Genomic DNA, 135,551 nt, shown 5'->3' with positions numbered 1-135,551 from the left:
TTTTAATTGTGTGTGTGTGTGTGTGTGTGTGTGTGTGAGAGAGAGAGAGAGAGAGAGAGAGAGAGAGAGCACGTACATGTGCGCATATGATTGTAAGAGCCCATGGAGTCCTGAGTCTCCTGATATCCTGGAAGATGGAATGACAGGCAGTTGGGAGCTGCTCATTGTTCATGCTGGGAGTTGAACTTACGTCTTCAACAAGAGCAGTACGTGCTCTTAATTGCTGAGCCATCTCTTCATCCCTGTGGTCTCTCTTTAGCTCTATTGTCTACAAATTCTAATTGTCTCAAGCACTGAGCATAGCTCAGGAAGATACACACACATACATATCTGTGCATATGTACGAGTGTATGTATCTGTGTGTGCATGTGTGTGTATGTGTATATCTGTGTACATATCTGTGTGTATCTGTGCATGCATGTGTGTGTGTGTGTGTGTCTGTGTGTGTCTGTCTGTGTGTGTGTGTGTGTGTGTGTGTGTGAGAGAGAGAGAGAGAGAGAGAGAGAGAGAGAAGCAGAAGCCCCGATGTAGTTACCAGATTACTACGAGAGTGGCCTGGGGTATGAACTGAACACCCCGCTCTGCCAATGTCCCTCCTACTTGGTTAATTTCATTTTTAAAATGTGCTTCCCATCTGCAGGTGCTTGCCTTCACAGCTCACAGAGTTGTCAAATCACACCAAGTACAAGCGATTTTAACTCTCCTGGGTGGGCAACACAACACTCAGGGTTCCTGCTGCCTCCCCACCCCTCCCTTTTCAGAGAAGAGCACCAGTGTCTTTTACCCATTCATTCAGTCAGCTGAACTGCACGCAATGCTCATGCTGGGTTAGCTGCGGGTGGCCGATGCAAAGCGTGTGTCATCACTGACTGACGTGTGGGGATGGCTCAGTGGAGTTCCTGGACTTAGTCTGTGTTCTGGTTGGCAGCAGCACCTTCACGGATGTTTTATTCTTTCTCTACCTTCACTAATTATAAAAAAAAAGAGTCAGTCATTTACTCCTCTGTCAGAGATGTGAACGTCAAAGCTGGCCCATGTGTTCTGCCAAGCCCTTAGTTTCAGGGAAAGGAGTTTGAGAATTGCAGGGACCCAGTGTACTGTAGCCTGGGAAAGCAGCTAGGAGCAGGGCTCTGGAGACCCTAAGCCCCAGGCAGCCCAACTTGGCCAACAATTCTGATTTCCACATTTGACTTTTAGAATATAGCTATTTTCCATTCCAGTTTTGTCTGAGGGCTTCTGTATGGCTGCTGAGGCCACCGAGGTACTTGGAAGAAAGGGTTTGGCTTTGAGGGAATTCCCTGCTCCCTAGACCTCCCTCTGTATTCTAGAGCTGGGCCATCTTGGTAAGCAGTTTTCCCTTGGGCTGACTTCAAGAGCTCTGGAGGCATGGGGTAGCATGGAGTTCAGGGGGTCAGTGAGAAGAGCTGCCCTGTGAACTTAAGGCCTACCTTATGAGCTGCAGTGAGATGGGCCTCAGGGGAATGGTTGAGAGATGTGGAAGGCATGAGGGTCAGAAGCCACAATCAACTGGCTTCCAGTCAGCTGAGACTCCAGGAAGGCCCTGATGGAGGTACAACTCTGGAGCCTAGCTTCTGTCCCCAGCCTCTGCCTCCCTCCCTCCCCCCAGGCTGGCTCAGGTGGGCTTGTGAAAGCCATTGTCACTCAGACACTCTGTGCGATCTGCCCACCCCTACGAAGTATCTCACTAAATCTCACAGCCACCCTGGGGTCAGTACCAGGATTATTCTCGTTTTTTTTTTTTTTTTTTTATCATAGTGCACACAGGCCTATGGTAGAGGTGTGGCCCTTAGTCACATGGCTAAGTGGAACTAGAGCCAGGACTTCAAAGCCAGAGCATCCCTCTGACCCCTGGATCCTCTTCCTCTTCCCTAGCTCCAACTCCATCCCTTCACAGCCCAGCAATATGAAATGAAGAAAATGAAGAAACAGCCATCTGTTAGTCAAACATGAGGTACAAGAGTGCGAAGAGCTAGTCAGGGACAATTTGCTGTTTTCCTTGCTCCAATATGTAGATCATCCCTTCCAGGAAAAAAAAAAAAGACATTAATATAATAAAAAACAGTAGCTCTCGCTTTTGACAAATCTGAACACATCTTTGGTAGGAATGTGCTAGAAAAAAGAAATAAAAATAAGAACGCAACTGTATTTGTTCTCATCGGAGGTGTGGATGGCTAAAGCTTGGCATGCATTTCCCAAGCTCTTTTTGAGTGCTGACATACGTCTTCATACTGTCTGCTAACCACGTGTTACCCCGTGATTGGCCTTCTGGTCTGTCGAGCCACCATTACCCGTGAACTGATCTAAATAGCAGACCTCAGGGTCTCTGTTTCTGCAGCAATGATGACTCTTGTTCCTCTCCTTGAGACCTTGTCTTAGGTCCTTGTGAGTTGTCAAAAGTGTGAAAAAATGGACATTCATTCTCATAAATGGCATTCGAGACTAGCCCCTCCCCCTTAAACAAACAACAAACAAACAAACAAAACCCAACTGTCTAAAAACACCTTTGTGATCCCTGGATTCCTGGAATAGTCTTTCACTAGGGGAAAAAAAAGCTTGACAATTTGATACATGAAATGTTATCTCATTATTGTTTTATTTAGTGTCCTTTAATTATTCATTGGGGTCAATGGGTTCCCATGTGCCTATTAGCCTGTTTTATTCTGCCTTTGTGACTGGTGTTCATACCTTCGTCCGTTTTCATATTGGGTGTTGTTTTTAATGTCTAACTTTAGATGGGTAGTACTCGGGCCTAGCATAGTCAACCACATGGTTGACTTTTAAAACCAAGGAAGAAGGAGAGGGTTACACTCCTGGGTCACCCCTGGAGGGGCTGGAGTACTTGTAGCTCCTGAAGGTCTCTCTCTCTCTCTCTCTCTCTCTCTCTCTCTCCCACTCTTTCTCTGTCTATCTCTCTCTCTCTTATTCTCTCTCTCTCTCTCTCTCTCTCTCTCTCTCTCTCTCTCTCTGTGTGTTTTGTTTTGTTTGTTTTTCAAATGAGCCAAAATTTTATGTATTCATTTCTTGCATTTGAAGGACTCCCTGATGACGTCCTGGGCCTGAGGTTCTTTGCCACAGTCCTTAACCACAACACAACTGCACCCACCACTTTCCCATGGCTCCCCCACTCCATCAGTTTTACAGACGCCTCCCATGCCCCTGGTTTCTTGTCTTCAGCAGGTTGATCTGGTGCTCCGTACAAAGTGCCTCCACCAGCTTGACATACGTGGCCTCATCACAGTGGGATTCGAGCACACAGAGATGGGCCTGGCCCATCTCTTGCAAAGTCTTGCAAAGGCACAGGGCAGCAGCAGCAGATGCAGAATGCAGCATGCAATGCCCTGGTTCCACAGAGAGGGGGGCTCTCAGGAAAGGTGGGTGGAGTGGATTTGTTCAAGCCACAGGAGTCTCTGCCGGCAACGGCACTCTCTCTGGAGTGGAGAAGCAGGTCTTAGGAGTGCTTGCTTCTTGGTGGTACTCACTGGCAAGTCCAGCAACTGTGCTCACACTGCGGCATCTAGACTCAGGCTATGTCTTCCTGGGCACGTCTGCCCGTAGGAGGGAAGGGGAGTGAAGAGAGAAGAGAAGGCTGGGCTATAGAGGTAGGGTTGAATAGGACAGGACATAAAACATTCTCTCTCTCTCTTTCTCTCTCTCTCTCTCTCACACACACACACACACACACACATACACACTCACACACACCTACACACTTTCTCTTTCTCACACACTCACACACATATGCACATTCACACACATACATCCACACGCCCATATACACTTACACACACTCCCATAATACACTCACACACACACATTCACACACTCATTCTCATACACACTTGTACACATGACACTCATACAGTATACTAACAAACATAAACATACACATTTACACACGCATACACAAACATGTAACATTCACACTCTTACACACAATATACAATACACTCTCACACATATACTTGCACATATACACACTCACTCAGGTCCACCCCAGGTATGAACCACACCCCCTTAGCTGCAAGGCTTCCAGTTCTCCTGAATGGCCCGTGACAATCTCATTTCACTCAAAGCCAAAGAAAGGATGTGCTCCTCTTCCTGCCACTGTTTCCTCTCCTCTCCTACTCCGCTCACGCACAGGACCCTCCTGGGCATGGACTGAGTTCCTGGAAACCAGGCTGGCTCTGTGCTATTCCAGCATGGACCTCACTTGAGGCCTTCAAAACAGAGGATGGCAACTATAGGTCCTGGGGTGGGCATAGTTTATAGCCTCAGTCAGCCTCTTTGATGCCTCCGATCTTCCATTTGTAAAATGGAGACAGTAATGCATGTATTTGAGGTTGACAAAGGGACTAAAAAGGCAGCAGGTGGCACATTATAGATCCCATAATGTGCCTGGCGTGCTGTGTGGAGGTCCATCCATACTGGGATGACAGGCACGCATCATCAAATGTGGATCCAGACCTTTTTTGATTTCTCATTCATTCCTCACTAATTTGTACCTCCACCTAAACTCTCCTCCATCCTCCCAAGAAACGGTGCCTTCTGCCTGCCCCTTCTTTTCCCTGCTCCATCTCCCACCTGCTCAGTACGAACCCCAGGCCTTTGGACCTGACCAGCCTGATCTTTATTTACTGAGCACTTTATACCAGGGAGCATTGTCTCCTTGATTTATGAGTCATTCTTTTTTTTTAGATTGATTTATTTATTTTATGTATGTGGGTACACTGTAGCTGTCTTCTGACACACCAGAAGAGGGCATCAGATCCCATTACAGATGGTTGTGAGCCACCATGTGGTTGCTGGGAATTGAACTCAGGACATCTGGAAGAGCAGTCAGTGCTCTTAACCACTGAGCCATCTCACCAGCTCTGTTCATTCATGAATCTTCATTTTTATTTATTTTATCTTATATCGTTGAAAAAGGGTCTCACAAATCTCAGTATAACAGACTGGTTTGGAACTTACTATATAGCTATATAGATGACCTTGAGTCAATCTCTGTCCGTCTGTCTGTCTGTCTCTCTCTTGTTTCTCTCTGTCTCTCTGTCTCTGTCCCTCTCTGTCCCTCTCTGTGTCTCTCTGTGTCTCTGTCTCTCTGTGTCTCTGTCTCTCTCTGTCTCTGTCTCTCTCTCTCTCTCTGTCTCTCTGTCTCTCTGTCTCTCTCTCTCTGTCTCTCTCTGTCTCTCTCTGTCTCTCTCTCTCTCTCTCTCTCTCTCTCTCTCTCTCTCTCTCAGTGGGCCTGTGTTTCTCAGGTAAAGGAAGCCAAACCCCTCAGCTCTCCATCACAGACGCTGACCTGTGTGCCCACCCCACCTCCAGGGTTTGGTGGCAGAGCAGTCTCCTGGACCCCTGCCCTGTGCTCCTGCTCTAGGTTGAATCCCACCTGCCCCATAGTGCCACAATGATGTTTTCTTATTCCCTGTCTGTGAGTGGGGAGTGGAGAGGGACCAGAATGCATCTTGGGGTTTTTTTGTTTGGTTGGTTTTGGTTTTGAGCCAGCTTGGACTCCAGATGTTGCTCCAGCTGGCCCTAAACCCTTTCTCTCAGGTGCCCCTCCCCCCCTCAGCTTCTCACAGCTCCACACTCCACTCATGTTTTTTGAAATCACATTTTCCTTGGACAGATAATACTGATTTTTCACACGTGGGAAGCTCAGGCATTGCACCTCATGTCTAAGCTGCTTTTCAATCCAATCTCCCATCTCAGAAGTTTTGAGATTGTAACTTCATTTCTCTTTAAAAATTTTTAACGACTTATTCACTTATTGTTCTACCTGCATTTCTGTATGTGTACTGCCTGGCGATCGCAGAGGTCAAGAGGGCACTGGATGCCCTGGAACTGGAGTTAAATGGTTGTGAGCTGCCATGCAGGGGCTGAGAGCTGAAGAGTGGGTACTCACCTAGCTGAGTGTGGAGCTGTCTCTTCAGCCCCCGCGCCCCGCCCTGTTCCTTTTCATGATTGTAGGGTCTGTGTGTGTTAGAAGCAGGCTGTCAGGGATGAGCAACAAGGCCCAGATGGGGAGTGATGGCTGCCGCTTCTCTCCTGACCATCCTCACTCATGAAGACCTTTCTGATTACTCCTCCAGGACTCACTCTTCTTAGACTCACTGGGACTGTTTTGTTACAGATGAAGTTTTTGCAAGTCTTTGCAGACAGCACAGTTAGCCATAAACAAACACTTGTTCTGTTAAACCCTCTCCCATCCTCCCCACACTGGCCCACCCTCCCCACACTGCCTTCCCACACTGGCCCCCCTCCTCACAATGACTCCCCTCTCCCTACACACACACTGTGCAGGTAGACCTGTCTCTAGGTCACAAGCAGTTGGGAGGTCCTGGAAAAAGACACTAAGGAGCCCACAGTGGCTCCAGGTCTCTTTTCTGTCTGATCTGGACTCCACCATCAGAACTGTGTCCTTGGGGTAAGAACAGCATGGCTCCAAGGCTGTTGTCTACAAAATAGATAGCCAGCAAGAGATATCTGGCCCCAAGATAAATGTGGCCACTGGGTCTTTGTTACTAGGTTATCAGTGGTGTAGAGGGCACACTATAGAGATAGATATGTACTAAGTCTTCCTGTTGGTGGGAGGTGGGAGTGTATGCCTTTAACTCCAGCACTTGAGAGGCAGACACAGATGGATCTCGTGAGTTCAAGGCCAGCCTGGTCTACAGAGTGAGTTCCAAGACAGCCAAGGCTACACGGAGAAACCCTGCCTCAAAAAACCCAAACAAACAAACAAAAAGTTTTCATGCAAACACTATTATTTGAAGAATATTTTGAGTTGGGGTGGCTGTAGGAGCCTAGAACCACAGTACTTAAGAAGCCAAGGAAGGGGATCCAATCTGGAGTTTTAAACCAGCCAGGGCTGTCTCCAGTTGAGAGAGATGAGGGGAGGGAGGGAAAAGAAGGAAGGAAGCTGTGCTGGCTGGTTTTGTTCAACTTGACACAAGCTAGAGTCATCAGAGAAGAAAAAGCCTCAGTTGAGGAAATGCCTCTATGAGATCCAGCTGTAGGGCATTATTTCTCAATCAGTGATCAGTGGGGGAGGGCTCAGCCCATTGTGGGTGGGGCCATCCCTGGGCTGGTGGTCCTGGGTTCTATAAGAAAGTAGGTTGAGCAAGCCATGAGGAGCAAGTCAGTAAGCAGCAGCCCTCCATGGCCTCTGAATCAGCTCCTGCCTCAACTGCCCTGCCCGGATGGAGTTCCTGTCCTGACTTCCTTCAGTAGTTTAACAACAGTGCGGAAGTGTAAGCCAAAGAAGTCCTTTCCTCCTCAACTTGCTTTTAGCCATGGTGTTTTGTTGCACCAATAGAAACCCTAACTAAGAAGCCAAGAAAATATTATTTGGTAAAAGGTTTTTATAATCACACCAGGGAGCTGGTGTGTATGAATATTTGTGCACCATCTGCATGCTTGTGACTCAAGAAGCCAGAAGAGGGGGTGAGATCCCCTGGAACTGAAGTAACAATGGGTTATGAGTCTCCATGGGGGAATCTTGGAACCAACACCCCCACCCCTCAAAGCAACATGTATAATTAACTGCTTCACCCCAGCTCCCTAATTTATATGTATGTATAATGTCTACGGTGTGGCAAGGGGAAAGGGAAACGTAGGAGGGGGCGTGGTGAAAGTATGTTATATATCTGTATGTGAATGTCCGGACTAAATCCCTCTCCTCTGTACGATAACATATGCTAATGAAAAGTGAGGCCAAGCAGACAAGCACACAATCCAGAGGTTATTCTGGAGGGAAAGTCACAGACTGCCTGTTTTAAAATCAACACGTTTCTAGTAGCTTCTCCCTGTGGAGTGACTATCTTCAATGAGTAGCAACACCATTGGCTAAGTATTCACTCAGCCTGTGGGGGACATCTGAAGACCATGGTCAGCTCTGTCCTGCAGCTCCTTAGATGCCCTGGCCACCAGAGCCAGTGACTTCACATCTCTACTGTGAACAGCTCAGGATGTGAACTGCTCCTAAGTGGACCTATTCTTTGAGGACATTTGGGTTGGTTTCTGTATCACTAGTATCCAAGAAAGACCATTTCTCTTAAGCCCAGGGCTGCCTGTAGGAACAGGTTCAGCAGTCAATGATCAGAAATCCACAGGAAGCCGTGCTGCTTACACTCTCAAACAGCTGTGAGGGAAGAGCAGAGGGTGACCAGGAACCATCAGAGGCCCAAAGGACTGACCCTGGAGGGCTGGGCTGGAGTCCCCAGGTTAAAGCTGCTGCTGGTCCTAAAACAACTCATAAGAGAATATGCAGATCAGAGCAACAGCCAGGACAAGGTTCCAGCCCAGAAGCACGCCAGGAAGAGCCCCAGGGCTCGAGGCCAGGCACTGCCGCCTAGTGGGGGACCCTTGCCACCCATCCCACTTTACATACTGGGAAAAAGGGAGGCGATGGGCAGAGTGGGGCAGGATGGCGGGGAAACTGTGCATTAACCCCATCACCCAAGGTGGCAGCACCACCCCAACTGCCAAGAAAGCTGGCTGCTAGCTGTGCCAGGAGAAAGGCAGGAGGAAGGGGCCCTCACCTCATTCTTGAGAGGCTGTCCAGTTCCTGCCTCTCAACCCCTCCTCCTTCTCTACACAGCTCTATTGCCAGGGAACTGGATGGCTCTTGCTCGCAGAAGATAAAGATTCCAAGTGGTTCCATCTCCTGCCAAACTCTCAGATCAGCCACCAAGGTGGATTCTGTTCCAGTGAGGTCCCCACAGGTGGGTGACCTCCAGCACCCCTTTGTGTTTCTGGTGAGGTATCCCCACTGAACAGTAGGACTCAGTGGGAAAGGTTTCTGAGACCCCTCCCAACTCCAACAAGCCTTCCTTGAAGTTTCCACTGCACAAGTCTGTTTTTAGACTGTCCACCTTAAATACCCCCATGTAAGTGACAGAGGGTGGCACTAGTCTGGGCTAGGTTGGAGAGACAGGTTCAAAGCCAGGCTGAGGCTGTGCAGTGAAGGGAGAAAGAGTAACTGTGGGGGCAGAGATAAGCACCATGGACACTTTGCCAGCCAACCCCAAGTGCAGCTGGCTGAGGCCTGAGGGCTGATACCACAGACACCTTAGGAATCGCTCTCTATGCAGTGTGTGGGTTGGCAGCAGTGTTTGCCAGAGGATGAAGGAAGGAACAAGGAGGAATGTACAGGCTTGGCTGGAAAATCCAGCTGGGCAGGAGACGGAGATGGAAGCTGAAGCTTGATTTGTGTGCCACTATGTTACCGTTCACTGCTGGACCTCAGGCTGGTGACTGGCACCGGGCTTTAGGCTCCTGAGTATAGAGTCTGGGGACTTTTAGCATTGGGGGCACACAGATATGTTCCTCAGATTGGGCCAATGATGCTATTTTCAACTTGAACTCAGTGTCCTGTAGATTTTTTTTCCCAATGTGCTTGGGATGGCTGTGTTTTAATTTGTGAGCTAGACAACAGCTTCTACCTCGTTTAACCCATAGGCCAACATGAACCCAGCCCACCCTACTTCCTCTGCATAAAAGGAAACTCCCATAAAATATGCAGATGGTTTCACACAGTACTCTAGAAAACCTGCCCCACCAAGAACTTATATACTCTCATGTATATACTCATTTACTCAAAGAATCTAGGTAATGGTTAAACTCCCAATACCATGGGCAAGGATGCCATTGGGCCCTGAGACCAATGGGACTGTTGCCCAGCTGCTCGAAAGTGTGGTGTAAAAGTGTTGTTATTGTTGTTGTTTGTCTTAAATCTACACAAGAGAATCTTTGGCCAAGCTTCAGGCTCACCCGTTCACTAATCAACCTTGAAATCAAGGTCTTGTGATTGAAGGAGCTTGGGCCAAACCCCACTTCTGGACCAATCTGCAATGCCTACAGGTTGACTCACACATGTTTCAACCACCCTAAAGGGTCTCTACCAATAGGGTCTCTGCCTCTGGGAAGTACAGGTAGGCTGGACATCTGATGGATACCAGGAAGAAAGGTTACCTTAAAGTGGGGGACAGATGAGCAGAGCATGCAGAACATCTCAGGAAGCCCTGCTAAGTCTCTGCTTCTTGGTAATGGTTCTACAATACAAATGTCATTTCCTCTAAAGCATGATGGAATTTAGACAATTAGTATACCAAGACATACAGGCCACAGGTGGGACTGGGGGTACCTGGGCAGCCTCTCTGATTTGCTGGTCGGTTGGAATTTGAGCTCTTCAGATCTATTCGAAGGCATCGTGCGCTGTGGTGATGGTCGCACACTGCAGCTTTTGTGCGGGAGAGCAGGAGGGCATCTTTACAGTTGACTCTGAGGAGGTACCCCTTAGAATTGTGCAGAGAAGTATTTGTGGCCCTGGGGAGCACCGTTAGGAAATGTTAGTGACAGCTTCCTGAGGGCTGCTCAAGTGAGCATAGCACTCTATAGGTCCCAGTAAGTTTGGTCTCCTCGGGACTTGCATCCTGACGCTGCGGGGATTTCCTTTGCCCATTGCTGCAGGACTTGAAACAGCTGTCTACTCCATGAAATCAGGGTAAGACCCAACAAGGAGCTTGGGGTGGTGTCCTGATGCTCTGCCCACAGAATGCCTTCCTCGGGGAACCCCAGAGACTTTGGTGCACAGCAGGAAATAAGAGTGGGTCCTAGCCTTGAAGTCTAGGTCTCATTCTCTATGTCTGGGAACATAGCTCCTCTCTGTATAACAGGGATCACTGTCCTCATAGAAGCTGTCCCCTGGGTACCTACTGCAGGGCCTGGCAAATTTCTACTGCTCCCTGTTTGACCTTCTCTGGTCACCCTTCCCCAAGAGACCTTGTGCCTTCTGAGTTCCTCAGGCTCTTCTCGGGCATTCAGCCCTCAATGATAACTAAAGCATAGCAAGCTGCCCAGCATGGGTGTACTCACCTGTAGCATGATGGGTGTGCTCACCTGTAGCATGGGGTAATTCAATAACACAGTGCTCAGGCTCAAGGGAGCCCACAGCTTGTGGGCAGCGTAGGTCTTGGTTTGAGTAGGTCTGCTATGGGCTTCTGAGCAAGCTATCTAAGGCATATTCTCATCCATAATGTCTCTCACCCCTCACTACAGTTATTTATTATTTATTTATTGTCTGTGTGCATGCTACATGCACACGTGCTCATCTCTGTGTGCACATGTGGAGGGCCAAAGTGGTTGTCAAATATCTTCCCCATCTGTTTCTCTACCTTAGAGACAAGGTCCCTTGCAGAACCTAGAATTCAGTGTCTGGGCTATATAATATCTTAGGGTTTCTATCGCTGTGATGAAACACCATGACCAAAGCAACTGGGGGAGGAAAGAGTTCATTTTCTCTTACTGTTTGTGATACATCATCCAGGGAAGTCAGACATGAATTCAAAGCAGGAACCTGGAGGCAGGAGCTGATGCAGAGGGCATGGTGGGGGGTGCTGTTTACTGGCTTGCCCCTCATGCTTGCCCAGCCTGCCTTCTTTTATCTCCAGGTCTTCCTACCTATGGGGTAGCACCACCCACAGTAGTCTGGGCCCTCGCACACCAATCATGAATCAAGAAAATGTACCACAGGCTTGCCCACCAGCCAGTCTGGTGGGGTCGGTTTCTTAGTTGAAGTTTCTTCTTCCCAAATGACTCTAGCTTGTCTCCAGCCAACATGGTACTAGGCAGGAGAGCTAGGCTGGCCGGCCAGTGAGCTCCAGGCGTCGACGCATCGCCACACCCAACACAGGTTATAGATGTGGCCAGCATGCCCAGCTTTTATGTGCTGGAGGTTGCAACTCAGATTCTCATGCTTAAAAATAAAGCAGACCCTGCCCCGCCTCCTCCCATGCCCTCTCCCGCATATCTGAGCTTGTGAAGTGGCCCAGTGCAGGAATCTGACACAGATTTTATTGGTCCTGGTGTTTGTTTGTTTGTTTTTCCTTTTTTCTTTTGAAATCATCTTTTGGGGAGAAGGAAAATCTGTCACAAACTCTGTCAGGAAGTGGATGGAAGCCTCAGACCCTGTCTCTAAAAGGTCCTGGAAACATTGCCAATGGTTTCAGGAGGTTGCGCCCTGAACTCAGCCATGGAAACATTGTCAATGGTTTCAGGAGGTTGCGCCCTGAACTCAGCCATGACAAGAAGCCCCAATTTTGCTATTACGTGTCACACACCAAAAGAGAAGCTAGCGTTTCTCCTTTCTTTGCCAGTATGTGATAGTATATACATGGTCTGTCCTTGCCGGTCCCCTTGCTCAGGGTCTACCCCGAGTCATGGTCCCTGGTGAGGTGCTGGGCACCGCAGCAGCACCTGTTCAGCATTTGAGGGTAAAGAAGGAAAGGAAAGGGACACAAATGCAACTTTAAAAATCCAGACAAAAGAACCCTTTCACACACAACTCACAGGCTGTCTGTGGCTGAGAGGTCGGGGCTCACCCGAATGAGGATGAGGGAGAAGAGGGCGAGGTGCTTGGGGCATCAGACAGCATGCTGGGAACTTTATTGTTATTTATTTATTTATTTATTCACTTCACATTTGGACTGCAGCCTCCCCCTCTCTTCTCAGTCTCCTCCTTATACAACCTCTCCCCTCCCCTTCTCCTTGAAAAGGGGGAGCCCCACCTGGGTATCAGCCCACCTTGGCACATCAGATCACTGCAGGAGTGGGCATATCTTCTCCCACTGAGGCAGATAAGGTAGACTAGGGGACAGGATCCACAGGCAGGGCTTCGCTGTTAACCTATGGGCATCCCCAGCTTAACATGAGGTATAGTTTGAAGTCATATGAGTAATCCCAGCACACGGGAGACTGAAGCAGGCGGGTGATGGCAAGGTCAAGGCCAACCTGAGCTACAGAGTGACTCTTTCTCAACCTAAGCCAATCCCACGTCTGTTAAGTATCGTTTCAGAATTTTGCCCTATGCTCCTGGGAAGATGGTCAGGGCTGACTTCAAACAGTATGCTTGCTGGGGGTCAGCTGTGTGCTTGCCATTGGCGTAGGGGCTGCAGGCACCATCCATTCCTTCACCCGAGTTCCTCAGGTTCCTCCTCCTGTGTGGGGCACGTTCTAGGCACTGGGGTGTGGCAGTGACCAGGGCAGCAGGGGTCCTGTCCTGATGATGTCTATAGTGTTGGCAGGAGAACAGAGAAGAAAATGATAGAGACACACGGACTGTAGTGTGAGCCAAAGGAGAGAGACAGTAAGCTGGGGTCCAGAGAATGGAGGCACCATCTTAGATAGTGTGCAGGGGGAGGCTGTCCAAAGAGGTGAGGGTCAGAGCTGTATGGAGGGATGGAGAGGCCAAGGCAGGACCAGAAGGCTTTCCAGAAGGCTGCCAGCTCTGCTTTTCCAGTCAGTCCAGCAGGAGTGATGGCCCTCAGAATCAGTTCCTGCTGCAGAGGTCTCCGGATGACAAGGTGGCTGAACACTGTCAGAGGAGATACAGGGAGCCAAGGGACAAGCTAAATGACACCAGAAGGAGACAATCAGATAAATCCTAGATGTGGGCTAGCCCATAGAACAACTGGCTGGTGCCTTAAAGAGATCGTGAGTAGGAATGGAGACCAGGTCAGATTCAAACAAACACAGAGCCAAATGGGATGTCCAGAAGACATAGCAAGTCTGCTAAAAGATGCCTTTCTATTCAAGCTTGGGAGATTGGACTTCAGTTGGAATGAAGGAACTGTTGCCTCTCTTAGGTGTAAGGACAGTGTGCGATCAGGGAAGAGATGGAGCTAAGTTAGGTTTGTGATGGATGATGATCATAATTTATTCTGAAAAACTCAGCCACGTAAATAAATGAAGGTTTGAGATGAAGCTCTCAGGAGGAGAAGGGCAGCCTTCTTGGGCTGGCCAGGCAGCAGATTTTGGCAAACCCTGAAGTATGCCCTCTTTGGGTAGGGAGTGTGCTCTACCACACATAGTAGGTGTCTGATAACATGTGAATGAGTACACACATGGAAGCCTTGTTGGGATTCATTTCCAAGGATGGTCTATGGCTGAGCACACTCTTCCACCTTTCAGTTTACCAGGCATTGGTCACCATCGACAGTTAAGAATGCTGGGTTGTTGTCAAGGCTCATTAAGTTTGGAAGTGCCTGGGAGTGTTCTTAAGGGTCCCTCTGGATTTCAGAAATGTTGAGCCTTCAGGCCATCCTGGTCACAAGCAGCTGGCATGCTGGTGCCCCCAGACTTGCTGCTGTCAAGTCAACTCAATGGGAACAGTGTCCTCTACAGTGACACCTAACATTCCCGGAGCTCTCAGCATTTCTGAATGTCATGTTACGTGTGTGACATGAGCTCTGTGGCCCCAATGCTCATGTCCTTCCAGATTCATAGAGAAACCTAAACCACGCTCCTGTTAGCAGCTGAGGCTTCAGGGAGCAGATAACATTGTTAGGGCAGAGTCATCAAGATAGGATTAGGGTCCTATTGAAAGAGGCCTGGGAGCCCTTGCTGCCTTCTGGCTTGTGAGGAGCCAGCGCGAAGACAGTATCTACAAGGGAGGGGTGGATTTTGCCAGACATGGAGTCCACTGGAAACTTCTCTTGGAATTCTCATCTCTGGAACTGTGAATAACCAATGTGTGTTTGTAAAGTATTTCACATAAGATAGTGAGGTCTTGCTCATGAGCCCTCTTAGGAAAGCCATTTGGGTGATTTTTCTTTGTGCTCCATTTTGATGATTGGTCTGTGGTCTCAGTGGGATATGGCAGGCTTCTGATGTGGCAATGTGGCTCCTTCCCTCTCTCTTCTAGAAGCAGCATCCAGGCCATGCTCACATTACCGAAGGCTCAGGATCCTTTCTGTCTTGGGTCAGGTGCCTGCTTGTGGGCCAGAACCTAGGGAAGCCTGAGGTAGCAGGGTCTGCCAGTTGCCTCTGATGTGGGGATGGGTTGCAGCCAGGCCTGCTCTGAGTTTCCTCCCTGCCACATGTTGGATTATTATAAAACAATATCTCATGTTCTTTCTTTCATAATCCAACACTGGTAGATTGGCTAACATGGCCATTTATAGAAGTGCTTGGGAAGAAGTCAGCCCTGTGGAGATGGTACCATGGTGGCAGATACTTGCTTTCAGTAGAGGGCAGGTAGGTTTACTACAGTTCTCTGCCAGCACCTGCAGCCTTGCAGGCTACCTTTTCTGTCTCGGCCCCTACAGTGCTGGGCTGCCAACCCTGTTTTCCCGTTGGTTGAAGCTGAAATACCAGCTGTTCCTGGTGGGCTGTGTCCACCCTGAATTTTCTACCCTGAAAATTTTCTGAATTTTCTACCCTGAATGTATCCTTTCAACAGGTGTCTGTGACACAGGACCAGTGTAGTCCTGTCTGCCTCACAGATGTCAATCTTTAGTTACAAAACAAAACAAAACAACCTGGGGCAGGAAAGAAGTGTCTGGATTTCAGTGTGAGTTGAGTCAGGGGCATTCTTTTTCTAAAATCTACACCACAAACACTGAATGAAGACACTAGGGGCATCCCTGTCCTCCTTGCTCTAACCAATGTCCCATAGGACTGGGGACTCAGAAAGGTGATGTCATACATAGAGGGGCATAGATGGGTGAGGAGCTGGAGGGTGGGGAAAGGCTTGGGCTCATCTGTGAGCCAGAATAAAAACAAACAGCAAGTAAGGGCTGCTGGATGGGGCAGCTCCCTCCTGGTGGCAGGGGAGCCACTCTAGGGTCAGGATGGGAAGCCCCAGTTTCAGAATGGCAAAGTCAGGATCAACCCTCACCCTGCTTGTTTGTATTGCCAGCACAAATGCAGAAGGAAGTCCCACTTGGAGTAACAGAGGAGTGGGAAAGTATCTTTAAGGTGCTGGGAGCCAGTGGTTTCTGCAGTCTGTGTTGTCAGCCTTGGGCACTCATCTGTGTCATCTAGAGTTTAATGGCTCTGTTATCATGTCTATCAATGCCCACCTTCAAGAATCCCAAGCTCAGTGGCCTTAGGGGAAGTCATAGAATATTTCCAGTTTTGGTGTCATCACAAGAACAGGGGCTAGCACTGGTTAGTACTCTTGCATTAGTTGGTTTGGGGTCCCTGTGACAGTGCTGAACAGAAACAACCTAGGAGAAGAAACATTGTTTTGGTCCAAGGTTCCAGAGGATTAAGCTCAGTGTGTGGGGAAGATGTGGTACTTGTGGCTGTGGGAGTGTGACCTAAAGGCCATTGACATCACTGTGGATCAGGAAGCAGAGAGGGAGAGACCAGGATACAATGTCTGAAGGCTCCTTCTCAGTGACCTACTGCCCTACTTACTCACACTTCCCAGAGGTCCCAGACCTGCCAAGTTAGCACCACACTTCTCAAATATGAGTTGGGGTGTGGTATGGTCTATTTTCATTTCAAACCACGACAGTCTTTATTGTGACTAGTTTTAAGTGCTATGTGTTCAGAGGGTTTGCAAAGAATCCTGGGATGCTGAAGAGCCAGCTCTGTCCAGCATGGGTGGCAGAGAGGTTTTGAGAGTTGCCGATGGTGGCAAATGAATGAGGAGACATTTTCCTGGGTGAGGGACGGGTTCAGCCAGCTGCTGGGACATTGGTAGCTCACAAAGAGGCTATCGTGTAGACAAGAGGCAGAACCCAGGTATGGGCAACCTGGTAAGGCTAAGACTTTTGTTCAGGGAGCTTCAGGAAGGACTTGCTAAAGGAAAAGCACCTTCTATCAGCATAGTGGGAAGATTAGATTAGGAGGCTGAATGGTGGTCACATTAGATAAGTGGGCCTGGAGGGAAGAAGTGGCTGTGTAAGAAGTGGAATCAACAGGATTCTACATCCACAAGCTGAAGGTGAGGCAGGGGACTGGGCAAGAGTGAACACGGACAACACTAATTGAGAAGGGGCCAAGCAAGGGCAGTATGTATGGGGCATGTGAGGATTCAGACATGGTGCGTGGGGCCTAAAGCTGAGTCCTGAACCTCCAGTGAAGTTGGCCAGTGGCAGAAGAGACCGGTAGCCCAAGGAGGGGCCAGGAAAGGGCTCCCCCCAGAACCCTGGGGCTGGACTCCTTCTCTTATTTGATATTTTGAGTCAGGATTTTACTGTGAAGTCTAGGTTGGTCTCAAATTTGGAATCTTCTTCCCCTCTGCCTTTTGAGTGCTGGAATTGGAGGCATACACGCCATGTCTGATCTTTTGGAGGAATCCTTTCCCTTGAGGGATCTAGGGAGAAGGTAGACTCATGTTAAAGACTAGAGTAACCAGCAACCCCATTCTGGGGTGGATGCGGGATGGAGGCAGGAGGTCCAGTGTGGGTGGCAGAGAGTTTTCCGCCCTCTCATGCCTTGGCCCTTTTGGTCTTTGGTGATCCATGTCACTGACCTTTAGAGATAGTGATGGTAGAGAACCATGGGGTCCCATTGAGGGATGTGAGGAGCTATGGGCACAGTTCATATGTCATTTGGAGTTTCAAGGCAACTGGAATCTATCACCCATGCTAAAGGTGGCTTTAGCTCCCTGGAGGGGAGGAGGACACTGGACGTACTGTTAAGGAGACAGTTATCCGTTCTCTTCTCCTGTCATCATCATCCTCATCCTACTGACAGAAGACTGACCCAGATAAATGATGAACATTATTGGCCAAGTGTTTACTGTGTGCCACAGGTGATGTGGATTACACACCCCCACCCAAGCCTGAATGGATGCCATTTTATCCTTTGAATATCTCTATATAGTCCAAACATTTCTTTATTTATGCTTCCATTTCTTCAGCCATGAGAATCTACTCATTCTTGGTTTAATATTTTGCAGCAACAGAGCCCTTTTATTGAACAGAATTTTCTGTAATCATTCAGCTCCAATATTAGCCTAGATTGTTACTGTAAGACAACCCTTGGCTGCATGTGTGTCCCAGCTCTGATGCCTCTGGGGGTTCCTGGGAGAGGTTTAGGGGAGCATTGAGCAGCTTTTATCTTTTAGCCCTAAAAAAAAAAAAAAAAAAAAGACTCTAAAGTAGCTTCTACCTCAGTTTTCCTTTCCTTTGTGTATGGGGCCTACAAGCATACATGTTTCCGGTCAAATTCAGGACATTATGTATGTGAAACATATGCTTGACTGCTGAACTTTACCCCCATAATTTTGGATTCTATAGCCACTTGTATTAGTCAGGGTTCTAGAATCGAAGAACTTAAGAGAATGAATCTCTATATAAAGGGGATTTACTAGAATGACAACAGACTTCAATCGAGCTAGTCCAATAATGGCTGCTTATGAACGGAAGCTCCAAGAATCTAGATATAGCCAAGCTGACAATTAAAATGGCCATCACACTCCTGTTAGGACAATTTTCATCTTGGGTGGGGAGTCCATGTAACATACACCTCCCTCCTATTAAGGTCCCAAAGGCAAAGCAGAGTTCGATTCCACCACAGTTCTCTCCCCCGCCTCCCAAACACTGAGTTTATTAGGCACATTTATAGGGCATGGGGGAGGGGCTAGTCAGAGGAGGATAAATGATCCAGCCACCCTGGAATGTCTCCCCCATGGCTGTATAGATGGAGCCCAATTTGCCTGTCTTCCTCAGACTACACGCTGTAGGCTCTTCTTGAGACTGCAAGGCAATGTGCAGTTAGGACCAAGTTGCATACAACTGGCTGGGTACTCAGTTGAGGGTCCCATAACTCCCCAGTCTCCATTCTGTGAGAGATGTCCCTAGTCAGCAAGTGCAGCTGTGATCAGTTTGAAGTAGGCACAGATGAACTTGTGGACATGGTGGCTGGCTGGGGTGGGGAACGGTGCTGTACAGCAGCCCAGTTTATTATATGCCTGAAATATCATAGACTTGAAGCAGCTGTCACTCTAGGCCATACTTCCCTGGCAGCTAAGAAGCCATCAATGATGTCAAGCCTTCCACTAGTACATTCTAGTGGGTATCGTAGGGGGCCACTGGCTGACAGCTTGATTTCTAGCAAATATCATGTAGCTTTTTTTTCTGGCAAATGTCTAAAATGGCAATATTCTAAAATGACTTTTGTCTTAGACTCACACATTTTCATGTGTGGTTATTTGCTGCACATCTGCATAAGCACCTCATGTGTGCTTGGCGCTGGTAGAGGCCAGAACAGGGTGCTGGATCCCCTGGAACTGGACATTCAGATGCTTGTAAGCCACCATGTGGCTGCTGGAAACCAAATCCTGGCTCTCTTCAAGTGCAACACGTGTTCTGAACCTTCGTGCCATCTCTCCACCTACCTCACAAATTATTTTTAGGAATTTTGTGCAAACATTTTCTTGGAGGAGGTACTCTCAACAGTCTAAAGGTATGTTCTAGTGAATCATGGGGATTTAAGACTACTTATGTATGAGTATGCTGACTTCATGCACACCAGAAGACCGCACTGGACCCCAGGACAGATGGTTGTAAGCCACCTTGTGGTTGCTGGGGATCTCTGGCCGAACCATCAGTGCTCTCACCTGCTGAGTCGTCTCTCCAGTCCAGGGCGATTTCTTTTATGGTCTCATGTTGTATCTTAAAGCACTAATCTTGTTTGGTGTGTGTTTGGGAGAGGTGCGTGTCACCACAGACGACCTTCAGGTTGTTACCTTTCTACCTTGTTTGTGACAGTTTTGTTGTCACTGTGTAAACCAGGCTAGCTGGCCTGGAGCTTCTTAGATGCATTTATTTCACTTTATGTTGCGAATGCTGTGCTTGCATGTATGTCTGTGTAACCCTGAAGTTAGTTCAGGGCTGTGAGCCACCATGGGCGGAGAACCTGGGTCCTCTGTAAGAACAAGTGCTCTTGGGCTATGAACCATCTCTCCAGCCTCACGATTCAGTTCTTAGAGAGCAGATTCTAATTCTTCCTGATATTAACCAGGTAGAAGTCCTACCAGATTACTTCATTTGAAACAAAATTTATTAATTATGAATAAAACCTCACATTCAAATGCATTATATTTTCCCTGAGATACTAGATACAAAGACAAAAGGCTAAATTTCTTTTAACTGATTTTATTCTTGTATAAGCTAAAAGGAAATGTACACACTGAAATCTCAAACCCTCAGGCATGCATATCAACCTTGTAGAGGCTCTCCTACATCTCTCTCTTTTCCATAGGAATTTCCCCAAACATTTAAAATCCATAGTTTTTTTTTTCAACTGTATATACAACCTAAACCATAGCAATCTATGATTATGTCATTTTACACTGTGCAAAATCCTCAAAAAATAGTGGTATGACAGAACAGGAAGATCTCTACAAACGCAACTTTAAGACATTCATATAATTTGGTCCTTCTCCAAATCCCACCAGTTAAAACAGGTACATTCTCTTTCAAGCCCCCAATCATGTCCTGACAGTGATCCACACTCTACAACCAGCGAGCATCGATGGTGTGACCTCAGAGGAGGTCACACAGCAGTATGCCTAATGAAGACTGAAAACAAAGCCCAGGAAAATGAACAAAAGCCAGGTCTTAAACACACCCATCACACACAACTGAAAACCAAACAAGAATTTTGAAGCTTTTTTGTGATAGTAAAAGTAACAGACCATAGGACAGGTAAATCAAGAGCTGTCAGGGCACTGGGAAAGACTGAAGGGGATTTCAGACAGGAGAGATTTGAGGTTTTAATTTTCTTTTTTTTATTTCAAAAGTTTTTAAGAAGGACACCACCAGTGTATTTCACAAAGACATAAATGTATACACCCCAGCAACACAAAAGAATAAATCTTCAAAAATGTTCATCCCCAATTATTTACATTTTTTCTAATATAAATTTAGGACTTCGGTATGTAAATAAATATACATTACTATGTATACCTTTCTAGTGTGGCTTACCAACAAATCATTTGAACTTGAATGATTTTATTTTTAAATTACAGCAGATATGCTTTTGATGGTAGAGAAGAGGTGGAATCAAGGAACGTGTATTTAAAACTGTCCGAAGGATGCAAGCGGCTACACGTCTGCTTGCTCGTGGGAGCTCATGGAAGGTGTCAGTGTGGCTGGGAACATCAACACCTTGGCATGCATGAAGGTCAGGTCTGGAAGGCTGGTGATCACCTTCATGGCTTCCTCGCTCAGGTGCTCCTCTCTTTTTGGTTTCCTATCAGCCAATGAGAAAAGACAAGTATGTAAGGGGAATGTGCTGTAGAGCAAATGGAAAAGAATTCGTTGTCAAGGTCTGTGGTCTTGAGCGTCTGACTAGCTTCTCCTCTGCTAGCTGTGGAGAATAGCTGTTGCTGTCCCTGAGATCAAGCCCACAGACACAATTATCCACATGCATATGTACTCCAGGCTGGAATCATCTACCCAGCAATAATGTTCAAGCACGTTACCAAGCACAAGGATAGCTAACACTAAAGTCTTGGTAACGGTCTGCCATCCTGGATTTCCCCTGCCTACTGCAAAAACTACCAATATTACCTAACTTGAAAGGCGTAGTGAAGCATGGTAAGTCATTTAACCTCAGGCTTTCTTAACCTAATGGGGAATTCCAGGAGAGAAAGCCTTCAGCTAAACTGGGATATGGGCAGCAGCATGAGAACTGGGTACAGGCAGGAACCTGGGGGTGGCAGTGGGGGAAGAGGGGGGTGTGTAAACCTTAAAGGCCTCTAGCCTTGTTGATAGTGTCTATTTAGCCATACCTCCCCTCACTTTAACAAGTAGTTTGAAGCATATTACATAATGCACAAAAACTCTTGGTGAACTAGTGGGCAGACTGGAGAAAATGCCCAATGAGCATCAAGTGCGACTGAACAGTACACAAAGCCATCCATACCATCCAAGCCCATCCAGGTTGTTAAAAATGCTCAAAGCATCATTATAGTCACACAGTTAATTTCAGACCAAAGATACCTTGAAAAGAAAGCCCAATTATTTCTTTTATGGTAATTGTACCAGCAGAAGAATCAATATTCAACTCAGTTTTTAAGAAAAACACAATAATAATCCTATATTTTAAAAAACTTAAAATTTACATTTTAGATTACACTTAATGGTAATAAATCAGTGGATGCTTGAGGAACTAGTAGATAATAGCATCACTTCAAGGTCAAACAAGCGTCCTGCGTTCTAGTGTCAATCTTAGCATCACCGACAAGGCTTAGGGGGTGAAACGGTCAGTCTGCAGCCAGGCTGTCATGGAGCCTGCGGTCAGCAGGTGTCAGCGTCTTCTGATGTGCTTACTCCAGCTAAAATGTTACCCCTGTACTCATAGGCCATAGATATAATTTCCAATTTACAGAAAATGGGGGGACTAAATAACATGGTGAACATTACTTGCTGAAAGCCCCAGAGAGTAGAACAAGCCCTGTGTGCGTGGATTTCCCCATCTGCGAAGTGCAGATAGGTCCAGGAGAGAAAGGCAAGGAATGTTCTTAACTACCAGACAACTGTGCAGATTGCTCTAGGTTCCACCAGTGGCTTTCAGAGGCAATATGAAACTGAGTATAAAAGTTTACACAACTGTTTAAGTTTGTGCATGCATTTGTAGTTATTTATGTCAGATATCCTTATTAAAATACATAAAGCAGATGCTTGAGAATTTGAGAACAATTGTATCGCTCTCTATTGCTTTCTCACTAAGATTTATCCTTTTTTGTTAATGGACTGCATACAAATGAAAGTCCAGAAAGAGTGGCCTATGATCAATTCATGGACACGTGTGTGTGTGTGTGTGTGTGTGTGTGTGTGTGTGTGCGTGCGCGTGCGCGCGCGCGCTCGCTCGCAAAAAGAACATGAAAAGAAACATGACAAGACCTTTTAAAAAGGGGAAGAAACTTTTCAAAAAACCATCAGGACAACTGGATAGCCCTAGGTAGGGCAGAGGAGGGGGAAGCAGAATGTAGACTTCTCCTACCTTTCACTATATTAAAACTAATCTAAAATGTATTAAGAAGTGGGGAGGAGGTAGCACATGTCTTTAATCTCAGCACTTGAGGCAGAGGCAGAGGCAGAGGCAGAGGCAGAGGCAGAGGCAGAGGCAGAGGCAGAGGCAGAGGCAGAGGCAGAGGCAGAGGCAGAGGCAGAGGCAGGCAGGTTTCTGAGTTCGAGGATAGACTTGTTTACAGAGTGAATTCTAGGACACTCTGGGCTACGCAAAGAAACCTAGTTTCAAAAATCCAACCAAGCAGCCAATAAGAACCCAAGACAAACCCAAAATGCATTAAAGACCCACAGGTAAGAGTTTAAACTATAAACTCTGAGGTATGTAAGATCTTCCTAATTCTGAATTAGACAATCATTTCTTCAACCAAAGCACGAGTAGTAGCAACAACAACAACAACAACAGCAACAGCAAATTGGGTTTCATCAAAACTAAAAGTGTTTGAATGTCAATACAGAGTGTGAAAAGTGAAAAGGTAACAGAGCAGCAAATACTGACAAAGGTGTGGACTCCTGAAGGCAGCAGCATGGACTCTAATAAGCTCATCAGAAGAGCTCAACAATTTTGCTACTAGGGAAATACAAATTACAATGCCGAGATACAACTTCTCACCCACGGGAATAGCAACAACCTATTTGGAGGAGAGAATGTGGAGAAACTGGAAAGCTCATGTTACTGGTGGGAATACAAAACATTATGTCCCAGAGCTCTGGAGGTGAATGCCAAGATGATCAGGTGTTCAAAGCCAGGAGGCAACAGGAGATCCTGTCTCAACCAGACACACAGCCATGAAGCCCCTGAGTAGTGTGCACATCTGCAATGTACCGTGGAGAGTGAGGAGCGCTGAGATTGAGATGAGCCTGAGTATGATCCTCCCAGGGCCCCTCTGCCATGTTGTACCAGAGTTCAATCCCAGGGTCTGTGCATGCTAGGCAAATGCTACCGCTGCGCTAAAACCTCAGCCTGAGACCTTAACTCAGGACAGAAAACCCACACCCACAACTGCAATAGGCAAACGTGTACAGGGGATTTTTATGATAATAAACATTTTCTGGGGTAATTTAATGATGAGAGTTGCACAACTTTGTGAATCTACTAAAAACTAGTGGATTTACAACAGTGAGAAGGACAGGTTTCATGATGTTAATTAAATCAATAAAATCCAAAACTGAAAGCCCCAAAGTATGTCTGTTAGCCACTAGTTCTTTAGCTTATATAAATGCCACTTAGTGGCCTCTCCGTAGCTACTAACCAGCTGGCCACACACTAATTTAAATTAGAAAATAACCTTTTTCCATGTTAGGTCAGTTGGGCAAGAAGATGGAAGTATTTCACACTAAGAACTTGGATTTCTCTAACAGCAAAGCAAGTGCTGGTGATGTAGGTCCATGGTACCGTGCTGGCCTGGCATGCACAGGACTCTGTTGTGGACAGCTCAGGTGTTGCTTGTATTTTGATGCTAATTCCGCTTTCCCAGGAGGGACTGCAGATGAGAAGTGAATCAGCAGAGGAGTGAACCTCATACACAGGTGACTTCTTGTGAACTTCTCCCCACCTTAACTTGTAAAATAAAGGCCAGAGCTGGTGATTGGGCAGTGGAAGGGAAGCTGGAGTTGAAGTTTTGGGGAGAAAGAGGAGAGAGAGGAGGGAGAAGGAAAGAAGATGGAGGAAGAAGATTCAGATTCTGCGTGTCTTTAAATCGCCACAAGTAGCTATGAATACCAAGCAAGGAAGGACAGAATAACTGGGGTAACTTGTCTAATCTAGGTGGGCAGCTTGTATCATTATCAATTGGCTCTGAAATTATTGTGTGGGCATCTTGTGAATTGAGAATTTATTGGTATATAAATCTGACTGTTTAATTATCAACTTCTAGAGTTTTGATTTACTGGGTTAGATTTCCTTCTACAGGGCCCTGGGAACAATACCCCAGCACAGCCAGGAACAGTGGCACAAGCCTGTAGTCCTGGTGGCTACTGGGAAGGTTGAGGCAGGAGGATTGCTTAAGTTCAGGAATTCTGGGCCATAGTGTGCTATGCCAATTTGGTTTGTACAAAGTTTGACATCAGTTGGTAGCCATTCCAGAGTTGGGTACCAGGTTGTCTAAGGTTCCAGTCAGAAACAGCATGTCAAAATACCTACCACCAATAAACAGGAAAATAAAGGAGAAGACTGTATCACGTTTCCTCACATACTCATAGGCTCTTAGACAAGAGTGTGAGGGAGGGCCTGCAGAGGGCTTAGCAGCACAGAGGCTTGCCTCCGACAAGCCTGACAGCTTGAGTGTGGTCCCTAGGACCCACATGGTGGAGGAGAGAACAGACTCCCACAGGTTGTTTTCTGACTTTCCCCTGTGCATCAAGGCTCAAGCACAGAACCCATCACCCCTGACAAAAAATAAACACGATTTTAGAAATAGAAAAAAGAAAGAAGTATTCCATGTCAAATCTCCTCCCCTAACCCAACTGTGGTTTCTTCGCTCTCAGAGACAGAGCTTTGCTTTCTGGCCTAGGCTGGTCTCAAGTGCTGCTCCTGCCTCAGCTTTCTGAGTGCTGAAATTACAGGGTTCATCAGTATATCCACTGCAGCTACTGCTTTAACCCTTTTTTATCTGCTAGCTCTTCATTCCATTCTACCTTTGATGTACTGTCAAGAGCCAAGACAATTTTGTTAACATTTACTTAAAAACAAGTAAATCCTACAGATCAATACACTGAGAAAGCCTTTTGGAGTCGTACTGTGTGCCGCCTGTCTTCCCCATACAACTAAGAATCGCTCACACAGTGAGAAAGCCTTTTGGAGTCGTACTGTGTGCCGCCTGTCTTCCCCATACAACTAAGAACCGCTCACACAATGCTACTAGGGCTGGAGCTCTACTGTCAACATCTGCCTAGCATGCACCAGGCTTTTGGTTTGATGGGGGGGGGGGGGGAGAGAAATTAAAAAAAAAAAAGAACAACTTCTGCTCCTGCAAAACAGAAACAAAACCACCACCTCACACTCCTCTGGTGATAGTTTATAATTTTAAATTCTAATAGTAACATGTGGATATCTTCCTCACTATTTTCAAACAAAACCTTCTTCCAAATGAACCCCAAAGTTCGTGGTTTTTTTTTCAGCTTACTTCATTTTAAATGTTCAAATGGGTCTGAGAAAATAGCCCAGTAGTAAAGCCTAGAGTCTGCAAGGCTCTGGGTTTGTTCTCTAGTGTCCTAACAGCAGAAAGGTCACATAATTATCACAGAGACTCTCTTTGGCAGCTACAGCTTCCCTCCTAGATGTGTGCTACAATTTTAATGTATTCTTTTATTTCAGAAGATGAAGTTTAGTCGTAATAGGTTGGGCAGTACAGTCTGTCTAGGAGGAGGCCTTACAAAAATGAAGGCACAGGGCTAACAAAGTGGAGTAGAGCTCCTCCTACTGGCACAACAGATGAACTCTCATGACTGCAGGGAAAGGGAAGCAGCAGTGGGACTGGCTCTCCCACAACCAGGGTGCCAACAGTGACAGCAATGGAGTGCACCTGTGGACACAAGGACCTACATGCTCCAAATCTATTTCCTGGTTATAGGCACCTACAGCCATCAAACGAGTAACGGCAGCAGTCTTTAAAAATTATTAGTGTCTGCAGAATGGACACCTGCAGGGAATAAAGTAAAAGACAACAGTTCTTTAAGTCATGGTGGCGTGTTGGCACACACCTTTAATCCCATCACTTGGGAGACACAGGCAGTTGGTTCTAAGTTCAAGGCCAGCTTGGCCTATATAACAAGTTTCATGACAGCTAGGGCTGTACACCAAGTCCTTGTCTCAAAAAAAACCAACAAACAACCCAAAGAGATTGCAATCATTCAAGTTTAAGTTAAAAAGAATAGAAAAAAGATGTTTTTTTTGTTTTGTTTTAATAGAAGAATTAACTCTAAATGGTGTCTGTTATTCAATAGGAGATTCTAAAATTCCCAAAGTGGGCAACTGACACATACACATCTGGAAGATACAGATGGGTGATGATGATTTGGGAAACAGAGAAGACAGCTGACCAATCAGCTCCTGCCCTGGCACTAGTGATGTCCTGTCTGAACCACCTACTACTAGGAACCGGCTTACCTGTGTTTAATTTGTCAAAGCACGGGTTACTTAACTGTGTTAAAGCCTAAGTATAAGGTCCACAGGACATTCCTTGTCTCTGGCTCTGACAGCAGAAGATAAGATAAGACTGTCCCTTGAGAGGCTCCCTAAGTTTGGTAAAGAAGTTCATGATAGCTCAAGTTAGGTACACAGTAGTGAAAGTTCTGAATTAAAATATCTTTACTCTGTCTTAGCTTCAAAGTGAACACAGAGGCTTATGTAACCCCAGGAGAATAAAACTGGTTCTGGAAAATGCTTTTCTCCATAATTATGAAAGGATAGGGATGTTCCCAGTGGTACCAGAATCATCTTCTATGGGGGTGGGGAGAAGAAAATGTCATCTGTCAGTCATTTCCAACAAAACTCATCATTAAACATCCATTTGACATCCTCTAGGCTTTAAGATACAAAGTCAGCATAGCACACAAGCGCTACCTCTTGCATACTTTGCTTGTGGCCATTTAAACCAGAATACAAAGTTAGGGCTAAGTTCAGGTTCATTTACCTGGTTGACGTGCTTGTCTTTTCCACTGTAGACATGAGCTTCGCAAATGCATCAGTCACTCTGAGGCTTGAGGTGGAGGTCTCCAGCTTAGCAGTTGTTAACTCATATAACTCTGGATCCACACCTTACAGCACAGAATGACAGTGAGTGAGGGCAAGCTGCATGGGTCAGAGAGCGAGCGAGCGACAAGATGTACAGCAATACTCTATCCACATGTGAGTCTGCATAAGCACCACTCACTGTCATTGTCAGATCAAGTGCTGCTCTTCCAAATGTGAGCAGTCATTACTAACCATGCTACATGAGGGCACACATGCTACAAGTGGGTGGATACCAGATAACTTTTGCAGCTGGTTCTAACCTCCCACCTTACAGAGTTTCTGGGGATTGAACTCAGGTTACCAACTTGGACAGCAGGCACCTTTACCCACTGAGCTCTCTGTGTTCATCTAATTTTATTTTGTTTATGTGTATCTATCTGCATTTATGTATGTTCATTGTATGCATGCCTCCTGCCTGAGGAGGCCAGAAGGGCTGTTGGAGTCCCTGGCACTGGAGTCACAGACAGTGTGAGCCACCACGTAGGTGTTGGGAATCGAACCCAGGTCTTTTGCAAGAGAAGCTTGTGTTCTTAACCACCGAGCCAATTAGCTAGCCTCATGTTTTTCTTTATTAAATGGTAGGCTCTGAAGTATCTATAAAAGGAATACATAAAAATCCCATTTTGAAATACATGTTGTATGTAGCTGATGCCTTTCAAATGCTTCAAGAATTTCTATCAGTCAGTTTTGTATTCATTTCTGACACATAGTGTTTATAAATAGGAGCATGCTGATATTCTCAAAATTTTTTATCTTATTTTAAGACAAGGTCTTACTCTGTTGTACGCTGGCTTTGACTCATGACAATTCTCCTGCCTCAGCTTCCTGAGTGTTGGGATTACAGGCATGAGTTATCACACCTGACCTCCAACATTCTCATTTTTAAAAAATGTTTATTTTTATGTGTATTGGTGTTTTGTCTGCATGTCTATCTGTGTAAAGGTATTTGGATCCCCTGGAACTGGAGTTGAGACTGTTAGGAGCTGCTGTGTGGGTGGCTGGGGATTGGTTCCAGGGCCTTTGGAGGAGTGGCCAGTGCTTTTAACCGCTTTCTCCAGCTCAATATCCTCAATTTTTAAACTGGCTAATGAACCTAATTTTGAACCTTGCTCTAATCTCATCAAAAAAAATTTTTTTTCTTTTAAGACTTGGGTATTTTTCTTCACGTCAGAGACTTGGAGATTAATATAAAGTTGCTAGTATAGAAAGTGATTTGGTAATTTGGTTATCTTAGACATGACTAAAGAGAAGCACAATTATTTAAAGCATCAATTTAATACTAAAAACGGACTGCATGTTCTTCAGGTAAGAGGTGGAGTGGCTAAGAGCACTACTCTGGGAGAAATGAGGACCCTTGTTCCCAGGACCCGTGACACATGTGTATCTGATGTAAGCCTGCTGGCCTGCAGCTATGGTAGTCAGCGAGAGGAACAGGAAGGAAGCTAAGGTGGGGCTATAGTTAAGCATCCCTTTACAAAAAATGCTTAATAGCGTCTCCAATTTTTTTTTCTTTCTTCTTTGAGACAGGGCATTACAATACTACTCTAGCTGGCCTCAACCTACTGAGGTTGAGGTGATCCTCCTGCCTCAGTTGGGACTACAAGTGTGCATGGCTGTACTTGGTTCAATTTTATTTTCTAAGAAAAGCCTACAGATTAAGTAAAATGTATAATAAACTCATGAACAAGTTCTTCTATGAGCACAGATGGATCTCAGATGTTAGAGAAATCAAACAAACAGCAGCTTCCACAGTTACTGAGTTCAACGAGGAGGAAGGTGCACACTGACTCCCAAGGTCTTAATAGCTCATTAATGTACACTTTCAGGACATACTTTGAAACCTCAGTTTTCCTCCAATAAGCATACAGGCCAAAGTTAAAATGTATAAAACTGTAAATGTGTATATAAAGAGCAATGAGCCAAAACTGTTTCTTTCTCTCTTCCACTGTTTAAGGTGAACTTCCAAGTGCCCACAGTATTGAGGGTGAGATCTGTGTACCACGCAGAACAACTGCATCCTGAGTGGCAACAGCAGTTTATCCAGCACTGGACACTCAGCTGCCAAGCAGTAAATGGCAGATTGAAAACAACAGCACTGACAATGACAGAAGAAAATCTCCTTCTACCCCACACAACACTCCTCCCCTCCATAATCTGCCCCCAAACCAAAAAAATGATTGAGATAACAATTAGAGTTAACGTTTTTTTCAGAAACAAGCCAATTATTTACTATAAACTACAGAGAGTTTTTAATGGAATTTTTTAAAAGTAGAACCTTAATGAGGCACAGCTTAATTATACAATTAAAGTAGCCAGCCAAATTTTATGCCAACCTCCTAAAAAAAAAAAAAAAAAAAAAATCACACACACGATAGTTTACAGCAAGCTAAGAAAAAATGACTTTCCCATAAACAAGTTAAGAAAGGACAAATAAGTGGTGAGACTAACACTAAAGAGGGGATTTGTACCTGACGCAGGGGGAGTTTTAATGAAACCCAAAGAAAGCCAAGGCAAATTCACTGTAAACAAATTTACACAGCGACCTAGAGCATACTGATGAAAACCCAGAGTTTAAAGGTTTCCCAGGGCAGAGACTGCATTGGACCATGCTGTGCTCACATCCACTGCAGCCTTAACCTTCCCAGTCTTGCAGCTATACCCTGAGCCCAATTATCAGGCCATCTCCGCACTTCTTTAGGCAACCAGGTTATTTGTGCTCCTATCAACGCTTTTTAAACAAATTTAAAATATAAGCACATTTGAAATCTAATCCAAGCTTTCTGTAGCCAAAAGAGAAAGTGACCTCTTTTTCATTATAATGCAGACTGATTAAATTTAGCTGAGAGAACTCAGGTAACTCTTAGCTTCCCCCTTTATCTCTAGTAAGCATCATGACAATTTTAGCTCCTCCAGGCTGTTCCCTAAGTCAGATATTCTTAGTAGAGCTTTAAGTAGTAAAGTATCAAATTGATGTAAGTAACAAGACCAAATACAGACTTTTTTTCATATACTCTCAAGAATCTTGACAACAATGAAAATGAAAACTAGGAGCTTAGATTTGAGAAATCTATTCATTCCACCTGAGATTTGTGGGCCTTCCCTGTGGCAGAAGGGGTTTCCCTAGCTGGATATAAGAGAAGGGTACCCTGGGGAAGGACTGCCCTTAGCTGGCTTTGTTCTTCCTTCATATTTGTGGCTGATAAACCATTGAAGTGGGTGGCTGGGCTACCTAATAAGACTCACCCCAAACAAAACACCCCCAATTCTTAGGAACCCGGGGCTAGCTACAGAACTGGCCACCAGTGAGCACAGACGGGGATCCTCAGTATGCATCCCGGGGCATTTACCCCAGCAGCTGTCTGAGCATCAGTGAGGACAGGGATTCATTAAAATCATATTCAACAAAATGTAAACATTAAAATGCCATTATAATTTTGATCTTTTATTCGGTTAGAAAATGACAAAGTACATTAGTCCTTTGGTCAATGAACTAGGGCAGAGCATTAACAGGTCCTAGAAAGCTTAGTTTGTAGCTGTTAGGTTCATAGCAGTGGCTTACTACTACTAACTTTTGTTAACATTTTTTATTCTCCATGGAGGCTAACAGTATGCTTTCTATATAAGAGCTACATAAAAATAGTAATTTTTTAAATATGGGACTATATAACTATATGCTAGATTCCAACATTTTTGATTCAATTTTGTATTTAGCAGCACTAATAAGAACTAATTAAAATGTTAGAACTTGTAAAAGTTACATTACTATAGACATGTTCTTATCTCGCTAGTGCTATTTTCAAATGGCTTTATAGAATATGCTTTCAAAATAAGCATATAAATACATTTTCCATTTAGAGCGGGTGAAAACCAAAACATCCTTAGCTGTCTAAAGCCATTAGGGTCCTATTATTGCAGAAACTGCTTTCAGCTCTGAATATAACCCTCTGAGAGATTTCCCTTAGGACTGTATTCTGTGTAAGTAGTTTCTTGCAGTCAGCTGTCAGAAGGACGCTGGATGAAGGAAGGCAGTGGGGAGAACGCGTCTACCTGGTTCCTTGTTTATAGGAAAGTCAAATGTCGTCATGCTTTTAGTAAGTAATCACAACTATGGTTGAACGCTCTGCTGACCTGGGATTGTGCTGCTGCTAGAGCTACTGTCATCCACGGGCCCAAAGAAATCAAGGTTCAGGAGAGTGGAACCTCCACTAGCTTGGAATTCAGTGACCGTGTTGGTGGGCAGCCACACAGAAGGTAAGCCAAGGGAGGAGGGGTTACGTGTGAAAAGGGGTAAGACACACACTTGAACATGCAGGTTATAATTAGTAGTCATTACACATTTTAAAAATCAACATTAAAACAATGTGTACAGCATTAGGTTTTTATAACTAAAGTAACAATTTAACTCAATGTAGATTTCCTTGTGTACAATGTAAATAATGTAACACTTTGTTACGTTTTAGTGAGAAGTCAGTTCTTTCAATCCAAAATGAAAAGTATCAGAAAGACCAGAGAAGGCACACTAGTTAAAGGGAAACAATACTTAATCTTAACCCAGCATTAAATCACTACATGCCCCATCTTTCATGTTAGTTTCTATGAGCAATTTCTGGTTTCTAATGAATGCTTTTCAAAAGAATGACAAAGTTCTGAGTCTCAGGACATGCACCAATACATGAACTTCTTTAACATAACGTAATATAGATGTAGTAACTGCCCTACCCTGATGCACACGCTGTACTGTTCCCCTTTAACTCTGCAATAGTAATCACAAATAGTATACATTTTTAAAGAAATTGTTAATAAAGAGCATGATGATTTGACTAAAGACACCAGACAACAGCGAAAGGTACATCCAGGCTTTCCTTCAGCAGGACATTCAATAGATGGTCTCCAGGTATCCTAGAATCCCAGCTCTAAGGAAAAGCTGGTAAGTGTCTCAGGCAATGGCATGCTAAGTACCACTGAGATGACAGTGATAGTGTTCTAGACAATGGCTCAACTACTTACAAAGCAATTATAAATCAGAGTCCATGGGAAAGCCACAGCATGGACTGGAACTCTAGCACTGTGTGTGAAAGACCCTACGGTACTTGCGTAAGTTACTCCCCGTTTAGAGTTTAAAGGTCCTAAGAAAAAAATCACTGATTTCTAGAACTGCTCTGTTAGCATTTGGAGATAAAAATAATCATGAAAATCATCCATCTTCCATTTGCATATAAGTACTCTATAAAAGACTAATTATGTCATAATCTGGATCTATCTGCACACTGGTCTTGGTTAAGTGAGTAATTGTGCTTTATGCTTTGGAGCAACCGCTAGCCACAAGACTGTGTGTCCAAGAACAGTTCACAAAGGGAAGCTATAAAACATTCAAACAAATCGGTCCTAGCTAAAATATCATTTAAACTATCTAATTTTGACTTAAGATAAAGAAACTAAAACTTTACCTTATTCTTACTACCATTACTTGAGCATTAATATTGTTGGTAACATTAATGGCTGGTATCTTGAGCAATTGCTATTTAGAAAGAAAGCCTGAATTTCCAAAGATAAGAATAAGAAGTTATGTTCAAACAAAAAAGGAAATCAGCAGAGAGAAGTTTGTCTGAACTGTGTAGCTTTCTTAGCTCTAGCCCTGGTGCTAGAGGCTCTACGGAGAGACGTACCATCTAAAGGGTTAGTAAGGCCACTGCTACTCCAGTCAAACTGGACAGGTGGGAGAGACTCCTAGAGTTGAAACCAAAACAAAAACAAAACAATCAAAATTAATCAGTATAGGTAGTAGCAACATAAAGATTTCCTAAAACAAAGCAACTCCCTCAAAAGTACAATAAGACCATTATGCAACAATGTACCTACTGACAAATTTTGGATAACTACAATTTCAGGCTATTTGCAAATATTAACAAGCTGAAATTGGAAAACTTATAAACAGTATACTTATTGATACTATGTTTTAAACTGTTAAATTTCAAGAAAAGGATTTAAAACAGACGTTTTTTGACTTAGTGATTACCTTTATTTAAATACTAGTCATGTAACACTAACATAAAATACAACATGACAGAGAAGGAACTACATTGAAAGTGACATCTAAGATGAGAGTAACTACTAAATAACTCGTTCTAGATGGTCTTTACTAACTTAGCTGGTCTCATGATACAGAACAAGGAGGAACAGAGTCCAAGGTCTCTAGTTCTTTACAAGTTTCCTTATTTCAAAAGAAAAGAAACTGTGCACCAAAAAATAGGATGCACTTTGTCTGTTTTTGAGACAAGGCCTTCCTATGTAGTTCTGGAGTACAGCTGGCTTGGTACTCACTCTGCAGACCAGGCTGGCCTCAAACGCAGACATTTACCTTCCTCTACCTCCTGAGTGCTGGGAACAAAGGTCTGTCCACCAGCACTGGATGGAATGTTCATTTTTAACGTGCTCATTTGCAGATATTTAATTTAAAGCGTGTGTGCACGTGTGTGTGTGTGTGTGTGTGTGTGTGTAGTGCAGAGGGAGGGAGAGGGAGAGGGAGAGAAAAAAACAGATTGTGAGTGCAAGGCCCAGGATCCTCCATCCTCTGTCCTGTATAGAACTGGGGTTACAACTTCAGAATGACATACCCTCTTTTTATTTGAGTGTGGGAGATTCAAACTTAGGTCTAGATGCCTGCACACAGGCAAGTATTTTTAACCCACTGAGCCATATCTCTGGCCTAATTAATATATTTTTGAGACAAGGTCCTGCTAACCTTCTCAGGACAGTGTCAAACCTACGGTCCTCATGCTCGAGGCTATTCAACAGACCTGCCCCACAACAGGTCAGGTATTTATTCTAGTCAACTTCTCTCACTTAGAAATTACATGAAATTACATTTTTTTTTCTTTTTCATTCTGAGGCAGTCTTATTCAGTTGCTCAGGCTGGCCTTAAACTGACTATGTAAAGACAGGCTGGTTTTTAAATTCACACTCCTCCTCTTCAGTCCTCCGAGTGTGATCATAGCATGCACAACCATACCTTGGGAGATTTATGAAATAATGCACTGAAATGAATTCTTTTTTTGTTATTGTTTTTCGGTTTTTCGAGACAGGGTTTCTCTGTGTAGCACTGGCTGTCCTGGAACTCACTTTGTAGACCAGGCTGGCCTCGAACTCAGAAATCCACCTGCCTCTGCCTCCCAAGTGCTGGGATTAAAGGTGTGAGCCACCATGCTGAAATGAATTCTTATAAGTGATTACTACTCTAGGGTTTTCAATTTCATAATATAAATGAAATTGGCTGGCAAATGTTCCTCACGTTAAGTTTTTGTTTTCTCTTTTGGTGGCTATGCTGACAAGACGTGCGTGTGGAAATAGCTTGTGTTCTATCAGGCATTTGCACACCAACACACAGTTGCTTATTTCCTTGAATGCCGTTGGCACTGCTGGCCATGCTTCCCTGTGAGGAAGGCACTGTCACAACAGTATACTTACTTTCTTTCTGGGTAAAGACACTATTACCTGTAGGACAGGAACATGAATTAGTTCTTTGGAGGCAATATTATAATTGTCTTGGTAAAAGAAGGACAGGTAGACTAATAAAAATCAAGTTCAGTCTGTCCAGCTTGGAGCTGAGAAGGACGTATAATCCCAAGTAAAAGGCTAGCATCAAGAGATGCCTGGGGTGGAGGGTGGATGGAGGGAGTGTAACTATGCAGTGTCTCTGTTCTATGTCTGTGCTGTGCACTGGCTCCCAACCTGCGTTCAATCCTCAGCTCCTAAGGGAGCTCTGTGGTGAGTGAAGAGTTTTGTATGTTGACTGCGGGGTGGTACCTGCATCGACACCTGTGACCAAGATATATATAACTATATATAAATGAATCGGTATCTTATTCCTGACTATACCTTATATCTATTGTAATTATATGAATGGTAGCCAAAAGCTACATAGGTGGACACACAGGTCTTTTCTTTGTTCTATCTTTGTAATACCATGAATATCTAATAATTTCATATAAGTTAAAAATAATGCTAGGGAAACCCTGGTTTATAACCTACCCGAAGATTAATAAAAACTTAGAGGAAAAAAAAATCTTAAAAAAAAAAAAAAAAAGCTAACTGTAGAGCAAATACACCTGGGCAGATCTAATTTACTCCATTTTTGGAAAAGAGAAACCTTTAGCGGTTAACAGTGAAGAACTGGGCAGAACGTAGGTTTATACAATAACATTATTTCTGGACAAATGGCTCTTTTGTAAACATTTATGTAAGTGATATCAATGAACTGGATAATTAGAAATATTTCATTGATTTGGTGGAATTTTGGCTATTTATGGATATTTATGACATCTTGAGAACAACCAAAATTATGATAATGAGCCACTAAGTATGAATTAACATTTAGTGGAGATGAGGAAGATGAAAAACAGACTACTGTAACAAGGTGGTGAGCTATAACGACTTCACAAGTAAAGCAACCCAAAGAGAAGCGCGTGGAGAAAAGCCTTTGCAATAGCTTTATGTGTAATGTGCAGTGGATGATTCCTGCAGAGACAGAAGCACTGGAGAAACCAGACTGAAGAAGCAGAACAGAAACACGGAGGCTGGAGAAAGGAGCCCTCATTCCAGTCCTGCTGATCCACTGATTTGCAGCTTTGGGCACGTCATTAACCTTTCCAAGTATGGTTTCTTCCTGAAATGGGCACATGGTATGAGATAATCACCCTTGAACTGGGATTCACAAAGCTCCATCAAGAGGCTAAGCTGCTACTGATGATGGGGTGGGCAACTATCAGTCTGACTCGACCTGAAATGAGTTCAAGACCCCGCCGTCCTCTGCAGCAAAGCAAAACAACAACAACACCCACCCTGCTGTCCCCTCTAAGACTTCTACCTTTTGTTTGGTTTTATTTCTGATCTACTGAATTTCGTTCTCTCAGGGTTTAATTAATTATTAATCTCCATCTCTTCTTGAACTCAATATTTACCTGCCTCAGTCTCCCAAGTGCTGGAATTACAAGTGTGTCAGTACACTTGGCTCCCAAGTTTTAAAATCCCTTAACAAGGGAATGCAAAGGTTGCAGAACTGCCAAATGCTGCTCAGGTTGAGAGGGGAAACCCCAAGCATAAAACAAGTGTTTACACTGGAACCGGGTATGGAACTGACAAGGACTTGTGCAACTGTGGTTTGCTTGACAGTGCTGTTCAGTGATGCTGAAAATGAAAGCACACAAGGGATGTGTGGTACATGGTTTCTGGGGGTGGGTGGGGAGTGGGTGGAAAGACAGGTATTCCTGTCTGATATAATTTGCAGACTTCCATCATTACAGGCTACGGTCATTCATCTGAAAAGCACAACCACCACAAGATGCAAGAGGGTTACTCTATGAACCAAGAAAGTGCATAGAGATTTCACACGGCATGTTAGTGACTACATAAGACACACCGCTTTATACGAAGAAAATCCTTATAATGCAGTCAGGTGCTTCTGTTAACCTGAACCACAGGTATGGAGCCAAGCAATGATTGTACAGTCTGGTTAGCAGTTAGCAGCTCAGCACAAAATTCTAAATTAAAATACATGTATTTCATTTGGTCATCTGAAATATGCTTTTGGTTAAGAATATAACATGGTATAAGGTCATGACTAGAAGATGCTTCTAAGGTGTAGAGGCAAAATGACAAGCAACAGCTAACCAACGAAACAGGCAGTAGTTATGGGGATGCTGTACAGAAAAGGAAAGAGCAAAGAGGAAAGACTAACACTCAGTGTCTCAGTAATGAAAATGGAAGCTCCGTTTCCAGTAAGTATGGCAAAGCAGCTACCACTGTAGGGATGAGGATGGTGATGAGGCAGGAAGTGTGCTGTGGCTGATGGTGTAGGCCACAGACAGAGTAGGCTTACGAGTGCATGAGGGCAAGGAAAGGAGATGAGCACACTGCCCAACCACCCATAAAGTCAGGCAGCACGCATGACAGCCTGCCACCTAACACCAAGCCTGCAGTGCACTGGCTTGGAAATGAAGTTTAATTTATGTTGTGCCCAGAATAAACCACGGTGCCAGGGGGTGGTGGTGCACACCTTAATCTCAGCATTCAGGAGGACCTCTAAGTTTGAGGACAGCTTGGTCTACAAAGCAAGTTCCAAGCCAGCCAGCCAGCCAGGGCTACGAAAAGAAGCCCTGTTTCAAAAAACCCAAACCACAACAAAACCCGCAGTGGCATATAATAGTGAAAACAGATGTTTCTTCAAACACACTTGAAAGGGTTGGACCTATATTTATACATCATTTTCTAAAGTATGTTCTTCAAAACACTACTTCCACAAAAGTATGATCTTCTCCTCCTGAACCCTGCAAAACCTGTGGTCAAATAAACTTGAGAAAGAAATTAAAATTAAATAGCAGCATTTACTGCAGGGCTCAGGGGAACTGAATGTGTATTGTGAATCTCCAAGGATGGTTGTGAGCGTATAATATTTTCCCCAAACTTACTTTACCCTGGAACAATGCTTTAGTGGGCTACTGATATAGACTATACATTTTGGGAAGAACTGTCCAAACATACATTTGTTAGAGATAACTTGTAAGCGTTAGTACAAATGTAGTGTTTTCTAGTGTTTGAAAATCTGGCACTTATTATATTTGTGTCAGTATTTATGATCTTAAAAACTAAGACTGTGACTTGGACTGGTTTAAAAACTTACTAATAATAAATCTTGTTTTGTATATTATCTTCTTATTTTTGAAAATTACAGATAATTTGTTCACTGTAGCCTAAGAATGTTAAGTAACATCTAAAACATGTCCACTTTCAAGTTTTACAAATATAAAATGAAAGACATATTAAGAAAAATAAACCAGCATGTGTGATTATGTGTCTGTATAAATGCATAATGGATACATATGGATAGTTTACCTGGAATGGATCTGATGTACACGTGTTTATTTCTGGTGTCATAATGGTTGTCTGACCAATAGAAGCAATTTTTTCTGCAGCAGATAGTGGTTTTAATGGTTCCTTGGTGGGCTCTAACATTCCCTGAAAAAGATATATTAGTCATTAATTGGAAATGGATAGACACAAAGCTTATAATAATGGCAATGTAAGAGAAAAGAAAAAAATTCAAATAATATAATATAAAAGATTATTTTAGAATAAAATGTTTTGAAGTCAAATCTTCCATTTTTAAAAAAAAATTATTTATTTTATGTATATGACCACATTGTCCTTGACCCTCCAGAAAGGGCATCAGATCCAATTACAGATGGTTGTGAGCCACCATGTGGTTGCTATGAATTGAACTCATGACCTCTGGAAGAATAGTCAGTGCTCTTAACCGCTGAGCTATCTTTCCAGTCCCAAATCTTCCATTTTCAATAATATTTTATTTTATGCTACTTAAGACACTAATATTAGTCAGGCGGTGGTGGCGCACGCCTTTAATCCCAGCACTTGGGAGGCAGAGGCAGGTGGAATTCGAGGTCAGCCTGGTCTACAAAGTGATTTCCAGGACAGTCAGGGCTACACAGAGAAACCCTGTCTCAAAAAGACAAAAAAAAAAAAAGACACTAATACTATATGAAAAGGCAATATTTCTAACATAGTGGTATGTTGAAAGCATATGTCTTTTAGTGTGAATTTAATATGTTTAAATCTGAGCTGGTGTCTCAGTACTTAGATTCTGGGTCTGGCAAAGAAAGAATAGACAGACTGCCACTTCAGAGGGCAAGACACTGTATGTACTCCACTGGATCTGAAACAATTCAAACATACTTTTTTAAAGTAAAAAATGAAAATATTATAGATTGATATGGAAACAAACAAGCAAATCATTTAGTATCAAGGTTCTACCAAACATGAAAATAGCTAACTCAGGTTAACAGCACAAAGCAGCAAGGCTTTGTATATAAACCATAGCTGAGGTCCAGGGTAAAATGCTTATGCTTACGTCTTCTGGAGACCAGCCAAACAAAACCAAACAACCTGATGAGCTCTTAAATATTTATTGGTTTATATTTCGTACAAAAATCATTTTTAACTATATGTGTGCATATGTGTATGAGATCAAAGCTACTAACCAGTAATTTCAAAATCTGTACATTTCTAAAACTGCCTTTCAGGAGACTCCCTACTCTCACTGAGGTAGAAACTAATGAAAAGCAATTTACACACTGAACTCCTCTTCTCCCCAGCCTCCCAATTCCTAATATTAATGCATGTGGCAGGCCTCCTTCCATGTAGTAAAAGATGAAAGTAAGTTCATGGTCACCGTGCTGCACCATGTATATTATAACATGCTTTAAATGCTTCTTAATTTGAACTACGATTTAAACCAGTGGTGCCCAAGCTGTGGTTGCCAATCAACAGCACCTAAAACCTGATCAAACGTGTAAATTCTCAAGCTCTGCCTCGGATTATAAAGAAGCTTAAGATAGTGTGTCTTTGTTTTTTGTTTCCTCTTTCTTCTTCTTTTTGAGACAGAATTTACTCTGAGGAGCCCACGTTGTCCTGTAGCTCGTTCTGTAGATTAGGCTGGCCGGCCTTGGCTTTAGAGATCACCTCCTTAGTACTGAGATTAAAGGTATGCACCACCAAACCCCACCCACAGAAATCTGTGTCTTAAATCTTCCAAATGATTCTGGTGAAGTTGGAGAACCAGAAACTGAAATGACTATTTCAGGTGCCGTCTTCCATGTGAGACGCACCACAGGAGAAATAGAAGTGTAGCTAAGCTTTATGTCAGAGACATCCCTGGAAAAAGTTCTGGCCTGGCAGGCATGAGGGGCCTTACCTAGTTCACTGCTTACGCAAGTAAAAAAGGGAGGCACGGGGACACTTGCTACAATTCCACTACCCACCCATAAATCTATTTATGTTCATTAAATAAATTTAGTGTTTTAAAACCTTAAAAGCAGTAAGTTTTTATTATTATAGGCAATAAAGTACAAAACTGAAGTGTAAGTTCTACCACCAACTCCTTAAAGCCAGCTAACGTGCATCAAGAAGCTCCTGCTGGCAGCTTACCAATTATCTACCAGCCCAACTTAGACTAAGAGACTACACAACAGCCTCTGGAGTCCTACTGTCTGAGAAAAAAAGAAATGCAAGTAACCAACAAGTTAAAGAAAAGTTCTGGACTGTATTCATCTAGAACAGAGAAGCATACAATACAAGGTAAGTAAGTGAGCAGCAACTAATTTAAAAAAACAAAACAAAACCTCAGGCACAGAAAATTCCACAACAAACTGAAAAAAACCATAATGTTCCAGTTCCATGCCAATAAAATTAGAGCCTACTCACAGAAAATAAACTGTGGATGAAAAACAAAACAAAACAAGTTGTACTTTACAGGCACATATAAGTGATATAATTTATACTTCATTTTACAGTTGCTTACTTTGTTTTTCATTGAAACAGGGTTTTTTTCATGTAGCCCGGGCTGAACTTGAGCTAGCGTGAGCAAAGGATGAGCCTGAGCTCACTCCCTCCTGACCCTCCTGCTTTCACCTGCGTAGTGCTGGGATTATAGGTCTGCACCACCACACTTAGTTTTCTTGAGTTTTTAACCACATTTTCCCCTTAAGTTCAATTTACTCCTTATAATAACATGAGATTTTTGCTTAATAGATAGGACATTTTCATTTAGCAATAATTCACCCACAAACACCAAACTTGATACTGTAACTCAGACACTGGGCAGATAGCTGTGTTTGCTGTGCAAGCCTGAAGACCTGAGTTCAAATCCTCAGGACCCACCTAAAAGATGGGTGCAGTTAGCTGTTCATGTATGCCTGTAATCCCAGCATTGTGAATCCTGGACAGAGAAAGCTGGGGCTTGCTGGCCTGTAGCCTAGTCCAGGTTCAGTGAGCAATCTGCCTCAAAGGAATAAGGACCCAATGTCCTCCCCTTGACCACACATGTAAACCCACTCCCCACAAGAGGCAAAATGTGACTGATTCTTGTTTTCATTCTATTCTTTAACAAGATTCAGTCACATTTTGCCTCCCATTTGCTAGAACTACCTGGAATATCTGGGAAAAAAAAAAAAACATTAACAATATTAATGGAAACTGTAAGGTCCTGGCTTATTTCCATATATTCTAATTTGGTATTTTCATGCTCCTATGGACATCCACAGTCTCAATGTTGTTTTATTTAAAATTAATAACTGAATTAAACATATCTCTAATGTGCCAGGCATTTTATCTTCCATTTTTCTTCTTAAAAGTTTAGAAAAAACAGGCTGGGAAGATGGCTCAGCTTTAGTGCTTGCCTTACATGGGTGAGAACAGAGTTTAGATGCCCAGCATCCATGTTCCACGGGCGGGTGGGAAAGCACACCTTTAATCCCAGCACCTTTAATCAGGCGGCAGAGACAGAGCCTTAGAGCAAACTAGCTAGCTACATTAGTTAAATTAGTGACTTCTGGGTTCAAGTAAGAGACTCTGCCTTAGTATGTTAGGTGGAGAGCAATTGAGGCTACTTGATTATCAACTTCAGGTCTCCACATGCACAAACAAAGATACATGTGTCCTACCTATGTACATGCATATGCACACTACATACACATGTAAAAAAGTTTAGAAGGAAAACCCATCAAAAGTATATTTTAGAAAAAGTTAAACATAAAAATAATCTTCCATTTAAAACAGCACATGATCTATAATGGAATATAAAAAATGTCTCATGTAAAGACATGAAGGATATATAATTATGAATATTACATAAATATGTACCCCTAAGATTACAACAGCAAATCTTTAAAATACTTAGGGAGTTTGAAGAGACTGCTCAGTAGGTAGGTCTTGCTCTTGTAGAGGACCCAGATTCCGTTTCCAGCACCCACCTGTAACTCCAGTTCCAGCAGACCTGAAGATCTCTTCTGAGCTCTGTGAGCACCAAACATGCATGTAGTACACACACACACACACACACACAAAACAATCACACACATAAAATCTAAACTTTCCTTTTTGTGTTTTTGAGACAGTGTTGGCTGTCTTGGGACTCATTGTGCAGACCAGGCTGTCCTTCAACTCTGAGATCTGTCTGCCTCTGCCTCCCCAGTGCTGGGATAAAAGGCAAATGTCACCACTACCTAGATAAATTTAAACATTTTTAAAAATAAAATTTACATATGTGTGCATGCATATATGTACACATGAGCACAGGTTCCCATGGAGGCCAGAGCAGGGTACTGATGCTCCTGAAACTGGCATTCTAGGTGGCTGTGAGCTGTGGACACTGAGAACCAAACTCAAGGCCTCTCACGCACCAGAGTTTTGTGTTAGTCAAGCTAGTTTAGAACTTATGTAGCCTGGCTAGCCTCAAACTTGTGGCCATACTCTGCCTCAGCCTTCCAAGCAGTGAAATAACAGGTAGAGGCATCATACCCAGTCTTGAAATGCCTCTTAAAGCACACTTTCTAGCAAGTGTAGTGATACACACCTTGAATTTTAGCATCCAGGAGGCAAACTCAGGCAGGCAAATCTCTGTAAGTAAAGGCCAGACTGTTCTACATGGAGAGTCCTGTGCCAGCCGGGTCTACATAGAAAGACCATGTCTCAAGATAAACAACTACTTTTTTTTTGTCATGCTATATAAGATGATTTTTTAAAATAAATGCAATAAATATCCTGTACTTACCAATCCTGCTGCATACATGGGCACTATAACAGGTTGCTTCTTATTGCCAGTGAATAGCTGTGTATATTAGGGAGGAAGAACATGCATTTAGAGAATGATTTGTCTGTCATACAAAAAAAATTATTTCTAGTATGCTTATGATGTTTTATTATACTGTGAATAATGAACTCAATAAGCTAAGCTTTATATATGGCTCATATGTACATGCATACTATATGTGTGCATATATACACGTGTACATACATACACGTACGTACATACATGCATGTATGTACACATGTGTGTGTATATATATATATATATATATATATATATATATATATATATATATAAAACTCAGTCCATTTTTCATTTTATAGTTAAGGAAAAACAAAAATTTTCAAAAATAAGTACTTAGAGCAGTGGTTCTCAAACCTGTAGGTCATGACCCCTTTGGAGTTGAACAACTCTTTCACAGGTGTCACCTAAGACTATCAGAAAACACAGATATTTAATTATGATTCATACATAACAGTAGCAAACTTACAGTTATGAAGAAGCAATGAAAATAATGTTATGGTTGGAAGTCACCACATGAGGAACTGTATTAAAGGGTTGCAGCATTAGGAAGGCTGAGAACCACTGACTTCAGAGGAACATTATGATGTCTTTTGGGTTTGGTTTGGTTTGGTTTGGTTTTTTTGAGACAGGGTTTTTGTGTGTAGCCCTGGCTGTCCTGGAACTCACTCTGTAGACCAGGCTGGCCTCGAACTCAGAAATCCGCCTGCCTCTGTCTCCCAAGTGCTGGGATTAAAGGCGTGCACCACCACCGCCCAGCTCATTATGATGTCTTAAAATTGCCTAATCAAAACAAGTTAGCGTTTAAGCCAATCCTTTTTCTGTAGAGCTAGATAATCACAGTGTAAACAGGAAAATAGTAAATTTAAAAACCATACAGGTTTATTAAAGAATTTTTCAAAATTCTAACAAACTCACAATGTTTCGAGTGTCTATTCCCAAGGAGCACAAAAGCTTCTTGTTGCTATGCGAGCCACCCCACTGGTACCGCAAACCATGTGCATCATGGATGTCCTGCAGTTCGGTCCATACACCCCTCAACTCACTGTAAAGGCCACAAAGAAGACAACAGGTTACTCCAGCCCCTTCACCGTAAACTTCACCTTCAGTACACTGATGATACACTATGCACTGTAGTAAATATCGTATCTAACCTATCTGTATTAACTATTATCTCAGTGCAATCAAGAGCTAGCACTAAAGATCATTAGAAAGGTAAGCTAAATTTATATGAAGGCATACAGTCCAGGAACTAGCCTGTTTAAAAAAAAAAGATTATTTATTTTATATGTCTAGTGTTTTGTCTGCATGTGGGTATATATATGTACCACATATGTGACCCAAACCTTCAAAGGTTAGAAGAGGGTGTCAGATGCCCTGAACCTGGTCAGCTGTGAGCTACTATTTTGGTTCTGGGAACTGAACCTAGGCCCTTTGCAAGAGCAGTAAGTGCTCTTAACTGCTGAGCTGTCTCTCCAGCTTGTTCTTTTTTTTTTTTTTTATTGTAAAAACAAACAACAAACCCCAACATTTAAGGGCTGGGGCTATAGCTTATTGGTTGAGTTCTGCCTTGCAAATCCCTGGGTCCCATCCCCAGCACTCAGTAACTTGGCATGGTGGTGCAGGTCTACGATCCCAGGACTCGGGAGAAAGAGGATCAGAAGTTCAAACTCAGCCTTGGCTACACAGTAAGTTCAGGTTAGCCTGTTATACATGAGACATTATTTCAAAAAATTAACATTTAAAAGAAAAAAAATCACTTGGCATCCACCATTTTAATTTACTAGAGTTACTCAATATTTGGGTGTTTATTATTTTTGTGGTGTAAAACAGATCTCACTATGTAGCTCAGGTGGGCTACAACCTACAGCTCTCAATAAGTTATCTTTTACTTTTTGGTTAATATTATTAGGCTGGCAGTGACCATCTTTTAGTATTTTATTGTGTATATGATTGTATGGCATATTATTTCCTAAGGTTAAATCTCTTGGAAAGGAATTTGTACACCTTGTTCCCTCACCCTTCCCCATCCCCTTTTCCTTAGAAATCACTAAACAAGAAGAAAAAGAACAAAACGCAATCTCAGTCTTGAATGGAATCAAGACAAGTGGAAGCCTGTACAAGAAATACTGCGCCATAAAGAGAAACAAACAAGTTACATGTGACTTAGTTAATGGAAGAGAGGAAACACTGGAGAAGGAAAGGATACTTCCAGAGGCAAGAATGAGAAATTATAAAAAGACTGGCCAGAAATGGAATGACTTGAAAATCAAATAATTTGCAGGAACCTAGGAAAGGAACACAGAGGCCTAGGAGAGACAGCAGTTGTAAAGGCAAAACAATAAAGAAGTGTTTGCTTCTGAAGAACAAGCCGTCAGTGGAATGAATGGAAAGACTCACATCTAGGCAGTTCATTGTCAAACTTCAGATCAGTAACAACAACGTATACATCTGTATTAACAGAATACAGTAAAACACGTCATGTGCATGGGAAGCCTTAAGATGACAGTTATAGAGGCCTAGGCTGAACCACTCTAAAACTTCGAGGGTGAGGAGGGATGACAGCCTGGTAAGCAAAATGTGATCAAGTAAAACTGTATAAATAGCTCTTAGGGGGCAGAGAAAGATGTAGAAAATAAGACAGAGACTATGTGAAGTGCTTGGGAGCAGAAGGGTGTCAGGTTTCAGACTGGTTTAGAGTTTGGAATATCTGTATAGACTTTATCAGTTGGGCATCTGAAATGCTCCAAAATTATAAACTTTTTGAATATCATGTCAATGTTCAAAAATGTGTAGATTAAAAAAAAATCAACCCCTTCCTTTTTCAGTGGTGGAAATTAAACCTGGGGCCTTGCACAAGCATATCAGCAGGTAGCTACAACTGCTCTACACCTCTACACAGCTCCCACAAGTGTTACATGTCATAGCACTTCAAAGAATGGATTTCCAAATGAGGGCTGCTCATCTTGCATAAGGTTTAGGAAGCCACTGTATAAAAGAAAACAAGTATGCATTTAGCATTTATACAGTTAAAAGGAAAACACACGATTTAAAAATTTTATCAGAAGGTGAGATATATGTATATGGAGCTGGTGAGAAAAGCAGGTCTACACTGTCAGTTAAGCCAAGTGTGTGACACACGTGTAATCTCAGCACTTGGGGACTCTCGAGTTTGAGTGCAGTCCGGGTTATATAGTCAGATAGTCAGGCACTGTCTGAATACACCCCAAATTGTTTACCACACTAGGTAGTGGAGAGATGATATAACAGGCTGATTCAAATGTTGATTTAAAGACATCAAAAGAAACATCTCAGCAGTAGAGAAACAGGGATTTTCCCCTTAAGTCTTTTTACACGATTAGGTCTATAATTACAGTACTTTAAAACAATGCTGTTGAGATAGCTTTACAAATGATAACAACTAAGACTAACGGTCACAGTGCTCTAAGAACAGTGTCTACTTACCCACGCTCAGCTAAGGCCTCTCTCGGTTTTGCTGGCGAGCTGTGTGTTTCCAGCAAGTGCTTCAGGGAAGGAACCTCCTCTTCCACACCACGGACAAACACAGAAGGAAAACAGGCTTCGAAAATTCTCTCCAACCGGCTGAGGAAAGCTGTCTGAATCAACCCCCAAAAAGTTCACTTTCATTTCTTCAGTTTTAGTGATGACTCAGTTTTAATGATCTCACCCCCCCCACACACACACACAGAAGGAAATCACCACTCAAGTACAGAAAATAGTGTCAACACTCCCCTAATTGATTAAGTAATCGTGTTGTTGCTGCAGCAGGTGGCAGGCACCCACTGTGCGTTCTATGTAGTGTCTTCTCTGTTACAGAGCTCTACAGAGGAAAAGCCATTGCTCCGTCGTCTAGTGAAGATAGCAGCTTCCAAAAGCCAAACAAACCAATACCCACCCCCCCAAAACAAAATAAAAACAAAGCCCAACAATAAAAACCTCAGGCACCATTTATCTTCTCTCCATTACCCAGGCAGCACAGTAAGCACAGAAAGGTGGATGTAGGCTACCCATGGCTAATAAGAATTATTTTTCTTGACATAAACCCTTAATTATGAAAGCCTTTTTGAAATTCCACCGCTGCAACAAATGAAGAACACAGTAAGAAAGAGGGTCTCAATTACAAAAAAAAAAAAGGGGGGGGGGATTGCTCTTCCAGGGGCTGGGGTTCAGTCCCCACACCCACATCAGGGCACTCACAAGTCCAGCTCTGGGCTTCTTGGGCACCGGTACTGACATGCACTCACCTTACATTTTTACAAGTATTTATCCCCTGTGTAGTGGTGGTGGGTATGCTGTGGTGGGAAGCTGGAGGTGAGAGGCCAACTATTGGGAGATGGGTCCCAGGAATTAAACTGAGCTCTTCTGGCTTGGCAGCAAGCACTTTTACCCACAAAGCCATCCTGCTGGCCTGAGCATCTCAATTTTTACTAATAAGAAATTCACCACCTCTTCATCATTTTGACGTTCTATATTATCTTTAATAAATCTCATTTCTCTATTTACCTTGAGGTAAAACCTACATATTTACTAGAGTATTTTTTCACCAAAAAATAAACAGATAAATTTACTTGGCATTTTGAGTATTTTTTTTTTATTAATTCAAACTTCTTGGATTTAGAATAATGATTTTGGGGGGGATATCACTATATTTATTGAATATGTGCAACCTTACTCCCATTGCCCTAATTGTTTCCATATACATGTAAGGAGATATTTTAAAACTGAGTACAATTTATTTTTTAAACATCAAGTAGAAATACAAACTGTTATAAGTTAAAGCCTATTGGAAGAATAAATGTACTACTACAATTGATAACAGAAAAATACCACAGTATTTCTTCCTCATAATTGACACAAACAAGCTAACAGTTGATTTCTCCTCTGAAGTAGTCAGTAACTGAAAGAAGAAACACAAAGGCATAATTTCCATAATCACATTTTCCAAACCCAAATTTCCCTTTTGGAAGCTGCACTAGAGCAAGCCATCATCACGTTATAATTAGTCTCAAGGTACTCCTTTGCTATCTCTGCCAAAGTTCTCTGACACCCTCATTATATTCATGTGAGATGAGAAAAAGTCTCACTTTCAATTATGAACCCTAAAGCAAAGGGTAGGTAGACTTCAGATCCCCAGGCTCTTGAAACTTGAGTGTGTCAAGGGGACCCAGCACTGACTGACTTCAACAAGGGGAAGGACAGCCATGACTTTGAAGGAGATCAGATGACTATCTAATTGGAAACCTGATGAGCACTTCCCTCCTGGGCAGGGAAGGTAAATAAAAACTCACCTAGGACCACATTTTATTTACCTGAAAATTAAATCTTTACTGTTATCATCTTTATTATCTTCTTAAAGTGAAGGGAGAAAAAACTCAACCTGTTACCAGAAGAAAACAGGAATCCTAAATTCAACTGGCTAAGCAGTACTATACATAACACAGGTTTTAGGCATACTAGTGTTACCATGAACAAGTGCTCAAATGACTGCAGTGTATTTGAGAGAAGGAAATTCCATTAGCCTAATTACTTCAGTTTTTTTTTTTTTTTTCTTTCCAGACAGGATTTCTCTGTGTAGCTCTGGCTGTCCTGGAACTCACTCTGTAGACCAGGCTGGCCTTGAAATCAAAAAATTTGCCTGCCTCTGCCTCCCAAGTGCTGGGATTAAAAGCGTGTACCACCACTGCCCAGCTCATTTTTTGTTGGTTTTTTTCCTTTTTCCTCAGCATTCCCCCACAAATGATATAAACTACATAAAAAAATTTAAAACTGAGTTTAACATACCTTTAGAATTAGACATAAACTACAGTTGCTTCCAATCTTTTGTTAAACGAGGCAACACAAGGTTTAGCAACCTTTTCAACAGAGAACAGTATAGATACTTCAGGCTTTGTAGATCATCTCTAAAAAAGCAAGTATGAGTGGGCTCTAGAAAAAACTTATGTACAAAAGCAAGAAGTAGGGACAGATTTGTCCCCTGGGCCATTCTTTGCCAACCTCTGAACTGGAGCAATAAATAAATATCAAATAGCTAACAGCATCAGCCACAGGGAAAGAGCTCGATACAACAATAACAACAACAAAAAGAACAGCTAAGAGAATTAAAGATTTTGATTAAATTAAATTTGATGTGACGTTTACTTTTTTTTTTAAAGCGAGAGTCTCATTGTGTAACTTTGCTAGTCTAGTAACCACTATGTGGAACAGGCTGAGCTTGAACTCAAGAGACAATCCCTACCTTGCCACTCTACCTCTGCCTCTGTGTGCTAGAATTAAAGGCATGTGCCACTACAGGGCTTTTACTCTTAAAATAATCTATTTCCAACTATCTATGAAACCAAGGCTGTTGTCGGTACAAGCCACGTGTCTGCAGTGCTGACACCTACAGAGGGGGCTGCACACCAGGCACTAAGACTCAACTTCTGCAAGTATAATCTAGAGATCTCAGGGCCGGCCCCACAAAACAGATGAACAAAGAGACTATTACATACTTTTGGTACTCAGTGCCAGTCAGAAGTGGCAATTTGTATCAGTTATTCTTAGTATACAGAAGATTCACATAACAGAAATATACTAAACAAAAATAGTCAAAGCTAAGCCCACTGCTCACCACTGAGGCTTTCTACCCTATTTAATATTCTAAAGCATAATAAAAATCACTTGGCTCAACCTAGTAATTCCTATCACATAAAAATGTAGCAATAAATTAAATCCAACTCTTCTGTATCTTCCCCCAAGAATCAGAAGTTAGCTTTTAAGTACCTTCCCTTTGTTCCGCCCCCTGCCCCCCTTTTCTTGTTTTCTTTTAATTTTTTTTTTTACGAATTATTTTCTTTATATACATTTCAAATGCTATCCTGAAAGTTCCCTATACCTTCCCCGCAAACCCTGCTCCCCTACCCACCCACTCCCACTTCTTGGCCCTGGTGTTCCCCTGTATATGGAGTTTGCAAGACCAAGGGGCCTCTCTTCCCAGTGATGGCCAACTAGGCCATCTTCTGCTACATATGCAGCTAGAGATATGAGCTCTGGGGGTACTGGTTAGTTCATATTGTTGTTCTACCTATAGGGTTGCAGACCCCTTTAGCTCCTTGGGTACTTTCTCTAGCTTCTTCCATCCAATAGCTGATTGTGAGCATCCACTTCTGTGTTTGCCAGGCCCTGGCATAGCCTCACAAGAGACAGCTATATCAGGGTCCTTTCAGCAAAATCTTGCTGGCGTATGTGACAGGATTTCTCTATGTATCAGTCTTGGATGTTCTGTAACATACTCTAGACCAGACTGGCCTGGAACTCACAGAGATATGTCTGCCTCGCCTCCCAAGTGCTGGGATTAAAGGAAGTGTCTCCTCTTAAGAGAGCCTTTTGTTTAAACTCTTGTTTGAGGAGGCTAACTCCTTGTATATTCTAAACTTTGGTTATCAGTGGATGACTTATTTTTAGTTGTCTTTACTGTATTACAAAACACAAAGTGTATGAAGTAGATACGTTTAAAATATTTAACTTTAAAATTCACTTTTATTGTTTTATGTGTATTAGCGTTTTGCCTACATGTGTGTAAGTGACCCATGTGTGTGCCTGGTGACCCCTGGGGTCAGAAAAGGGAGTTAGATATCCTGGCACTGGAGTTATAGACAGTTGTAAGCCACCACGTAGGTGCTGGGAATCAAACTTGGATCCTATGCAAGTATAACTATGTTCTTAATTGCAGAGCCAACTCTCCAAATCATAAGAATATAACCAATATACTCAGAAGAAAAGAAAACTACCAAACAGAATAGCTTCATTGTGACCAGACAGATATTTTCCCCAAGAAATTGATTTTTTAAGACACTATGATCAGACACTACTTAAACCAACAAGCATTTTTTTAACCATTAAAGTTTGAGCATTAAAATTATCACATTAAAGGCTAGAGATGCTGAAGTAAAACACTGAATTTGATTTACTTTAATGAGTAAAAAAGAACTTTCTTTATACTGACCTATCTATATTTCAAGCAAAATACAACTGGTTATAACAGAACATTTATTTCTACTTCTGACTTACTGGGACACCACCCAATATTTAAAAGTTGTAACTTATAATCTAAATTGTGACCTAAAAATATTTAAATTATATCCTATGTGTATGGGTGTTTTGCCTGCATGTATGCTTGGGCACTGCATGCATACTTGGTGCCTGTGGAGGCTAGAACCAGAATAATAGATGATTGTAAGCTGCCATATAGATGATAGAAATTGAACCCAGGTCCTCCGGAAAGGCAGCCATCTTTATAGGTCAAACTTTTTTTTTTTTTCCAAGTGGCTCAGCCTGGCCTCAAATGTGGAATTTTCTCTTAGCCTCCCAAGTACTGGGATTATAGGCATATACTACCATGATTGGCTGAACAGTGACATTTACTAACATATTCAAATACTTATGAACTTGAATAAAGAATAAAACTCCAAAAATTCAGACTGTCTAAGCTCTAGTTTCCATATATAGGTAAGATGACATTTGTAAAGCAGACAGAATCAGTACAGCTCAGTTTAGAAATGTGAGAAACTAAATTTGGCAAAAGACCAAAGGTCTTTTCTCTGAAAACAGACACGGAATAGGCCTGATATAATGTACTAGAGTTTTTGCTTAATAAATCATACTTACATAGTACTTGCCATGTGCCAGACATTATTTTAAATGCTTTTCAATTATTGGCCCATTTAAGGCATCTAAGAAGCATTCTGGAAGTCATTATACATTATTATTTAGTATGTGTATGTATTACCATGTGCATGCAGGTGCCTAGGTGTTTGTGAGCCACATGGTGTGGGTGCTAGGAACCAAACCTAAGTCCTCTGTAGAAGCAGCAAGTGTTCCTAACCACTGAGCAATCTTTCTAACTCCAGAAGAAACAATATTATGTCCACTTCCTAGTTGAGAAAAATGGAGCATAGAGAAGTTACATTAACTTGCCTCAGGCCACATAAATATTAAGTGGGAGGAAAGCAGTTTTATTGTTGTTTTTGAGACAGGGTTTCTCTGTGTGGCCCTGGCTGTCCTGGAACTCACTCTGCAGACCAGGCTGGCCCTGAACCCACAGAGATCCACCTCTCCCTACCATCCAAGTGCTGGAATCAAAGGTATATGCATCACCACTGTCTGGCCATGAAAGCAGGGTTTTGGTTTTTGTTGTTTGTTTGATTTTTGATTTTGTTTTCTTTATGTATCTTTGACTGTCCTGGAACTTGATGTGCAGTTCAGGCTGGCCTCGAATTTACAGAGATTGCCTGCCTCTGCCTCCTGAATGCTGGGATTAAAGGTATGCACCACCACTGCACAGCTCATGAAAGCAGTTTTAAGTTGAGCTTCTGAAAATTATAGGGGCTTTGAGGGCACAAACCACATCTTTAATTCTTAAATCCGGAACACAGTTGGGAGGATAATGAAATCAATGTATACATGAGATTTTAATGTATATAAAATAATGTAATCAATGTATATTACACTTCATTTTAAGTCTGCTCTGTCTGTAAAACTTATCTTCCTGTAAGCTATTTAAATCTTTTACATGCATGGGTTGGCATGTTTATCTAATTACAATGTACACTGGTAACAAGAGCTTAATGCATTCTTTGTACTGTGCTATGATTGATATTAGCAGTAGATTATGTGATGAATCTTTTAAAAGAAACCCCACCAGCTTGCAAACTGGTCTAGCCATGCTAAAAATCAGTGTGGAGAATTCTCAAAAAGCTAAACGTAAATCTACCATATAACACAACCACACCACTCCTTGGCATATACTGAAAGGACTTAATATTGTACACCACAGATACTTGCTCAACCATGTTTGCAGCTAGTCTACTCACCACAGCTAAGAAATGGAAACAATCTTCAACCAATGAACGAATAATGGAAATGTGGTACATATACAGAATGGAATAATATGCACCTATATAAAAAAGGGAACTCACAAACTTTGCAGATAAATGGATGGAATTAGAAAATGTCGTGCTGAGTGAGGTGACCCAGATCCAGAAAGGCAAATGTCACATGTTCTCCCTCACTGGAAGTCCCTAGTTCCAAATCTTGAGCTGTGGATACATATCCTGGAGTCACTGCAGAAACCAGGAAAGTAAAGTGGGACCACTGGCCAGAATAGGACTGGAGGACAACAGAGAGGGGAGTATATCGGGGTGGAGGAAAAAAAGGGCTGTAATTAGGGAGAGGAGAGGGAGATAAATGCAAAAGAAATAGAATAAAACAATAGGAAGGTGTCTGAAAAAAAAAATCATAAAGAGTCATACTATTAATTATCCACATAAATAGCTCTAAAATATGAGTGTGTGTATATATATGTATATGCATACCCAGGAGTGTGCTTGTGTGCACACACAGTTTAAATGAACATTTCTCATCCTGGCTGGCAATGCTACATCAGTGAGCCAAAGACCATCAAACAAAATGGCAACATCAGGCATGAGAAGCCCTATTTTCAGTTGTCAGCCATGGTTGTCCAAGAGACTCTCCAAATATTACAGGTTATTTATTGCAATTGCCCTTGTTTGGCCCCAGAGGCCCCTAAGCTAGAACTGACCTGAAATGCTTCCCCCTGCGGACTAGCTTCATGGTACCAGAAGGCTCCATATAAGCTTTCAAAAGAGGGAAGCAACCCACAGCCCTACCCAGCTATGAAGCATATGAATGACCAGCATGGCAGCACAGTATCATAAAGGGTGCAGTAGTGGCACCAACAGCTCTCTAGTTGGACTTAAGACCACTAACACCAGGGAAATCATGCCCGATACTGGAAACCAAGTAGAGAAAAGCTTAGGTTCAGGAGTGGTTTGTACATACCTTTAATCCCAGCATACAGAGACATGCAGATCTCTGAGTTCAAGGTCAATCTAGAGGGCAAGTTCGAGGACAGCTAAGCTTAGGCAGTGAAGAAGTTGAAAAACAGAAAGCTCATGATAATGTAATAGAACAAGGGGCCATGTTCCAGCTCCAGTAAGCAGCAGAACTCAGCAGCTTTGACCATGTGGCTCTGGCTTTAGAATCCAGAGTAGAAGACTACTTTGACAACTGATGCTGGCTAGCTGGAAGTAAGAAACTAGCAGTGATTAGGAAGAGACCAGCATCACTGAGGTGAGATTTTCTGGGAAGTGGTGAGAGCACCAAGATTCTGTGTTACAGAGATAGCCAAGTTGTTCCTTGTGCTGTAGCTGAACTTGGTAATGTGTAAGGATCACCCAGGTGGTACTGGTTTTGAAGGCATGAAGGGCATGACAGCAGCTGAGACTTGGTACTGTGACAGGCCAGGAAGATGACTGGTGAGGATACAGCCTCAGTTGAAGTTGATGGCCCAGGACTGAAGGGGTCATGCAAAGAAGTTGAGGCTTGGCATCATAAAGAGAGCCCACAAGAAGTTATTGGTGAAGCCTAGCTGCAGTAGAAGACCCAAGTGTATTGGAGAGGCCAGTACCATGGCATGATCATCAAGAACAGTAGCAGCAGTGGAGTCAATCAGAGCCTAGAGTGCTAGAGAGGGCAGAGCTGGAGAAGTGACCCAAGCCTTTTTGAGATGCCCAGAAGATTGTGCGTGGATCCCAGATACCGGAACAAGAAGCTGTGTAGTTGAAGTTGCCTTGGATACCAGTATGTTAGAGATGCCAGAGCCATGGGATACCTGCTGAGGAAAGCTGCTAACAGGGAGTGGAACTAGCCAAAGAGAAATAATTATGTTGCATTAAACAAAGATGAAATGAGTTGGAGACCTGAAGAGAGCATTGACATACAGATGCTGAGTTTGGAGTTTGCCCAGCTGCCTGTTGGTCTTGCTGTGGTCCAGTATTTCGTCACTATGGCATTTTGGAATGATAATGTATATCCTGTGATGTTGGAGGTAAGTGATCTACTTTTTATTTTAATTTTATAGAGGATTACAGTTAAGTAACTGGATGAACATCAGAAGAGACTTTGAACTTTGGACTTTTAACATTATTAAGACTGTTATTGTCTAGGGGACTTTGTAGTTGGGCTAAATGTTTTAGCATTATGCTATGGCTATGTATGGCCCCCATAGACTCATGTGTTTTAACAAGCTTATGGGGGCCAGGGAGTGGAATATGGTGGTCTGACTATACTTTGCCCAAGAAGTGGCATTATTAGGAGGTATGGCCTTGTTAGAATAGGTGTGGCTTTGTTGGAGGAAGTGTGTCACTGTGGGAGTGGGCTCTGAGACCCTCCTCCTAGCTGCCTGAACACAGTCTGCTCCTGGCTTCCTTTTGCTGAAGATGTAAAACTCACGATTCCTTCAGCCTCATGCCTACCTGTATGCTGCCATGCTCCCACCTTGATGACAATGGACTAAACCTCTGAACCTGTAAGCCAGCCCCAATTAAATGTTGTCCTTTATAGGAATTGCTTTGATCATAGTGTCTCTTCACAGCAACAGAAACCCTAACATACATGGATTGTGAAGTCATGAATTTTAGATGAGAACCTACAGTCACTACTTTACGAAACCAGCACAATTCCTCACTACATTCTAAATATTTGTCCTCATACCCTCAGAAAAGTGTACTACCTCACCCCTCATCAAGGAAACTCCTCTTTGCAACAGACAGAGACCACTACAGAAAACCATACCAATCAAAATGCAGCCTAGAGCCCAGTTCCAATGAACACATCTACAAAGCTGGACACAACTCCAGCACCTAAGATTCAGAAGAGGGCGTGAAATGGTTTTAAGAGACAGAAGATAGGGAGTTTGCTGTGAAACTGTGTCTCCTATTAATGTCAGAAGGTACCCCAGTAAGGCTTACCAACTTCAGTAAGTGTTGTTCAGCTTCTCAGCAGCGTGAGTGAAAGGACCCTTGAGATTTTATACTCTACTCTTCTACTACTGAAATGCACATCTCTTTACAATATCTTGAATTTAAGACAAATGTTAAAAATCCTTTTAAGTTTATTTCCAATTATTTTTCTTTTTTGCTTATGAAGAAATACTGTTTTTTCTATTGTCAATAGTTTTGCTATTGATAACACTAAGTCTTACACAGAAGAAACTTAAATCAGAGTAATTTAATCTTCCACTTCAGAGGATACCTTATGCCTTGCCATCATTAAATATTAAGTAAGATATCAAATACAAGCTACACTTGTACACTTACCAATTCCTAATTTCAAACTAAAAAAAGAATGGCTACTGTAATATTTACCAGACTCTGAAAAGACAATTTGTTCCCTCTGTACAGTCTCTGGACAAACCTAACATAGTACTCCTACTTGGTATTAAAGGCCAGAATATCAAATTTTGTGAGGGGGAAACAGTAAAAAGGAAATACAATTCAACCAAATACTTAGTAAACAAAAATTGATAAATTTTACTATTTGTTTGTTTGTTTGTTTTTTGAGATGGAACTCACTATGAAGCTTAAGCTGGCTTAGAACACTCTATAGAGATCAAGCTGGCCTTGACCCCCAGTCCTCCTGTTTTAGCCTCCAGGGTATTGGGATGACTGGAATGAGCTATCACATATAATCTTAATTCCTTTATTTTGATACTTCTATTTCCAGATATAAATTCAAATGTGCATGCAAAAGTCAAACACACACAATGTTGGGCAAATGATTACAGAGGAAAAACGATCTGTTATATTCAATTTGAGAATGCTGATTTTCTGATGAAACACTAGTAACTTAATCTCAAAATAGCATAAGCCAAATTGTTTTTCACCACCTCCTTTTCTTTTTTGTGATATCTTTAATTTTTTTGTAAGCAGAGTTTTTTTTTGTTTTTTGGGTTTTTTTGTTTTGTTTTGTTTTTTTATACTTGCAAGGGGCATGGCATGGCAGTAATGAAAGAACTGCCAGCCCACCCCCATTAAATTTTACTTATGTAAAAATTTTAAGAATTTATTTATGGGTATGAATGTTTTACCTGCACTTATTTATGTGTTCCACGAGCATTCCTGGTGCCAGTGAAATTCAGAAGTGGGCACTGGTGCCTGGAAATGGAGTTACAGATGGTTGTGAAGCTCCTATGTGGGTTTGGGAATTGAATCTGCATTGTCTACAAGAGTAACAAGGGCTCTTAACTACTAAGCCATCCGTAAGTTTTATAACTTTATTTTCTCTTATGTTTACATGTGACTCCATGTGGGTATGTGCACACAGTGTAGGTGCAAGCGAGGGAGCCCATGTCCGTGGACCTGGAGTTCCAGGCAGTTGTGAGTTATTTGGCATGGATGCTGGGGATGAATCTGAATGTTCCAAAAGAGGAGCTCTCTTAACTGCTGAGACGTATCTCCAGCCCCTGTATACCCTTCATTCTTAAAGTTCTCAAATTTCATCTAATAACTTTTTCAGTAATACCTGTTAGATGGCTACTAACAAAAAATAACTCATACCCTTCCTTCTAGAAGAAAATCTTAGTATTTACCAATGACCTAAATTCTCAAGTACCACTTTGAGTAACATGTATGGTTTTATAGGAGTTCACAGCTAAATCAATGCTTTGTTGAAAAGGCCTTTTTGCTATTTAATCAAGATTGCTGGCCAGATGTGGTGGCTCATGCCTTCAACCCAGCGTGTACAGACTGAGAAAAAAAGCTGCTACCCCAACCAGGAGACAGTTTAAGAAAAACATTAACAAATCTAATCCCCTCTTAAAGGGCAAGATCAGGACTAATGTACTTTTTCAGCAGAACTGAAGTCCAGGGAGGAAAGTCCAGGCCAGTTTCCTTCAGAACATCAGGTGAGGATGTTTAATCTGTCCTCACTTCTGACTCAGTCAGCTAGCAGGTCTACTGCATGTCCCCTTCCTTAGTAACGAAAGTGCGCGAAGCCTGGGCCAAAAGATCTCAGCACTTTTTAGTAAGTATTTTTGCTATCTCTAGGCAGTTTACATTTTATTTTCACTTAGCGAACTCCTGTTTGTACAGATTTTTCCCTCATTATACCAAACCATAAATAAAGCTTTCAAGAGGTTGTCAAGATGCAAAATCACATGTCACATTCCAATGAAGCCCATATACATGTATAGCTATGTGTACTCGATTATTAAATCACATATAAGGAAATTCAACATGAATGATGTAAGAAATTTCCATTTGAAGTGGCCATACTTTAAAAAATTCATTATCTGATGATGTTAAAAGTTCTAAGGCTACAAAGTAAAGATCATCCAATACCATGGCCATCCTATACTTTACTGAGAAGAAACTAAATAGGAAAAGGGTTAGGTCAAAACAACAGTCTTCATCTTGTATTAAAATCAGTTAATTTCTTATTTAGAATTATAAGGCTCTTCCTCAATAATGAATTATTAAATACTAACACTACACATAGCTAAGCCATGCAATAATTGAATTAGCAAACAAACTATTCAGACTCTCAAAGCCAATGACAAGCAGTGAAGTATAATTATTTCAATTAACAGACTGGTGAAATACTTTCAGTTTAGAATGGGTTTCTGAGCAAAAGACAACTGGAAAAATATAGCATACTACCATACTCACAGTATATTAACACAAGCCTATGGACAAGATGTTCGCATCAATCACCACTATAAAGTGGTGACTTTTCTTTTCAAGAAAATGCCCTTTTTTTCCATAGCCTGGGCTGAGGAATGGTTAAAAACCAGTACAGAGAGTATAACTCAGGACTGAGAAACATTGATTTCAAGCTACAAGTACAGGTGCTGTATTAGATTAAAATAAATATTAATGAATCTTTTCTGAAAGAGAATTATCCAGAAAGAATTGTACACAGGTGCTGAGTAGTAAAAATATCTTCCCTGATATTTCTACTCCATAAGAATTGTCATAAACAAAGCAAAAGCTACATATACACATAAGCAAGAAATATGATATAAATAAATTAATATGACAACAGCAGGTTAATCCAGTCACTTCTTCCAAGGCTAAACTTTAAATTATTTCATGCCAGATCTTTCTGTGGCTGTTAAATCATGGAGTTTTTTTTTTTTTTTTTTTTTTTCAAAAATTTATTTATTATATGTAAGTACACTGTAGCTGTCTTCAGACATACCAGAAGAGGGCGTCAGATCTCATTTCTGGTGGTTGTGAGCCACCATGTGGTTGCTGGGATTTGAACTCTGGACCTTCGGAAGAACAGTCGGGTGCTCTTACCCACTGAGCCATCTCACCAGCCCAAATCATGGAGTTTTAAGTCCCATTAGCTCTCTACAATCAAAACTGTACTTCAATCTAATTTTTTTTTTTTTTTTTTTTTTGGTTTTTCGAGACAGGGTTTCTCTGTATAGCTGGCTGTCCTGGAACTCACTTTGTAGACCAGGCTGGCCTCGAACTCAGAAATCCACCTGCCTCTGCCTCCCTAGTGCTGGGATTAAAGGCGTGCGCCACCACCGCCCGGCTTCAATCTAATTTTTAAGAGACAGAGTTAGCTGACATTTTTTTTTTTTAAACCTCTAAAGTTTTTTGTTTGTTTGTTTGTTTTTTTAAAAAGGAGTTAGTCACTGGCCGTGGTGGTGCATGCCTTTAATCCCAGCACTTGGGAGGCAGAGGCAGGCAGATTTCTGAGTTTGAGGCCAGCCTGGTGTACAGAGTAAGTTCCAGGATGGCCAGGGCTACACAGAGAAACCCTGTCTCAAAAAAAAAAAAAAGGAGTTTTCTTTTAAAATCACTATAAAGATAAAAACAAAAGGAAAAATGGCTACTACTTAAAACAGATAATATCCATGGATAATTTAAATTGATAAATTCCTGTTAACTAGTTAAGACACTCCCTGTGTAGCAGTTTTACAATTTTTCAAAGAGTTGTGAAAAATCTAACCAACAAACCTTCTATCTCACACAGATACCCCTTTGACAGATACTCAAGTAATTTTTTTTAAAGCTGTATTAGAAGTCTCCTTGGCAATCAACATGTTCTACAAATCAGAGGCAATAAGTACATACCTGAACTGAAGTGGCTGGTTCCTGCAAATGGCCACTGTGCATCTTAGGGGTTCCCAGAGTGCCCATAGTTTCGTCTGTCCTATGTGACTGCCAGACTTCCTTTAGATGATGAGACTCAGTCTCCTGCTGATCCCCAAAGGCAGCCCAAGAACAACCATCTTTCTGTTCATCCTCAAAAGCATTCCAATCTACAGCTTGGCTAGGGCCTGCTGAACTGAAGTCTGCAAAATCATCTGAGTCTTGAAAAGCACTACCTTCAGTATTTGGCACAGAATCAAAATCTCCAAAGTCACTGTCTTGACCATTTTTCAGTTTTGAGTCAGGTTCACTGCCTTTTCCACCAGACTCTCCTGCCAATGGACATTTCTCTGATAAGCCATCAGAGGTCTGTCTTAGGTCTGACTCAGTAAATCTCATTTCTTCTTGACAAGAAACAGCATTTGTATCCTCAAATTCTCCAAAATCATCACCTGGTTCACTAAGATGTAGAAAATGCTCCGAGGAGTCTTCAAAAGTGACGTCACTCATTGAATCTTGAGTACTACTAACAAAGGGTGGAGTGGTACCATTGGCTGTACCAAAGTCACCAAAATCATCCTCATTGGTATCATGACAAGTCACAAAGCCATTACCACTGTCACCATTTTCCATGCTTGCAGCAGAATCATCCAAAACATTTTCTTCTGTGGGATCAGGGTTTGGGCTTTTGGGATTAGTCAACTTTCTATTTTCTTCTTTGGAAGAGCCAATTTCATTAACATCTGAAGTTTTAATAGAATCCATAGATAAGTCAGCACACTTAGAGGCAAATAAGTCATTTCTTTCCATTTTACACTGCTCCTTTGTAATGGCTTCTGAATTTTCACTTGAGTCTACCAAGCTCCAAGCCTCAGACTGAATCCTTGAATTTAGAAGCTCATCCTGTTGCAGTGCTTGAAGGTCTTGTTTTTCAACCCTGAGCCCTCTGTCAGCTACGGCATGGATTTCTGAGACGCAGATCTGATGTTCTCTTTCAGTGTCTCCTGTATCCTCAAAGCTTCCATCCAAAGTCACTTCTTTCACACAGTTCAGTTCCTTGACTCTGGGGCTTTTGCTGTTTCCCTGAATGGTCGGTGTATCACCATCATTTAAAACTGGACATTCTATTTCTTCCAGTTGTGTCCTTTCTGTTTGGGAAAATGTAGAAAAATCTGCAAATTCCGTAGCATGACTAGCTGCAGACTCTAAAATGCACTCGGTGCCACAAGTGTTAAGAGGCTTCGATCCCTTTGAATCTGCCACATTGTCCAGGTCATCTGTTCCCTGAGGATTTACAGTTTCCAAACCTGCAAACCCGTTTGTTAGAATTTCCAGACAAGGAGGCTTTTCACCGTTGCAGCTCTCTAACGGCTTGGTTTGGTGAACAATGTTCTTATCAGTTCTAAAATCTCCAGGAGAGAAACTTCTGAGTTGCCCAGTGCTTGGTCCCTGCACCACTACTTTATCTAAGTCTTCCAGGCTTTCCATACCATCGATGGAAGGATCCAAAGTTTTAGATGGAATCATTTCTTTGCTGGTGGTAGAAAGTACAACATCATATTGACTTTTCACAGGAGTAGAAAGTTCAGCAGTGATATCCTTATCATTACCATTCTGAACAGACTTAAAGCTTGTAAGGCTATCTACATCTTCTGAATATTCATGAATTGGCATAAAGTGGTTTGAAGGTACAAAGTCTTCCTTGGGACGAGTATAATCTGGTGTGTCAAAATCAACAAACCCTACACCAGAAGGGCTGACTTCCGAAAATCCACCAAACTCCCCAAACTCATCCTCCTCATCATCCTCTGCCCCGTTGTCTAGAGGTGGGGGAGATGAAGAGTACATTCGGATGATGTCTGGCTCCATTACTCCGCAGCTTTCCAGTAGTTAATTTATACCTTTAAAAGAAGGAAAAGCATTTGTTTGGTTTATTTTCAAAGGCAGATTACATAACAAGGCTTTTCAAGTTTCTTTAAAACAATACAAAGTTATCTGGCAAGGTGACTCAGAGAGTGCCAGGAGGAGCATCAAGGTCATCCTTAGCCAGTCCAAACAAGAAACCCAACCACCACCACCAAAACAATGGAAATTACATTGCTCTACTCTGTGTATATGTATTTCCATGTGTGTACACAGGTACATATGTACCTTCGGGTGCAATTCACTCTTGAGCTCCGTCCGTCTGGAATGTGCAGGCTTTAGGGAACCACCTATTCCCTCCTAAGGTTCTGGTGGAGAAAACTCAGGTTCCTGTGTTAGTGTGGCAAGTACTTTACCAACAGAGCCGTCTCTCTAGTCCTATGCTGTATTTTTACAGCTATTTTTCTTTTGGGTAAGATTACAAAGTTGTAGCCTATTTTTATTATTTCAGAGATTCTTTTTCTTTTCTTTTCTCTTCTTCCTCTTTTTTTTTTTTGTTTGTTTTTTGAGACAGGGTTTCTCTGTATAGCCCTGGCTGCCCTAGAACTTTACTCTATAGACCCAGCTGGCCTATAACTCATAGATCTTCCTGCCTATGCCTCCAAAGTGCTGGGATTAAAAGTGTGCACCACTACTAACTGGCTGAAATGTCAGAGAATCTTGAACGTATAAAAGTACACCTATAGAATGAATTTTCTCTTGGGTACTTTCCTGACTTTTAAGAATTCTCATTCACCAGGCAGTGGTGGCACACGCAGTGGAGGCAGAGGCAGGCGGATTTCTGAGTTCCAGGCCAGCCTGGTTTACAGAGTGAGTTCCAGGACAGCCAGGGCTACACAGAGAAACCCTGTCTCGAAAAGCTCCCCCCATCCCCCAAAAAATTCTCATTCAAGGGCTGGATAGATGGCTCAGCAGTTAAGAGTAATGACTGTTCTTCCAGAGGTCCTGAGCTCAATTCTCAGCAACCGCATGGTGGCTCACAACCATCTGTAATGGGATCTGATGTCCTCTTCTGGTATGTCTGACAGTTAGTATATTCATAAATAAATATTTTTAAAAATTCTCATTCAAAATTACTGGGGCTCTTCGTGCCTAATATAGATTTATATGTGTTCTCTCTCGTGTGTGTATTATATAAGTATTTTATCTCTAACAATTGCTGTTAACTATGCTCTTCATTTTCCTTTTCAATGTTTATTTCTGGCCAAGTTAACCTGATAACTATTCATTCTTAAGTAGTTTAAACTCAGATGTGAAGATTGTATTCTCACACATATGTTATACACAGGTTCTCCCAATGGTAACACAGTCAGCAACCATAGTACAGATGTTTCTTGACTTATCATGGGCTATATTGTCACAACCTTACCATAGGTTGAAAAGATCACGAGTAAGAGATACATTTAACATGTGCAGAATGCTCTGAGAATCTAAGTTTTCATTTCTCTAACACACAGTTAATATGAGTGCTGGGTCATATAGTATGTTCAACTTCATTTTTAAAAAACCCACAAAACTATTTTCTCAAATTTATTTTTATAATAACAAATCAATTTGCAATTTTCTTCTTTATTTTGCTATCATATAAGCTTAAATTTTATAACATTCAATTTATGAATGAAACACATTTAAAACTTATTTTATTTTGCTGTCTAATCTAAAGATCCAAGAAGCCATCTCCTCCAGTTGGGCATAGTGCACAAGGGAAAGAAGGCAAGGGGAAGGAGGGGGCCACACTGACAGTTACCCAGCCGCTTAAGCTTGCCCAAGAGGCCAGGCAGAGACAAAGCAAGAGAAGAGGCAAAGACTACTGGTCTGTACTAAGAAGAAAGCTGCTGGCAAAGGGGACGTCCCACCTAAGAGACCCTGTCCTTCAGCAGGGATCAGTACAGCCAAGAAGTCGCAACTGGTGGTGACTGCCCACAACTTAGACCCCATTGATTTGGTGGTCGTCCTGCCTGCCCTGTGTTGCAAGATTGGGGGTGCCCTACTACATCATCAAGAAATGGGCAGGCTGGGGTGGCTGGTCCACAGCAACTTCCACCACTGTTGCCTTTACACAGGTTAACTTGGAAGATGAGGGTGTTTTGGCTAAGTTGGTAGAAGCTATCGGGACTAATTACAAAGACAGGTATGAGGAGATTCACTGACAATGGAGAGGCAATGTCCCGGGTCCTAAATCTGTGGCTCACATTGCAAAGCTAGAAAAAGCTAAAGAACTTGTTCCTAAACTGGGTTAAATATACACTAAGCTTTCTGTATATAATTACAAAATAAAAAAATAAAGATTCAAGTAAAATTTGTGGAAATGCTTTCTCACAGTCATTAATTTATAATGACTATTTTACAGACATAATTCTTAAAATAAACCTGTCAACTGTATTCTGATCCTTTGTGTGAAGACCATCAAGTAAGACCTAAAAGCAAATGTTGGGGGCTTAAGCGATGGCTCAGCAGTTAAAAGCATACGTTGCTCTTGCAGAGGACCCAGGTTTGATCTTCAGTGTCCACAAGCTAGTTTACAACCAGCCGTAACTCCAGTTCCAGGGGATCTGGTGCTCTCTTCTGATCTCTTTGGGCACTAAGCACACACACACACACACACATGCATGTAAGCAAAACATTCAGCAAAACACATCCATAGTATAAAATGAATGAAGTTTAAAAAGCAAAGGTTGGGTGGGGAGAAGATGCTAGAACTACCTTGTGCACAGCTCTGTGACTGAGAAAGAAATACTCATATTCTGGAGAAAGAATTCTAGGAATCAAGAAAGAACTGAGGATGTCAAGCACGGTGGGTTACACCTGTGATCCAAGCATGCATGAGGCTGCAGGGGGATTTCAAGTTTGGGGCCAGAAAGGACTACATAGGGAGTTCTGGACCCACTGGGGTCACACAGTCAGACCCTGCCTAAAAAGATGGGGGTGGGGAGAGAGGATGTGAATATGAATGAAACATAAATAGGAAAATTAAAAAGCACAATGGAAAAGCAAAAATGCAAGGCAGCAGCCCTGGCTTCAGGATGGAAGTCCAATGCAGCAAGTACAACTTGTTACTGCAGTCTCTCTTCTCTCTGGACAGCGCTAAGGACCGAGCCCTCAAAAGAAGCTGTTCACTAAAGAGACACATAAAAGTGAGAGATAGTCCTCCCAACAGAGGTCCAAATACCAACACAGAAAATATAAGAATTATGAATAAGCAAGGCAATATTTTTGCATAAATTCTTAACACCAGTAACTCCATTTAAATCCATGAGATACTGAACAAGTGTAATTCTGGGCAAATCATTACAAAGATTAATTTTTAAAAGTTATCAGTAGGTACTGGAGAGTTGGCCCCAGTGGTGTGGTGTGGGGAGCCCTGACAGGCTGACCAACTCAGCTACCATCCAGCCTAGATCCAGAGCTTTGAGTCGCCCAGCCCAATATCCACTACACCTAGGAGCTACTGGAGCTTGTGGAGGGGCTGGCCTTCCAGATGCAAAGCTGCAGGATCTCCATGACTCAGGCTAAAGCATGGATGGTATCTGAGAGAGTCTTGGTGAGGATGCAGTATTGATGGTGTAGCAGAAGCCAGAGGCCTCAAACCAGACCAATGACTCTGTGACAAACATTTGCCAGTAAAGCTGTGTGGACAAAAGGGTGCACTGTGTGACACACCGTGACACACCACAGCTTCCATGGTCAGATAGTTGGTTGTTTTTTTTTGTTTTTAATTTTTACATTTTCTTTTGGTGAGGGAAGTTACAAGTATGGAGAACAAAGATGGAAGGACTGGGAAATGAGTGGGATTCAAGTGCAAGATGTGAAATCCACAAAGAATAAAAAGTTATGAAAAAAATTAAAAATGATCTCTGAACTCAAAGAGAATACAATAGTTCAATAATTTTGGGAATAATTAAACAATTGAATTACTGTCATAAAGGATCCTACAGAGATTTAGATTTAGATTTAGAATCTCAAGCAGACATGCTCAGAAGGAAACCTCTCCACATCATGTTATAGCTAAACTGCTAAAAGTACATAAGGAAAGAACATTGAGAAGTGTTAAATCACTTATAAAAGAAGTCCACGAGAATTACAGCAAGATTATCAGCAGAAACTCTAAAGGTTAGAAGGTGTGGAATGCTGTATTTCAAGTCTTGAAAGTAACTGTCAACTAAGGTTACTGAATACAGCAAGGTTATCCTTCAGAATCAAAAGTGAGATAAAGACCTTCCAAGATAGCCTAAACCAAACTCATGACCTCTAAACCATATACAAAAAGAGGATAATTACAATCATAAAATAAACAATAAGCATCACCAGATTAGTAAAATGAGCCAATGAAAATTAGAAAGGATTCAAACATGGTTGATTCAATAAATCATCAAACCTTTAAGATGAATTTAGAGAAAAAGAAGTGGATGTCAATTATTCAAAATAACCAGTAGAAAAACAACAAATGACAGGAGCTAGTAGTATACATCTTACAAGAACCATGAATTCTCCAATTAAAAGACACAAACTAGCAGGGTTAAAAACAAGACCCATCACTATGCTGCATGCAAGAAACCTATCCCATCAGTAAAGAAAGACTGAAAATCAAAACTTATTGAGGTCAAGGACTGATCAGCCATTAGCCTTACATGACAGAAATGTACAAGTCAGAAAAACGACACCCTGTGGCATATTTATCTTAAATTATTTTCATTATGAAATCACCTTAAAGAAGAAAATAACTACATTAGCTAAAATACTGTTGTTTGTTTTATTTTTAATTTTTTTAAGATTTATTTATGTATATGAGTATACTATAGCTGTCTTCAAACACACCAGAAGAGGACACCAAATCCCATTACAAATGGCTGTGAGCCACCATGTGGTTGCTGGGGATTGAACTCAGGACCTTTGGAAGAGCAGTCAGTGCTCTTAACCACTAAGCCATCTCTCCAGCCACCTGCTTTGTTTTTCAAAACATGGTTTCTCTGTATATCTCTGGCTGTTCTGGAACTCACTTTGTAGACCAGGCTGGCCTCTGCCTCCAAAGTGTTGGGATTAAAGGTACATACCACCACCTCCTGGCCTTCTGTTAGTTTTAAAAGAAACCTGTTTTTCTTTACTTGTCTAGTGTCCCATGTGTGTGTGCATGTGCATGCTCTTGAGTCCAGAGCAATACATTGGTGTCTTCTTCCTTCTTTGCTCTCTACCTTATTACCTTAAGACAATGTCTTTCACTAAACTAGGTGCTTACCTTCCTAGGTAAACTCACTTAGCCAGCAAGCTCATGGGATCTGCTTGTCTCTGCACCCCAATGCTGGGGCTATAGACACACATAGACATACATGCCTGGCTTTTTATATGGATGCTAGAAATTTAAACTTGGGCTCTCATATCTGTATTTGTAGAGCAGCTCTTACCCATTGAGATATTTCCCCAGCTCTCAAAATGAAATAAAGTGTAAATAAATATTTGGAGGTTAGACTCAGCATTTAAAAGCATGGGCTAATTCAACTCCTAGCACCCATGTTGAGTGGCTCACGACCACTTGTCAGCTCCAGACGATCTGACACCCTCTTCTAGACTCCTCAGGTACCTGCACACATATACTAGTACACACACAGACATATAAAATACAAATACACCTTTTTAAAAGATAAATTAGTATGCTAGAGAGATGGCTCAACAGTTAAGAGCACTGGTTGCTTTTGCAGAGGACCTAAGTTCAGCTTGCAACTCCCACATGGTGATTCATAGCCATCCATAGCTCCAGTTCTGGCAGATCTGACATTCTCTCTTCTGACTGCTTCAGGCACCAGGTACACACATGGTGTACATTCATACATACATGCAAAACATTCACACATGAAAACAAAACAAACAAATGGGTATACTTAAATTAATGTATTACTTATACATGCAATATCCCATTATCTATCTGTCTGTCTGTCTATCTATCTAGCTGATCCTTTATCTTCTAAAACACCTTTGTACGCTCCAAACAGTTATTCCTCATACTTACTTTACATAGCCACAGTCTCCAGAGCCCATCTCTTGTAGCTTATCTCAAGGTTCATCCATTTCTACAGCTAAATAACCTTCCATTGTGTGTTTATGCCATAGTTTGTCATTGTCAGTGAATTCTTGGGTTAACCACACCTTTTGGTTATTGTGAATAATACTTCCATTAACACAAATATATAATATACTTTCTTCTTAAACGTTTTTACTTTGAAGTAACAGATTTTAAACAGTTGCAAAAATAGTATGGAATCCTATGTACCCTTTAAGCCTGTTCCCAGTAATGATAACATCTGTATAGCTCTAATATAGCAAAATTAGAAACTGGTTACATTATTAACCTTATTCATCTTTCACTTTGTATTTGAGACAGGGTCTTGCTAAGTTGTCAAGGTTGTCGAAGAGCTTGCCGTGTAGCTTAGAGAAGTCTTGAGCTTAAAGCATCTTCCCTCAGCTTCAAGAGCAGGCAGTTATTACGGGCTGCACTAGCAGCTCCAGCTCCAGTGTTAGGTAAACAGCACCATACAGTAGGCAAACCCATTAAAGTTGACTTCTTTTTTACTCTATATAATACCCTTGAGGTTCATCCTGTTTATCAAATCTGTTCACAAGGTCAGCAGTATTTCACTGTACAGATGTAATATTGTGCAACCATTATTTGCTGAATAACATTTGGGTTGTTTCTAGTATTTTCTGTTAAAAACAGAAGTATAATACAGATGCTAAGAACATCCATATACAGGTACTTTTAGAAATATTAAGATGCCAAGAGTGTGATATAAGGACCTATGTTAAGTGTATATTTAGGTTTATAAAAACTGCCAAAGATATTTCAAGTGAATGTTCCATTTTACTCTCCTACGATATGCTGGACTTTCTTCCTCCTCCTCTTCCTTCTCCTCTTCTTCTTCTTCCTCCTCAACTGCCTTGCTATAATTTATAGCTCAGACTGGCCTCAATTTATGGCAATCCTGCTGCCTAATTCTTTTACATTCTGGGAATACTAACATCAGGCACCATACCCAGCAATATCTGATATTTAAAGAACAATGTATGATGTTTCTACATCTTTCTACATTTCTACAGAATCCACTCATAACCAAACTGCTTTTTACAGAATCTTTCACTGTTTGAAAATGGAATAATTAATTGGTTCAAGCCTATTTCAAAATCACCTGTTTGTAACCAAGGCAACAACATAGGAGATAGTAGGTTTTCTTTCTGTTACATTTTGGCAAGGTATTCTATTTTCTAGGGGTTATAAGCTCTCCTAGCCTTCTACACTAGAGATTTCTATACTTCTCAATCCTCAGTTACCTGTTGAAAGAACATGCATTTCTATTTCCTCTCCAGCAGATCTTGGCTCTGGCTCATTTGCCCTTCAGAAACTTTCAGAAAGATCATGCCACTGCTTATAAGTTTCAGCCAACCAGCTAGTGTGGGGATGGTTCACACACTTCTAAATAATTATGTGTGCCCAGGCCAACTCTACTTAAAAGAAGTTTTATGTTTAATTAAAGAAGCAGTTGTACGATGAATTTAAACAATCCATTATTTTTTAAACACTGAAAATGTGGGGTTTAATATCTGCGTTTGTTTACTAGGAAAGGCAATGAGCTACTTGAGTGCTGTACCTGGCATACAATACTGTTTCTTCACCCTTCTTAACAGATGACTTTTCAGTGCCATAAAATTTCTAACCAGCCATCTAATTTCTGTGTATTACCAGAGCAAATGGTTTGGGAGGGGAGGCATTCTACTTGCTATTTTTATGCCTCCTTGTTCTAAGGCATTTAGAAGGAAGTAAACACACGGAGGTATTGTGTTGGCAGTCCGGGAATGTCAAACCACAGTAAACACAAAGAGTTGACACAAGCATCTCATTGGGGTAATAAACAGTGTGCCAACAGCAGTCAGAGTAGGGGAATGAGATTCTCAGCAGGGCTTCTGAACTTTGAAAAGTTTTTCATGGGAAATCACTCCTTATAACGCTAGAGGTCAATGGAGGTGAGAAATAGTAATTAAAAATGTAAGGTAAAGCATACCTTCTGAGCCGGGCGTGGTGGCGCACGCCTTTAATCCCAGCACTTGGGAGGCAGAGGCAGGCAGATTTCTGAGTTCGAGCCAGCCTGGTCTACAAAGTGAGCTCCAGGACAGCCAAGGCTACACAGAGAAACCCTGTCTCGAAAAACCAAAAGAAAAAGCATACCTTCAGGGCTTGGGAATTCTGGTAAGGAAGGTCTCAAGAAGCCAGAGGAACAATCCAGAAGTCCAAGCTGCAGTCAGCACAGACTGGGGCCCTTTGGCAGATTGGCAGCTAGGGCAGGTGAAGATATCTTGGTACTAATCTTTACCCAAGAGAAGCTGCTCTTGCTAAAGACTGTGGCTTCAAGTTTGAACTGGGCATGAAAAAGAGGAGATACTGAACCTGTGGCAGAGCCCTTTAAAGTTAAGAGGCAATATAAAATGAGCTTAGGAAAGCAAAGGAAAGAAAAAAGAAAGGGGCACTATTAGCTTAAACTACTTGGCTATTTAAAAATAGTCTTTCAAGGAAACTATTAAACAACCAGATATCAAGACTTGATTTAAAGCCAAACGGTCATATGAGAACACAAAACTGCCGTTACAGTGTGGTAAGCAGAGGACAGTTTGACTTTAAAACAATGATGCTAGAATAATTCCATATAGAACTAAAGGTTTCAGCAGATTGAAGTCAGCCTGGGGTCACAAGAGACCCTCTCTTGGAAAGGGGGAAAGGGGGGAGGGGTGAAAAGGGAAAGGGGAAGGGGAGAAAGGGGAACAGGGAAAGGATAGGGAAAGAGAAAAGAAAGGAAAAGGAAAAGGAAAGGGAAAGGAAGGGGATTTCATCTGATTCAAACACAAGACACTGAAGAAAAACCAAATGTTACCAGCTTTCTTTTGGAAGCACAATGGCCAGTGGAGAGGACAAGCGGTGAGGTGCTTGCTGCACAGGTGTGAGAACCTGAGTCTGGAGCCAGGTTAAAATGACTCTAGTCCCAGCCCAGAGGAGCTAGAGACAGAGGAGAGGCTTGGTGGCCACCCAGTCTAGCCAACTAAGCGAGCTCCAGGTTCCCTGAGAGATTTTGCCCCCAGGGGGAGAAAAGGTGAACCAGGAAGATACAACTCGATGTTACCCTCTGGCCTCCACACAAGCACAGGTCTTGCACATGTCCAATGGCCAGGGACATCTCCCACAGGAAGCATGCCAGAGTTCCCCTACTTTTCCCTAATTTCCTATAACTTCATAATTTTAAGAACCAGAAAAATATAACATGACATTATTAGTGATTTCAAGAAATCAGCTGTATACTTTTGGATGAACTAGGGAAGAATTTGAATATTGCTTTTAAAATTAGTTTAGGTGACTTGGCAAAGCAAAACAATCTAAACTGTATGTACAAAATTCCATTTTGGTGGGCCAGAAGATAGCCCGGTAGATAAAGGGGTTGTTGTGCAAGTCTGGTGACCTGAGTTTGATTCCCAGAACCCATGAAAAGGAGGAAGAAGAAAGTCAACTTCTCAAAGTTATCGTCTGACCTCTATGCTCCTACCACAAGGATACATTTAAAAGTTTTTTTTTTTCATTTTGGTAAAAGCATACATATAAATATATGTGTAAATATATAAATATGTGGGAAATATATCTATTAGTTACTAACAGCAGGAGATCAGGCGCTAAGTATGGTAGCACAAGCCTACAAATCCCTTTACTAGGGAGGGTGCTGAAGGAGAACTGCCACAAGTTTGAGGCCACCTTGGGTTACACACTGAGTACCAAGCCACCCCTTACTCTTCATAGTAAGACCCCATTTCAAAAATCCAAACAAAATCAAAACTAAGAAATCAATTTTTTGGATTTTTTAAAAATGTGGGCATTTTTTTGGCTTGTCTATCTGATGTGATACTCTTGAATGCTTTAAGCATAAAAAAATATAACCACTGACTACTCACATACACACTAGAAGAAATAGCTTTTTTTCTTTTTCTCTTTGAGACAGGGTCTATGTAACCTTGGCTAACCTGGAACCTATGCATACAGCAGGCTGGCCTCAAACTTCTGAATGCTGAGATCAAAGGCGTACACCACCATGCCCAGGTAAGGAAGAGTCTGGAGGGTTAACAAAGAAAATAGCTGGCACTAAGGACAATACACTGAGCCACTGTCCAGGCACAGTAAGACATGTGATAAAATTGGATTATGGCCGGGAGTGGTGGCGCACGCCTTTAATCCCAGCAAGCAGGTGGATTTCTGAGTTCCAGGCCAGCCTGGTCTACAGAGTGAGTTCCAGGACAACCAGGGCTACACAGAGAAACCCAATCTCGAAAACACCAAAATCAATCAATCAATCAATCAATCAATAAAATAAAATAAACTGGGTCATGAGAGACTAAGCTTACCCCATTCATTTTGGGACCAGCCTCTATCTTAAAAGAAAAAGAGCCTGAGATGTTGACCTGCAACAGAACCCAAGCTAGACCCAAGTACCAGGAAGGACCGTCCCCCGCCCCCCAAGGCTTGGCCTTGGCCCATACTCCAGAATTACTCTCTAGCTACTTCCTAGCAACAGTCAATCAAAGATTATTCTGATTGTTTCAGATGTACTTTTTTGTGATTATTCATGGGTTTGCTTCAAAGTACCTTAAAGTCCCTTGCTTGCTTGCCATTCCCGATGAGGGTCGGGGCTGCACCCTCCCATTCTGCTGCTTCAGAGATGGTGGTATGGCCCAAGCTCGAGCTTGACTAAAGAGATCCTGGTGTGATTACACTGGAATTGTCTCCTTGGAGGTCTTTGGGGTTCAGGAACACTTACTTCTTGGCACGATTAGAATGTAGCATAGATGAAATATCAGAATAGGCTATGACACTGGCTGTATCTATAGACTTTAGTTTTTAAAGAGGACTGCCATGACAACTTCTCCACATTTAGCAATGGGGAGATTATAAATTTCAGCTCAATACTGCCCCACCACTTCTCATTACCTCTACTACTTGTCCTGGCCACTGTGTCTGAGCTGCTTCACTATACCCAACTCCTCATGAATACTTCTGCTTCTACTTTTGTATTCCTATGGTCTATTTTCTATACAGCATGTATGCATCCTTTTGTTTGAAGGTAGATTTGTGTAAGAGTGTGTGTGCACTCATATGAGATTTGACTCTATACACTATACATGCTTAAGAAAAGACTCTCCACTGAGTTGCACTCTCAGCCCTAACATATCCTTTTAGAACATACATGGCAGAGGGTAGAGTTGGCTCAGGCATTTAGACCCCTTGTTGCTCTTGCAGAGGACCTGGGTTCGATTATCAGCTCCAACATGGTGGCTTACCACTATCCATAACTCCATTTGTAGCGAGTCTGACACCCTCTTCTGGCATCCTTGGGCATCAGGCATACAACTTACATTTATAGAAATAAAAGGAAACAAAACATATGTTATCTGACATCTTCCCTTGGAAACCTTGGAAAGTGATGGCTTCCCACTGCACACAGTATGTTTATAAAGGGTTTCCAATGCTGCCCACCCATCTTCTATCTCTGATCTGACTTCCTGTTAGTTCTCCTGCCTGCTGCTCTAGACAAACTGCACTCACCTGCTGCTGTCTGTTTACTATTCTATGCACACTTTTGCCTCTACCATTCTTTCCTCCTGGTTCTCTTTGTGTAGGCCTTAAGCGTTCAACCCCACCATACATTAAACTGTGAGGCCCATCAATATCCTATAATCACCACCAGTCCATGACTTAAAAGTAAAAAGTAATAGTCCTTTATCCCCCACACCAACTTTTTCTTCATATCTGCTACCTTACTGTTATATTTGCCTGTCCCAAACACAAGCATATGCACATATGCATACACAGGCAGGAAACCCAAACTCTCTGAGAACAGTTTTATTGCTGTTTGCTATTTCAGTATCCCCAACACCTAGACAAGGCCTGACAGAGAACAGGCACTTGATGACTTCTTTAAGACTATGCGAAGAGCCTCTGCAGATATTCAGCTGAAATTATTCACAATATGCTATATCTATACAAAAAGAATCAAAAGGAGGAAATTTACCTATTTTCCATGTTATTTTCCTCTGGGAACAATTCACTAATTAGAGTGTTTGAAATTAAGTTCTGAACATATAGACACTTGGTTTCTTACTGATTATCTTTGAAAGGTTTGTCTGTACCAAAGCTATTTGTAATAGGGGTGGTGGTGGTCAACCAGAATAAGACAGAATAGTGTATCTGTTTTCTCCTCTTTACACTTCTCAGGAACTCTTTCCAGTCAACAGTTTCTGACTTGTCTTTCTCAGGGAACTGGTCTAACCTACTGACCATTGAGCCCCTAATCCTAGGGTACACCCAGAAACATAAGCTGTGAGTGTCATAAAGGGCTGTTAAGATGTTTGGCAGCAATTTTAGATGAAGTCCCAGGCAAAAGAAGTTAAGGCAGAAAAACCTGGAAAAGCTTTAGTTCAAGCATTTTAGAGTTATTAAGTTTCTGCACTTTAAAATGAAGTCAATATAATAACAGTTTCCCTACTCTCTCCTGAAACCCCGCTAAAGGAAAAAGTGACACTTTGTTTTGAAGTGAAATATTTAAAGTTTTAATTTTACTTGAAAGCCTGTTAAGCAATAAAACTTGGGGAAAGAAATGACCAGATGCCTACTACTGTTGACATCTTTCTTACTGACACCAACCAAGTATGCGTCAAACAGTAAAGGAGCCATTTGAGAAGTCATAACAGCTTCTTTCCAGACCCTTTAGCTCTCTCCAGTTCTCCCAGGCTGACTTTTATACTTACTTGGTGTTTATTATCCACTTCTTTTTGTATAATGTTGGAGTGGAGCTCAGGACGTTACTCAAGCCAAGTAAGACTTCTCCCACTGAGCACAGCACCCCCAGCCCACACATTTTTATACTTGTGATACATGCTTCATGAATCTGAGACAAAGAATGGGATAGTTCTGCATTTAAAAAAAATACATAAATGTTATATTGTATCTTGCCCTGTCACTTACCAGCTGATTTGCCTTATGAAAATTATATTTGTGCCTCAGTTTCCTCGGGGGAAAAAAATTGAGGTTAGCACTCTACATACTACCTATAGGGTTACTGTGAGGATTAAATAATTTAATGCATTGGCAGAAAGAATGTCAGTTTTTAAATTACATGTATTTATGTATGTTCTCACGAATTTTTGGAGGGCTAGAGGGCACCCTGCAGGAGTTGGTTCTCTCCTTCCACCATATGGGTCTTAAGAATCAAACTCAAGTCACACCAGGTTTGGCAGCAAGTACCCCTAATTCACTCAACCATCTCACTGACTCAGGAAAACATTTTTAAAGTATCTTGTTGGGCTAGGAACCCAGCTCACTGGTACAGTGCCTGCCTAGAATGCATAGGGCCCTGAGTTCATGCCTCAGCAACACAAAACAAACAGAAAAGGGTAAGGATGCAGCTTACAGGAAGAAACATGTATCAATGATAGCAATTGTTATACAAAGCTGCAAAAGTGTATACACATACACATGCATATACTAAATTAGAAAAGTTAATTACCAAAATACCATACATAAAATTCGGTTGCTGAATGTTTTCAAAATCACATTAAAAAAACAAAAACCAAAACCAAAAAAACAAAAATGAAGTTTAGATTGTGAAGTCTTTTTGACCTACATAACAAGGAACTGAAAGTGCTTAAAGAGAAAAGGCTTTTATTTTTTAATTTACAAATTGATGAAAGCTGGACATGATGGCATATATCCAAGCGCTTGAGATGCAGAGACAGAAAGATAAGGAATTTGAAGGTAGCTTCAGCTACATATGAGCTACATGAAACCTGCCTCAAAAACTAAAAACAAACTGCTGGTAACATTAAATTAGAACATAAACATTTAACTTAGATAATTCTTGAGGGTTTTAAAGTATCTAAATATGCAAGAGACTACTATGAGACTTGAGGGGAAGGCTTGTCAATTCCTCAATGAAATGCTATTTAATAACTCCTTTTCAATTAGATTTCACAAAGAATAAACTACAAGTACTCAACTTTCACAGCTTTTTGCATCTAGCTTTTTATTAACTATAAGCAGAACAGCTTAAAAATAACTTTAAAATAATGTTTTATAGTAGAATCACCTAGATTGTGAGTTTTCATAAACAATTGGGTTCTACAAAATTTACCAATGCCATCATGGATATGTCTTTGTTTGACATGGGATTATTTTCATTATAGCTTCTAGGTCAAAAGATCAGATAACATTAAACTCAAGTGCCCTACACTTATTAAATTTTTTCCAGGAGCTTTTTAATGATTTAAAAATATGTCTCTAAACATCAATAGATAAATCTGATACATACACTATATCTAATAAGAATCTAGTAAGTGCTATTTACTGATCTAGAAATTATAATGCTGGATCTAACTTTTTATTCGTGTGAGAGATATCCATGTATATGACTACCAAAGATACTTTGTTTTAACAAATACAGTTCTGGAGAGTGTTAAAAATGACCACTACAAATGTCAGCGTTTAGAAACTTATAAAATATAGGTAAACTAGGCTGCTTGTATCAACGCATTAGAGTTGAAGCACAGTTCCCCCTAGAGTTTAGTATATATTTCTCTAATAGTTCAACAAATGTAAAATCTGATTTAAACCGTTCCAAAGTTCCTATCCCCACCACTATCTCCCCCCCCAAAAAAAAAACCTCTTGAAAGATATTTATGCCTTGAAGTTTGAGTAAAGTTTACTTCTTTTAGTGAGAACTCTGAAACAGAACCAACACTCCCTGCCCCCTCCCCGTTAATATTTACATGTATGAGTCAGTTCTTTCCTCAACCGCAACAGATTCAGAGGGACATCACGCTATAACTTGAATAAACCAACAAGGTGGGGGCGGTAGGAAGCACAACTAGTCTCCGTTTCCAAAGAACCCACAACCGTTCACCCTCTGTCCCCGGCAGCACCTGCCACGTCGGGAGCTTAAAGAATAATGGCTCAACTTTCGGACGCAGGGAGGGAGAAGACACAGATAATTTCCTGAGGAGTGTCTAAAAGGTCCTCTCCGCAAGGGACACAGCTCTGGGCCGTCTCTGCCCGTTGGAGCATTCAGAGACCCTTCGAGGCGGCACAGTCCTGCAGCAGCCGGCCTCGGGCCTCCGCGAGGCAGACAGTGTTTACACCTGTCACGAGGGAGGTGGGAGCTGGAGGACGCCGGAGCGGAGCCCCAAACTTCTACACAGCGGCCGGGAGGGAACCCCGGCGCGCAGCTCCGGGCAGGTGGACGGCGAGAGGCAGGGCGGACCACGGCGGCCGGGAGGGCACGGCTGGCTCTCCTCGGCCGAGCCTGGGATGCCGAGCGCCGTGCCACTCGGCTTCGGGCGCTGCCAGCGGCGGTCCGCACCCGCGGAGAAGAGCAGAGCCCGCGCCGGAGCTCGCAGGCCCGCACGCGGGCCGACGCGGGCAGGCGCTCCAGGCCGGGGCGACTAGCCGGGCCGGGTCCTCCGCACCCCGGGAGCGCGGCGGCAGCACTCACCTGGCTCGTCCCGGGCGGCCGCGATGGGCATGGCTCGGCGGCCCGGGGAGGAACTGGCTCCCCGGGGAAGGACCGGTTACTCGGACGCTGAGCTGGGAGGGCGGAAGGGGAGCTGTTCCCAGCCCTGTCAGCGGCGCGGCGCCATGGACGCCCACCCGGAGTTTCAGCGCTGCCGCGGGACCCCCATCCCACTACCCTCCGCCTTCTTCCGCCGCCGCCGCCGCCTCCGCCTCCTCCTCCTCCGCGGAGACCCCCGCCCACTCCACACACTCTCCCATCATGCAGCGGGGAACCGCTGCTGTCCATACGTCACTTCCGGGCGCAGGTGGCTAGGTCGGGGCCGGGCGCTGGTGGGTGCCGGGGTGGGGGAGGACACTCCAGGGGAATTAGTGTCACAGACTTCTTACTTCTGCGCAGGCGCCGTCGTGTGGAACGACGTTCGCCATTTTGGGTGCGGGCAAACGGTCTTTTTTCCGTACTCACTGAGGTGTGGGCTGGGGACGTCCTCCCTCCCTTCCCGACCCTCTCTCTGAGGCAGCGCTCCGGGTCACGGACCTGAGCTCCTCTCCGCCCAGTATTTTCCCGTTGAGCCGGGGAGAGGGTTAAGTTCCGCCTTGGAATAAAACTGCAGACGTATGGAAATACGGAACCAGATCTCTGCTGAAAAACCGGCTGGACAACATTCAGCAGCTCGTCCTTTTTGCCCGGAATAAAAGACTTTCATTCCCTTCCCTTTTTATGTAAGCCTACAAAAGAGGAAGCTGTTATTTAACAAACGAGAAGTGATTGTCCTACTTAAGACGAGAAGTCAGCAGGCAAACTAACAAATGGTCTTCGACAAAAATTAGTCCAGAATTGTGTTGGTGTTTGGAGAAGATGATCATTTTCATACATCTTTCCAATCAACTTGTGCATTTGAGCGATTCAATACAGTAAAGGTCATAAGAGGTTTTGTTTCCATCGGTTCCTGGTGGGAGCCGGGGTGGGGGAGGACACTCCAGGGGAATTAGTGTCACAGTTGGTCTTTTTTTTTTTTTTTTTTTAAATAACCTTTCCCAGTCCTTTATTATGACTCTGTTAGAAATCATTCCACTGTAAAACTCAGACAAGGCTGCAGGATTATTATTCCTGTCTCAGACGGTGAACCCTGGACTCTACCCTACAAACCCTGAGCCCTGCCGGGTCCTCTTTCTGCCCACGCTGAATTATTTAAAATAGTTCCAAAACCGCAAAGCTCAGCAGTAACCGAAAGGAACAAGGACTAAAAACACCCGTCATCTCAGAGAACTGTCTAGCCCTTTGACTGGAGGAATTACACACGTTGGAAAAGATAAGGACAAAAGCAATTCATCATGGTTTATCCTGCCTCTGCAATGTTCTAGACAAATTAACTTGAAGAACTAAAATAGACCCTCATTTGTCTCCTCACAATTCAGTCATTGCAAGATAACAGAAACTGCATTGCTGCTTTGTGGTTATGCTGAATATTTTTGTTATTGCCCAGTCACTGAAGTGAGAAAAATCTATATGGCTTGTCAAATTTATTCCTTTTGTATTTCGCCCCCTGCTGGTGTAGCTCGTGTGCAAATTTAAAAAAAAAAAAGTATGTCACTGTAAAACATGTATATTGTCTGAGAATGAAAGTAAAAAAATAAATGCGTGTAAAACTGAAAATTAATTGATTTCAGACAAACATGTTTGTTTTCACTTGATAAATCTACCAAATAAGTACTGACTAAGATCCGAAGGAAACGTTTGAATGATGATTTTCACATAATTTAAACCAATCAAAAATGTTTAATATAGTGATTCTAAACATTAAAAGGAAACCATGCAGTTTGGGAAAGTATCTTCCCGATTTCACAAATTATATGATTACCAAATGATTATCTTTGTTAGGTAAGTGAAGAGGCTAACTCTGTTTACTTAATTTTTTTTTTAATCCATGGAAGCTGAGTAGCTATTTGTTCAAATGACTTGGGAGCACAATCAACCTACCTGTAATTGGATACTCTTACGTGTGATTATGACATTTGGCATCAAGAAAAAAAAAAAAAAGGCCTGGCCACTTCTAATTTTTTCTCCTATTCAGATTTGTTAAACAATTGAAATCATAATAAATAGTAAAGTTTATACTTACATACCCTTTTTAGTCAAATGTTACATTGTAGTGCTATTGTTCACCTCTTAGACACTCAAATTTCTTTGACCTCTAAAAGCTCTTTCAGGGGGGAGGCTCTGTGAATCATACCTTAAGTAGAGAAACCTGCATCACTCACAACACAGAGGGAAAACCCCTGGTTTTCTACTTTTATTTTGAACCAGGGTCTCCTGTAACCCAGGCTAGTTCTCAGCCTGTTAACTAAAGAGGATCTTGAACTGATCCCCTATCTCTACCACCCAAGTGCTGTGATTACAGGTATGTGTCACCATGTCCACTATTTTTTAAATTTAATGAAGTAGATGAAATACCTCTACAATAAAAACTTTAGGACCCCAAAGAAAGAAATAGGAGAAGACACTGGAAGATAGAAGCTCAATGCTTATTCACTGGAAGAATGAAGGAGTTTCACCCTATTGCTGTATCTCAGGGACTTAGCAAGCTTTCTTTAGTGTCTGAAATCCAATCCCTGTCCCTTCCACTCTCAGGCTGCTCTCTCATGGCTGTCCCTTCTCTAAGTATTCACTAACAACAGAGCCCCCAGAAGACTGCTGGTGAAGTTCCCTGCTCTCTATGGATGGATACTCTAACCATACCAATCCTCTTCCCTCTCAGAGCTGATAGCGAGCCTCATACTTCTGCACTTAAGCCTGCGATGCCAGCTTTCCAGCATTTTATTCTCTGTTGTCAGAAAGAGAAACAGCTTGGACTATGAACAAAGAATTATCTTTGAGACAGAATAGACCAGGTCTGAACCTCAGCAACAGCCCAGAATCTTACTGAATTTTACTAAGACCCTTTCCTACCTGCAAAAATCAAAGAAGGGTCCTTACCTCACAGACCTGTTATCCAGAGGAGATGCACATTATAATGTATGTAAAATATCCCAATAATGCTAAGAGTCTGTCTCATAGTGTAAACCTTATTGTCATATCTTCCCCAAGACTAGTGGTTTTTAATTCTCCACCCTTACTCCTCAGCTGATGACGTTGAGTAAATAAAGTCTGAAGATATTCTTGACTGTTACAATTAAGGTGGAAGTGCAAGTAGAAGCTAATAGGTAGAAGCTGAGGACCCATCAAAACCTCCTGCAATGCAGAAGAAGCAAGTCTCTATAGCAAAGAACTATCCAGGATGTCAGTCATGCCAACTTTGAGAAATCTTGCCCTAGGGCATGCTTGGACTGTTGATATTGCCTCCGCTAATTCAGACCACTAACACTGCTGATCCTGGGTCCCAGTCACTAAAGGTACTTGGACAGTTTAGGAAGTCTGAATATGTGCTAATATTAAATATAGACTTAGGAATGAATTGTTAATTTTTCAGTATACTAATAAAATTATGGATTTGTACAATGATATACAACCATTTCTAAGTTTTGAAATGCATAATTCAGTTTTAAATGGCTTAGGGAAAGAGATCCATGTATACACAGAGATAAAATGAATATAGCAAAATGATAGCTACTATTTCTTGACTCTGAGTGATAAATATACCAGTGCTTGTCATACTCTGCTTTCTATTTTCATGCTATTTAGAATATTTTTGTAATAAAAAAAGGCTTTTAAAATACCCTAGCATACAGATGAGCTATGGACTTATTTGCAAATTATTATATTCCCCAGACAAGCACTCTTAAACATGCTCCTCGCGCCCTGGAGCAGACCTTGTAAATGGTGATCTTGAAGCACATTTTAAAGATGCAGAAAGGAAAACAAAACAAAACAAATGATGACTGCAACTCCTGAATCAATTGTAATTAGTTTAGACTGTCTAATGTGCACAAATACAGTGGGATTCCAACTCTGCTCAGTGAGGAGCAGAGCTAATACACTGTTCACAGGAGGACCACAGGACTCATCATGAGAAGCAAACCACTTAAGTGGCAGCAAAAGTCAGACTTCCTTCATCTAAGTGACACAGGTGCTGTATGAACTTCAAAGTATCCAGTTGACTCAAAGGCTGTGAAAGAAACCAGGGAAGCAATCCCATTTACAACACACACAACACACAACATACACAACACATGCATCACAAATACCACACACACATTCACATATCCACACACACAACACACACACACACCCCAAACACATACCACACACACCACATACACACATCACACACACATTACAAATACCACACACATACATACCACACACAGCATACACAACATATATAACACATACATCATAAATACCACACACATTCACATATACCACACACCGCACACATCACAAATACCACACACACACATACCACATATACCACACACACATCACATACCACACACACACACCACATATACCACACATACACATATCATACCCACCCACACACAACACACACAGCACAAATATCACACACACACCACATATACTACACACACACACAATGCACACATCACAAATACCACACACACACCACATATACTACACACACACACAACGCACACATCACAAATACCACACACACACATAACACACATATCACAAATAACACACACACACTACACACACCACACACACATTTGGGAATAAAAATAGTGTCCTTCATTATAAATAAATACCTTTACATTGAAAACTTTAAGACACTGAAGAAATATAGCAGACGGCAGAAGATAGAAAGGCCTCCAATGCTCATGAATCAGAACTAATATTGTAAAAATGTCCCTCCGACGCGAAGGAATCTGTAGATTCAGTGAGGTCCCAACCAAAATTTTAGAGCCATTTTTTAGAGACACAGGGAAAATAATCTTAAAACGTATATGGAAGCACAAAAGACCAAGTAATCCTCAATAAAAACTGTACTGCACGAGGTGTCATCAGACCTGATTTCAGGTTATACTACAGAGCCATAGTAATAGAAACACAATGGTACTGACACAAAACAGATCTAACTTATAAAGTGGTATAATGAACATATGTAAGTCCATGGAACCACAGATACCTTATTCTTAACTAATATTCTAATAGTAACAACTGAGAAAAGACAGTATCTTCAAGAAATGGCTCTGAGAAACCTGTGTATCAGCATGTATAAGAATGAAAATTCTTCTCTCTCACCCTGCACAAAATTCTGAATGGATCAAGGACCCCAACATCAGACCTGATACTCTGAATCCTGAAGGGAAAATTAGGGACTACATTTTAATGTATAGGGTGTAGGAAAGGACTTTCTGAATAGGACTATGGTCACTCAGGAAATAAGAGCAACACTTGATAAAGGGATCTCACGAAACGAAAGAACTCTGTACAGCAAGAAAACTGTCAAGTAAAGCAGCAACCTACATAATGGTCAAAAATCTTGGCCAGCTATACATATGACAGAGATTAGTTTCTAGAACATCCAAAGAAGTAAAACACCACAACATCAGGGCTGGAAAGATGTCTTAGTGGTTATTCCAGATGACCCAAGTTCAGCTCTCAGTCCCCACACTGGACTGCTCATAATTGCCTCTAACTGCAACTCCGGGGTATCGGAAACCCTCTTCTGGCCTCCAGGAAACCTATACACATATTGTTTACACACACACACACACACACACACACACACACACACACACACACACACACATCAGTCCACATCCACCCTGCAGCTGGGCATGGTGTGGGAAAGCACAGTCTGAGATGCGAGAAAGCCAGAGCTAGGTCAGTGGTCCCTGGGCCTGTGAAGAGGCCCAGGTCCATGGAGTTCTCAGACTCTTGGACATCTAGGTGCCACTGGGAGTTGGGAAGAGCCAAGAACAGAGTTGGGGGCCGGCAGGCTGGGGACAGAGTCTAGTCTGGGTCTAGGAAAGGGGAACACCGGCTTATTTCAGCTGTGATTGTCTTTAGCTTGGTAGAGGCAGGCTGGAAGCTCAGAGAGGCCTTCTATTGGATGATTAAGCTATGGCTTTGCAGTGGAATGTCTTCTCCATGCCTCTCCACAGCAGATCTTGATGAAAGAGACAGTCTGAACTGTTTATTGGCTGTTCATGGTAGAAAATGGATGCATACTGAACCATACCCACTTCTCTGTGTGGACCTGAGATTAAATACCTTTTGCAGGGAGGAATGTCTAGGAAGGGAAGCTTATTGGCCTAACCCTCCTGGCCTCTAGGTACTTCATTAGCATGGAGAACTCTGTTGTGGGCCTATATGACCATAGATCATGTTTCCTTTTGTGAGGAGTGTGGCACGTGTTTCAGGTCAGGGGAAGCTGCCTAAGTCTCAGGTGTGTGCCTACTGCGTCTCTGGGTCTCAAACCGCTCTACCTTACCAATCTTTCTGGCGTGGTTTTGCACATGACCACACATACAAATTCAACACCCCCACTAACCTAAACAAGCAACCCAATGAAAAATTAGTTATAGAAATGAATAGAGAGTTTTCTCAAAAGAAGAAATATAAATGGCTAGTAAATACTTTTAAAAGTGTTCAACAAAAACTCTTATCCATCAGGGAAATGCAGCTTAAAACTACTTGAGATTCCATAAGGCCCAAGTCAGAATGTTCATTATCAAGAACACAAATGACAGTAAGTGCCAGTATGAATATGAGGGGAGCCTTATACATTGTTGGTGGCAATGTAGGGCAGCCACTTTGAAATCTATGTTGAAGTTTCTCTAAAAACTAGAACTAGAAACATCCCATGAACCCGCTGTATCAATACCGCACACATTCTTAAAGGAGTATATATGTGACCATAGAGATAATTGTTCATCTATGTTCATTGCTGCTCTATTCATAATGGGTAGAACATGGGATCAGTCCAGACATCCATCCACTGAGAAATGGATAGGGAAAGTGTGGTACTCATGCATAACGTATTTTTATTTGGTTATAAATAAAAATGAAATTATGAAATCTGGGGGCTGGTATGATGGCTCTGGGTAAGTGTACTTGTTGTGCAAACCTGATGGTCTGATTTGGTTCCTGGAACCCACATAAAGGTGGAAGGAGGGCACCCCTAAATTGTCCTCTGATCTCCACATGCATGCCATGGTACATGTGCCCACACATGTAATAATAATACTAATAATATAGTTATAAAAGAAATTATGACAGTTGCAGGTGAATGGATGAAACTGGGAAAAAATGAGTAACATAACCTAGGTCTAGAAAAACAAACACCATGTCTTTTCTTTCATATATAGATTCCAGCTTTGAATCACTACCTTTCTATGTTTAACTTGGAGTGATTGTGAAACGAGAAAACTAGGAAGGGGCTGTCATGGCAAGGACACTCTGAGAGGAAGTTTATTAGTCAGGGTCCTCTAGAGTCACAGAATTTAGGGAATGTCTCTATAGATTAAGGGACTATTGTAATGACTTACAGTCTGTAGTCCAACCCAACAATGGACAGCTGTGAATGGGGAAGTCTAAAAATCTAGTAGTTGCTCAGTCCCACGAGGCTAGGTGTTTCAGCTGTCCTTCTGTATAAGCTGGAATCCTGAAGAAGAAGTAGGTTTCCAACAGATGTGCTGGCAAGTAAGTGCAAGCAGGAGAATAAATCTTCATTCTCCTAATGTCCTTATATAGGCCTCCAGCAGAAGGTGTGACCCAGATTAAAGGTGTATACCACAATGTTTGGATCTGCAATGTTCCAGGCTGCCCTAGAACTCAGAGATCCCCTTGCCTCAGTCTCCTGGGATTAAAGGCTCATACTACTTTGCCTGGACCTAAACTTTACATGGCCACAATTCTTCAAGATCTCCATATCAAGATTCGAGCCAGAAGCCTAGATCTTTCAGCCTCAAGATTTGGATCACAGGTATGCCCTCCATTTCTGGATTGTAGTTTGTTCTAGATATAGTTAAGTTGACAACCAGGGATAGCCATCACAGGGAATGATAGTAAAACTAATGTATAATGGGGGGGGGTGATTCCAGAGGTGGAAAGGTTTAAGTAGGGAGGGGAGTGGGAGAATACTGCAGATGAGGGAGATGAGGGGCATGTATGAAAAAGCCATGTGGAAACCTTATAACCCAATTTTAAAAAGATGATTAAAGAGAAGAGAGATTTCCTCTTCATGGTTTGATTTTGTTGCTCGTGAGAACAGTAGTTCCAGGTGTGGTACCTTTGTCACTGTTGGTCAGGGAGATCCAACAGGCCTCCAGGACAATACAGGCTCTTACTATAGTCCTCTTGGTTACCCACAAGAACTAGATGATAAAACCCAACTGCTGAAGACACCACATGTCTTGGTTGTAAAGCAGCAAATAAATCAGGCTATAACTGAGCTGGAATATTTCTCCTTACTAGCTATCTATCACAATGCTGGAAAGTGCTATGCAGGCTGCAGGGGAAGAAAAGGCATCAACATCTTACCCACCACCAACTCTACAAACTATATTACCAACCTGTCAGGCAAGATGAGCCAACTTGTCCAATAGTAGTATGACTGGTTAGGAGAATAACCAGCCACTCTTTACTTGGATCTGAGGTCCACTCAGCAGGAAGGAACCCATGCCTGGTACTGCAGACCCTCTCAAAACACTTGACTGGGTAAGCCACAGGCCTCACAAAGAAGAAACTTACTACTGTCACTTAGTAAGATTGATATAGTATCAAAGTGCCTTCCAAATATCTATTTTTTTAACCTTTGGTTTTTAGAGACAGGGTTTCTCTGTGTAGCCCTGGTTGTCTTGGAACTCACTCTGTAGACCAAGCTGGCCTTGAACTCTCAGGGATCTGTTTGTCTCTGCCTCCTGAGTGTTGAGATTAAAGGCGTGCGCCATCACCGCCTGGCCCGAATATCTATTTTTATATACACAGATAAATGCCCCTCTCATCCTTAGAGAAGCTTCTCTTTGGGGTGAATGGAGATAAGCCCATAAACTCATGGCTGCCCAAGCTGCTAAGAGTACATGATAGTTGAGTGCTCAGTCCTAAACAGGATTTCTAGATCTTACCCTGTAAAGCTTAGGGGACAGCATCATAGAAGGAGGGGTGGAAAGAATGTGAGAGCTGCTATAGGTATGATTTCCAGCCCAGTGTAGTGATAACGTGTGAAGATGTGTCCCTGTCCTTCCTTGCCTGCCTTATGAAAATCTCACAGCCAATAAGCTGAGACAGGATTAGAAGGTGGGACATCTGGCAAAGAAAGAGAACGGTGTGGGGGAACCTCTGGGAAATAGACTTTAAGACCAATGTAAGAAACAGAAGAGGTAACCAGCCGTGACAGATATGGAATAGTATAAATGGGATAATTGAGTTATGAGCTAGTTCAGGAACAAGTCCAGCTTAAGGCCTAGGCATTTATTAATAAAATATAAGTCTCTGAGTCCTTATTTATGAACTGGGATGAGGGTGGAAAAGCCTGCATGCAATTACAGCCCCAACTTTGATTCCAGAGCCAGTGGTACCCAGAAGGAAGAAGAGCAGAAAACTTCCTCTGATGGTGATGTTAGCTGTTGCAACAAGACTGAATTTCTGAGGTCAGAGCTGGTTTTTTTTTTTAGAGATTTATTTATTTATTTATTTATTTATTTATTTATTTATTTATTTATTTATTTATTATATGTAAGTACACTGTAGCTGTCCTCAGATACTCCAGAAGAGGGCATTAGATTTCGTTACAGATGGTTGTGAGCCACCATGTGGTTGCTGGGATTTGAACCTGGGACCTTTGGAAGAGCAATTGGCGCTCTTAACCACTGAGCCATCTCGCCAGCCCCGAGCTGGTTGCTTTTTGATGCCCAGGGCTAGTGGCACTTCAGTAGCATCTTCACCAGACATGATTTTGGGAGCTACTCCTGGCTGTATGGATATTGGAGCCTTTTTATTTTTGTTACTCTGAAGCATTATTTGAGTGGCTTAACATATTACTGTAGTGTTTAACCAGATAATGTTGACCTCAGTGACTTATACCTAAGAAGTCTGAAAGATATCCTTCAACTTGTTCTCTCCTTTTTTTCTCCTTAGGAAGAGACAATCAAGCAGGGCAATGGTGGTGTATACCTTTAACCCCAACACTTGGGAGGCAGAGGCAGGCCAGTCTCTGATTTCAAGGCCAGCCTGGTATAGAGTGAGTTCCAGGACAGCCAGGGCTACACAGAGAAACCCTGTCTCAAAAATAAAAACCAAACCAAACCAATAAAGACAATGACCATAAGGACGACAACAAAGAAGAGGAAGGGGGGGGAGGGGAAAAAGGAGGAGGAGGGGAAACCATAGCTCCAGACACTCTTCTGGAAGTTTTCTCTGGTTTCCTACATGTCCCCCATCTCTCCTTCTCTAAACACTCTTAGTAACTTGCACACATCTACAGTATTGCTCTTATACCCATTGTAGTTTCTGCTCTCCCCATCTGCTCTACTGCATTGACAACTTGAAGGTTTCCTTTTAGAGGAAAAAAATCTGCTCTTTCTCATCTCTGTTTTGCCAGCATCACACATTTGCTGGAAAAATAACTGAGTGGATCAAATGAATGGTATAGAATTCTGGGTTCCCTAATAGTTATGTAAATAGGCATCATTTCAGAGTTTTAAAAATCATTAATATTCTTGTCATAATTTCACACCCATGAGGGTGTAGTAAATAAAATGGAGTAAATTTAGGAGCACTGATTTTGTAAAGTATCAGCCATAAATTCTTTGGAAATTACCCCTATCTATCTGTGATGTTAATGGATTCTTTCTCAACCTGGTAATGGTTCCCCCTTTATGCACAGCCAGAAAGACTTTCATTGTTATTCCAACAACTACTTTCATTTCTTTAGATGTGAAAATGTTGAGAGTGTGGCTTTGAAAATCCATTTAGATAATATTCCCTAGAGTCCCTTAACTATTTGAGAAGAATTACGTAAGAGAATTCACTTTAGATAGAGTGAGAGGATAGATATACTCCAATGTGCTTTTAGTCTTATGTGCTAGTGAAGTTAGCACAAACATGTGAGAAAGAACCTGTAAAATCCATTCCCTGGAGAGACAAGATTGGGGATTCCAGACCTTGAAAGCTTTTCTGGATATCACATGACACTTTTATAATTCCATCAGTTTCAGGGATAGATGATGCTCAAATGATTATTGAAGGAATGAGCACATGTGTCAAGAAAGCATTGGCCATTATCTGTGTCACCATCTGTGGAAACATGTGTACCCTGAAATTTTCAAGTACTGAGTTTAACATAAGTACACATTTAAATGAATCCAAGTTAACAACCATATTGTTTAGGTTCTTGAGAAAAAGTAAAAGTAGAACTAAGGACTGTGAGACATTGACACTAACATGATAGAAATTAAGCACACATGTTGATGGGGACAAAGGAACAATCAGTTCACACAAGTGCAGTACAAACCATAGCACTAAGCCTAGAACAGTGTTTCTGGTGCTCACCCTTGGCAGTTCTATCATAGATCAGCAATTTAGATCTGCAGCCATGCAGATTCCAGTTCCTTCAGTCAAGTAGGGCAGCCAGGACATCTTTCCTGAAGTTCTGTTTGTTAAAAAGTGTGAGTCCACAAATCACCACATGACTTGAAGTCATTAACCAGATATAAAAGAACAGGGGATCTAGGTAGAGGGACTCAAGTGGGGAAATCTAGGTGAGTTATAAAATGGTCAGAGCAGTGGTTCTCAACCTTCTAAGTGTTGCAACACTTCAATACAGTTCCTCATGTTGTGGGGATCTCCAACCATAAGATTATTACTTCATAGTTGCTACTTCATAGTTGTAATTTTCCTACTGTTATGAATCGTAAACATCTGATATAAAGGATACCTGATAATCCACCCCCATAAAGGTCAGGACCCACAGGTTAAGAACCACTGATTTAGAAAGATCTGTGTAATTGAGTACATATGAAGAAATAGTACAATAGGAATCCCATAGAATATTATGAAGAACCTTGTTTCTAAGCAAGAGAGTTAAGTTTTTATTGGATAGTCAAGGTAGGAGAAACTACAGAACTACTTTCTGTAATAAATGACATATTCAAACTTTAGCCATAGAATCCCTTACTATTCCTGAATAATCAATGTAAAGGTAACATTCTTCATGGAGGGCTGTACATAGTCCTCCCTCTTGGAGGAATAAAAGGTCACGTCCTCTCCTGCTTCGAAGGACGACCTCAGGCAAGGGGTTTAGAGATGCTTGCAAGTGGGAAATAGAGGTTTCTGTCCTTTATATATCTATATCTATTGCTGTTCTAAGGATCTCTCAAGTTTTTGCTTGCAAAGCCAGGGCAGCAGTACCAGTAGCTGCTCCTCCCACACTCAGAGAGTTCCTTGGCATCCAAATTTTAAAATTTTAAAATAAAAAGTATGATTTAAAGAATTTTGTGGTGTACAGGGATATAATTATCCTCCTTTTAAAAAAAAACTTTATAAAGATATTGTTTTAAAGTTTCATGTGCCTGTTCCACAATACATACTCCTTTAGGATAATAAGGAAATATGAGTAACATCCACTTGCCATAATTGATTAGATACGAGTCCATGAGGATTAACACTGTTATGTGTTACATGAAGAAATTGAGGACACTGAGAACAAGTCTTTAAAATTTGACGTGCATATTTTCTTGAAATATTAAATTGTTGTCTCAAACTATTACTATTTTGATGATGTAAAGAATGAGATTATTTGGCTAATTGTTCTTATAAGGCCTAGTATACAATCTGCTGTGTGTCCAGGGGTCCTGGCAATCCAGTAAGAGCTCTTAAATGTCCTATAAAGTAAGGAACAGTACATGTTTCTTAAATTAAGTTGTATTTGTATAAACAATATAATTTGAGATTTAGCAGTATCTAAAAAAGGAACAATTTCAAGCAATTTTAAACCATAAGCTATATATTGGCTATCAGTATATAAATTAAAAGTTTGATTTTTCAACATTTCAACACAGTGGCTACAGCATGTAATTCAATTATTTGTGAAGCAGGAAGGAAACTTGAGAGAAGAAACATGTGATCCAATCACAAATGTCTTTTTCCCAGTAGATGAGCTGTTTATAAATACAGTAAACGCATTCTTTATCTGCTGCATGTGTAAATTTACAGGAAATAAAAAAGTATGCAGAGAGGCAGATTCTAACAACTTGTCTTTTGGATAATGATTACCAAATTTGCCTAAAAAGTTTGCCATGCAATAGGCCAAATATCAGTATTCTGCAATAACCAATTAAATTGCTGTTTGAAATAAGGAATAAATGTTTCATCAAGTTCTTTCCCAAAACACTTTCGTGACTCTATCCTACAATTCTGTGTTAGAGTAGAACAGATTCATAATCGGTATTCAAACTTTACTTGCAGATGAAGAAAGATGAATCCACATTAATTGTCCCTTTTGACAAAGGACTGCTGTGAAATAGCCAACAATTGATCATAGTTTATATAATGTATCTGTTGTTAGCTAATAGCTTCCTCTACTTTCTGAAAAGCTACTTGTCCCTCATCAGTTAATTGTCCAGGGGACTTAGGATTTTCATTCCCCCTTGAGAATATCAAACAGAGTTTTAAGTTCTCTTGTGGCAAGCGTAAAGGGGAGGTCTTAGCCAGGTAAAATCTCCTATTTGAAAATTATTTAAAGCAATTAAACTATCTCTTATTATTTGAATTTTCTGTGCCACAATTTGTTTAGGATACAACTGATGTCCCAAATATTGAAAAGGATATTGTCTTTGAATCTTTTCTGGAGCAACAACTGCTCCCCCAAAATTTAAAGCTTGTTGTATAAGAAGAGCAAAAGCTTGTAGTAAAACTCCTTCAGAGGGACCAGCTAGTAAAATATCCATATAATGAATAATATACACTGAAGGATTCAAAATCCTAACCTCTTTATTGAAGTAGAAACAAATTTTTGACGTATTGTAGGGCTATTTGCTATTCTTTGAGGCAAAACTTTTTAATGATATCACTTCATGGGTTATTCAAAATTACAAGCAGACACACTAAATGTAAACCTATTACAACCATCAAGGCGCAAAGGAATAGTAAAAACAATCTTTTAAACCTATAATAATTTTATACCTACTTTTGGAATGGCAGCCGGAGTAGGTAAGCCAGGTTATAATGCCCCCATAAGTTCCTAGTTTCATTAACCTCTCATAAAGTTTGAACTTTGTTTTGGATTAATGGAATAACCAGTCCCTTGGAGGTGAGTGAGTATATCAGCTCCAGTGTCTATTAATCCTTCAAAACTTTTTTCTTCAATTAGTAATTTAAGGTTAGGTCTCTTATTAGTAATAGATTGGACCCAGTACACATCAGAGGAACCAAAGCCACTTTGTCCTCTCTCACTCTTAACCAATTTGGAGGGTAGCAGATGCAAAGGAACTAAAATAAGTTGATCAATTCTTTTATTAGCAGGCACAGCTATAATGCCACGGGGGGGGGGAAGCAGCCATAATTCTAATTTCTCCTGCATAATCATTATCTATAACTCCTGAAAAGATCTGTAGTCCTTTCATAATACTGCTGCTTTGGCCTAAAAGTAACCCCCAGGTCCCTGGAGACAAGGGCCCCCAAAACACCTGTAGGCAGGGTTTGAACTCCTATATCTGGGGTCAGTACTGTATAGGTGGTAGAACTGAGGTCCCATCCTGTGCTTCCTGGGGTTGCTCTGATTAAGTTCAGAAGTGGATTTTTTGGCTAGGAAGAAGTCTCATGGCCCCATAAGCTGTCTGTTGTGGGTGCCTTGGGGTCTGAGGCTGACCCCTCCTCCGTTTCCCAACAAGGGACGGCTTTGTTTATCAGGTTGAGATATAGATTCATTGGCCCAGTGATATCTCTTCTTGCATTGAGGGCAGATTCCAGGGGAGTGATTCTGCTGCCTGACTATGCCTCTACTTTTTAGACAGTCTTTCTTAAAATGACTATGCCCCCATACTTAAAACATTCCTTACCAGCTGCAGCCATAGTCAGACCCTGATCTTATGAGGGCTCAATTTCTGCACAAAAACAAATGTATCCAGATAAGTCTGTTTTGGCTTAGTATGGCCGGATGGCAGCACACAGACTGCATTATCACTCTCATAAGCCAATTGTGTAACAAAAGGAACTCCTAGCCGGGCGTGGTGGCGCACGCCTTTAGTCCCAGCACTCGGGAGGCAGAGGCAGGCGGATTTCTGAGTTCGAGGCCAGCCTGGTCTACAAAGTGAGTGCCAGGACAGCCAGGGCTACACAGAGAAACCCTGTCTCGAAAAAACAAAAAACAAAAAACAAAAAACAAAAAACAAAAAACAAAAAAGGAACTCCTGCCTGAGGTCTCTAAATATTCTACCAGCTGCTTTTAGCAGTTCATAGGGACCCTGTTTGGTGTTAGATAAACTCTCACTGAGATCTCCTTTCCAATCTTGGGGGGCTAAATTTGCTTTTACCACTATATCCAATAAAGCTTGTGTAAAAGAGGCAGCAGGCTGGTACTCTGCTACACCTGTTTTAACTCTTTATTACTCTTGCAATCATCTCCACTTGCTTGATTTTTTTCTTCATTACAAATCTGGGCAAGTTAACAATCTTCAGCTTGAGATTGAATTGTAAACTGCAGCTAATGGAACACTGGCAGTTTAACTATAGTTTAAAATTTCTTTTGCAATATTAGAGCATACCCATAATTTTGGAAAACAAAACCCAGTTTTAAACAATCCATTCCCTTTAAAATCAATTCCAAGAGCATTATTTTCACATTACAAAGTTTGGCTGCCAGTTCTTATATATGAATGCATGACATAGCAGCTTTTAATACATCATTAAAGACATTGTTTTAAATCCTATCCTTTAAAAGTCTAGTTTCTAGGATAAGAATTACATAAAATATTATCCCAAATTAGGAGTATCTTTAGAGACCTGTTTTTCTGGGTTGGTTCATGCCATGTGTTGTTGTTTAGAATGACTCCAGCCCTGACTTACTAGTATTAAGCTGACTTTCTGTTACCAATGTTACAAATTTTTAATTCTGCTCCATAACTTACAAGCCAATACTGAATAACCAAGACATGCAGAACATATTTATACTTTTAAAACCAGTCAGAAACAAAAATGAAATGGCTACACACATCTTACATATTTAGACCAAACGCAGTTTTCTTGCTTTTGCTAGCTGTAATTTCAAGAGAAGAGCACCTTGTTACCTTCTAAACCCAATAAACACAACCACAGAGATTTTTTGAAGGGAAACATCAGTTTCTGCTGTGCAAATTGAGACTGCCTATTAAATAAAAAATAAATCAAGGGGTGGACAGCCAGCAGATAGTTTTAAACATTTTTCTTTTGAACATGAAACACCAAACAACAATCATTCAAACAAAGAAACAAAAACAGACATAAATTGACAGACATGGACAGATTAGTGCACCAAGGACAAACAATAGGCAGAGAGGGGAGAGAACTTGATGTTCCAAAGGGACCCAGATATCCTACCTAAGAGACCCAGAACCAGAACTAAGGATATCTCCAGTAGGAGACAAAGAGGAAGCTGGATGTCTACTGATTTCCTCTGGTCCCTAGGAGAACTCTGAAATAGCTTATATCCATTTTCCTTTTCTTTTGCTAACACGTCTGGAACAGGGGACAACTGCTTTTCTGAAACCTATTCTCTCTCTCTCTCTCTCTCTCTCTCTCTCTCTCTCTCTCTCTCTCTCTCTCTCTCTCATGTCCAAGGCCTAACTTCATTTCCTTCCTTAGGAGGCACAGCAGCAGCTACTGATAGTCGCACCCTAGCTCCCTGCTTTTCTAACTTCCCCAATTCCCCCTCAACTTGTCTAATTAATTATTTCATTTGTATATTTACCATTCCTACGTCCGGGAACCATGGACAGCATAAATATACTTGAACTAAGAATTTTTCTAACATCTGTTTTTTAAACCCTACTCTTCTCACCTGAAACAGCCCTTTTAGGCTGCAGACAAATGACTGTTTAGTATTCCCCTGCCCTATTGCACTGTCACCCCTAGATGAAGTCGGTGTCATGTCAACACTTCTGCAGCCTAGCCTGTATCCCCCTCAAATGTACCTCCTGCAACAACAGTTTCCAAAAGATAAACTTTATAAGTAGCGCTAGCATTAATGCTGTTCCTCTCTTACTGTGCAGGATACTGTTACTTTTTCTTCTGTTTTCTGTTGAGTTCTACTCAAGACAGTGTTTCTCAGTGGGTCCCCAGTTTTCAGCTCCCTCGTTTGGGTGCCACCTGCCATTCAGTGGCTATGGATGACCTGGGTTTACCTGAAAGTGGGACTGGAAATGAAAAAGAGGCAGGAGGGCAAGAGAAGAATGAAGCCAAGACAAGGTTCTGATCAAGGCTCCAAGTTTAATATTCAGCACTGCGTTTATATAGGGATAGCCCACAAACCCATCCTTTGTTTCAGCTGGATTGTGTTGAAAGCAAGATCAGTGGGCAGTCTATTCTTCTAAGTTTCTGTGAGAACTTGCACAAGCAACCAAGGCAGATGACTCCACCTAAGGCATGTACAACCAAGGCAGGTGACTCCACCAAGGTCAATATGGTCCATTGTGGCAAGTGCTCAAGGTCTATTCAGCCTGCTCGATTCTGGGAAGGCCATGGGGTCTGGACAGATGTCTCAATGGTCAAGAACTCAAACTGCTCTTCCAGAGGGCCCAGGTTTCTCAGCACCCATGTCAACAGCTGCTTACAAACATATGTAACTCCAGTCTCAGGTGATCCCAACACCCTCTTCTGGGTTCTGTGGGCATCAGGCACATACAGGGCACAGACATATACAAGCAAACACTCATACACACAAAATAAAATAAAAAATAACTCAGATGGTGGTGACATATACCTTTAATTTCTACACTAGAGTGGGAGAGGTAGGCAAATCTCTGTGTTCAAGGTCAGCCTGGTCTATGGAATGAGTTCTAAGACAGTCAGCCAGAGAAATCCTTTCTGAAAAAAAAAAAAAAGAAAAAGAAAAGAAAAGAAAAAAGAAAGACAGAAAAGAAAGGAAAGGAAAAGAAAAGAGAACAAAACAATTTTAAAAGTACAGCAAAACAGGGCTACATACCCAAATAGCGCCAGGAGAGAGCTAGCCCACCAGGAGTGCAGACAAGCCTGTGAGCCCAGGTAAAACCACCACTGCTGCTCAGAGGGACCTGCCTGGAAACTTCAGGACACAAGAACCTAGGAGTAGCCTGGGACAGGAGCCTTCCAGTTCCCGTCTGGCCCAGAGCTGATCCTGTGCCACATCGCTACATACACAAATACCACCAGGAGAGAGCTGGTCTCCCAGGAAAGCCAACACACCTAAAATCATAGGTAAGACCACCACTTCTGTTCAAATTCCTGGCCCAAGAGGGACCCTCCCACAGCCATCAGGACACAGAAACCAAGGAACAGCTGGGGACAGAATCCTTCTGGTTTCTCAGTCAGAGACAGCAAGAACAGCTAACACTAGAGATAACCAGATGATGAAATGCAAAGGCAAGAAGATAAGCAACAAAAACCAAGGCTATTTGGAATCATCAGAGCCCAGTTCTCCCACCACAACAAGCCCTGGATACCCCAACACACCAGAAAAGCAAGACTCTTATTTAAAATCACATCTCATGATGATGATAGAGGACTTTAAGAAGGACATAAATAACTCCCTTAAAGAAATACAAGATGTTGCGCTCACCTCGTCCAGCAAGGAAAAACGCAACACAGTCGGATTCTTCTCAACAGCTTTATTGCAGGAACACCTCGATGCTACGGGAACTCCGGGAACCCTGGGAGGACTGCTTATATACACCCCAGCACTGGGGAGGGCTATGTGTCCTCCTGGGATTGGTCAGTCTGCCGGCACTTTAATTTGTATGCACCCGCTCGGGAGGTGTTGGCACCAGATTCAGGCTAGCGCCTGCGCAGTGGCATAGTTTATGGCGACAGTGTACCGGAGACCAGTGCCATCTTTTAGGCGCTGGCTCCCTACACCTCCCCCTTTTTTGTTTAATAATATGATGCTGGACTAAGTCTGGGCAAGTTTGTCCATTGGCCACGGCTCCTGTCTTAGGTCGATCCTTTCATGTTACAGCCTTACCTGTCCTAGGATTACCCTATTGCCTCCAGGCCCCATGTCTTAGGTTGATCTGTGCATAAGGAAAGTTGCCTGTCACTGGATACCGTAGATCTGTATGACTACAACTGCCAGACGACCTAGGGCGAACTCTTAATTTTTTAAAGAGGCCAGCCAAACATTGGGAGATGTGCCATCTTTAATCGCCATCAATGCTTGGTACACCACTGCCTTATACTGAGCGTGATCTCGTTTGAATCGACACAATAGCCAGATACAAAAGACACACCCAAGGAGGACCACTGCCCCCCAGGCCAACATTCCCGCCCATTCCTTAAAAATGAGAAGGCATTGGTGATCCAGGAGGTGAAGTCCCCCAAGGTGATGGGGTCCAGTAGAGTGCTGTTTAGTTTGGCAATCTGGAGGAGCAGCTTTCTGGACAACTGTTCTGCTTTAGCCGACCAATTTCCTACTCAGATAAGAGGCGAATCTGTTCAAGAGACTGAGAGAAATTAGCTTGTACAACTTTACACAAGGGGCACCAATGGGCATAGGTGACAAACATTTCAAAATCTACTATAGGCACAAAGGTGAGAAGTTTCATAACCACAGCAGTATACTCTGCCAACACTCTGCTAAAAAACATGTCCTTCCAGAACTATTATAATCTATATCTCTGTCTGGGGGAGCAATTTTCGCATCAGCCTCTCTGGTACCCAAATTGGGTGTTCTTGACCCTGTGGAGAAACACAAACAGCTCCCCTGGATCTCGAAATAACAGGATCTGGGCCATACCATTTTCCAGTTAGGACATCTTTCCATTTGACATCTTGTTTAAGGATAGGCGAGGTCATAGCATGCCTATCTGCAGCTGAATGACCATGTTCGTTCAGAATTTAAAAATTTAAAGTAAAGAGGGCTAAAGATAATTGTTCTTTGGGTATCCGGCTATTGGCAATTCCCCCTTTTTGTTTTTGTAAGAGTTCTTTTAAGGTTCGATGTGCTCTTTCCACAATGCCTTGGCCCTGTGGATTGTAGGGAAGGTCAGTAGAGTGACTAACCTGCATTATTTTGCAAAAGGTTTGGGATGATTTTGATGTATATGCGGGGCCATTATCAGTTTTTAAACTATCTGGCCTTCCCCAAGCTGCCCAGGCTTCTAGGCAATGGGCAACCACGTTGCGGGATTTCTCACCAGACATGGGGGAGGCAAAAATGACACCTGAACAGGTGTCAATTGAAACATGAACATATTTTAATCTTCCAAATGCTGAGACATGAGTAACATCCATTTGCCACAGTTTTAAAGGAAGCAATCCATGAGGGTTAATACCAACATGAGGAGGGTGGTGAAATTGTGGGCATTGTAACATCACATCTTGTGCTGAGGCTCGAGAGATATAAAATTTCTGCTGAAGTGTAGCAGCAGGAACAATCGATGAAAATCTTTTGCAAGCTCCAGTAGGGTGGCGTGAAAAATAAATTCCATGCGAGTGCTAGCGTCCACTAAGGCATTTCTTTCAGCCATAGGGCCTGGCAAGGTAGAGTGAGCTCGAATATGTTGAATAAAGAATTTATGTGTTCTTTTCCAAATCAATTTTTGTAACTCTAATAAGATGGTGCACACAGGTCTGGTAGGTCTAATGGATCCTGCAATTTCTAATGCACACACTGCATTTACTACATGAGCCGAATCAGAGACTAGATTAAAAGATTCCTTAAAAGTTTTGAATACTTCCAACACAATTTTACATTCAGTAAGTTGTGGGGTGCCAGGATTGAATTGAAAAAGAACGGGTTTTTGGGGGCTGGCGAGATGGCTCAGTGGTTAAGAGTGCCAACTGCTCTTCCGAAGGTCCAGAGTTCAAATCCCAGCAACCACATGGTGGCTCACAACCATCCGTAACAAAATCTGATGCCCTCTTCTGGAGTATCTGAGGACAGCTACAGTGTACTTACATATAATAAATAAATAAATCTTAAAAAAAAAAAAAGGCATGCATGCCTGACTAGTTTAAAAAAAAAAAAAAAAAAAAAAAAAAACGGGTTTTTGAGAATTAACTACATAGGCACCAACACCTGTTTTAGAACAATCTGTATAAATATCCAATGCACCCGATATGGGTTTAGATGCTGTGACTTTGGGGAAAATCACTGGATGTTCACTAAAAAATTGTAGCAAAGGATCTTTGGGATAATGATTATCTAATTCCCCATCAAAACTACAGCGCAATAGGGCCCAATCATCTATCAAAGAACTTAGGATCTGTATTTGATTAGCATTATAAGGTGTAATGATTTTCTGAGGGGGTGCTCCAAAATGTTGAATACACAATTTAATGCCCAAAATCGCTAATTGAGCTACAGCAATGGGATAATATTCAAGGGTTTTATTGGGAGATACATGAGGATAAATCCACAATAGGGGACCTGACTGCCACAACACTCCTTGTTGGTTGACGGAATGTCTTCAAAACGCATAGGAGGATGTCCTCTCCTTCTTTCCATCTATACAGCTTGGCCTTTTCTAAACACCTTTCTACCTTTTCTAATGCTACTCGAGCCTCAGGGGTGAGAGCACGAGGTGAGGAAAGCTGTGGATCGCCCTTCAATATATCAAAAAGAGGGATTAATTCAAAATTTGATAGCCTCATATATGGACGAATCCAATTTATATCACCTAGCAATTTCTGGAAATCATTTAATGTTTTTAAATGATCTTTACGTAATTCTATCTTTTGAGGTGTAATAAAATGTGGAGTAATTCGAGCACCCAAGAACTCTCCTAAATTTCCCATTTGAACTTTATCAGGAGCTATAAATAATTGTCTCATTTTTAATTCTTTTACTAGCTTAATATAGGCTTCATCTAAACTTTCTTTATTCTTTGAGGCAAGAAGGACATCATCTATATTATGTACTATCCTTAATTTTGGGACTGCATCACGGACAGGTTGTAGGGCTTCTCCTACAAAAAGTTGACACATAGTAGGACTGTTTGCCATCCCTTGAGGTAAAACTATCCACTGATACCATTTATCAGGCTCTTCATTATTCACAGAAGGAAGAGTAAAGGCAAAGTGCTCGCTATCACACAATACAAGGGGAATAGAGAAAAAACAATCCTTAATATCAATGATTATAATAGGCCACTCTTTGGGCAAACTAGAAAGTAGGGGCAGACCCCTCTGTATGGGGCCCATAATCTGCATTTGATTATTAATGGCTCGAAGATCATGCAGGAGCCTCCATTTGCCTGATTTTTTCTTAATCACAAATATGAGTGTATTCCAAGGTGACTGGGAAGGTTTAATATGTCCTAATTTCAATTGTTCCTCTACTAATTCTCTGGCAGCTACTAATTTTTCAGAGGAAAGAGGCCATTGAGGAACCCATACAGGCTCCTCTGTTTTCCAAGTAATGAGTATACCACCCTCAATGGCCCCTAGGAAAAACCCAATCCCTTTTCATCTTGTTTGAACTTTGCAGGCACTGGCCTAGTCATGCCTTGTAATGACTTTCCTAACCCTTTTCCTGGAGTGTAGCCTATACTAGACATAATTTCTTGGGCTTGTGGGGAATACTCATTAGTTAGTCTAAGATCCATTTTGGTTAAGACATCCCTACCCCATAGGGTCACAGGAATATCCACAATATAAGGAAAAAATTTCCCTGACTTACCTTCCTCATTTTTCCAAGTCAAATCCTTAGCACTTATAAGGGGAGCAGTCTCATAACCTAGACCACAGAGGCTTTTGAGATGATGTTTGCAAGGGCCACTTTGACGGCCAATCATGAGTGGAGATAATACTGCGATCTGCACCCGTGTCTAACAACCCCAGAAAGGATTGTCCTTCAACCTCCAAAGTTAACATGGGGCGATCTCCTAATTCCATTGATAAGAAAGTGAACAGAGAACCTGTAGAACCTAGTCCACTCTCTCCTCTTATTTTATTATTTGCTGGAAAATATTTATGCAAACTTGACAACAGTAATAATTGAGCAATTCTATCTCCTGGGGAGATAGCTGAAATGCCACTGGGGGAGGCCACTAAGATTTTCACAACCCCCCTATAATCTGGATCAATCACTCCAGGGGTGATTTGTAATCCTTTTAAAGCAGAAGATGAGCGGCCAAGCAATAGTCCTACAGTATCTTTGGGAAGGGGGCCTTTAAAATCTGTATCTATGGGCTGTACCCCCATCTGTGGGGTTAATACGAGTCTGGTGGTGGAGTGGAGGTCCAATCCTGCGGAGCCAGTAGTGGCTCTCCATGGTCTCTCGGATGATGGAGAGACAGCCAAGGTTTCTTCTGATCTTTCTGAAAAGCCCCATATATTTGAGGGCCCTGGGGATGTGGGCCCCGCTGTCCGTTTTTTGGCCTAGTGCCACAATATCCTGCTTGTAATGGTCGGCCTTCTATGTCCTTTGTTGATCTGCACTCATTAGCCCAATGTTTTCCTTTTCTACATTTATGGCATATTCCTGGCTGTCTAGGTTTATCTAATGGAGTCCTTTTCTCATTTTCGGGGCATTGTCTTCTAAAATGTCCTCTCTGGCCACATTTATAACAAGTATCATTATTAGATCTACTTAATTGTATTACAGCTGCCGCCAGGCCTGCATTGGTTAATGGGCCCCCTAGTTCTCTGAAAACCTTCATCCAAACTTCTAAACCTTTATGTTTATAGGGTGTAATAGCTGCTCTACACTCCTTAGTGCATTGCTCATACACTAGCTGTTTTACCAAAGGCATAGCTATATCAGGGTCTCCAAAAATTCTAGCGACTGCTTCAACGAGGCGTGCTACAAAGTCTGAAAATGGTTCTGTGGGACCCTGCAAGATTTTCGTAACATTGCCTGAGACCGCGCCTTTGTTCGGCAATACCTTCCAGGCTTTGGTAGCTACCTCATTTATTTGGGCATAGACTGCTTCAGGATAATTTGTTTGATCTAAAGCAAAACGTCCTAAACCCAGAAGCATGTCTGCATTCCAATGTCTCTGAGGATCTTGTCCTGTGGCTAAATTTGCTGCTGCCTGACTGTTTGCATATTCATAGGACAAGGACTTCCAGTGTAAATACTGTTCAGACGACAAACAAGCCTGAGTAATATTATTCCAGTCCCCCGGGGTGAGGCAATATCTAGCAAGTGCCTCAACCTGTGCAACTACAAAAGCTGCACTCACCCCATAGGTACAGACTGACTCAGCCAGTTGCTTAATAGTTTTAAAATCTATTGGCTCATGATACCGTCATCCCTGGCCATCTAAGAAGACAGGGAAAGTCAGTCCAGCTTCCTTCCAAACCTCTGGGCAAAATGAGGTACCTTGTTTACCAGTTTTTGTGGATTCCCTTTTTCCTGTATACTCAGGGTTAAGAGGTGGAGCGGTCGGCACTTTCAATTTTACTCTTTTGCCAGCCGACCCCCCCACCCCTTTTTTAAAGGATTGGTTTTGTATGACCAATCTGGATCGTACCTATCCCTCTCATACTGAGCTGCCTCTTCTTCTAGGTCAGCTTCCTCATCTTTATCAAGCTCTGAGTCACTGGAGTCAGAACTTGCTGAACTTATTGTTAAGTCTTTTAGTGAGGGATATATTTTTGCTATTTCCTTTCCTTTCTCATTATTTCCTTTTCCTTTTGAATTTGCCTTTTCTCCCTTCTCCTTTTCTCTCTCTTTTTTGCTCCTTTTATTTCTTTTGCTTATGTGTTTCCTATCTTCCTCTGACACACTTTCTTGTTGTTCTGTGAGAATTTTCTGACCTGCCTTAACTGTGTCTATCAAACAAAAGCAGAGGCCAGAAATTACAAAAAAACGAAACAAAAACACTAAGAGCTACCCACACTTGGTCCACGGGCGAGAAAAACATATCCCTCCTTTTCACCAGGGATCAATTTTGGAGACTTACCTGTACCTCCGTTCCTCAGCTGAAGAGTTCTGAATCCACAAGATCCTCGGGTCCTGTGCAGGCCACCAATTTGTTGCGTTCGTCTGGCAAGGAAAAACGCAACACGGTCGGATTCTTCTCAACAGCTTTATTGCAGGAACACCTCGATGCTATGGGAACTTCGGGAACCCAGGGAGGACTGCTTATATACACCCCAGCACTGGGGAGGGCTATGTGTCCTCCTGGGATTGGTCAGTCTGCCAGCACTTTAATTTGTATGCCCATGCTCAGGAGGGGTTGGCACCAGATTCAGGCTAATGCCTGCACAGTGGCATTGTGGTGTACTGGAGACCAGTGCCATCTTTTAGGCAACAGAAAACACATGTAAACAGCTAGTAGCCCTTAACGAGGAAACACAAAAACCCCTTAAAGAATTATAGAAAAACAACCAAACAGGTGAAGGAATTGAACAAAACCATCCAGGATCTAAAAAAATTGAAATAAAAACAATAAAGAAATCACAAAGGGAGACAACCCTGGAGATAGAAAACCTAGGAAAGAGATCAGGAGTCATAGATGCAAGCATCACCAACAGGATACAAGAGATAGAACAGAGAATCTCAGGTGCAGAAGATACCATAGAAAACATTGACACAACAATCAACTAAACTGCAAAATGCAAAACGTTCCTAACCCAAAACATTCAGGAAATCCAGGACACAATGAGAAGACCAAACCTAAGGATAATAGGTATAGACGAGAAGAAAGATTTCCAACTTAAAGGGCCAGTAAATATCTTCAACAAAATTATAGAAGAAAAGTTCCCTAATCTAAAGAAAGAGATGCACATAAACATACAAGAAGCCTAGAGAACTCCAAATAGATAGGACCAGAAAAGAAATTCCTCCTGTCACATAGTAGTCAAAACACCAAATCCACAAAACAAATATTAAAAACAGTAAGGGCAAAAGGTCAACATATAACATATAAAGGTATACCTATCAGAATTATACTAGACTTCTCACCAGAGACTATTAAAGTTAGAAGATCCTGGGCAGATTTCATACAGAATCTCAGAGAACACAAATGCCAGCCCAGACTACTATACCCAGCAAAACTCTCAATTAGAGTAGATGGAGAAATCAAGATATTCCATGACAAAACCAAATTTACAGAATATCTTACACAAATACAGCCCTACAAAGGATAATAGAATAGATAGAAAACTCCAACACAAGGAGGGAAATTACACCCTAGAAAAAGCAGAAAGTAAATTTTCAACAAAGTTAAAAGAACATAGCCACAGAAATATAAAAATAACATAAAAAATAACAGGAAGCAACAATCACTATTTCTTAATATCTCTTAACATCAATGGACTCAATTCTCAAATAAAAAGACATTGACTAACAAAATGAACTTGTAAATAGGACCCAACATTTTGCTGCATACAGGAAACACTTCAGTGTCAAAGACAAACACTCCTCAGAGTAAAGGGCTGGAAAACTATTTTCCAAGCACATGGTCCCAAGAAACAAGCTAGAGTAGCCATTTTAATATCAGATAAAATCGACTTTCAACCAAAAGTCATCAAAAAGGATAAGGAAGGACACTTCCTACTCGTCAAAGGAAAAAAATCTACCAAGAGGAACTCTCAATTTTGAACATCTATGCTCCAAATACAAGGGCACCCACATTCATTAAGGAAACTTTACTAAAGCTCAAAGCACACATTGCTCCTCACACAATAATAGTAGGAGACCTCAACACCCAACTCTTATCAATGGACAGATCATGGAAACACAAACTAAACAGAGACTCACTGAAACTAACAGAAGTTATGGACAAAATGGATTTAACAGGTATCTATAGAACATTTCATCATAAACCAAAACAATGTACCTTCTTCTCAGCACCTCATGGTACCTTCTCCAAAATTGACCATATAATCGGTCACAAATCAGACCTCAACAGATATAAGAAGATTGAAATAATCCCATGCCTCCTAGCAGATCACTTCAGATTAAGGCTGGTCTTCAATAACAACAAAAACAACAGAAAAACCACATACACATGAAAGCTGAACAACACCCTACTCAATGATAACTTGGTCAAGGAAGAAAGAAATTAAAGGCTTTTTAGAATTTAATGAAAATAAGGGTACAACATACCCAAACTTATGGGATACAATGAATGCAGTCTTAAGAGGTAAACTCATAGCTCTGAGTGCCTCCAAAAATAAACTGGAGAGAGCATACACTAGCAGCTTGACAGCACACCTAAAAGCTCTAGAACAAAAAGAAGCAAATACACCCAGTAGGAGTAGATGGCAGGAAAATTTCAAACTCAGGGCTGAAATCAAATAGGTAGAAACAAAATGAACTATACAAAGAATCAACAAAACCAGGAGCTGGTTCTTTGAGAAAGTCAACAAGATAGATACACCCTTAGCCAGACTAGCCAGAGGGCACAGAGACAATCCAAATTAACAAAATCAGAACTGAAAAGGGAGATATAACAACAGAAACTGAGGAAATTAAAAAAAAAATCAATCCTACTACAAAGTATTCAACAAAACTTGCAAATCTGGATGAAATGGACAATTTTCTAGACAGATACCAAATAACAAAGTTAAATCAGGATCAGATCAACCATCAACAGTCCCATAACCCCTAAAGAAATAGAAGCAGTCGTTAAAAGTCTCCCAACCAAAAAAAGTGCAGAATCCCCAGGAAGTGGTGGTACACGCTTTTAATTCCAGCACTTAGGAGGCAGAGGCAGGTGGTTTTCTGAGTTTGAGGCCAGTCTGGTCTACAGAATGAGTTCCAGGACAGTCAGGACTATACAGAAAAACCTTGTCTCAAACAAACAAACAAACAAACAAAAAACAAACAAACAAAAAACAAACAAACAAACAAACAAACAACAACAACAAGCCCAGGACCAGATGGATTTAGTTCAGAATTCTATCAGACTTCAAAGAAGACATAATACCAATATTCTTCAAACTATTCCACAAAATAGAAAGAGAAGGAACACTGCTCTATGAAGCCACAGTTACACTGATACTAATACCAAAGACCCAACAAAGAAAGAGAACTTCAGACCAATCTCCCTTATGAATATCGATGCAAAAGTACTCAATAAAATTCTTGCAAACGAAATCCAAGAACACATCGAAACAATCTTGATCATTCACCATGATCAAGTAGACTTTACCTCAGGGATGCAGGGATGGTTCAATATACAGAAATCCATCAATGTAATCCACTACATAAACAAACTCAAAGAAAAAAAAAAAAAACACTTGATCATTTCATTAGATGCTGAAGAATAATTTGACCAAAGTCAACATCCCTTCATGGTAAAGGTCTTGGAAAGACTAGGAATTCAAGACCCATTCCTAAACAGAGTAAAAAGCAATATACAGCAAACCAGTAGCCAACATCAAACTAAATGGAGAGAAACTTGAAGCAATCCCACTAAAATCAGGGACTAGACAAGGCTGCTCTCTCTCTCTCCCTATCCATTCAATATAGTACTTTGAAGTCCTAGCTAGATCAATTAAACAATAAAAGAAGGTCAAAGGGATACAAATTGGAAAGGAAGAAGTAAAACTATCACTATTTGCATATGCTATGATAATTGCATTGCATATTGCATATACTTATGTGACCCCAAAAACTCCATCAGAGAATTCCTACAGCTGATAAACAAACTTCAGCAAAGTGGCTGGATATAAAATTAACTCAAACAAAACAGTAGCCTTCCTATACCCAAAGGAAAAACAGGCTGAGAAAGAAATTAAGGAAAAGACACCCTTCACAATAGCCACAAACAATATAAAGTACCTTGATAGGACTCTAACCAAACAACTTAAAGAACTTCAAGTCTCTGAAGAAAGAAATCAAAGAAGACCTCAGAAAGATGGAAAGATCTCCCATGCTCATGGATTGGCAGGATTAATATAGTAAAAATGGCTATCTTGCCAAATGCACTCTACAGATTCAATGCAATCCCCATCAAAATTCCATCTCAACTCTTCATAGAGTTAGAAAGAGCAATTCTCAAATTCATTTGGACTAACAAAAGACCCAGGGTAGCAAAAGCTATTCTCAACAATAAAAGAACTTCTGGGGAATCACCATCCCTGACCTCAAGCTGTACTACAGAGCAATTGTATTAAAAACTGCATCGTATTAGTACAGTGACAGGCAGGTAGATCAGTGGAATAGAATTGAAGACCCAGAAATGAACCCACACACCTATGGTCACTTGATCTTTGACAAAGGACCTAAAACCATCCAGTGGGGGTAAAAAGACAGCATTTTCAACAAATGGTGCTGGTTCAACTGGCAGCCAACCTGTAGAAGAATGCAAATTGATCCTTTCTTATCTCCCTGTACAAAGCTCAAGTCCGAGTGGATCAAGAACCTCCACATAAAACCAGATGCACTGAATCTAATTAAACAGAAAGTAGGGACAAGTCTGGAATACATAGGCACAGGGGGAAAGTTCCTGAACAGAACACCAATGGCTTATGCTCTAAGATCAAGAATTGAAAAATGGTACCTCATAAAATTGCAAAGTTTCTGTAAGGCAAAGGACACTGTCAATAGGACAAAACGGCAACAAAACTGGGAAAAGATCTTTAACAATCTTACATTGGATAGAGAGCTAATATCCAATATATACAAAGAACTCAAAAAGTTAGACTCCAGAGAATCAAATTACCCTATTAAAAATGGGGAACAGAGTTAAACAAAGAATTCTCAACTGAGGAAACTCAAACGGCTGAGAAGCACCTAAAGAAATGGTCAACATCCTTAGTCATCAGGGAAATGTAAATCAAAACAACCCTGAGATTCCACCTCACACCAGTTAGAATGGTTAAGATCAAAAACTCAGGTGACAGCAGATGCTGGTGAGGATGTGGAGGAAGAGGAGCACTCCTCCACTGTTGATGAGATTGCAAGCTGTACAACCACTCTGGAAGTCAGTCTGGTGGTTCCTTAGAAAATTTGACATATTACCTGAGGACCCAGCTATACCACTCTTGGGTATATACCCCAAAGATTCTCCAACATATAACAAGGACACATGCTCCACTATGTTCATAGTAGCCTTATTTATAATAGCCAGAAGCTGGAAAGAACCCAGATGTCCTTCAACAGAGGAATGAATATAGAAAATATGGTACATTTACACAATCCACTACTCAGTTATTAAAAACAATGAATTTATGAAATTCTTAGACAAATGGATGGTTCTGAAAGATATCATCCTGAGTGAGGTAACCCAATCACAAAAGAACACACTTGTTATGCACTCACTGATAAGTGGATATTAGCCCAAAAGCTCCGAATACCCAAGATACAATTCACAGACCACATGAAGCTCAAGAAGGAAGTCCAAAGTGTGGATACTTCAGTCCTTCTTAGAAAGGGGAACAAAATACTCAAAGGAGCAAATATGGAGACAAAGTCCAAAGCATAGACTGAAGGAAAGGCCATCCAGAGACTGTCCCACCTGGGGATTCATCCCAGATACAGTCACCAAACTTTGACACTATTGTGGATGCTAAGAGATGCTTGCTGAAAGGAGTCTGATATAGCTGTCTTCTGAGCGGCACTGCTAGAGCCTTACAAATACAGATTTGGATGCTCGCAGCCAACCATTGGGTGTGGGGTCCCCAATGGAGGAGTTAGAGAAAGGACTGAAGGAGCTGAAGGGGTTTGCAACCTCATAGGAAGAACAACAATATCAACCAACCAGAACCCCCAGTGCTCCCAGGGACTAAGCCACCAACCAAGGAGTACACATGGCTCCAGCTGCATATATAGCAGAGGATGGCCTTGTCAGGCAACAATGGGAAGAGAGGTCCTTGGTCCGGGGAAGGCTCAATAGATGCCCCAGTATAGGGGAATCAAGGGCGGGGAGTCAGGTGGGTGGAGGAACACCCTCATAGAAGTGGGGGTGGGTGGGATAGGGGATCCTGGGAGGGGGGATAACTGGGTAAGGGGATAACACTTGAAATGAAAATACATTTTTAAAAGTAGTACAGCAAAGGCATGTTATTTAAATTCTAAATCTATTCTATTTGTAGTGTGCCATACCTTAAAACTACTTAGTTAATATAAAAATTAAAAAGTTAAGAAATAGCTTTGTTTCAGAAATACATTTTAATAAAAAGCAAGTGTCCAATTCCACAATTTTACTACTTCCTCATGGGTAATTACCAATGTCAATATCTTGAAAGTATATATAAGTATATGTGTGTGGTCACAGATGAATTGGCCATACAAACATATTTTAACAATACTGTATATACTACCTGGAGAACCACATATTTTTTATTGGCTATATGTTCAGCACATTTTTCCATTTAAGTATACAAAAAGCTATTTTAGCCTTTACAGTGTCTGTGATGCGTATTGCAGAATCAAAGTACCTAACTAACCATTCTCCATTGATGTTGTACCGGCTAATTTTGTGTGAACTTGACGCAGCTGGAGTTATCACAGAGAAAGGAGCTTCAGTTGAGGAAATGCCTCCATGAGATCCAACTGTAAGGCATTTTCTCAATTAGTGATCTAAGGGGAAAGGCCCCTTGTGGGTGGGACCATCTCTGGGCTGGTAGTCTTGGGTTCTATAAGAGAGTAGGCTGAGCAAGCCAGAGGAGGCAAGCCAGTAAAGAACATCCCTCCATGGCCTCTGCATCAGCTCCTGCTTCCTGACCTGCTTGAGTTCCAGTCCTGACTTCCTTGGTGATAAACAGCAGTATGGAAGTGTAAGCCGAATAAACCCTTTCCTCCCCAACTTGCTTCTTGGTCATGATGTTTGTGCAGGAATAGAAACCCTGACTAAGACAGAGGTGTATTAGTGTGTCAACTTCTCCTGGTGCAGCTTTAAGGGCTGATCCCACTACTTTCTACAATGACACTGAAAAGTCAAAGGGTACACACATTCTGTTATGATGCTTATTCCAACTTCTTAAAATTAGACAACACATACTTATGAACATCAAAGTGAGCCAGCGGCTCACATGCCTGGGTTCTAGTCTGGAAAGGCAACTTGGAAACCTGGAAGAGAAGAGGGGGGTCTAGGCAGCTCGTGAGAAAGACACACACACACATACACACACACACACACACACACACACACACACACACACACACACACACACGGAACCAAGACAAGCAGTCTGATCAAGGTTCAATTTTAATGTCAGCAAACAAGCTTTATAAAGAAGAGGGGAGGCCCATTCCTAGCCATGCAAAGTTCCTTTGAAGTAGAGAGATCAACCTTCTAGTGGGAACTCACGAAGATAACAGTTCGGTGCTAACTCCAGAAAATCTCAGAGGAGAACTGGTTTGGCCTCAGGCAGGTTGGGCCTCAGGCAGGGAGTGGCAAATCAAAGGAGAGAGGAGCAGCACAGCAGGTGGCTCCGCTTAAGCGGGGCATGGTCACAGCCAGCCTTGCTAGGCTGGAAGGAGGTAACAGTAGTGGGTTGACATTCTAGTAAATATTTTGTAAGTGTGGTCCTTTTGAGTCAAGTTGCTAAAGCTGTTGTGCTCATTAAGCCTTTGCAAACATCAAAAGACTACCAAGGAGCAGACTATGATGCAATCACACTAGAGTCTCCTCATTCAAGCTAGCTTGGGCCACACCACCATCTCTGATGCAGCGGGACAGGAAGGTGAAGCCCCAAGCTCTCAGTGGGACAAGGTTTTATGGGAAATGGCAAGCAAGTGAGGGAGTTTCTAGCCTGACACTCATCTGATTGAGGGGCTATTAAGGAATTTGGTTGCCCTTTAAAATAATTGGCTGGTGCTGAGAGTTAAACCATAAACTTAACTTCTGCTTTCCTCCTGACTGGTGGTTGTTAGGAAGTGAAGTGCCAGGGCAGGGTTGTAACCTGGAGGCGTAGGTTTTTTGAGGAATAACCTGGAAACTGTTGCTAGAGAGTTCAGCCTTAGGTGAAGTTCTCTAAGATGGAGTCTGAACCCAAGATCTGGTCTCTCAAAGCCTGTTCAGGTGTCCTGGAGAGCAGGAATAAGAATGCTGAGCCCGCTTCTGAGGATGAAGGGTGTGAATGAAGTTAGCACAAAAACATCCCACACATACTAATTTGATGTTTTTTTTTTTAATTAACTTTGTTTTTTATTTTTAAATTATATTTATTTAGTCCATTTTCAAGACAGGCTCTCACTGTGCAGCAAACCTGAAATTTGCTATGTAGAGCAAAATCACTGCACAAACTCACTGAGCTCCTCTGCCTTTGCTTCCAGAGTGCTAGGGTTAAAAGATTGTCACCACTCTGGGTTCCAATGGTGGTATTTTAGAAGTGCTTCGTCTTAGAAGGCAAAGGTACTTACTATCACTATCTTATCATGGTAGAGGGCTCAACATGGAAAAGTAATAAGAAAATGTTTATATGATGATTGAGAGAGAAAACACAGAAAGAGTGGCAGGCTGCCTGCCTAGTATGATTGAGCCTAAGCGTTTGATTTCTAACACAGCAACAACAACCACAAATCATAACAGTGCTAGATAATATGAATAGCCAAATAGAGAGTTATAAACTCTCTATGGATAAGTTACTAGAGCTTATCAAATTACTGGACGTAATGAGAAACTGTTATACGTAAATTGTTAATAGCATTTTGTTTTTTAAATCTGGGTCTGAGGAAGTGTATAAGTCAGGGTTCTCTAGAGTCACAGAACTTATGTAATGTCTCTATATATTAAGGGAAATTATTGGAATGATTTATAGTCTGTAGTCGCCTGCAGCCACACGAACTGGGTTCCTGAGTGGGAGGCCAGAGCTGTAAAGGAGGGAACAGTGGAAAGAAGAAATGAGACCAAGACAGATAGAAATCAAGGCCCAATGTTTACTAAGTGTCTGTGCTTATAAAGGGGGAAAGCCCATCTCCCACTATGCCAGGCTTCTTGATGCTTTGTTGCCAAGTTGTTAGCACTAGTCTGTCAGAGCTCTTAGCATTAGATCTCCAATTCCACAGGTTGTCAGCTATCTCAGGAATATCTCAGGAAGACAAGGTTCAACCTCTCAGCAGTAGCAGCTTCTTGGAGAGAGCAGGGGCAGGTGACAGAACAATAGAGCCATCTAGTTGGAAGACTCCACCCCAGGTGGTCTCATTCACCACCTGCAGATCAGAGCAAGGTCTGAATCAGCCTGCTCAAGGCTGGGGGAGGCTACAATAGTCTATAATTCAACAATGGGCAGCTGTGAATGGGAATTCTAAGAATCTAGTAGTTGCTCAGTCCCACCAGGCTATTTGTTTCAGCTGTCCTTCTGTATACACTGGAATCCTGAAGATGTAGGTTCCAGCAGACATGCTGGCAAGTAAGTACAAGCAGGAGAAGAGTGAGTCTTCCTTCTTCCAATGTCCTTATATAGGCCTCCATCAGAAGCTGTGACCCAGATTAAAGGTTGTGTACCACCAAGCCTGGATTTGAAACTTGTTCTGTCCCAGGCTGGTCTTGAACTCAGAGATCTGCTTGTCTCAGTCTCCTGGGAATAAAGACGTATAGTTGATAATCCACTCTAATCTCCCTGGCGGAGGTGTACACATTTTTTTGCAATCCTCCCCTGTGCTCTGTGCTCTGGATTCTCAAATGAAAAACATGTGTGCATGCACACACACACCCCTTATATTTAATATGCCTTATTCAGCTCAATGGCTGATTTCCACATTGCTAACGCCTCCCCACTGATACTCCTGAATTATTACTTACTAAAATCTATATTCCATCTTTGCTACCCCCATACCCAATGGGGGTGGAGGGTGGAGGGTGCCTGGGGCCACTTTTCCCAGTCTCATACATGATTGTATGCTCTCTCTTCTGCAGCTCTCAAGCCTGGATCTTCTTCCTTTCCCAGCAATAGCGATTCTCCCCTTCCTTGGTTTCCTTGCCCTTAAATCCTAAAGTCCTGCCTCTGTCTGCTCAGCCATTGGCCTCCAGCAACTTTATTTACCAACCAGAACCAGCTGGGCACAGGGACCCTCAGTGTTTCACATGTGGGATTCTCATGTAAGTCCCAAGTAAGGCCAGGCAAGCAACAAGCCAAATATACCTGTACTATCTTCCCTGAGCCTAAAGCTTTTCATGGTCACTAAACCCCAAGATCTGGATCCAGAGCATATGTGATCCCATGTCAATATCAGGATTAGAAGCCCTCCATTTCTGGATTCAATCCAGATGTAGTCAAATTGACAACCAGGAATAACCATCCCTTGTGGGAAGCCACATGTGCCGTTGCAAAGTGGCACAGGCTTCTGCTGGCCACCACGCATACATAGGCAGGAAAGTTTTTTGCCAAGATGAGGTTTTGAGAATTGACCAAAATTGACCAATCAGAAGAGAGAGAAATTGACCAATCAGAAGAGAGAGAAAGTAACCAATCAGATAAGAGAGAAAGTAACCAATCAGAAGAGAGAGAAAGTAACCAATCAGAAGAGAGAGAAAGTAACCAATCAGATAAGAGAGAAAGTAACCAATCAGATGTAAGAATGCAAATGAGGTTGTAAGTATCAACCAAACACAACACAATCCGGGTGTGAGACACGCCTCTCCTAGGCCTATATAAAGCAGCACCAGGGCTGGGCTAAGGGTCTTTTCGCCTCTGCAATCAAGCTCTCCCAATAAACGCGTGCAGAAGGATCCTGTTGCAGCGTCGTTCTTGCTGGTCTAGTCGGACGCGCGCAAGAATCCCTGGAAGTTTTTCATTAGATACAGTGAAGTGGGAATTTCTGGTTTCTTTGGAGATTCAGTTGTGTCATGTGATGGTTTTCTGGAAGCTGTCTTATGGAAGGGCATGCGATGTTTTGCTGGAGCAGATGTTTGAGAGGGTGCATAATGTTTAGAAAGAATATAAATATAGCCTCACAGAGAGTGAGAGGACTTGCATTGGCTTGCCTTGCAATGCTTTGCTGGTCTTCACTGACCCTCACTTACTGTGGCTTTTTTAGAGAGAAAAAAGCTATTCCGGCTCCTTCAGAGGACTTGTGCTGATTCAGCAGAGCCTCTTGGTTTCTTCTGGATTGAGCTGCTGCTACTGATGCGAGTTTGGTGTTTGCAATTAGGTTGGTGGGCTAGAAGGAAGGTTGAAGGATTTAAGAACCCTTATTAAAATAGGTTTTGAAAAATCTAAGCCTACAGTACAGTGTCAGTCACAGAAACTTATAGATCAGAATTCAGCTCCCTAATACATACATGCACACACAAATGCACACGTACACACATGCGCACACACACACTCTCTCACACACACACATTGAGTACAAGATTCATTAGATATGGTTTATTTCCTTTTTCTAAGATTTATTTATTCATATTAGTGCTTTGCCTGCATGTATGTTTTTGTACCACATGCATGACTGGTGCCAGTGGATGTCAGAGACGGACATTGGGTCTCCTGGAACTAGAGTTTCAGATGTTTGTGAGCTGCCATGTAGGTCCTGGAAACTGAGTCTGGATCCTCTGCAAAATCATCCAGTATTCTTAACTACTGAGTCACCTCTTCACTTCATGGTTTATTTTATTTTGTTTTATTTTGACAGGGTCTTATTCTGTAGCCCAGGTCGGCTTTGAATTTTTGGCAATACTTCTACTTCAGTGTTGGCATTGCTGGTGTAAGCCACAGTGATCAGCAATTAGGAATAAGTTAACAAGAAATGAACAAGGGACTATAGAAGAAAAAACATAAATCTTTACTGAAAGACACTTAAGCAAAAGTAAATAGCTTTAGTACATCCACCAAAAGGAAATTTTGATATGGTAAATGTTTTAATTTTTCATGAAAAAAATCTATAAACTGAATGAGTTTCCAATAGCAACCTAAGCAGGTTCTCTTCAACGGGGACTGTGTCTTTCTTGTATCTACCACCTATAAGATAGTGTCTTAGGTAGGGTTTTCATTGCTGTGAAGAGACGCTGTACTGGCTAGTTTTGTGTCAACTTGACATAGCTGGAGTTATCACAGAAAAAGGAGCTTCAGTTGAGGAAATGCCTCCATGAGATACAACTGTAAGGCATTTTTTCAATTAGTGATCAAGGGGGAAAGGCCCCTTGTGGGTGGGACCATCTCTGGGCTGGTAGTCTTGAGTTCTATAAGAGAGCAGGCTGAGCAAGCCAGGGGAAGCAAGCCAGTAAAGAACATCCCTCCATGGCCTCTGCATCAGCTCCTGCTTCCTGACCTGCTTGAGTTCCAGTCCTGACTTCCTTGGTGATAAACAGCAGTATGGAATTGTAAGCTTGCTTCTTGGTCATGATGTTTGTGCAGGAATAGAAACCCTGACTAAGACAGATGCCATGACCAAGGCAACTCTTATAAAGAAATCATTCAGTTGGGGCTGGCTTACAGTCTCAGAGATTCAGTCTACTGTCATCATGGTGTCCAGGCAGACACAGTTCTGGAAGAGCTGAGAGTTCTTACATCTTGATCCGAAGGCAGCCAAGAGGAGACTCTCTTCCACAATGGGCAGAGTTTGAGCACTAGGAGAACACAAAGCCCAGCCTACACAATAACACACTTCTTCCAACAAGGCCACACCTCCTAATAGAGCCACCTCCCATGGGCCAAGCATATTCAAACCACCACAGTTTTTTTTCTGTGTGTCACATTGTCTCTTCCTGGGCAGTTTCTAAGCCTGGTAATTTGTCCCTTCCTTTCAGGTGGTATCTTTTATTCATTGCTACTTTCTAGGTTATATCTTTGACTCCTGCTTGACGTCTCAGTGCTCCTGATACTGTGGTAACTGGGACTCTGTGTTGAAGTTCCCCTGTGCATCTCTGTTTGGACCCATGTTGATACATATTTGGTTTTACATTCTTCAATTTTGTCTTCTGTGGCAAACTGAGGCACAGCAATGCTATGAATAGGGTTCAGGCCTCAGAAAAGCAGGGGCAGCTTATTGCTACAGAATAGCTGACTGAAGAATTTGTTTTTCACACATGGTAGAAACTGTAAAGTATATTTGTTTCTTACAAGGATATGAACAACTGCCATCAATTCAGTCAAGCAGACCCATGATGGCCATACCATTCAATAGGATTTCTTGTTTGGAGAGTTGTTGGTTCTTCTTTAGGAAGACAGAGCAGCAGAGAATCAAAATATGGACCGAAGCTTTAAAGTTATTGGTCTAAAGTGTGTTTTAAAAATAACTCTGTAGTTATAAATTAAAATACATCAGAGGCTGCAGAGATGACTCAGAGGTTAAGAGCACTGGATGCTCTTCCAGAGGTCCTGAGTTCAATTCTCAGCATTCACATGGTGACTCACAACCATCTGTAATGAAATCTGGTGTCCTCTTCTGTGGTCTCCCTTCCCCCATCCTGGAACCTGCTGGCTCAGGGGTGGAGTTTCCTGCTCATTCGTTCTGCCACGCCCACTGCTGGACCCTGTCGCTTTGCTGCTTGGAGCCACACACGTGTTCATCCTGCTACTGGACCCCGAGTTACTTGGCGGGAAATGGGGTTCCATCCCCCTTCCTTTATAACTGAATGACGAAACTAGTAAAGGGGGGCTTTGAACATGAAATCGTCTTAGCCTTGTTCTTTCTCCCGCCCCGTCTAGCTTCCTCACTTTTCAGCTCGAACTGCCATCCTCAGTTGAACCGTTCGCGTTGTGGACTGCTGGTCGGGCCGCAACACTCTTCTGGCCTGCAGGCATGCATGTAGGCAGAATGATGTATTCATAATAAATAAACAGATTTAAAAAACACATCTATTATTTTCTTAGCTTGCTTTCTATTACTGTAATAGAGCATTCTGACCAAGATCAACTTGGGGAGGGAAGGATTTATTTGTCTTATAGGTCACAGTCTACCATTGAGGGAATTAGATAAGGAACACAGGCAGGAACTGAAGAGAAACCAGGAAAAAATGTTGCTTGCTGACTTGTTCCTCATGGCTTGCTCAGCCTGCTTTCATATACAATGCAAGACTACCTGTCCAGGAGTACCACTGGCCACAGTAGGCTGGGCACTCCCTTATTAACCATTAAACAAAAAGAATGTCTTCCACAAACTTGCTGACAGACCAATCTGATGGAGGTATTTTCTTAAATGAGGTCCCTCTTCCTTAATGACCCTAGCTTGTGTCAAGGTGGCACTCAAAAACAATTTAGAAAATACAGAAAAGACTACACTTAAATCTGAAATAATAGTAAAAAAAAAAAAATCCTAAGTTGGGGCTAGAGAGATGGCTCAGTGGTTAAGAGCACTGTTTGCTCTTCCAGAGGACCCAGGGTTCAATTTTCAGCACATGGCAGTTTTAGACCATCTGTAACTTCAATTTCAGGGGGTCCAATGTGCCTCCTGGCCTCTGTGGGTACCAGGCACACATGTGGTACACAGACATCTGTGCAGGCAAAATACTCCAACACATTTTTAAAAAGTAAGTATATTTTCCCTTAAAAAGGGAATTGGTTTATGTTGTAGGACCCTGGTGACTCACCAGCCAAAAATAAAGACACCAAGACCTTTCAATATTTCAAAGTTTAGGCCTTAGCTGGGCAGACTCTAGCTGTACCTTCCAGGCCGTGGTCAGTCTTTCTCCTCTCCTGTCTCCTGGCAAAAAGACCTTCCTGTTTCTTCTTCCCAGAGTCCCTTGCAGCAAACATCATATAGGATGGTGGCCTCAAGGCCCACAGCCCTGAATACCACAGCAGACAGGGCGTCAACAGGGGCTACAGCCTTGTTTCACCTAGCTGAGGGTCTCTGCAACTCTGCACACTCGTGGTTGCCCACTTTCACCTCCACGGCAACCATAAAAAAGAAATGAAGAATGTTAACAGATTTGAGAGCCATGAATAGAGTAATCCAACCAATGGATTCATTACATCCTGGAGTTCCTTTCCCTTCTTTATTAAGCTAAAGTTTGTAAATCATACCATTGATACATATTCAGGGTTTCAATGGGCTACTGATGCTGAAGAGCATAGGGCCCGGCACACACACTAAATCATTATACATGTTTATGTAGAAACACTATGAAGCAAATTACTTGTATCTGGGGCATCTTGTTTGCTAGTGTTAGTGTATGTATGCTGCTCTTTGCTGACACAGAAGCTGAAGTAAGGACCTAATGGCCCTAATGAAGTAAGGGTCATTTGACTCCCCAGAGGTTTCCACCCATAGGTCATGGAAGCCAGTAAAAACAATTGTGGTTGGCGGTGGTCATTCACAAACTACTTTTCATTTGTTGCGTGGAAATATATACACATTAAATCCAAAACATTTTCTCTCTTCTTAAAACCATTCAGTATGGTCTCTAGAGTTCAAGGTGACAAACACTAGATCTGTAATATTCCTTCTGCAGTGGTTTAAAAACAAAATACATTTAACAGTTTTTCTGAGAGTTTGTGGACCAAAAATTCAACGAGGAGCTCAGTTTCTACAATATATTAAAAATAAAACAAAATGACCAAGACCTTCTGAGCTGAGAAACTTGCTGTTGAAAGAGGTTATCATACTGCAACCAAAGTGACTTTCACTGATAACATGTCCCCAAAGTAGCAGTTCCTCTTCCTGGGGTGTAGGGTTTATCTTTGGGTTAACTTTCCTCTTCCCAGCTTCTCTGGCCTAGGATTAGTGCTAGTTCTCCTCTTCATCCTCCTCCTTCTCCATCCCCTCCCCCACTTTCTATAGCTAGATCTGCTCAAAGTGTACACTCACCCCACCCAGCAAGTTACAAGGTCTTGGGTCTTGGCCAAGCCACCCCACTTGTTGCTCTTCAAGCAAGCCTATGGGATGCTGACTTAAGATGACCACAGGGTTTTTGCTTTGTTTTATTTAGTTTTGAAAAAACAAATGCAGTCATCTTATTCCAGATAGAGCTTTGGACAAACTACCTTTTTAAAACTGCACTATATAATGCATCTCCTCCTCCTATCTAGTCATACATGCTTTCCTCAGCACTCTTTTCCTTCCCTTTTTCCTCTCCCCCTCCTTATCCTCTTCTTCCCCTTCCTCTTCCTCTTCTTCCTTCTCCCCCTCCTCACTAATGCAGCTGGCTGTCACTTTAGGAAACAACTCTCGTGCTAAGTAACTGAGGTGCCTGTATGATGCTTTGCTATGACAGGATGGGGCAAGCCTGGTGTTGGTTATGATAAGCTGTGTGGTCAGAGAGCACTCCCAGAATGCATTTGGACTCTGGGCATGGGCTGGGAATTGAAGGGGGAGAATGTGAATTGGGTGACCGCAGAGATGACAGAATGGTGCTGAATCTGTTGGCTCTTCTGTGTCTTCCACTTGGGAAGGTATCCCCAGACCAGCTAGAGACCAGCCAGAGTCTTTAGCTGTAGACTAAGAAGTCTGCAGCAATAAGGAGGCTGTTTGTGCACATGCTTGATTCAGATTCCAGGCCTCAGCACAAAAGTTTGCTCTGCAGTCACTCAGGTGTTCTTAGGAGATAAGTAGCACAATTGCGGAAAAGCCGACCTTGGGAAATGTACACCACCTGGCTGTGCTTCTGCCCAGTTGCCCTCCTCCCCGAGTCTGTTTATGTACTCCATCTTTGCACTCCTTACCTGTTGACAGGTATGTGCCCAGGCATCCTGCTGGTCCTGTCCTGCCCACTCTGCCATTCATGAACTCATAATGCATACCCACAGAGTGCAGCAGGGCTCTGCAAATGGGTGTGGCCTGACTCCAAGCCCTACTTTCTTTATCTTTCTTTTTAAAAATATTTATTTATTATGTATACGAGTACACTGTAGCTGCCTTCAGACACTAGAAGATGGCATCAGATCCTATTACAGGTGGTTGTGGGACACCTGTAATTGAACCCAGGACCTCTGGAAAAACAGTCAGTGCTCTTAACCACTGTACCACCTCTCTAGCCCCTGACTCTCTCTTAACTGTGTAAGTTTATGATTACTTTTTTTTTCCTTATAGAATTCACTCTTTGAAGCATCATTAGTTGGAAATGAATTGGAGATGGGTGTCTTTTGTTTTTGGTTTTTAACAGAGTACATTTAACAAAGAGCAGCACAACACTAATAACCCAGGGCAAAACGTAATATGATAGGTGTGTATTAGATAGCACCAATCTCCAATAGCAAAAATAATGAAAATTCTAGATTCCTGAGCAAACCATGTGCTTTCTTGCCAGGGCTCACAGGCATCAGCTCTCCAGGAAATGACTTTTGCAGTCTCTCCACAGAGGCACAGGAAGAGAGAACTGGTGTTTCATTGCTAACTGAGCACACTGTGGTAGACAAGGCCATGATGTGGGAGTAAAGACTTTAGAGTTGACACAAATACGTCTAACAAAGACCAGCAGCTGCAGCAGCACGGGTAGAAAGCCGACTTCGTGTGAAAAATTCAGTAATGGAATCACCAGAAAGTTGGTATGTGGAGGAGTGACCTAGGCTGTGGTGACAGATCAGGAAACTGAGAGCAATACAACTCACAATTGATGAGTATGAATGGACACACGTGTATTGCGCAATGTGTGCATGCATGTGTGAGTGAGTGCATGTGTGTGTGCATGTCTGTGTGTGTGTGTGCACATGCCTTAGACACTTAGCCAGAGGTTCTAACAAGCTGCCCAACAAGCAGACACCTGAGAGATTTCTGAGGCTGTCATTCTGGACTAACACATTGCCCACTCTGAGACTGTCAGTCAGGATATTTGGTCTGTTGACCAGTAGCCCTCCCATGTCTCAGAACCATCTTTGATTTAGGACCATTCCAAGCCCTGTCCGTCATTCTCACTCTCCTCTCCACAGATGACACGATGCCGCCTCAGCTCTTCTCCAGGTTAGCTTTGTCTTTGTGCTTTTCCCTTACCTTCATTTATTTCCTCCCTAGTCGGCGAGAGGCCATCACCCGGCAGCACCTTCAAGTTCTCATTCCCCACCACCTTGAGACACACCTTAGTGACCCGACTGCAGAAGCCTGTGATGTGCACAGCGCCTTCGTTATCTGATTGCTAACCTGTCTTTCTTGTTTCTTTCACAAACCTTTCTGGAAGGTATAGGGTACACTTGCTGGGTTGCTCCACTTTTCTTAAAATTGGAACCATCACGTTGCTTGCTGAAACTGGCTTTTTTTTTAAAATGAAGGATATACATTTATTAACAGTGAAAAAGCATTTACCCAAAGTGAACATTATAAAATACAGAGTACCTCCATGTTCTGGGTAGTTCATTTTTGTAGCATTATCTCTACCTACATAGAGTTCTATTTTACTTATTTGGGATATGTATGTGTGTGTGTGTGTGTGTGTGTGTGTGTTTGTGTGTTATATATATATCACTAACCAGAGTCTTAACTTACACATCAAGATAAACAAGAATATTACTTTAATGACTTTTGAGTAATGATTACCAGGGAAAACATATTACATACATTATTTGTTGTCAATCCCTGGATATTTTAAAACTAAGTTAGTTACTAAAATATAAAAACAGCGGACAAGATAGTACCTATGTTGGCTAGTTTTCTGCCAACTTGACAAACAAACTAGAATTATCTGAGAGGAGAGAACCTAAATTAAGATGATACCTCTATAAGATCCACCAGTAAGGCTTTTTAGTTTCTCTCTCTCCCTTTCTTTATTTTTTCTTTCTTTATTTTTTTCTTTCTTCTGTTCCTCTTTTCTCCACTTAAAAGGTCAGGTAGAGAAGGACTGCTAATTCTGCAAACCCCAGAATTCACAGGTGGCAAAACTTGGCCATGCCCTCCATCTGCCTGGGGCCTGAAGGGGGATGGATGTGGAATATATTGCAAAAGAGTTCCCTGTGAGTTGCCTCCCTGTAGGGCCTCAGGTCCTGGTGAAGTGCCTCATCAAAGGTGGTGGTCGAGTTTTTGAATCCTTGGTGTAATTAATCTAGTCCATGTCAGCTGACCCATAGTCCCATCTTCTAAGTTTTTCCATTCAAAGGTGAAGAATTCTTGACTTTGGGGTGCCAAGGGCAGGCAGAAGAAAGCATCTTTCAAGTCTAAGGCCATGTACCAAATACTGGAAGGTGGCAAAGAACTCAACAGAATGTAGGGGTTAGTCACAGTAGGGTGGATGTCAGCTTCTCTGTGGTTTACCTCTGGTAAGTCCTGGACTGGGTGGTAATCGTTAGTGTCTGGCTTCTTAACAACCGGGTTCAAGGCTGAATGGCACACAACACCCCAAGCTGGAGGAGCCTGGAGATGTGTGGCTTAATTCCTTCTCGTGCCTCCAGAGACATAGGGTATTGTCTGAGAGACATGGGGCGGGGTAAGCCTGTGCCTCGAGTTCTACCATCATGGCAGGGGGTGGGAGGGGTGGAGAGGGGGGAAGGATGACATTTTGCTTTGCCCATCCCTACCAGTTCCACTCAGGGAACGTTTCCAACCCCCAAATCAAGTCCTGGTTCTGAGTAAAGGTGGTTTAAAATAATTATACTCATCATCTAGTCTGGTTTTCAGAATGTGTATAGGCTCTCCTGTTGGGCCAGTTAGTTGTGGCCTGTTGGGCAGGAAGTGTATCTGGGACACCATCTTGGAGAGTAAGTCTTGCCCCAACAGAGGATAGGGGCAGTCTGGGATGACCATAAATGAATGGGATACCTGGCCCATCCCTAGATCCACTGATCTTCAGGTAGTCCATGAATGCATTTTGGTGCCAGTGGCTCCTTGGACCCAAGATTTTTTCTTGGAAGAGGATCAAGGGTTAAGCTCCTGTGTCCATTAAGAATTGGATGGGTTTTCTCTCCACTGTCAGAGTTACCCTGGCTTTGGGGAGGGACTCCAAACCCCATCCATCCTAGTTGTTGTCTTCCCCCAGGGCCAACACCTTTGCTATTTGGGGGCGCTTTTCCCAAAGCCTGGGATTTCCTGATCCCAGCTCCCATCTGTTAGGGCATTCTCCTGCCCAGAGCAAAGGGGCTGCTTCACCCGATACAGCAGTGTCTCTCTCCCTCGGAGGCTACTGGCTCATAGATGAGGATGACAATCAGGCCATGCAATACTTGCTCTTCTCTTCAGCTGACTTGTACAACTGGAAGACCCAACACCCCCCTTTCAGATAACCCCAAGGGGCTGATTAATCTCTTTGAGAATGTTTTATTTACTCATCAGCCCAACTGGGATCATATCCAACAACTCATGAGAGTGCTCTTCACAACCAAAAAGCAAGAGAGGATAATGCAGGAAGCAAGAAAGAATGTCCCCTCAGACACAGAGGGCACCATCGAATGACCAGGCTGTCATCAACAGCGGGTTCCCCCTGACTAGACTTGACTGAGACTTTAATATGGCAGAAGGTAAGGAGTATATGAAGGTCTACTGCCAGGCTCCATTTGCAGGTCTCAAGGCAGCCACCCAGCAGTCCACAAATTTGACCAAGGTACGTGAGGTCAGATGGGGATCAGATGAGTCGCCTACTGCCTTTCTAGAGTGAATCGTGGAGGCATTCTGTCAGTATACACCCTATGACCCCAGCAGCAAGGAGCACAAAGCTACTGTGACTATGACTTTTATAGACCAGGCTAGTAGAGATATCAGTAAGAAGCTTCAGAGGCTAGAAGGACTATAGGATACATCATTGAGGGATTTAGTGCAGGTTGCTGAGAAAGTCTACCATAACAGGAAGACAGAGAAGGGGGTGGAGGATCCATCAGTAGCAGATCCATTGTGGAAGGGTCCTGGAGGATGTTCTGTACGTGTTGGTCTCTGCGGGGTTCTCCTTCATGGCCAGGACTTGCAAGAATCTCGGAGACAAAAAGTCTTTTATCCAAGAAGAAGGGTCCTCCACTAGATACTTCCAGGGCATTTGGTCTGGGTGCTCAAGGGATCCTGGCCTAAAGACTCCTTCCTCTATTGATTTGATCACCTGCAAGTCGAAGGTCCCTACAGGTGGCCACCCTACCCTGAAGGTCGGCCATTTGGATGAGCAGAGAGTGACTACCTTGCCTTTCTTTATTGCCACTGACAAGTTTTCTCCTCTTTCCCTAACTTCCCTCCAGTGGTTAACTAGGATGTTTTACAGGGTAGATTCAGTCTGTCCCATGTCCAAAAATAATGTCAGTCCAAGTTCAAGAACACAGAGAAAGTCAAACAATACACAGACAATTCGTTGCTGATACTGTGTCTTGCCCTTTCCAAAAGGAGCTGAGTTCTCCTAACTCCCTTGGGAAGTGGGGTTGGAGCTGAAGTGTCCTCCAGACTGCCCAAGGTCACAGAGTTAAGGCATGGTTGGCCCGCTACAATTGACTGCACCAGACCAGAGAATTTCCAGCAGACACCAAGCTGACAAGCCAAAAGTGAAAGCAAAAGACAGAGAGACAAACACTTAAGGGTAGGCGTGCCTGTTGCTGAGCTTGGTCTTTTCCCTCAGCATAGGAGTTGACCTTCAATTAGTCCCTCAAGGCGAGTGACTAGAAGGCGACCCCTGAATGGCTAGTACAAGCAGTTTTTATACTTTTTAGGGGCACAGGTTACATCAGTGAGATTACAGTTCAAACTTATTGGCTAAGCATATTGACCTTTAAATCTACTGGCTAGCAAGCATGGGTACATCATAACATGCATTTGAACTCTATCTGGGACTTTCCACCTGGAAGTAATCCTGGTCAGGTGACTATCAGTCAGTACATTCTGTGTTTTTTTTCTGAGAATTCTTTACTCAAGAATGTTCCTGTGGTTGGAGAATAGAACTTGGCCTATCCTTGACCCCAGATAGGAGGGGGAAGGTGTAAGGAGGGTGTGGGACTGAAAAAGCCCCTCAGAACACTTTACAAAGCATCAAGCATCTACTCTAGTAAGAACAATTAAAGACTTTTGTGAGGTTGATTTAACTTGTCCAGTCTGATGAGTTCTGGTCCTGGAACTCACTCAGTGAAAGGAGAGAACCAGTTAACCAGTTCCTACAAGATGGCCTCTGATCTCCATACTGGAGCCATGGCATACACATGCCCCTTTACACACACACACACACACACACACACACACAGAGAAAGAGAGAGAGAGAGAGAGAGAGAGAGAGAGAGAGAGAGAGAGAGAGAAATGCAGTTTTAAAAGACAAAAGAAGAAAATTTGCATCAAATTAAAGGGAATTAAAGAAACATTACAACTAAATGTGTCTCCAGAGTCTAAACAACAATAAGGAGTATTGGTGAAGTAATCCTGGCCAAATTTGAAAAAGTGTAGGTCTTAGATTCCGTTTCTCTGCTGTTTGAATGCTGCCAGCACACTGCCAATCCTAAGTGTGAGTCCTTGGTCCTGCAGTTTCCCTCTGGGGTATCAGACATCTCTGTATGCCAGACTGAGGGTGGGGAAGCACAGCCTGGGATGGGTAAGTTCACAGAGCTCTGGTCTGGCTGGGAATGCAGAGAGTATCACAGCTCTACAAAGAGGAATAGTGGGTTTGGGTGGCTTGTACAGGGCAGGTAGATGGGGGTGGGGGTGGGGGGTCTCCTGGATCCTGTGACAGCTACAGTGGTGCTGTCCAAAGCAGTACTCTGTTCTGAGCCCCTTTAGGCAGTGAGAGGGGGTCAAAGATCTGAGGATGTGTGCTTTGGAGAGTGCCCTTCCCCAAGTGTTATGGCTCTGTAAAAACAGCCAGTCTCAGCTAATCCTTGGTGCATTAACTTATCTGCTTTATTCCAAGCAGATAGGGACAATGTGAACCATGTGTAGGTGGGGTGGGTGTTAATGTTTTCTATTGGTTCAAGTTAAGATGTTGGTGATGCCTTATTTGCACAGGGAAGGACTCCAGGTGCTGCAGGACATGACTGACTGCCTATGGTCCTCTCAGCGGGAGGTCTTGGTTCCATGTTTCAGAACAGGTACAGAGACAAGGAGGTAGTGGCTTCACTCCTGCTGCCTCAGATCTCAGAGATTGCCTGGGCTTGAGCACCCTCCACCTCACCAGTTCTTTAGCAGGCTGGTGGCCCAGCCCACATGCCCTACAAACAAGCTTCGCAGATTAGATAACAACAAGGTTTCAGTGTCGGCGTGTTGAGTTATACTATGGCTGTATAAAAGAATGTGTATTTAGAAAGTATATACTGTAGTATGTAGAGGTAAAAGCCAGCGAGTCTGTCATTTATGCTCAGAGAGTTCACAGAAAAAAAGAGAAAAGAGAGAGAGAAAAAAATTTACAGTAAATGTGGTAAAATATTAACATTTGGGGAATTTAAAAATACTATATGGGAGCTGGGTTTAATCCCAGCACTCAAGAGGCAGAGGCAAGACGACCCTGAGTTTGAGGACAGTCTAGTCTCACCTACACGGTGAGTTCTTGGACAATCAGTGATGGACCAACCTGACTCCATCTTAAGATTAGAAGCCATATGATTATAAGGTCAAAATATGTTCATTTCTGCTTTCTGTAAAACTTAAATTTAACCATGTATCAACCCATTTTTTTAAATTTGACATGTTCTATACCCTATACCCTGATAAGATGTTCTGCCAAATAAGTTTGAAATATTCATCCAAATTCCTACATAATAAAAAGAAAACCCCTCAACCCTTGGAAATCTATTAGTCTTGCAGTTTTTAAGCTATATATAAACTCCAATGTCTCCTGTGTTCACTGCTGTTGTTTCAAACCCTACTTTAGGAAGAAAGCCCTGTCAGACTGAAAATAAAGCTTGTTCAATTAGACTAAAGAATTTGGATAAAGATCTTTTACTCTTGTTTGGTGGGATTAACATCAGGGCTACATAGAGAAGTCCTGTTTCAAAACACAAAAAGAAGATGAAGGAGGAGGAGGGGGAGGGGAGGAGGGGGATGGAGAGACAGAGACGGAGATGGAGAAGAAGAAGAAGAAGAAGAAGAAGAAGAAGAAGAAGAAGAAGAAGAAGAAGAAGAAGAAGAAGAAGAAGAAGAAGAAAGAGAAGGAGGAGGGGGAAGACAGAGGAGGGGGAGGAGGGGAGGAGGAAGAAGGGAGGAGAAGGAAGGAAGAAAAAAAGAGAGAAAGAAAGAAAGAGAAGTCCATATGAGAATCTTTGCACTATTTTTAGACAATCTGAATTATTTCACAATATAAAGTTTAAAAGTATCTCATAATAACAGGGCTATTTGTTGAAGACAATGGGCACATATCAAGAGCTTTCTAAGTAACCTTCAAAGCCCTTTGTATGCATAATACTCTGTAATCTTCATATTAACCCTGTGTTATGGTAGGCTTATCTTCAAATTAAACGGAGAAGCAGGTTGAGACAGGCTGAGAAACTTGGTCAAAGAGTACTTACTTATTAGCAATGGTAGAGACACAGCAAAACCAGGGCTGTCTGATCCCCTGGATACAATTACCAAGGATGCTGAGCAGTTCAGCTCTCAGGGCGGGGGTGGGTGTAGGTGGGTGGTGTCTCCGTGATATCACAGCATATAAACATACCCAGGTGGCTCTTCTGAGACTTAACCACAGAAAGGCAGGTAAGAGACTAAAGTAACTTATTTCTTCCTCAGTCTTCGTCCTTCTGAATGCAAGCAGGTAAGGCCCAGAGACTAATTCCGGCCAATAAAAGGCCAGTAGAGGTGATGTAACCTATTGTGGCAAAGGGCAAGCATGTAGGAGTCAAAGTGCTTTCCCCAAGCTCTGACTTCCCCTTCTAGTGTGTGTAAGTGGAGAGCCTTGGGCTAGAAGTAACCTGTACCCTGGAGTCTCTGCAAGGTAGAACGAGGCCTGAAAACCTACCTGCTCCTGGATTTCATGTGAGTAGAAGTAAGTCTGCTAATTGAAACTATTGAGGTGTGGTTGTCTACTGAGGAACAGATCCTAGCCTCTCCTACACGGGCAGAAAGGCCTGAAGGGCTCCAAGAGCTTGATTGACAGTTGAATGAAGGAAGTAACTGGGGGCGACTCTAAGGAGAGAAACCAGGGATGCAGAGAGGACTCTTCTGTGATTGGAGATGTATGTCCTGTTATGGGAGAAGAGCTGTGATCTACTTAGCCCAGTTCATCATTTTCTAAAGTCATTTGGGGATAACACTGCCAGAGTTTAACTAAATGCTGGTTTCAAGAAAATCTGAAAACCTAGACTTAAAATGGGGACTCTCAATTATTAACATACCGTCTCGTAGGACAAAGCTGAGCAGCAGCCATCCTTGCTAGCTCCCAGGCGTCCTACGTGTTGCTGTGCCTTCTGTCCTAGGCTCCTACAGTGCAGCTCCTTCTCTTTAGAGCTTTGCCAAATTCTACCTTCTCCATCGCAAACCCTTTCCAGGTCCACCCCTTTAAACCGTACCTCTTCTGTCCTATGGGATACTCTCTCCTGATCTGGGATGTTTCTTTCTTTATATATTATTTACCATCTTAGAAAACAATAGACTTTGGGTGGAATCCCACCACTTTGGCATCTGGAGCAGGAGGATCTTGAGTTTAAAGCCATTCTGGGCTACACAGGGAGGGCATGTTTAAAAAAAAATTAAACTAGATTAAATCACAGACTTTAAAGACTTACTGATTGGCCTGCCCTGTACAATAAAAATATATGAGGTGAGGTTAATCCTCTGCTTGCCCAGAGCTGTATGCTAAGTGGCTCCTGGAGCAGCGGCTGACACACATGGATATACAACAAGTATTTCCTAAGCAAGTGATTTTAAAGGGAACCTTACTGTGCAGGCTGGACAAAGTACTTCTGTGAGATTTGATACAACCCATGTACCTCATTTACAAATTCTGTTTCAGAGCCTTATGGAACGGGTTCTGGGAGAAAGTGCCTTTTAAGGTAACAAGCCATATCCTGCCTCCAACAATGTCAAGGTGTGGTTTATTCTGTTCTCTGAAATGAGCCACAGTAGGTATGAGGAGAAGCTTTGTGAGTTCCAGGGAGCTCCATGTGTGCCTGTGCCTTCCCAGGACACATCGACAGAGATTCATTTTTCCTCCGTCCCTGTCAAGGATTCTGGATTTGATCCTACCTGCATTTCTCCCTCAGTGCTTGCTCATGGCCAGCCCTGGTCTTTACGGTTCTAAGAGACAGGTACTTCCTGTCTTTAATAAGTCAGCTCAGTTCTGAACTGTGAATGAAGATCTGATCAAGGCAATGTGGCTCTGAGTAAGCTCTTCTTATGCTTTCTTAAGTTTTCATTTTAATTTTATTTGTATGTGTATGGGTGCTTTGCTTGTGTGTGTGTCTCAAAACCATATGCAACTCCAACTCCAGGGACTGTGACGTGCTGGGCCACACCTGGATGTAAAATAATAATAGATGACATTTATGGCATGCTCTCAAGGTGCTGGGGACTTAGCAATGCTCTACATAAATAGATCTGCACAAGACAATTTTTAGTCTAGAATATTCTTTTTGAGAAAACCAATATTCTTCTTCACATCTGCTCAGGCTAACTTCTCACTGGGACTGTTCTGACCACCCTGTGCCTCTGTCCCCACAGCTCCCCCTTTTCTGCTCTGCTTTGGTTCCCTCAGCATCTGAATCTTTAGCGCACTAAGCCATTCCATTTACATACTGATAGGCATTTGCGGCTCAGCAGTTTTCATAGCAATAGGATACTATGGTTCTGTCTTTCTGCCCTGCTAGATACAAGCTCTAAAAAGGGAGCATCTTGTTTTGTTTTTTGGTTTTGTTTGTGGTTTTTTTGTCTGTTTGTCTCTCAAGCCCTAGAGCATACATACAGGACAGCAAATCTTGTGGGAATGAATAAATGACCCTCATTTTACAGATAGAGAAGTGATCAAAAGAGGTAATTCCCATGTCACATAGCCAGTGAGGGTCTGAGCCCTGCTTCTTCTGACTCCTATGCTGTCTTCATGTCTCCGCACTCAGATGTGATTTCTTTAGACATATCCCCTTGCCACTCCCCTCAGAGGATCTGATACATTTCTAGGCCTCTGAGAGACCCAAGGTGTGGATCCCAATTTCCCATGAGCTTTCAAGTCTTTCCCTTCCTCAGGACACCCCCATCCTTCTCTTATGCACAGCCTACTTCCAGACAGTTCATTTCCAGTAGGCCAGCCACTCATCTAAGGAAGGCAAGGAATTTATCCTCTAGAAACATTAGCTTTTCCCTCTTCCTTGTAGAGAACCGGACACTTCTGGAAGGGTATTCACAAACAAAACAGCTTGCTCTGTATACAGGTACTGTGTGCGCACGTGATGCTCGCTGTTGTACCCCAGTTTCCACTCTAGCTGCAAGATTCCCTCCTTTAATTCCAGTCCTGAAATCCAGCCATGTTCCCTACATGCTCAAGTTCCTGTGAATGAAGTGGCCACCTCTCAGAGGGCAGGGGTGAAAAGGGCCACCCTTCCACAGATTGTCCCCAGATCTTCCTCCACACATGTGGCAGTGGCATCAGATGAGATTCACCTGTTTGCTCCATGAGAAAGTACAGTTTCTCCTTTGTGTCCACCCCCCCTTCCCCATGGCAATAGAAAGGAAAGGACAAGCAATGGACCCTGTAAGTGCAGAGGCTCAGAAAGCCTGTCTGTGGCTGATTCAGCACCTCACGGTGCAGCTCTGTTCACAGTGCCCCTACTGTGTGTCCTCCTACGGTGTGTATTCACACTGTGTGTACTCCCTTTCTTTGTTCTTTCAGAGAAAGCGTGTCTTCAAAGTACAGTCTCCCTTTTGGTATTCAGTTCTCTGGTGATGTTCACAAAGGCACTAATATAATGAAGGTTCTATTCTTTTCTCTTGCTAGAAAGTCAACATTTAAGAATATTTTAGAGAAGGGAGGCAGCATATCCCTTCATTGCAGCCTGCTCAGTAGACTCTGTACTTATTTGAAAACATCTGTGCCCTATGACTGGGCTAAGAGGACAGGCTTCCATCTTTAAATGCTTCCTGTCTTGTTAGTGACTTCTTAGCTCTCTGTAATGACAGCATTTTTGGATGTTAGAGACTGGCTTAAAAAACAATCTTTTCATAGCTGGCCCTCCATGTGTTAATCAAAAAGATGGGAAGAAGAAGAAGACCATTGACCCAAATCATCACGGCCAAATTCATTAAAGCAAGTGATTAATTCAAGCAAGCTTTTCTATTCTTGTACACAGGCTGCCTCTCCCTAAGGCAGGGCTTGAGAGGTTAGCCTTGAACATGAGGAAGGCAAGGCTTTTATAGCTCAGGGGTTTCCAAATAGGGGATTTGGCAGGCCAAACAGACCACCTCCTGAAACACAGACATGGTTCCAAGGTGGGTGTAAAAAGATAGTCATACACACTTTGGAAACAAAAGTAGGCTTTAAGATGGTTATAGATAACTTTTTGAAACAAAGGCATGATTGTCCTTCCTGGAACAGGCAGTACAGAACCATTTGTAGTTAAGTTTACAGGTGAGGTATAGCCCAATCCTTGAGAAACAGAGATTAATCATCAACAGGAATAAACCTAGTTTGTCTTTACTGTAAGATGGCTTTTAAGCCTAAGATGGAGGAAGGCTGGTTCTTCACATGTTCAGTCTACTGTGAAAAAGAAGAGAAAGTTGGATGTAACATGGATCCTGGAAGAACACCAGGCAAAGGACTACAGAACCAGGGTGACAGGCCTACAATTCAGCTCTGGGCTGATCTAGATGTAGACTTGAGAAATGCAGACTTGTGGACTGAGCAGTTGGTCAGAGCTCAAAGCCACTGCCAGCAGCTCCAAGCACCACGGGGAGATCTCTCTTACTATCTTCTACTCTTCTCTGAAGCAGATTAGGAATGTCGTGGGGGATGGGGGTGGGGATGGGGGGAATCATTGAGAAAACTGCCTTGGGCAAATCTTAACGTTCCCTGTTGTAAAGCTAAGGGGACCAGAATAGGCCCATTCAGAAATGTGCTTTCATCTGATGGGGGCATCCTGGGAAGCCCAGTTCAGTTAGGGCCACCAGGGAGGCCACACTGCACTTAGTGGGTCGCAAACATGGGGGTGCCTCAAACAATCCTGTGAGGCTTTGCTAGAGCAGAGACAGCACACAGACACCTACAGGCCAGAGCAGAGCCAGTCAGTGGCAGCTTTCAGGATGCTTAGTACTCCCTCCCACCTTCAGGGGTCAGCATAGTTCTGCCTTAGTCTAGGGCCAGTGCAACTGTGGAGTTGGTTCCTATAAGAGGACTGCTCCCTCTATGCTGGCCAGAGTGTGTCTGTGGCATGTCCAGGGTTAGCTCTTGCCTCAGCAGCAGAGTCCAATCGATGTTCACAAATTGCTCGTAAGTGAACAAATCCATATCTTTTCACAAGATCTAGTGGAAGAGAAAGGCAGAAAGTGATAGAGTGAGCTTTGAGCATGATAACTCTAACAGAGACAGTCATTATTGGCTCTGAAAGTGAGAGCATCTTCTAAATCTGGGGGAGATTTCTCCCCTGTGAAGTTCCACATGCTATCACTGGGACTCAAGGCTCTGGACAAGGAAAAGGCTGCAGGGGCAAAGTCAAACCAGCAGGGGGCACCGTACCCTTGCACCACAGATGATGGAGGATGGCATCCCAATACTTATCATTACAATAAATCCATCTTGTGTCGTGAATGCTAGTCTTCCAGGCAAACCAGCCTCAGTTTTCATCAGGCCAGGTTTGTGTGCTTGTGAGAGGCCGTCGGAAGCAGGCCGGCTGACAGTGTCTCTGAGAAGGAAGCAGCTGGTCTTCGCCTGAGACTTCGGTTGCTTCCTCAGCTGCTTCCTGCCCGGTGTATACAATTCTGCCGTACACTGGTGACCTGAGGTAGGTAGTGGTGGGTGGCAGAGAGCTCCATCTACGTGGCTATGGAGAAGCCATCACCCAGGACGAGTGAAGAGTTCCAGAATAGTGTCTGTAGTCCCGCAGTGTGAGATCCGGTGGAACTGTGCTTTTGTTTGTTTTGGGGAGCTTATGGGGGTGGGGGGTTGACATTGTTTATGTCTTTCTGGGGAAGAAATTCTTGAATCATCTTTTTATACTATAAGATGCTGCATTTTTTTTAAAGGTATGAATAAATAAACCACACACACACACACAGAAATTTCAAAGTTAAAGCGAGCCTGGTGGGCACACATGTAATTACAGCATTTAGGAGGCAGAGGCAGGGGATCACAGTTAAATTTGAGGTTAGGTTGGTCTACACCATGAGTATCAGGCTACCCCGGGCTACATAGTAAGATTCTATCTCAAAAATCAACCGCCGTCCCCCAAAACAAACAAAATGCAAACATTTCTCAAGCTGAGCCAAAGCCTTCAGTCTGTGAAGCAATCAGACTGATCCCCAAGTGCAGGGAACACGGCCTCAGCAAACGGCAGTTCCTCTGTTCTGCATGCTTCCAGGCTGAGACTTGCCTTGTGCGAAAGAGGCAAACACTCAGGAAGGCCTGAATGGGGTTGAAGGGGCTCTGTAGGGGAAGAAATCAGATCAAATTGAAGTAAAGCAGGACCCTTTTCCTGCTCCATCCTTTCAGCCACAGTCTGGGGACATGTTTACCTTAGCAGCTAATCATCTGTTCTTATTTGCTTACATACTTACATCATATTACTTACATGCATAAACATACTCATACATGCTTATATCTACTCTTTACTGCTAGTGGCAGATTTGCATTATCCTATGAATATTTAGAAGAATGGGGCCACTTGGGCCCCATTCTCAGTGGGAACACTGGGTGGGTCTCTAAGGGTGGCTCTGAACTGATAGTACATCATTCCCACACTCTCTCAAAGTCCCTGTAGTGAGCATGGGGCACAGTCAGAACATAAGATGGGCTACAAATGGAGGCCATATAACTTTACATAATGCAACTGGAGACTAACCTACAGCAGACTACTGAACAACGACGGGCCCTTACGGGCATCACATCCTGCCACCTCTCCTAACAAACTGACAAGTGCTTAGAATCTGAGCACCACTCATACTGCCCTTCCTCATTCTTTTTGTCACAAGTCCCCGAAGCTGCTTTTCCCGTAAACTTGGTCTGCTGTGATAATGCCATTATTTTCCACAGTCATTACAATATGGCACCCTGAAGTTATTTTCTAACCAGTTAGCACCTCTGTCTTCTCTAATGCTACCCCCAGTGTTTGTTCTACATGATCTAAAGAGCACTCATTACCATGAAATCCCCCTGCCTAAAAGCCACCAACAGCCACACATGATGCTACAAGCCTATAATCCCAATCCCAACACTTGAGAAGTTGGAACAGAAAAATTTAAAGTTCTAGACCAGGCACATAGTGAATTCCAGGTTAGCCTAGGCAAATGAGAGAGAGAGAGAGAGGAAGAAGAAGAAGGAGGAGAAGGGGGAGGAGGGAGAGGAGGACAAGGAAGAGGAGGAGGAAGAGGAAAAGGAGAGGAAAAAGAAGAGGAGGAAAGAGGAAGAGGAAGAGGAAGAAGAAGAAGAAGAAGAAGAAGAAGAAGAAGAAGAAGAAGAAGAAGAAGAAGAAGAAGAAACAGTACCTAAGGAAGAGGGACTAGAAATGGGATATTTTGCTTTTAAAATTCTAGTCCTTTGGGAGACTATTCATTGTGATCCTAAGTCCTACCAAGTTAGGAAGCTGAATTATAAACAACACAGGGTAATAAAATTTTTATTTAAAGCCTTTATTATTATTTGCTTTGAAAACTTCACACTATCCCAACCAAGTATTCACCTTTTTCCCATCATTGTCTTTATACTGCTTCCCTGATTAATATTTGCACTATTAAGAAATGAGGTACCAGGGACTGGAGAAATGCTCTGTGGTTAAGCATGGTGGCTGCTCTTCCAGAGGACACAGGTTCAATCCCAGCACCCATGTGGCAGCTCACAACCCTCTGTAACTCCCATCCTAGTGGACCTGACACCCTCCTCTGATTTCAATGAACACTGTGTGTACTTCATGCACATATATACATGCAGGCAAAACCCCATATATATTAAATAGAAAGAAAAAGACAGAAAGACAAACAGAAATAGAAAGAAAGCAAAAAGAAAGAAAGGAAGGAAGGAAGGAAGGAAGGAAGAAAAAAGGAAAGAAAGAAAGGAAGAGAGAGAGAGAGAGAGAGAGAGAGAGAGAGAGAGGCAGTAATGTGGTTATAACTAGCAGCATACAGCTTAGCAGACTATCCTCCATACATCCTTTCTGGTGTCAGCTGAGTGGGCATTTCCAATAGATTTGTCTTTTGTTACCCAGTTTTGAGCTGTGAAGAGAATGTGCTCTCAGAAGTGGTGAAATGTTTCCTCTTTTAACATAGACCCTGGTTATATTCACCTTATGTATCTTTTCTGAATCCATGGGCTGTGTGTTTAATTGTGTGTATGGAGGTCCCCATGCCTGTCAGGCCAGGACTCTACTGCTGCACTACACCTTCCACCTCCTATTAAACTTCATTCCAACACTTTATTTCTTGCGAATTTTTTCTTTAATATCTGTGTTGGGAGTTGGTAGGGCCTCACCACTGTATTTAACAAGTAGTCACTTGTGTCCCTGATGCTATGACTGTAGTGTCTTAGGATGAGGTGGAGAGGCTCTGAGCTTATGTTTATGCACCCAGGCAACCGTTGTGTTTACTGTCTCTGGTCAGCTTCCAAAACAGCCACACCGCACCCGTTAACACAGGCACCAGCTCCATGCTTGCTTGCTGATGGCTTGCCCTTCCAGTTGTGTGGAATTGTTAGTTTTAGCTTGAGCAACTGGTGGTTTCTTTTGAGAGGCAGCGTCACCATCGTACATCAGAGTTTCGACTGACAGAAATCCTACTGCTCAATGAGGTGGTGAAACTGAGAGGTGTGGTGTGTGTGTCTGTTCTTTAGTTTATCTGACATTGTTTGGGGCCCCAGAAACCAAAAGACCTTAAGCCAAGAATGATGGATATGAGTGACCTGGCTAGAAAACCAGGGCCAGGAATGAAGAGCTATGGGGAGGCAGCAGAAGACATGAAGAACATTTGGGGAGGGTTTTACAGTAGTTGATATTTGAGCTGGATATAAAAGCCAGGGGTTGTTTACAGAGCAGTGTGTCAGGCACTGTGCTTGGTGTGCTAGCTGCTTCAACTCCTACAGTCTCTACAACAGCCCT

At 42.3% G+C, this 135,551-nt stretch overlaps 1 protein-coding gene across 3 annotated transcripts; it reads right to left on the bottom strand.

The window, feature by feature from the left end:
* Nucleotides 1-19,892: 19,892 nt before the first annotated feature.
* Nucleotides 19,893-77,895, bottom strand: Aftph (aftiphilin). Of its 3 annotated transcripts, XM_021177747.3 has the most exons (10): nt 77,649-77,892; nt 60,151-62,069; nt 46,670-46,821; nt 44,123-44,249; nt 43,148-43,204; nt 38,416-38,538; nt 33,195-33,255; nt 31,657-31,737; nt 27,428-27,551; nt 19,893-21,012 (listed from the first exon to the last, which is right to left on the bottom strand). In XM_021177747.3, the coding sequence occupies exons 2-10, from the start codon at nt 62,035-62,037 to the stop codon at nt 20,865-20,867; spliced, it is 2,760 nt and encodes a 919-aa protein (XP_021033406.1). In that variant the 5' UTR covers nt 62,038-62,069; nt 77,649-77,892; the 3' UTR covers nt 19,893-20,864. The 3 variants fall into 3 exon arrangements, with proteins under 3 accessions (XP_021033406.1, XP_021033407.1, XP_085685217.1); XM_021177748.3 differs by lacking the exon at nt 31,657-31,737 and having other exon boundaries at nt 77,649-77,891; XM_085829091.1 differs by lacking the exons at nt 19,893-21,012; nt 27,428-27,551; nt 31,657-31,737; nt 33,195-33,255; nt 38,416-38,538 and adding an exon at nt 42,786-43,045 and having other exon boundaries at nt 77,649-77,895.
* Between the last annotated feature and the right edge of the window lie 57,656 nt (nt 77,896-135,551).

Source organism: Mus caroli, unplaced genomic scaffold, assembly GCF_978045245.1.
Source record: "Mus caroli unplaced genomic scaffold, Mus_caroli_1 scaffold_13, whole genome shotgun sequence".
Lineage (NCBI taxonomy): Eukaryota > Metazoa > Chordata > Mammalia > Rodentia > Muridae > Mus > Mus caroli.
The sequence above is the reverse complement of the archived record's forward strand: the minus strand, read 5'-3'. Positions and strand labels throughout refer to the sequence as shown.

What these genes read in the sequence shown, in the direction of transcription:
- Aftph (XM_021177747.3), bottom strand. Translation starts at nt 62,037, where the DNA reads ATGGAGCCAGACATCATCCGAATGTACTCTTCATCTCCCCCACCTCTA. An exon ending in GAATAGACACTCGAAACATT is followed by an intron (nt 43,205 to 44,122) that starts GTGAGTTTGTTA and finishes TAATATACACAG; the next exon opens with CTATTCACTGGCAATAAGAA. An exon ending in GTACATCAGATCCATTCCAG is followed by an intron (nt 33,256 to 38,415) that starts GTAAACTATCCA and finishes TTTCAACTCTAG; the next exon opens with GAGTCTCTCCCACCTGTCCA.